General features: G+C 38.2%; 13 protein-coding genes, 5 long non-coding RNA genes and 1 pseudogene across 28 annotated transcripts; 13 read left to right on the top strand and 6 right to left on the bottom strand.

Annotated features, from left to right (window-relative positions):
* Positions 1-8,356: 8,356 nt before the first annotated feature.
* Positions 8,357-8,848, top strand: LOC147908869 (uncharacterized). The gene has a single exon (XM_087409081.1). It carries the CDS (start codon positions 8,357-8,359, stop codon positions 8,846-8,848), a length of 492 nt encoding a protein of 163 aa, XP_087265207.1.
* A 4,092-nt stretch (positions 8,849-12,940) lies between these two features.
* On the top strand, positions 12,941-18,337 carry LOC147908868 (uncharacterized). The gene is given in 7 exon segments (XM_087409080.1): positions 12,941-13,259; positions 13,387-13,933; positions 14,367-14,541; positions 14,621-15,052; positions 15,055-16,805; positions 16,807-16,973; positions 16,976-18,337. Coding segments are annotated over 7 exon segments (3,696 nt in total). The 3' UTR covers positions 17,281-18,337.
* Positions 18,338-29,929: 11,592 nt separating this feature from the next.
* LOC105152585 (uncharacterized) lies at positions 29,930-30,646 on the top strand. The gene has a single exon (XM_011066955.1). The coding sequence runs from the start codon at positions 29,930-29,932 to the stop codon at positions 30,644-30,646; it is 717 nt and encodes a 238-aa protein (XP_011065257.1).
* A 61-nt stretch (positions 30,647-30,707) lies between these two features.
* On the top strand, positions 30,708-32,084 carry LOC105152584 (uncharacterized). The gene is made up of 2 exons (XM_087409079.1): positions 30,708-30,799; positions 31,064-32,084. The coding sequence occupies exons 1-2, from the start codon at positions 30,708-30,710 to the stop codon at positions 32,082-32,084; spliced, it is 1,113 nt and encodes a 370-aa protein (XP_087265205.1).
* A 9,148-nt stretch (positions 32,085-41,232) lies between these two features.
* LOC147908867 (uncharacterized) lies at positions 41,233-42,369 on the bottom strand. Its single transcript, XM_087409078.1, has one exon. It carries the CDS (start codon positions 42,367-42,369, stop codon positions 41,233-41,235), a length of 1,137 nt encoding a protein of 378 aa, XP_087265204.1.
* Positions 42,370-65,753: 23,384 nt separating this feature from the next.
* On the top strand, positions 65,754-66,581 carry LOC147908866 (uncharacterized). Its single transcript, XM_087409077.1, has one exon. It carries the CDS (start codon positions 65,754-65,756, stop codon positions 66,579-66,581), a length of 828 nt encoding a protein of 275 aa, XP_087265203.1.
* Positions 66,582-66,595: 14 nt separating this feature from the next.
* On the top strand, positions 66,596-68,229 carry LOC105152583 (uncharacterized). The gene is made up of 2 exons (XM_087409076.1): positions 66,596-67,141; positions 68,167-68,229. Exons 1-2 carry the CDS (start codon positions 66,596-66,598, stop codon positions 68,227-68,229), a joined length of 609 nt encoding a protein of 202 aa, XP_087265202.1.
* A 6,336-nt stretch (positions 68,230-74,565) lies between these two features.
* On the top strand, positions 74,566-80,399 carry LOC105152571 (putative ATP-dependent RNA helicase DHX34). 3 transcript variants are annotated; one of them, XM_011066934.2, is made up of 15 exons: positions 74,572-75,436; positions 75,850-76,016; positions 76,099-76,305; positions 76,502-76,634; positions 76,810-76,958; positions 77,049-77,281; positions 77,379-77,565; positions 77,636-77,830; positions 77,907-78,116; positions 78,210-78,578; positions 78,817-78,992; positions 79,173-79,283; positions 79,388-79,509; positions 79,598-79,856; positions 80,017-80,399. In XM_011066934.2, exons 1-15 carry the CDS (start codon positions 74,698-74,700, stop codon positions 80,297-80,299), a joined length of 3,540 nt encoding a protein of 1,179 aa, XP_011065236.1. In that variant the 5' UTR covers positions 74,572-74,697; the 3' UTR covers positions 80,300-80,399. The 3 variants fall into 3 exon arrangements, with proteins under 3 accessions (XP_087264585.1, XP_011065236.1, XP_087264584.1); XM_087408458.1 differs by lacking the exon at positions 76,099-76,305; XM_087408459.1 differs by lacking the exons at positions 79,598-79,856; positions 80,017-80,399 and having other exon boundaries at positions 74,566-75,436; positions 79,363-79,486.
* Positions 80,384-82,191, bottom strand: PIG-V (phosphatidylinositol glycan anchor biosynthesis class V). Its single transcript, XM_087408460.1, has one exon. It carries the CDS (start codon positions 82,188-82,190, stop codon positions 80,712-80,714), a length of 1,479 nt encoding a protein of 492 aa, XP_087264586.1. The 5' UTR covers position 82,191; the 3' UTR covers positions 80,384-80,711.
* A 99-nt stretch (positions 82,192-82,290) lies between these two features.
* On the bottom strand, positions 82,291-85,948 carry LOC105152573 (phosphatidylinositol glycan anchor biosynthesis class V). Its single transcript, XM_087408461.1, has 3 exons — positions 84,026-85,948; positions 82,923-83,063; positions 82,291-82,444 (listed from the first exon to the last, which is right to left on the bottom strand). The coding sequence occupies exon 1, from the start codon at positions 85,488-85,490 to the stop codon at positions 84,414-84,416; it is 1,077 nt and encodes a 358-aa protein (XP_087264587.1). The 5' UTR covers positions 85,491-85,948; the 3' UTR covers positions 82,291-82,444; positions 82,923-83,063; positions 84,026-84,413.
* LOC147908864 (dual oxidase 1-like) lies at positions 83,904-86,432 on the top strand (annotated as a pseudogene). The gene is made up of 4 exons (XR_015546039.1): positions 83,904-84,014; positions 84,106-84,379; positions 85,593-85,826; positions 85,946-86,432. The product of XR_015546039.1 is annotated as a dual oxidase 1-like (transcript).
* Positions 86,433-106,693: 20,261 nt separating this feature from the next.
* On the top strand, positions 106,694-107,838 carry LOC147908863 (uncharacterized). Its single transcript, XR_015545849.1, has 2 exons — positions 106,694-107,273; positions 107,345-107,838. It is a non-coding gene; the product is annotated as an uncharacterized LOC147908863 (long non-coding RNA).
* On the bottom strand, positions 107,750-109,280 carry LOC147908862 (uncharacterized). Its single transcript, XR_015545848.1, has 2 exons — positions 108,784-109,280; positions 107,750-108,648 (listed from the first exon to the last, which is right to left on the bottom strand). It is a non-coding gene; the product is annotated as an uncharacterized LOC147908862 (long non-coding RNA).
* Positions 108,259-116,872, top strand: LOC147908861 (uncharacterized). 2 transcript variants are annotated; one of them, XR_015545847.1, is made up of 4 exons: positions 108,259-108,395; positions 116,205-116,351; positions 116,424-116,597; positions 116,730-116,863. It is a non-coding gene; the product is annotated as an uncharacterized LOC147908861 (long non-coding RNA). The 2 variants fall into 2 exon arrangements; XR_015545846.1 differs by having other exon boundaries at positions 116,424-116,872.
* A 2,930-nt stretch (positions 116,873-119,802) lies between these two features.
* Positions 119,803-123,017, top strand: eIF3m (eukaryotic translation initiation factor 3 subunit M). Its single transcript, XM_011066933.2, has 7 exons — positions 119,803-119,959; positions 120,820-120,999; positions 121,082-121,176; positions 121,363-121,581; positions 121,705-121,973; positions 122,071-122,214; positions 122,478-123,017. Exons 1-7 carry the CDS (start codon positions 119,915-119,917, stop codon positions 122,699-122,701), a joined length of 1,176 nt encoding a protein of 391 aa, XP_011065235.1. The 5' UTR covers positions 119,803-119,914; the 3' UTR covers positions 122,702-123,017.
* A 2,521-nt stretch (positions 123,018-125,538) lies between these two features.
* PRAS40 (Proline-rich Akt substrate 40 kDa) lies at positions 125,539-129,496 on the bottom strand. Of its 2 annotated transcripts, none has more exons than XM_011066930.2 (8): positions 128,921-129,496; positions 128,091-128,264; positions 127,204-127,324; positions 126,713-126,893; positions 126,424-126,637; positions 126,153-126,315; positions 125,933-126,072; positions 125,539-125,811 (listed from the first exon to the last, which is right to left on the bottom strand). In XM_011066930.2, exons 1-8 carry the CDS (start codon positions 129,032-129,034, stop codon positions 125,698-125,700), a joined length of 1,221 nt encoding a protein of 406 aa, XP_011065232.1. In that variant the 5' UTR covers positions 129,035-129,496; the 3' UTR covers positions 125,539-125,697. The 2 variants fall into 2 exon arrangements, with proteins under 2 accessions (XP_011065232.1, XP_087264578.1); XM_087408452.1 differs by lacking the exon at positions 128,921-129,496 and adding an exon at positions 128,495-128,592.
* Positions 128,708-129,000, top strand: LOC147908860 (uncharacterized). Its single transcript, XR_015545845.1, has 2 exons — positions 128,708-128,799; positions 128,866-129,000. It is a non-coding gene; the product is annotated as an uncharacterized LOC147908860 (long non-coding RNA).
* LOC105152569 (uncharacterized) lies at positions 129,401-130,147 on the top strand. Its single transcript, XR_846963.2, has 2 exons — positions 129,401-129,538; positions 129,679-130,147. It is a non-coding gene; the product is annotated as an uncharacterized LOC105152569 (long non-coding RNA).
* Positions 130,148-131,035: 888 nt separating this feature from the next.
* eas (ethanolamine kinase 1) lies at positions 131,036-135,596 on the bottom strand. 6 transcript variants are annotated; one of them, XM_087408453.1, is made up of 7 exons: positions 134,854-135,595; positions 134,518-134,646; positions 133,845-133,982; positions 133,362-133,627; positions 133,046-133,272; positions 132,690-132,912; positions 131,036-131,520 (listed from the first exon to the last, which is right to left on the bottom strand). In XM_087408453.1, exons 2-7 carry the CDS (start codon positions 134,635-134,637, stop codon positions 131,442-131,444), a joined length of 1,053 nt encoding a protein of 350 aa, XP_087264579.1. In that variant the 5' UTR covers positions 134,638-134,646; positions 134,854-135,595; the 3' UTR covers positions 131,036-131,441. The 6 variants fall into 6 exon arrangements, with proteins under 6 accessions (XP_087264579.1, XP_011065254.2, XP_087264582.1 ...); XM_011066952.2 differs by having other exon boundaries at positions 135,107-135,595; XM_087408456.1 differs by having other exon boundaries at positions 135,189-135,595.
* Positions 135,597-144,179: the final 8,583 nt, after the last annotated feature.

Below are 144,179 nucleotides of genomic sequence, written 5' to 3'. Positions count from 1 at the left end.
TTTGTCACTGTATCAGGAGATTGAAGGCTCTCGAGCCGGTAAATGATCCTTTGAACCGGATATACGGAAACGAATCTACGGAAGCGGATCAATGGAAAAACGAAAATCCTATATCGTGTAGTGCCTACGTCGTTCCTCGCTCTCTTATTCGAGTCTCTCTTATGCTCGCTCTCCACTCGTTCTCGAGTCACGTTGACGCCGCAATGCATCTCGTTTTCTCCGGGTAACTCTCACATCGGCGCCGCAACGCGTTTTTGTTGTAGCAGTGGCTCGCACATTGATGCCGCAATGCGTATCGTACTGTAACAGTGACTTTCGCGACGACACCGCAACGCATCTCGCTCGATCAAGTTGACTCTCTCGCGTCGACGCCGCAACGCGTCTTGTCAAAGTGACTTTCTCGCCAACACCGCATGCGTTTCATCTCGTATACTGATTCTACAATGATCTGTTCTACAGTCGTATGTCGGAGTCGGACATCGTATGCATGCGCACTGGATTGTCAGTTGTCGAATGAAATTGTCGCAAGTCGGCTGTTGTTGTCGGAATAGAAGATGGTCAATTCCCATCTTTTTCGACTACGACTAGATGAAATATAACTTTCGGATAAATGAACACTTTGTGTATGGATAAACAGATATTTTTATACGAATATATGAATATATTTATATTATATTATGGAATCACTGAATGTAGATAAAATAATAATAATTATTGATTTTGTTCGCGAAAATCATTACTTGTATGATAAACGCGATGTGGATTTTAAAAATGTTAGCAAAAAAAGAGATCTGTGGCAACAAAATCCATAAATTTGAGAAACTGTTATGATATAAATATGTCAAGTAATTTTTTGTTCATTAAATTATTATTATTATTAATAGAAAAATATTTTGTAATTTAATTCTTTTGTGTCAAATTTAAGAAATGCCTATAAGAGCTGATATTGGGTGAATTTGTGTATATAAATTTAATAAATTTAATAACTATAAGTTTAATAACTTGAATAATATACGTTTCGATCATCGTTTTGATATTATAAAACTAATTAAATTAATTAGTTATATTATTCTTTCAATATTATAAAACTAATATTTTCAATATTATAAAACTAATTTTCAATATTATAAAACTAATTAAATTAATGCATAGTAGTCGTCAAGCAAGTGGAGTCGTATTATTCTACAATCATATAATTTGCGTCCAAATTTGTATATGTATTCAATAATAATAAATTTGAATATTCAACGTTTCAATATTCATTTTTTACATTTGTTCCGATCTTCCGACTTCGATCAACCCAATTGTAAGAATAGCAAGTCGTATTCATGTGCGACATACAATATACGACAAATGACTAGCGACAGCCGACATCGACATATGACTAATTGTATTATAGAATGGACCTGAAGTTGACCAATAGCCAACTTGTACGACTAACGCTGATTGGCCAACTTCATTGATTAAGTCTAAGACTTCTGACTCATTATAAGATCAGCAGTAAAAGTGACTTTCAAGTCAAAGTGCGATGTACCACCATTAAGTGAATCTCATGCGAACAAAACAGCGAATCTGCTTCTCCAGCAGAATTACAATACCTGCTCGTCCAAACGAGTATTAGTGAATTTCAAAAAACTTTGGCGAACATAACGGCGCCGAAGATCCAGAATCGTCTTTCCACGCTGGAAATTCTTTGAGCCGCCTGTCAAAACTTGCATGTGCAGTTGCTGCAAACCGCCATGCCGGAAGAACAAAACAGATCCTGTCATACTTCGTTGAAGAAGAAATCCTAATCGCGAAGGCCATTTATCACATATTCCAGGAGATGATAAGTCGAATGCATGATTATAATAATATTTCGTCGGTCGATCACGGCGACAACTCTGTAACGCGTAATTCAAGTAATCTTTGCGTTCGATTACTCCGTATATCTCTGATGGATAAACGTTGGCGGATTATTTTGATCTGACTTTTGAATCACGAGTATCAGGGGCGAAATCTCAACATAAGACGAAACCTCGCGTAAGCGTAACTAGTAATTTTACTGGAATACGTTATATTTTATTTATTAAAATACATCTTTCTGAAAGCTCACTTGGATGTATTTCGCAGAAGATTAGAAAAATTGTTGATTAGAATTTCTGTTGTACGCTCTAACAGATGCTAAACGAATTTACGATTAGTTTTCGTAACCTACGCATCTCGAAAAATACGCCTCATGGAGAACCGGCACCTTTCCATCGCGTACATCCAAGGACTTTGATTCTTTCCCTTAAAAAATTTTTACAAATTTAAAAATGACCTTTCTACATTAATACTCACAGTCTGCGCGCAATTAACGATACGAGTAAACCTTACGTCCGTGTACAACTAAATTTGACGGAAAAACAAAATAACCTAAATTTTTGGAAGTTTTAAATAACTTTAGTATTTTTATTCTATATTTCCGTGGAAAATTTACTGCCACAACTTAAAATCTATAATTTTACGTTATGCTCTATAGATTTTCAGTACTAGCAATAAATTTTGAAACAACCATGCTATATCATCATGAACTTTCACGATTTTCTCTACTCTCTAGACTCGGTCTTGATACACGAGGAAATAGACATCCCTCGGTTTTGACAGATGTGTATATATTATAAATATATTATTATGTATTATTATGTATTATTATGTATTATTTATTTATATTGTGATAGTTAGGTTTAATATATAATATGTTATAAGTTTATGTTTCGTATATGTTGTATACATCTCAAAATATAAAAAAAATAATGGATAGAAAACATTTTTTATGCTTATGCATGTTTATATATATTTATATAGTTTAAACGGTCTTGTTTCCTATCTTATTGTTTATACACGCACGCTGAAAAAATGCGTTACTCTCTATACATATCGGTTATTGCGAAGAATTATTGTTAAGGTCTCGGTAGTCTAAAGGCTCAGGACGCTTGCACGGAATGCAAGAGATCCGGGTTCGACTCCTGGCCGAGGCAATATTTTTCGCAATAAGTTTATTACAGTTTTTTAAGATTAATTTGGGAAATTTGGGGGGATTATTAATATTTCAGATCAATTGCGTTTAATGCCGACAACCATATCGGCACGCAATTACCGTAGTGGCGCTTCGGATTTTAAAGTAATGTTATTTAACATAAACGGTCTTGTTTCCTATCTTATTGTTTATATTAGGTATAGTAAAAAGAAATCCATTATTTTTCCAATAGATGGCTTTAGTAATCTGTATCACGCGTAGACGAGATACAGATTACTAAAGCCATCTATTTATATTTCGTATATTGAGAAAGTGTGCAGAGGTCCGCGATTGCCATCTAAAGTTAATTAAGTGAGTTGTATTCGAGTCAATTATTCATACACAACATATTTGATCCTTAGAGCCGGATTCTAAACAACGTCAGCATTCGAAAGCCATCAAGCACCGCAATTCCAACCAGACTATCGTCATCAAGGAGATTTTGAAAATGACTGATCTTCGCCGAGCACGAGGCTACATCAAGGCAAAAATAACGAGACTACGAACGCGAGTGACGCAAGTCGATGGTATTGACGAAGAACAAGTGGAAGCAAGGCTGGAGAAACTGGAAGACACATACAAGGAGTTTGAGTCCATACAATGGCAATTACTAGAAAAAGAGGACGAATTCAATGACGAGGACGCACTAGAGCAAGAATGTTTCGAAGAAAGGTATTTTGAGGTAAAATCTTTGTTAAAACGATGCATGAAGTTACCGACGTCAGACGCTGTACCGCGAGATACAGACGCGATCACTCGGTTATTGCAACAGCAAACCGAACTCATGGAACAAATGCGTCGCGATGCTCAGGCGCGGACGCCATGACACCGCGTAATAATAACGAGACGTTGTCGGCCATTCTCGCGCGACAAACCGACATACTTGACCGTGTGGCAAACAATGCAGGCACGATTAACGCAGATACTAGAGTAAAGTTGCCTACTATGAAACTACCGAGGTTTGATAGCAAAATCGAGGATTGGAAATTTTTTTTTACTTTTTCTGACAGCTTTCGATCAATCATACATGTCAGACCGCAACTGTCTGATGTCGAAAAGTTTCAATATTTAGTTTCGTCAATCTCAGGGGACGCCGCTAAAATTATTGAGTCAATCGAGCTAACGGGTCAAAATTATTCGATGACTTGGGAATTACTGCTAAGTAGATATGATGATCCTAAATCGCTCAAGAAAAAACATATTGAATGTTTGTTCACAATGCCCGTCGTAGCAAAAGAGTCAGCGAAGGCTTTTCGCGAGTTAATCGATTATACTTCCAGGCACCTACGCATGTTAAAGATCCTAGGATTACCTACCGATTCATGGGATGATCTGATCATGCACATGATGGAAGACAAGTTCAATGTGAAAACTCTTCGAGCATGGGAAGAAGAAACAAAATCTAGCGAAATAGTGTTAAACGACATGCTGGAATTTCTAAAAAATAGAAGCCTCATTTTAGAGCGTATCGAGTCACGATCGAATGACAGGGCTCTCAAAGAAAAGGAGCTGCGCAGCAAGGACTTTCATGGGCACTCTAAATCGCAAGCTGGAAACAAGAGTGCTACAAATCTCAAAACAAGTTCTCTAACCTCTTCTCTGAATACGGGTAAGTGTTTCCTCTGCGATCATATCTTTTATTTATTTGTGAGAAATTTCTAGTTCTGTCGGTTGTCAATCGAATCAAGGAAGTCAAGCGTCTAAAGTTATGCATAAATTGCCTCAGAAACGACCATTACGTAAAGGCATGCAAAAGGAGTTCCTGTCGAGAATGTAATGGGAGGCACAATACACTATCATCAACTGTCATCAACAACAGGCTGACAAGGACTCTGCAAAATCAGGGCCGCAGGACAACAATCATCAATTAGTTGCTAATGTAGCGATTAATCACTCATATCATAAGGTAAAAAGGCGACGAATTCTCATGGCCACTGCAAGATTAGAAGCAACGCGATGTAATGGCTCGCTAATTCCGATTCGCGTACTTCTTGATAATGCCAGTAAGGTAAATTTTATCACTCAAGCTGCGTACAACAAACTAGGGTTGAAAAGAAATAGGGCTTTCGAAATTGTGACCAGTCTAAACGAGGTTGAAAACAAGATTCACAGTATTTGCGAAGTTCACGTAAAGTCGAGGTGCTCCAATTTCCAGGCTAGTGTTCAATGTCGTGCTCAAAATTGCCAAGAATTTGTCGTCCATGAATATAGATCGTAACAAGCTACAGATAGCCGATTAATCTTGTATTAGTTGACTCGGAATTCCACAATAACGGTCCAATAGACATGTTACTAGGGGCGGAATATTTCTTTGACTTGTTAGACGTGGGTAAAATCGAGCTTGGGCAGGATCAACTAGTTTTACAAAATACGTAACTTGGATGAATCGTAGCAGGTTCCGTTCCGATAACGGCCTGCAGGGATTCGAGTATCGACAGGGGAGCGACAAGCGCATTGGTTTGTTCGGTAGAGCCTCGCGATGGGTTAAAGGAATGTCTGGAAAGATTCTGGAAATTGGAAAATTACGACAGCGACAAAACGAGAGCGTTATCGATAGACGAGAAAAGATGCGAGCGGCATTTCGAGCAAACTGTCACGCGAACAAGCAATGGTAGATTCATGGTAAAATTACCTTTCCGCGATGCGAATTTACCTATTGATAACCGAGGTGATAACCGAGAAGTAGCTTTGAAGCGTTTAATGCATTTGGAACGCACACTCAAGAACAATGAAATCATGCGAGATTGTTATATTAAGTTCATGCGAGAATATATCGAGTTAGATCACATGTCAGTCCTGAAACCTCCGCTTGACGATTGCAAAAGCGCGCGGTCTATTTGCCTCATCATGGGGTGTTAAAAGAATCTAGTACAAAATTACGTATTGTATTTAATGCATCCGCTAAAAATAATAAGGGCGTATCTTTAAATGATGCTCTTTTGATGGGACTCGTTTTACAAGATGGCTTAATCGACATAATTGTTCGTTTTCGTACTTACAAAATCGCTTTAACGACCGACTTACAGAAAATGTAAATGTTGGTTCAGGAAGACGATCACGATTTTCAACAAATTTTATGGAGATTTTCGCTTGAGCAACCTGTACAAGATTATCGCTTAAATACTGTTACGTATGGCCAAGCCTGTGCGTCTTACTCTCTGGCAGTACGTTGTTTGAGACAATTAGGTGAGGAGGGTAAAGAGAGTTATCCACTTGCGTCTCATACTTTATTGAATGATACTTATGTCGACGATATAATTTCGGGGGCTAGCACGATTGAAAATGCTCGTTCTTTGCAATAACAGTTAACTATGTTATTACGAGAAGGAGGATTCAAAGCGCACAAATGGTGCTCTAATTCTGACGACGCACTGAAAGGAATTCCGCACGAGTTCTGTGAATCTAATTCTAGTTTCAAGATTGATGCGAATGATACTATTCGAGCTTTGGGACTCGAATAGAAGCCAAATTCGGACAGACTTCAGTTTACCACAAGTACAATATGTCATGCATCCACAAAGCGCGAGATGCTGTACGCAATTGGTAAACTATTCGATCCTTTGGGATTGATAGGTCCCATTTTAACGGTAGCTAAAATCCTGATGCAAAGTCTTTGGAAAATCAAAACAGGCTGGAATGATCCACTCCCAGATTCGATGCAAAACAAAGAAGGAATTCTGAGATTCCTTAAATAATACTCACTAGTTATATGTTTCTCGATTAGTTGTAGGTGTATCAAAGAATTGTCGATTCCATGTTTGGATTTTGTGACGCTTCCGAGAAAGCATATGGCGCATGTATCTATATACGATCGGTAAACGAATCCAGCGAAGAAACGACAGTTAGGTTATTATGCGCGAAAGCGAGGGTAGCCTCTTTAAAGAAATAATCTATACCTAAGTTAGAACTATATAGCGCGTTATTACTATGTAAATTGATCAATAATGTAAAACATGCCATTCACATTGAAATCGATGAAATACGGGCATGGTCTGATTCCAAGGTCATGTTGTACTCGCTTCGCGGCGACGTAGCGCGTTGGAAAACTTTCGTATCCAACCGTGTGTCGGAAATTAGCGAAATACTGCCTGCTATCCATTGAAACCATGTAAAGGGTTCGGAGAATCCTGCAGATCTGATCTCAAGAAGAGTTTCACCTGCTCAGCTGAAGGATAATTCCTTATGGTGGAATGGCCCTAAATGGTTGTCATATATTCGTCCCATCACAAGCGAAGAAAGTCTCGATTTGGAATTCAGGATGCCATACACAGAGCCGAGATTGAAGCTAAGCAACTCATAGCAGTTTGCAATCTCATCGTACCTCAATTATTGGTTTCCAATGAGACACTCATTACGAACTGCTCAACGTTCACAAGGATTGAGCGGATACTTGCCTATTGCATTAGATTTCTTCATAATTGCCGCAAAGGACATGAAGACCGAGAATTATCTAAATTGACTCTGAATTGGAGTTATCAAGACGCGAGGTACTTAAGCATTCACAACGTGTCTACTTCGCGAAAGAACTAAAATGCCTTTAAAACAAACGAGAAATAAGCAGAACTAATCCATTATTTCAGTTACACCCATTTCTAGACGAACATTGTATAATCAAGTTGGGCGGACGACTTCAGACCTTGGAATTTCGAAAGGAAACATCCCATCTTACTGCCCGCACAATGCAAGATCACACGTTTGCTGATCAAAAGAGAGCATCGCGCTCTATTACATGCTAATCCACAATTGTTGCTGGCATCAATACGCCAACAATACTGGCCGCTAAAAGAAATTTGGTGCGTCAGGTTTGCCATTCCTGTGTCTGGTGTGCTAGGCATAATCCAAGAGGACTAACACAAGCGATGGGATCCCTTCCCAGCGATAGAGTGCAGCCGTCTAGACCATTCGCCGTCACGGGAGTCGATTTTGCTGGACCAATTACTACCTGACCTTGTCAAAGGACGAGATCGGAAAACATGCAAATCCTACATAGCATTATTTATATGCTTCGCCACCAAAGCCATTCATCTCGAGACTACAAGTGAGCTATCTACGACGGCCTTCCTAGCCACGTTACGCCGCTTCATTGGTTGGCGAGGTTCGCCTCGAAAGATTTGCAGCGATAACGCCACCAATTTCGTGGGTGCTAAACGCAAGTTACAAGAGTTGCAGTACGCTTTTCTCCGCACATCCATCAACGGAGAAATTGGCGACGCGTTGCAGGAGAGAGGCATAGAATGGAGCTTTATTCCACCATATTCGCCGCATCTAGGAGGTTTATGAGAAGCAGGAGGATACAAATATCATTTCCGCAGAATCATGGGCAATACTTTATTTACCTTTGAGGAATTGACAACGTCTCTCGTGCAGATTGAAGCGTGCCTGAATTCGAGGCCGTTGTCACCCCTATCCTCTGATCCTTCTGATCTGGAACCTTTAACGTCAGGACATTTCCTCATAGGAGAACCACTAACCAGTCTTCCGGATAACAATCTAACTGATATAAATATCAACCGCCTTGATAGGTGGGAAATGGTTCAACGCTCGGTCCAAGAATTTTGGAAACGGTGGGCGGCCGAATATGTGTCCAATTTGCAAAGCCGCGTCAAGTGGAAAACTCGCCAGGAAAAGCTCCAAGTCAACGACCTTGTGCTCTTAAAGGAGGATACTCTTCCACCGTTAAAATGGAGAATTGGACGCGTTACCGAAGTTCATCCTGGCAAAGACAATTTAGTACACGTCGCGACGGTGCACACGACCACTGGTATCGTTAAACGTGCAATTGCTAAACTTTGCAAGTTACCAGAATGATTCTATAAAGGAAGATTAATTGATTAATCTTGGTGGGCGGTATGTTAGTTAACTATCTATGTTATCAATTCATCGATCTAAGCGCTCCATGCCCGCGCGCGCTAGTAGATAAGTCCCGTCATGGTAAGGTCCGTTGCCGAGAGAGAGAGTTGCATCTCGTGTACACAGACGTTGGCGCGACGATAGCGAGACCACGCTGGGTCACTTCCATGTGAATCGAGAAAGCGTACAGAGGTCCGCGATTGACATTTAGACGTAAAGTTAATTAAGTGAGTTGTATTCGAGTCAATTATCCATATACAACAATAACAACGGTACAAGAGTGAAGTGCCAGTTAAAATGCAGATAGCGAATTGGTTTTGAATAAAAATATTTAATTGAAAATTTATTAAAAATAATTATTAACTAATATGCAATAATTAATTAATTTCTCATTTTAATAATTTATCGATGAAAACTATAAATACTTTATAATTATTATATTAAATAACGATAATCAAAAAACAAATTCCATGAAAATAAAATTGGCTCAGATATATTTTTGAACTTAACATTTGTATTGACATCAATTATTACTTTTATTATTGTCAATTATGAATCTCAGCTCGTGATAATACGATTTAGGAAACTTGATTGAATTTTGTAAAAATATTGATTTAATTTTTATGTTGCAAATATGTATATACAGTAGATATATAATATTCTACAATACATCTACTTTTATAAAAATATATATAGAAATTTATAATAAAATTGGATGATTGTATTGTTATTAGCTATGTAAGTTGATTAAAAATTGGTATCAGATGTACCTGATTTTTTAAAACGCTAACGTTCATAAACAAACATTCATAAAACAAGATATTATAGTATATAGTATATTATATTTGTGTTTATATTACTCATTTCTCATGTAGTTTATTGTTAATCAATGTTGCCTATTGTTACGTTCTATATAGACCTCACGATTCTTTTCTTTCAAAAGAATCGGCTCAACGGCGCGACTATGGTTGGTGTCTATGAGACTCAAGTGGAGTTCTCTGATAAAGGTCTGACAGAAAAGAAGGACCGAACAAGCTCCGCGAAAACTCGTAAACGCCAATCAACCTGGAAGGAATAATAATCTTAATGCAGGCCTGAAAAGTGACAAGATTACAAAAGATATTATAAATGCACCGAAGTCACGCAATAATAAAAGTCCAAGCTTTGTCCCAGATTGATCAACAATTTCTTAAGAAAACAGGCGCAACGTCGCGCTTAAAAAAATCATAAAACGCATGGAATAATTTCCCACGGTAGCGTTATCTAAAATCGGACTTGCGACTAACAATGGTTGCCCTGAAAAACTAGTTGTGTACGGTAACCATCTGTTTACCTAGCCATATGTTCCGCAAGAATTCGTCTGAAGCAATATTGCCTCTTTAAAGAAAAACGTAAATTATTTCTATTCTTCTTGAAACCCCTCTAACGATGCATTTTAGATTAACAACGATAGGATGCTATAAAAAACGTAAATCTCGCGTAACATTGCAAGTAACTATTGCATTCTAGACAAAGGGCACTACGCCCTTTTTTGGGATATAAATAGTGGTCCCGCGGAAGTGCAGGGCGTCAATACAGAAATCAGGCTACCTCTGTTCACATCAGTCAGTGAAAACCCGCGTTAGTTCACGCAAATTCGCGTATTTTTACGCAAGTGCATAAAAAAAATTGTGGGCAACAATTATTATTGGGATCATTCAGTCACTGGCTACTGCGATTGCCCTCGCTTTTCCGTGGACAGCGGGCCTCCTCGATCACTTCCACCGATATATCTACCTGAGATCTCGAGGATCAAGCAGCTAAACAGTATGTCGGCCATTCCATTCGGTTATCCACACATCTCCTCGTAAATACACACACACACACACACACGACGCACGCACGCGCGCGCGCCTCCATAACTAAATTTTAATTCTTTGACCATAAACAAATCGATTGTAATTATACGAATAATGGTAAGCTTTTTTTTCTTATATATTCTATATAACTTAAATTTTTTTAAATAAATGTAAGTCTTTTATATTATAAATGAAGATTGCCAGCTTCCATTTATTATTTTGAATCACCACTCGCTTTCCTTTCCTTCTAACCTGAGATCGCACGAGGTCCAGTCCCGGGTCAAAAGGATTAAGTTCCTTGACCCAAAAAGTAGGATCGACGTTCGCATTATCCGTCGAAACAGATGTCATAGCGTCTCTTCAGGATGTTGACCCATATTCCGGGACCGAAAAGGTGCGTACGACTCACAGGTTCGCCTCTGCGCGTATATCTATGAGATTGAGTCTAGCTCCTTCCATACCCTCTCCATTCTCCCTCATTGTCTCCTTGACCAAATTTCCAAGAGTTTAGACGTAACACCTATATTAATAATATAAAATATTGACGAAGATTTAAGCGACTAATATGCATTCGACAACTCTTTCCTATGTGCTTTACAAATATATATAGTTTTTTTGCCGTATCGGCGCCAGACACATGACATGATATATCTATAAGACAGATGACATGATATATCTATAAAATAGATCGCAAAATAATTCTCAAACGTTCACCGCTAGACGAAAGATTAACACGACCCGATCGTGCAACTTCCTTTATTATACGTATCTAACTTTACTTCGTATGCTTTTTTCCCTGACAGATTTTTCGTACTCTGGTCAGTAAGCGCTGAATTGCAAGCGTAAGACCAAAAATTCGTATATATTTTTAAAGCACATAGGGAAGAGTTGTCGAATGCGGTCACTTAAATCGTACCTCGTCAATATTTTATACTATTAATATAGGTGACATTGATTAATAATATAAACTACATGAAAAATGAGTAATATAGACAAAAATATAATATATTATGTCTTGTTATGAACATTAGAGGCATTTTAAAAAATCAAATATATCTGATCAACTTACGTAGCTAATAACAACAATCATCCAATTTTATTATAAATTTCTATATATATTTCTATATATATATTTTTATAAAAGTGGATATATTGTAGAATATTATATATCTACTATATATATTATACATATAAATAATTTAGCGTTTTACAAATCAACAGTTATTAGGTATATTATTTATTTTTTAAATAAAATTTTAAATTAATATATATCTCTTATAACTTCAATTTTTATGCGAGCTTGAAAAATTCATCTGTCCAAATTTATTATATCATTCGTTTTCTCTTCAAGCAATACAATTAATTAAAATATTTTACGAAATTTATATATTACCATACATTTTTTTACATATATACATTTACTTTTTTTGGAAGATATTTTATGTAATGGTATATAATACAATATTATAAAATATTATTTTACTTGCATAAATGTTACATAAATTAATAAAATAACAGTAATGTCTTAAAAAATACTATTAAAAAAGATTGCAGACCTTTGCTTATTTTAATATTAATAATTTCATGCTTAAAGCATAACAGTGTATATATTGAGTCATCTAAAAAGTATCCGCGGTTTTTTGTCACTAGATGGTGTTGATGGTCAACACCATCTAATGACAAAAAACCGCGGATACTTTTTAGATGACCCAATATTTTGAAATCGTAATCAAAAATAAGTAGTAGAGATATCTGGTTAATAATTGCCAGAGGCATTAATCGTGCGCTGGCTAATTGTAACGAAATGTCACAGCCGTACATTGTGCTTTGACTAGTTACAACCAAATGTCAGAGGCATTCATCGTGGGCTGACAATTTTTTATTTACTGCCAGAGGCGTTAATCGTGCGCTGGCTAATTGTAACGAAATGTCACAGCCGTACATCGTGCTTTGGCTAGTTACAACCAAATGTCAGAGGCGTTCATCGTGAGCTGACAATTTTTTATTTATTGCCAGAGGCATTAATCGAGAGCTACTTTGTTATAGGTGTACAAAAAAATGAGCTTTAGATTTGATACAACCGAAATAACAATTTAAATTTTATATATCTTCCCGCCCTTTTGCGGTTTTAAAGCGTTAACATTTGGCCTTCTAAAATGCCATACGGTTTGGCGTTTGATGCACATAACCTCAAAAATCAGTAGTGTTCACGATGGCAATAACAAAAGAGCATATTCGATTTTCCATCCACTTCGCGTTTCATCTGAAGAAAAATGCTGCTGAAGCCACTGCAATGATTTGTGCTGCATATGGAGAGAACGCTGTAAGTCATGCTACATGTAAAAGACGGTATCAAAAGTTTCGCCAAGGAGATTTCAGTCTTAAAGATGAATCGCGTGCTGGACGCCCTGAAAAGATTGAAACGGACGAATTGCAAGCACTGCTGGATATAAACTCTGCGCAAACTGAAAAGGAGCTTGCAGAACAGCTTGGCGTTACGCAGCAAGCCATTTCCGTACGATTACGGAAAGGTTCAGAAGGAAGGCAGATGGGTTCCGCATGAATTGTCCGAAGACAACAAAAATCGACGGCGTGACACTGCACTCACTTTACTTTCAAAGTTCCAGAAAAAAGATTTTCTGCACAAAATCATTACAGGCGATGAAAAGTGGATTCTTTATGATAACCCTAAACGTAGAAAATCATGGGTTGATCCTGGTCAAATTCGACATCGACGCCAAAGCCCAATATCCACGCCAAGAAGGTTTTGCTCTGTATCTGGTGGGATTGGAAGGGTGTGTTACTACGAGTATGTGTACTACGAGTTGTTACAACCGGGTGAAACAGTCACGGCAGACCGCTACCAACAACAATTGACCAATTTGAGCGATGCATTAGAAGAAAAGAGGCCATTTACTGGCCAAGGACGTCGTAAAGTGATCTTGCTTCATGACAATGCTCGACCTCATGTTGCGAAAGCGACTCAGGACCATATCTTTGCGTTAGGCTGGGAACTTCTTCCGCACGCGGCGTATAGCCCAGACATGGCGCCTTCCGATTACTACCTATTCCGGTCGCTGCAGCATCATTTGGCTGATACACATTTCGTGAGATTAGAAGAGATACGAAAATGCATTGATGACTTTATCGCTTCGAAGCCGGTGAGTTTCTATCGTCAAGGAATTCGCAAGCTCCCCGAAATATGGCAAAAGGTCGTTGATGCAAACGGAGAATATTTCGCTGATTAATATTTTTTCGTTTGTTTTTGAATAAAGATTGAATTTTACAAAAAAAAAGCTCAGAACTTTTTTGTACACCTAATAAATGCCTGAGGCGTTTATCGAGCTATCGAGCTCTATAGTCGATATAATTAATTTGTAAAATGCTAACAGCATTTATTAAGAGAGAAATAATTATTTTTAAATATTATAAATGCTGTAAGTGTAGCACCATTTAAATCCTTATGAATGATATAAGTAGTTTATATGTAATAATAATAAAATAAGCAAAGGAACTGCAACTTCAAATTGTGCGATTTTTATTTGAAAAATAAAATTTATGTAATAAACACGATATACTCGTATATTTAAAATAACAAAACTGAATTTAATAAAATGTTTTATTATCTTTTTTTCCAGGAGGCACATGCTAGAAGCACTGAAGATGAAGGAGGAAACCCTGGCTGTTGTAAAAAGTACAAGAATACCTGAAGATATTAACGACGAATCTATCAGTTGCCAGGATTCAGTGAAATTACTGTCCGGATTGATGGATTCGAAGATTAGTATTCAAGGTATACAGTGCTTGAAGCAAGTAAGTACAGATTTGCACATAAATGTACAAAAATGTGAAGATGACAATACTCTTGTCATCGAAAGCACAGGCCATGTAGATACTGATCCAACAGCATGAGCCTGAAGCTAAGCATATAAGTGTACAAGAATGTGAAGATGACAATACTCTTGTTATCGAAAGCACAGGCCATGTAGATACTGATCATATCCAACAAGAGCATGAGTCTGAAGGTAATCGCATCATGGATTTTGCTTTTTTCAATAAAGAACTGCATCGAGTATTTGATAATCATTCGCAATATCACTGTTGTTTTGAAGACTGGAAATTCGTAGATACTCGTCGCATTGGATTCAAGACGCAATTTTTTTATGAATGCAAATTTTGTTTTCATAAGGCCGACTTTTGGTCACATCCCACAGACTCTACAAATATGGATCTGAACATGGCTATCACGGCTGGAACTATTACCACTGGGATTGATTATGCGCAAATGGAAGAAATATTTGCAGCTGCAAATGTACCGTGTATGTACCGGAGAAAACATATATCCAACATCGAAACATTGTAGTCGAAGAATTTGAAAAAACAGCCATTGAAAATATGAAAATGGCAGACAAACTTGAAATGCAATTCGCTATAGAGAGAAATGAAATAATCAATAACTATCCGTACATAACCGTTGTAGCGGATGGTAGTTGGGCAAAGAGGTCATATAGCAAAGATAGTGCCTATGATTCACTTTCCGGAGCTGGAGCTATTGTTGGTTATCGCACAAAGAAAGTTCTCTTTATTGGCATTCGCAACAAGTTTTGTACGGTATGCCATATGGCGGAACGAGAAGGTCTCGAAACAAAAAATCATAAATGCTTTAAAAATTTCGACCGTAACGTTAATTCTGCACGCATGGAAAGTGATGCTATTACTGAAGGATTCACACGTAGCATTGCAATGCATGGAGTGATTTTTAGAACACTCATTGCTGATGGCGATAGCAACGTGTATCAGTCTATCAAAAATTGCAATCCATATCGAGAGCAAATGATAACAGTGCGAAAAGTAGAATGCACTAATCACTTGCTTCGAAACTTATGTAAAAAATTAAAAATAGTCGCAGAGGCAACAGAACCAAAGTTACGTAGAAGTCGTGACTTTATAAAATCACGAAATATTGTGAAAAACAATATATCAAAAATTAGAAATGAAATTGTACAATTAAGTGAATGCAGAAGAAAAGAGGAGCAACCTCAGCATCATTTAGCTAAAGAATTACGAGAAGATATAATAAATGTTCCTAGCCATATTTTTGGAGAGCACAAACAGTGTAAGGAACGTGGCCGTACATGCGAGAACATCGCTGATACAAATTATATTCCGAATCTAAAATTGTACGGTCTTTATCCCAAAATACAGGATACAATCACATACCTAAGTGCTTATGCCGACAGTTTGTTGCTCAATGTGACTAACAATTTAGCAGAATCGTTTCACTCGATAGTCTGCGCAGAAGTTGATGGAAAGCGCGTGTTTTATGGTGCACGTGGTTCTTACAATATTAGAATTGCAGCAGTTGTTGTTCAACATAACACACAACAAGCTCTCACAGAATTACATAAAAACGTATGTGACAATGCTCCTTCTATTATCGAGAATCTGGAAAAGCGACGACAAATCAAAATAGCTCGAACCAGAGAATGTCGCAAAGTAGATAGAAAACAAAAGAAATTTAAAAAAAACATAGAAACAGATGGTTATTACGGACCTCAATCGCAAAAACCAGATGTATCTTCTGAAATATTTGAAGAAAGAAAACAAAGACATATGGAAGAATTATTCGAAAATGTCAGAAACTGGAAAGAAAATGAACGCAAAACCAGAGAGCAAAGTGATAGTGAATTATGGTTGTCATTGAGAAAAATAATGTTGACAGCATCAAATTTCGGAACAGTATGTCGTATGAGACCAACAACGTTTTGTGCAGCAACCGTTAAAAATATCTTGTTTCCTCCATTCATCGATACAGCAGCCATGAAATATGGTCGCGATATGGAGGAAATGGCAAAACAAAAATTATCTGAAATATTAAAGAAAGATATAAAACCATGCAGATTGTTTATTGATTCTAACAATCAGTGGTTGGGTGCTTCTCCTGATGGGCTTCTCGAGGAGAATGGTCTAGTGGAGATCAAATGTCCTCTTTCTGCTGAACATTTAACAGCGGAGGAAGCTATTCACACGTTGCCTCGATTGAAAGGTATATTTAATAAAAAAGATCCAAATGAAATGAAATCATCGGTTCTTCTATCAAGTACAGGGTCAATTAAATATAACACAGCGCGATTATAGCATTTTCGCTGTATGGACACCAAAAAGCATGAAAATAGTGCGTGTTTATAGAGACAATGACTTTTGGCAAAATAAAATGTTGCCTTTTTTAACACGTTTTTATTTTGATGCATGCTTCCTGAAATTTTGGACAGTCGGTATATTAGACATATGCCTATCAGAGAACCAAAGTATATAATACAAGCAAAAGAGAAGTTGTCCAAAAGTGTAAATACTTGTATTACAAAGCGACAACATATAACAATAGAATCAGTTGATGAAGAAGAAAAAACAAAAAATAAAAAACGATTGAAATGTAATAATATTTCAACCGAAAAAAGTATTACTATTTCTACTGCTGTGATAGAGCCAGATGACTGTATTATTGTTGGTCATATACCAAGTGTATGCATAAGTTTCTTCCGGTTTAACTAAGAGATGGCGCCAGCGAAAAGTACGCAGCGTATTAATTTGACACATATGCCATTTTGTTCGTCTGACATTTAATTACAAACACACAAGTTGAGTCCGCCAAAAACTAGCGTCTTTGTTTTATCGTTCAGTGATCATGTCGAGTTTTGTGCCTGAAAAAGAACATTTGCGGCACGCATTGCTTTTTTTATTTAATCAAAAGAAAAAGGCTATTGAAAGTCATCGTTTGCTGGTAGAAACATATGGTGAACACGCTCCATCGATTAGAACATGTGAGACATGGTTTCGACAATTTAAAAATGGTGATTTCAATGTGAAAGACAGTGAGCGCTCTGGTAGACCACAAAAATGCGAAGACGAGCAATTGCAGGAGTTATTGGATGAAGACCCAACTCAAACTCAACGGCAATTAGCAGAAGCATTACATGTATCACAAGAAACAATCAGCAGACGTTTACGAGCAATGGGAAAGATCAATAAACTCGGTAAATGAGTCCCACACAATTTGAATGAATGTCAAATGGAAAATCGCAAAGTCACTTGTGAAATGCTGCTTCAACGCTACAAAAGGAAATCATTTTTGCATCGAATTGTGACGGGTGACGAAAAATGGATTTATTTTGAAAACTCGAAGCGGAAAAAATCGTGGCTTTCACCTGGCGAAGCCGATCCATCAATACCAAGGCCAAATCGCTTCGGCAAGAAGACCATGCTCTGTGTTTAGTGGGACCAGAGCGGTATTGTGTATTATGAACTCTTAAAGCCCGGCGAAACCGTTAATACACAATGCTATCGCCAACAAATGATTAATTTAAACCACGCATTAATCGAAAGACGACCGGAATGGGCCAGAAGACATGGCAAAGTGATTTTGTTACACGACAATGCGCCGTCTCACACAGCAAAACCAGTGAAAGACACTTTGAAATCGCTTGGATGGGACATCCTTCCGCACCCGCCGTACTCCCCAGACCTGGCGCCATCTGACTATCACCTCTTCGCATCAATGGGGCACGCGCTCGCAGAGCAGCACTTCAGCAATTTCGAGGAAGTTGGAAAATGACTCGACGAATGGTTTGCCGCAAAAGACAAGCAGTTTTTCTGGCATGGTATTCATAAATTATCTGAAAGATGGGCGAAATGTGTAGAAGCCGATGGCCAATATTTTGAATAAAAAGAAATTAATTTCCCTTGAAAATTACGTGGTTTTTTTTACCAAAAAACCGGAAAAAACTTATGCGTACACCTGGTAACTAATTCCGACTATATTCCGACAGCAGATGAAATGGTAAGTCGTAGAAGAGTTCTAGACGAGCGTCAGATACCTCTTTCTTCTGTGAAAGAAAATGTCTTGTCTAAATATAGTAAATTAAATGATGATTCTGGATATTTTCTTACGCATTTTGGCAAAAATCTTGTTTCGAAACACAAAGCGTACATTATATAGAATATCCAGAATTAATTATAGTCAGTGATCGCAAAAGTATCCAAATACTTGGAGGAAATTGTACTGATCACTGGCGCTGCATCTTTTTTGACGAAACAAAACTGTATGTATATGATAGCATCTGGCTGTACATACGATAAAATGGCGTCGAAAGAAAGACAATACATTAATACTCGTTTTCCGCAAGTAATATCTACCAACATATAGTTTGAAAAAGTTCAAACGCAATCAGATGGTACGTCTTGTGGAATATATGCTGCGGCTTTTGCAACGGATATAGCCTTGGGTAAAAATCCTTGCAAAGAGAAATATTCCAAAAACGTTGAATTAATGAGACATCACTTTGTTTCTATCATAGCAAGTAATACACTCTTGCCTTTTCTCAGAGAATAAATATTCTTTGTTATATTATTTCAAAGAATATTGTTATACTTTTATACGTAAATGTAATTATACATTGTAATATGATAGAACGGTTAGAAGAAAATATATAACTTTGACATAAATATTTTTAATATGTGTGTGTCATAGACGGGAAGATTTGCCTATGTTATGCACAACAACGGAGAAACGAGAGAAAACGTTTGGTTGCGTTTCACGGGAATGGGCGGCTCAATGGGCGGCGGGAATGGAGGGGCCCATTCTATTATATTGGGTCATCTAAAAAGTATCCGCGGTACTTTATCACTAGATATATGACCATCAACACACATCTAGTGACAAAAAACGGCGGATACTTTTTAGATGACCCAATATATTATCAAAATTAATAACAATATATAATTTAATTTAATCCAATTTCTTTTATATAATTTTAAATGTCTTGTTTTTATATTTACTAGAAATTGTTTAATATCCAATTCTTCACTTCCAGATAAATTGTGGACAACTTTATCTAGGAGATATCTCCATTGTATATCATTGATGTCTCCATTGTTTATGTATTTTTTTTCCTAAGGCGAAAACGTAAAACGTGAAAATTTTTTTGTATGTATGTGTGTATATGTGTATGCACCATTTTACGTGACGCTGTGCGCGTAGAAAACAACGGCGAGTCAATCAGCTGTAACTAGTATGACCAGCGTTCACAGTATCATTGCCGCGCAACAGTATTGTCAATTCAGTGTAGTGTAGTAATGTTCTACACACACCCATCTATAATATATATATATTATATATATTGTATATATTTGCAACATAAAAATTAAATCAATATTTTTAAAAAATTCATCAAGTTTCCTAAATCATGAGATAAGATTCATAATTGACAATAATAAAAGTAATAATTGATATCAATACAAATGTTAAGTTGGAAAATACAGGGTGCGTCACCAAAATCCGGACAAATCGAACAATTTCTTGTCGTGGCAGCCTCAGAGAGCCTCTTTAATGTGTACGATTTGTATCGAAGGTCCTCCTCGGCAATTCGACGCATTGTTGGTTCGCTTACACCAACAATCGATGCTAATTTTCGCAACGATTGCCTTGGGTCATCCGAAATCAGCGTTTGAGCCCTTTCAACGACTGCAGGGATCCTCGCGGTGCGTTCTTTCGAGTGACTCTTCCTCGCTGGCATACTGGAACCTTCGTTGGACTGTTCAGCCATATATTTTGCCACAACGTCATAAACAGTGGATCTCGGGTATCCAAAGAACCGAATTATTTCCGTTGCTGAGCGCCCGGCGCGAAGATCTTCGATGATCGCGGCTCTTCGATTATACTCCGCACTTGGTTTCAACATCGCGGCCATTTTGAGAATATGACTGTTTACTAGAAGCATCAGGCTTTCTTAGACGCCAATAACAATCTCTGGCGGAGGCACAGTATAGTGGAAAATTTGAATTGAAATTTGTCCGGATTTTGGTGACGCATCCTGTATATCTGAGCCAATTTTATTTTCATGGAATTTATTTTTTGATTATTGTTATTTAATAATTATAAAGTATTTGGTTTTCATCGATAAATTATTAAAATTAGGAATTAATTAATTATTACACATTAGTTAATGATTACTTTTATTAAATTTCAATTATTTTCATTCAAAATTCGCTGTCTGCATTTTAACTTGCACTTTACTCTTGCACCGTTGTTATAATATGTATCAAAATTTATTGATATATACGTGTATCTCTTAAACCGTTACTGTTACAATAATTTTGATTTATGATATTAAAAACATATAAAAAGCATATAATTTTACTGTATTAATTTTTTGATTATATAATTTAATAAAGGAGGTGCTAATTTAATGTTAAGCCAGCACTCTCATCTTTGATCGCGATTTTCTGCTAAACCGTTCGAACACAAAAATGGCATTAGAGCACATAATTAGCAAATAAATAGCACTTAATTTTGGCATAGGTGCCGTTTTGATTTTTTTGGAGGGTGGGGTGCTAGCTTAACAGACATATCATTAATACGTGTGCAGGAATTGATACATTTAATACAAAAATTCTTACCTATAAAATGAAATGTCTTTTTACTTCTCTGTCCACATCAAGCACACAGCACTTCATATTGATGCACATTTTATAGTCACGCGATTTTATAATCTTTCAAATATAATCCCACACACAATGATTTTGCTGACATATGCGTCTCACTAAAAAATACTAAACGTAGTATTTATGAATTATGTTTTGACAGCCGTCATAAATATTACAATGCAATTATTGTATAATCGCCGACGTAACATCCGGTCGTCAGATTTTAACAATTTTGAATGTAAAAATATTAGGTGTTGGAATTAATTCGTAGCGTTTTTTAATGAAAGAATGTTATTTATTTCACATGAGCATTAAAAAATACATTAATGAAAGTACTTCCCATCACTTGTAAAACGCTACGAATTAATTCCAACACCTAATAACTAAGAACGAAACGTTTACTAAAAACGTGGACTCTTAAAATCGAATTCCGGACAATCCTGCTAATTATGCAGAAAACGGCCGACCTCACCGATTTTAATGAAATTAAGCTTATTACGACGCGTTTTTGCACGAAATGAACGAATCTGGCAGAAAAAAGCGCCGCTCTGCCCCACGAGATATTTAGCTTTAAAGTTGATGACTATGTAGGTTAGGAAATCTGTCATACCGACTGTATCGAAAATTCAAAGCTCAAATTCACTGCTTTACAAACAAATTCACTACTTTAAAACAAAAAAATAAAATAATTTATTTTTTAATGATGAATCTGTTTGTAAAGCACTGAATTTATTTGTAAAGCACTGAATTTGTTTGTTCATTTCGTGCAAAAACGCATCAAATGAGCCTAATTTCATTAAAATCGGTGAGGTCAGCTGTTTTCTGCATAATTATCCGGCGGAATGAAGCCACGACCAATTACGAACGTTCCGCCAATTTCGCGTTGCATCAATTCCGCGCGTCTTTGAAGTTAGCACCTCAGCATTGAAATTCCGTAGTTCTGATTAGAGCCAAATCCGCATCATGGGGCCGCACCCTAAGAATCTCAACCTATCAGAAACTATTCCACAATATATGATTTCTAATAGTTGAAATTAGGGACTCCGCACAATAAAAGAAACAGGGAACAGAGAACAGAGAATAAGAATTTCAACCTATCAGAAACTGTGTATTTCACAATACATAATTTCAGATAGGTTGAAATTCTTAATCTTGGTTCCCTGTTCCTTTTATTGTGCGGAGCTTTTTATTTTCTGTATTTCTTGTTCCTTATTTCTTTTATTATGCGCAGCTCCTAAGTCACGTGATAGAAATTGACGAATATTAAGCATTAATGACTATGTTTACACGGTTCTTAATTGGATGTTGACATCCGTAGTTATGAAATTGGCCAATTATAACTGTTCCTCAGAAGAATGGAACGACTATGATCGGCCAATTTCATAACTATGGATATTATTGAACCAGATTAATGTCCGTTTCCACTAATATAGATTAACTTTAATTTCGGTTCAACTTATTCTTTGTTTCTTTCTAGTTCTAAAGATTAGAAAAAGACGAAGAGTAATGGCTCCGGCACAGTGCGATGTACATCGCGCGCGTCACGCGATATCCAATGAGAATATACCTTCAAAATGAAAACCTCGATAAAGCTGTACATTCATTGGATATCGTGTGTCGCGCGCGATGAACATCGCGCTGGTATGGCGGAAGCATAAGTTGAACCAAAATTAAAGTAGTTAATCTATATTGCTGAAAATGGACATAAGAGTGTCGTATAAGGGAGCGTTTATGTTGGCCGTAGTTATATGCTATATACCGTAATCTGTAAGAATTGACTAATCATAGTCAAATATTCCCCTCTCATTCAATGATAAGAAGGAAATGCTCGAGGGTGATTGGCAATTTTTACAGATTACGGTATACGGCATAAAGTTACGGCCAATATAAATGCGCTCCCTAAGGTCGGAATCAGACTACGCATTCAAGATTGAAATTGAAAATTGAAATTTGATTTATGAGGACAAAGGAATTTTAGTTCCTTGTTTTGATTGGTCGAATTTCAATCTTTCAATCTTCAATTTCAATCTTCAATACGCATAATACAATATCTGATTCCGGTCTAAATATAGTCAATTTTAATCACGTGATTTATTTTAACGCTTAAAATGAGCGTCAGCAGAGAGAAACCTGAGAGAAGACATGATAGCCCAAAACCTGTAAAGATGCGATTACATGGAGCGCGATACAGCGGTACAGTAACTAACTAGGCAACTGTAAGCAATTAGGAAAATAGATGGTATGCGGGTATGGTCGATACTGGACACTAGACATAACCAATAATTATATTTTATAATTATATATATATTATTTAATTATATATAATTTTATTTATATAATAAGTGTAATCCTGTAAGTACTGTATAAAACATTTATCACAATATACAATCTTCAAAAAGTTTGGAAGGAAACGCTAAAATATCCCGAAAATGATCAATTCTAGCGAAAAATATATAAGAGCAAAGTTATATATTAGGTGTTGGAATTAATTCGTAGCGTTTTACAAGTGATGGGAAGTACTTTCATTAATGTATTTTTTAATGCTCATGTGAAATAAATAACATTCTTTCATTAAAAACGCTACGAATTAATTCCAACACCTAATATAATGACCTATACTTTTCTGAAATAGATTTCAATTGATTGTATATCAATTAATAAAAATATTATTTTTTTAATATCTTTTTAGTCATTAAAATGTGGCTATTGCTACTTCATCCTTCGTGGCTCTTACGGAAATGCTTTTGTACATCATTGTTTCAAAGATTTTAACGAGAACATGCATGCTCAGTGAAGACTGTTCATTATAATGAGTAGGTGTAAAATGTTTTTATTGTGTATTATTATAAGTATTAATAATTCAAGTATTAATAATTCAGTATTAATAATCAAAGTAATTGCATAAAATTGATTTCATAATTATTATTTATTTATTATTATATCACAGTACAGAGGTATGACAGTGCAGAGGAGGTTGAAAATGTCTGTGAGAATGTAGCAGATGCTTCAGATAAGTAGTCTGATGCAAAATATTGACGAATTGAAAATAAATAAAAAATAAATAAATAAATTATAAATATCGACAAATTAAATATTAATCCTTCTCCTTCAGAAATCAGAAGCAGAATCCATAATTTTTGGTTATGTCCAATTTAACCGACTATATCGCGTACCGCGTACCCGGCGTACCGCCTATTTCTTTCGCTAATATTACATGGAGCGCAGTTTGCGGCACGGGCTAGTGACAAACTCACGTTAGTATGAATTTTTTTTAATATATTAACTTATTTTTATGCACACTTTATCGATACTCTTATTTTTTCAACAGATTTACTTAATAATTGCGTTTAAATCAATTAATTTCATTAAAAAGCATAGCAGTGTATAGTAATGTGAGTTTGTTACTAGCTATGCTACAAACCGCGCTCCATGTAATAGAGGAGAAAAGAAGCAAGCGGCACGATTTGCGCGATTCGTATGGTTAGTTTCTGTACCACATACCGCGTTTCATGTAATCGCATCCTGACTGCAAATTGTGGCTACGTTGTGGCTGCTGTACCCAATGTGGCGCCGAACGTGTCGGGTGCCAGCAACGGTTAATGACAAAGGAAGATTGGCGGGAAATCACTAGTTCCGTAAATAGCATGATATTTTGCTAATGTGGTTCTTTATATGTATTAATTACTCATGACTTCTTTTTTGAGATTTTTATTTCAAAATAATTATTCCTTGAACTAATTGTAATTCTAATATTAATCTATAATTTACGTTGCTAGATTTTTATAGGCTACCGAACTGCCTACAGGGATAATTATTTTGGAAAATAATTATAAATCTTTCGCATAGAGGAGAATGGACTAAACTGAGAAGAAAAGTCCTCTATTATTTTGCAATTTTCGTAATAATTAACAAGATATTAATTGCAAAAAATTGCCGAAAATTGGTCTTCATTTATTTTTTTATTCAAATACTACTCAACTTAACAGAGAAACTACAAGAGGCAAAAATTGTTAATTTTCTTCTCTGTCTTCTGTATAAATAAAGTATATAGTTATATGTATACATATGTATGTATATACATTTGTATACATGTATATATTCTGCAATACACTCTACTTTTTTGTTAATTTTATCAAACTATTTCCTAAACAAAAGTAACTTTTTAAGACTATTTTTATGGAAGACTACATTACATCGATATTTTTCTTCGAATCGCCATTATGTCGCCAAATTTTTATTGATAGTGTCCCAAGTAATAAATATTTCATAATTTTAAGTCCAGAACAACAACATTTTAATGAATGTAATTGTCAAGTTTTAAACTTAAATATTCATTATTAACCATGTTATCGTATAAAATGTAATTGAAATATCACCTTCTCTTTTACTAAATAGTACGTATTTAAAAACACATTTTTTTTAATAACGTTTTAAACATTTGTTTTAAATTATTTAAAAAAAAACATGTTTAATTTAATTTGATGTATAAAACACGTTTTAAATATTTGTTAAAAAAAAAAGTTTTAAACAAAACAATCCTGATCGTGTTACATGTAGCGCAATTATATGAACCAAATATCGATTTATCATCTCCAGCTTTGAAAAGTGGACGCGGTATCCTAAGAAAAGTGAACGTTGCTATGTAGTTTGCATCCACATCTTTGTCAGAGGGTAATAGTGCGCGGCAGCATTTTGCGGTTACAGGTTTTGGGCCGTCATGTCCTCTCTCAGATTTCTCTCTACTCTATATGCTATAGCAGTGCTGCCAGACATGTCCCACACTCGCGCATGCGCGCAGTCTAAAGCGCCAGTAGAGTATCTAATCCGTTCGTGAAACTAGCGTCCTTAGTCGCCTCAAAGAGAAATAGAATTATAAATATATAAAAATTGGACATATCTCTTATTGTGAGGTATCAATTTCTACATTAATACTATTTACATTCTATATGAGAAGCTGATTCGGCATGCCTTGATAAATTATATCGACAATATTTAAACGAAATATATACAAATTTTACACCAAGCTTTATTGGCATTCTCTGCCAACCAACCTTTAAAGATATTTTCGTCTAACTAAGGTCTTCTAAATTTTCGGATACATATTTTGGGCCTTTTTCCATTGCGATTCATTTTCTGTCCTAAAATACTTTATCTTATTTCTATTTTCCTTTTGGGATTCCTCGCTTCTCCTGTTGTCCGGTTTGGCGCGTAGACTTCACGGTCCACACGGCACCATATACTATAGAATAAGTACATACAATATGGACACTGAACTTTTTATATGATTTCCGATTTTTAATGCGCATACGTTGACTTCCAATCAGAAATGTGGCTTTAGTAAGTTGAAATATTGGGTCATCTAAAAAGTATCCGCGGTTTTTTGTCACGAGATGTGACATATGTTGACCATCAACACCATCTAATGACAAAAAACCGCGGATACTTTTTAGATGACCCAATAGATTAGGTTAGCTGGATCTCCTTTCCATAAAATATAATTAACCCTTTCGCCTACAATAGTGAGAGTCGTGGTAAGGAAACCTGAGGAAATCGAGCCAAATATGAGTATCACACTCTACGTTATTCATATAAAGCTTAATTTTTTTTTAATTTGTAAGAGAAAAATAGAGCAAAGGGTTAATAAAATTAAGTTTTACTAACAAAATTAAATCAACAAATTTTTTCGGAGACGCAATTGTAAATAATTGACGACAACAGAGAAAAATATCAGGGTGCTTGTCTCGATCCCAGGCCTGTTCTTTCCTCCGAGTTGGTACGTTGGTTTCGTTCTGCCACTGAGCCACACAGTGCCCTGACGCTGTTGGTATCTCTGTTATGTGTATATCTAGTAAATTTCTTATAGATCGGCCCACCTGACATCACATTCATCCTTGAATCAAGACCGTAACTGTTGTTGAACAAATCCCTAATGAGCTCGACCCATCTAACAACACATTCGACTTGGAATGTCCCCATGGCATTTTCTCGTCATATCCAGGATCTTCTTTCAGAAATCGTCGGGGTTCCTGTGGGAATAAGTGACTCGATTGATAAGTCAAATTCTCAAGACAAGCTCACGCTTGTCGTGTAATGTGATATGAGATGTAATGATCGACACTTTTCTTGTAACAGGTAACGATAAATCTTTATTACTCGAGCTCAAATGAATATGACTATACAGGATGAGCGCCATAATTTATCTAACTTAACTTCTATTTTTTATAATTTGGTTTTCTGATGCCGCTTGAAGGCAACTCGCAACCTACAAAATCCCTAGGCTTTCTACACTCGCTGCGCTAGTGAGGTATTGAGAACGTAGTTCCCCACATTCCCGGGACACGACCGCCATCTACCGGGCAACCAACCAATTCTTATGTTCTCTGTCTAGGCCTCTCTTGATCATCTGAGCTATTCATTATTTTTGTCATTGTTCTATATCCGAGTCCTAGTTCCTCTTTTATCAAATCATTCCGAGCACACTTCAGCCATTCTCGCCACCGGTTCCGATTCCTTATAGGGCAGCTGACTTCAGAACATTTTTCTAAAACCCTGATCCTCTATCCCTGAGAGGTTAGCAGGCACACTAAATCCTACTTCTGAGCTGTAAAACAATCGACGACAACAGAAAAAAATATCAAAGCCCGTCGTCTCGATCCCAGGCCTGTTTCTCTCCTCCAAGTTGGTAAACTTTCACTCTGCCACTGAGCCACACAGCCCTGACGCTGTTAGTATCTGTATTGTGTATATCTAGTGAAACAAGCCTGGGATCGAGACGAGGAGCGCCCTGATATTTTTCTCTGTTGTCATCAATTATTTACAATTGCGTCTCCGAAAAAATTTGATTTAATTTTGTTAGTAAAACTTAATTTTATTAACCCTTTGCTCTACTTTTCTCTTACAAATTAAAAAAAATTAAGCTTTGTACGAACAACCTACAATGTGATACTCATATTTCTTGTACTATATTGTGTAGACTATTATATTTATGTTCGAGATACAGCTAACATGGACAGTTTTTGCCGATTTGGCGTACATGCGACATGCGGATCGGAAGCTTCTAGAAGGATTCCAAACGTCCTTAGAGGTTTCCAAAACATAAACTTGGCCATCAGTTCGTCAATAAAGTCGAAAAACAATAAGCTAAGCCGCACGTCGCACGTACGCAGATCTCAACCGCTATAACGGCGAACCAACTCAGATCGATCGCAGCGCGATCGCATGACGCAAAACGCGTAATATGCGTACATCTCAATCAAGAATCCAGATTTAGCGGGCGTGCATGGCAATAGCATACCGCTTGGCCATCGCGCTCGAAATTGCCAATCGCCGCCCGAAACAGAGGATCACCTCAAAATTTTCAATTTTGCGAGAATCTCATAGGCGAATGCAAAGGGAAGTCTTTGTTCTTAAAAGAGCATAAAAGGCAAAACCGAGAAGCAATGGCTCTCTTCTTCTTCGCTGTTCTCGAGTCAACGCTTCGGTACAAGTGCAACTGCCTAGGAGATGCTCCGCCGCCAGAAAACCGCCGCATTTGATTCGCAATTGAGAATTCGCGTAAAGCGAAATTCAGCCGAAACGCCGTATCACTCGAAATTTTCTCGCCATCGCTCTCACTTTAACTCGCTCTCGAACATTGCTGGTCCTTCGAGCCGGATTCGCCTTCGTCGAATTTATCGTTCGTTCGGGAGTATTATCGCGTTTAGTGCGCGTATTATCTAAAAAGTCAGAGAGAGAACATATGTAAGTGAAATCATGAGTGACGAAATAAACGCCTTGCTGACCGCTCAGAATGACATTCACGGTCGCAGTGGCCAGTGACCAATTTAAAGAAGATGGGGATGGCCAACATCACCCTCCATACCGTCGAAACCCGCTCAGCGCTTCTCGATCAGCTGTGGGCGAAGTTCGAAAAACAGCACGAACTCATCCGAGCACATTACAAGGAAGCCTTCGATCAGAGTGAATACAATACGTCTCAATTCGCCGATTCTGCTGAAATCATGTACGTGCAGCAGCACAGCCTGCTGAACGATTACCGGACAAAGTTCAAGGCTGAGAAATCAAGTACAGCTCCTCCGAATGAATCGGGAACCGATTTTTTTACCAAATTAGCGCTGCCGCGTTTAAAAATCCGATCGTTTTCGGGCGCGTTTGAAGACTGGCCATCGTTTCGAGACACATTTTTGGCATCTCATCGTTGGCAATAATCCGTCTATCTCAAACGTAGAAAAGTTTCATTTAAAGCATTGCTTAGAAGGATCCGCGGAGGCATTGATACGTCCGTTGGCCGTAACTGGAGACAATTATTCGCGTGCGTGGGCGCTGCTGTGCAAGCATTACGAGAGCAAAAAGGAGTTGTCGCGCTCCAATTTTTGTACGTTCACCGCAGTGCAGAAAATGAAAAGTGATACCGCCGAGGAACTTAGCCGCATTTACAATGCCGTGATCAATGTCGTGAACGGCCAAAAAAGTATAGGGAGACAAATTGATTCACATGGCTTCGACCTTTTCAATCACTTCGTCATCGAGCTTTTCGACGAAAACGAAAACGCGTCTCGAGTGGGAATCACACACGAGCGATTCCAGATCGCCAGTGTGTTGACCACTGTGCGCCAAAATAACGAGTGCAAGGGCATTCTGCTCGCTACCAAGAATTACTGTCGATGATCGCCACGGGGATCCACACCCGGTTAGAATCCTGATCGATCAAGGATCGGAAATGTCCTTGATCTCCGAAGCGCTAGTCCAGCGCTTACACCTGCCGCGATCCCGCGTGGCAATCTCAATTTTCGGCATCGGCGGCTCACCTTTGGGTCCCTGTCGCAGAAAAGTATCTCTCAATCTCACCTCCAGGATCAATGGAACTCGAGTCACCGCTTTCATCCTGCCACGTCTCTCGCTATATCAAGGAGCAGCTACGACATATAAAACTACATGGCCTCACATTGAAAGTCTCCAGCTAGCCGATCCGCAATTCTCGGCCGTCGATCCCATCGAGCTGTTGCTCGGCGCGGAAGTGTGCTCTATCATTCTGCAAGAGGGCCTGCGAAAGGGCGATCCGCATACTCCCGTCACTCAGCATACCCTGCTCGGATGGATTCTCTCGGGAGGCTGCGGCGAGAATCTCTCAGCGACTCTACACCGCTCCTTCCAATGCACCGCCGACCACGAGCTGACCGCGCTCGTGCAACGTTTTTGGGAGCAAGAGAAGGAACCTTTTGCCTCAGTGTCCATCACGCCAGACGAGCAACGATGCGAAGAATTCTTTGCTCGAACTCACAGCCGCACCGATGCAAGGAGGTACGTTGTGCGACTGCCATTTGCCGCGCCGCCAGCAGCACTCGGTGACACCCGCCAATCAACCGAGCGACTGCTCACTTGGAGCGACGATGCGACCGCGACGTTCGATTCGGACTTCTGTATCACGCCTTTCTAAAGGAATACGAAGAGTTGCACCACATGAAGGCAGTGCCAAGATCATCGGAATCTCAGGAAAGATGCTATCTGCCTCACTATGGAGTGCTCCGAGAATCGAGCTCATCGACCAAACTCAGAGTGGTATTCAACGGATCTCAAAGTACAAGGTCCGGTAAGTCACTAAACTCTCAGCTGTTGGTCGGCGCTAACTTGTTGTCATCGTTCGCCGATGTACTAACCCGCTGGCGATGACACCAATACGCGATCATGACGGACATCGAGAAAATGTACCGCCAAATGGCGCCCGAGGACAGAGATTATCAATGCATTCTCTGGCGTCATTCACTCAACGATCCGGTACCGAGTGAACACGGTGACATGCGATCTGTCATGCGCGCCATTTCTCGCTATCCGTACTCTCCGTACTCTTCGTCAGCACGACGAAAACGCGATTTTCGCGAGGTTCCGCCGAACTGAGACACGACTGTTACGTCGACGACATTGTGACCGAACCACACACGAAAGACGAGGCGATCGCGAAGCAATTCGAGTTCCGTCAGCTGTGCATGGCGGGCGGATTCCCGCTGAAAAAATGGGGCGCCAACTATTCTGAAATTCTCGCCGGCATTCCTGTGGATCACTGTCTCGCGGATTCGCGGTCGTGGGAACACGGAAGTCATGCAACGCTGGGCCTGCAGTGGCACCCGGTGGACGATACCTTTGCATTTTCCATTCAAGGCTGCACCATTGAGAATTTCACTAAGAGGAAAATTCTCTCGGAGATCGCGCGTTTATTTGATCCGCTCGGATGGTTGACACCAGTAATGACCGCGCAAAAATCTTACTTCAGCATGCAGAAGCTGGACTGGGACATCCCGCTCCCTCAAGCAGACGCCTGCCATTGGAGTCGTTTTCTGGAGGAACTCCCAAGACTTGAACAGCTTAGAATCAACCGCTGGTTGAACACAGGCGCGAAAGACGCGAAAGTCGAACTGCACGGATTCGCCGACGCGTCCGAACGAGGATACGCAGCCGTGGTGTACCTTCGTGTCATCAACACTGACGATGTCAAGGTTCTCCTACTAGCAGCAAAGAGCAAGGTCGCTCCGATCAAGCCGGTATCCTTGCCGCGATTGGAGCTGTGCGCCGTCGCCTTGCTCACGAAATTAGTTGTACACACACGTACCGGTTTAAGCCTGTCCACAGCTCCAGTTACTCTTTGGTCCGACTCCAAGGTCACACTCTACTGGATTCAGGGTCACGCCTCTCGATGGAAGACTTACGTGACCAATCGCGTGTCCACAATTCAAGAGGCACTTCCAGAAGGACGATGGCGTCATGTTCCCGGAAGAGACAACCCGGCCGACTGCGCCTCTCGGGGAATAACATCAGGAGAGCTCATGGATCATCCACTCAGGCCCCCCTTGGCTGCTCAGGGACGACTCAACTTGGTCTAACGCTCAACCTGAAATTTCATCGAAGGAAGTGCTCAAGTAACGCATCCACTCTCGCACCATCACGTCAAAGGTAGTCATGGAGCCGGAGCTCCTTCTCCGATTCTCCTCACTTCACCGGCTCCTGAGAGTCACAGCGTGGTGTTTACGTTGGCTGCGCCCAAGGAGAATGTCAACAACAGAAGGAAGTCTAAGGTCGATCTTGACACCCGACGAGCTCGACGCTGCACTAGGACGATGGATCCGAGCAGTTCAGGCACTGCATTATCCACGCGAGGTTACTGCCACAGAGGATCAACGCCCGATGCCACCTCGCAGCCAGTTGCGGACCTTGAATCCCTTCATCAACAAGCAAGGGGTGCTGAGAGTCGGAGGTCGCCTAAAGCACGCAATTCTCTCTCCGGACGAGCGGCATCCGACAATCATTCCGCCGCACTCACACCTCTTATCATATCACCGCTGAGCACTCCATGGAGGGGTGCAACTCTGGGCCTGTTACGACTGTGGTACTGGATCCCTCGAGGGCGAGCCAACAACAAAATACTGGCTGCATCGGTACATCACTTGTACCAGATGGAGAGAAGTCACGCCACAGCCACCGATAGGCAACTTCCCTCAAAGACGCGTAACTCCTGCACCTCCATTCCTCAGGACCGGTATCGACTACATCGGGCCAATACTCATTCGCACTAGCCGAGGACGCGGGCACCGTTCCCACAAGGCCTTCATTGCAATCTTTGTGTGTCTCTGTTCTAAGGCGACGCACCTTGAGGTCGTGTCCGACTACACGACGGACGCATTCCTGGCCACGCTTCGTCGATTCACATCAAGGAGAGAACTATGCTCGGATATCTACTCCGATTGTGGCACGAACTTCATTGGCGCCAACCGACAGATACGAGAGCTTCTTCGCACATCTTCCGTCAATCCGCATCGCGAATGCTGCTGTCACAGAAGGAATGTCACATCCGATGGCATTTCAATCCACCTTCCGCACCTCACTTCGGAGGCCTCTGGGAAACAGCAGTAAAATCGACGAAGTACCATCTTCGAAGAGTAATCGGCGATGCCACGCTCACTTATGAGGAGATGAGCACTCTCCTAGCTCAGGTAAAGACCTGCCTGAATTCTCGGCCATTGCTAGCGACGATCCCGACAACCTCTCAGCGCTTACTCCAGGACACCTGCTCATCGGAGCTCCGCTGTTAGCCATTCCAGAACCGTCGTTCGCAGAGAAGGCAACGAGTTCTCTCTTTCATTGGCAGCACCTTCAAGGAATGCATGATCATTTTTGGGAAAGGTGGTCGCGGGAATACCTGCATTCCTTGACCTCATGTCCGAAGTGGTGCAAGGTAAGCGTCGCGCCTCAGATTGGCTCATTGTGCCTCATACTTTCAGAGACATCATCGCCGAGTAAATAGCCTCTAGCTCGTATCATCAAACTGCACCCAGAAAAGGACGGGGTGACCCGAGTGGCCGAGTTCACACAATGCCTTCTGAGCTCATCCGACCTCTGGTCAAATTGGTGATGCTGCCTGGACCTGCTGCCTCGACCACTCTACACGCAAACTTGCAAGAACAGTAAAACCACATTGTATGAAACCGCGCGATCTTCTTCAATGTACTCGCGTCAGTTCAAAGCGCGTGTAATCGCAGTAATGTTCGCGTTGATTTTATTTATCCTTCGCAATCTTGATGATGTGAATTTTCCAATTTTTTGAAAATAACATTTACCGCTGATGCAATGTACTATACACTGTTACATTTTCGCTGTTTTATTTCGAAATTATTCTGATTACATTCACAATCATTGCGCAACCAACGCCTTGCAATCGCGATTGCCCGCTAATTCCTTTTGATTGATATTATAGCTAAATTACATGACCACGTCTGCGTCATTATATCTCTTGAATACTTTCTTGTTAGTTCAAACTCAGAGCGTATCCGATCATGTGCACGCACAGGCTTCCACGACACCGTGCGCGGGACGCGTACACATCATCAGCCATCTAAAACGCCGCGATCTCCCAGCAATAAACAGAACTCGCGACATCTATACACTTGCCAAGCGTGATCATTTAATTCCGTCACTGGCGAGATGTTCGAGATATAGCTAACATGGATAATTTTTGCCGATTTAGCATACATGCGACATGCGGATCGGAAGCTTCTAGAAGGATTCCAAACGTCCTTAAAGGTTTCCAAAACATAAACTTGGCCATCACCTCGTCAATAAAGTCGAAAAACAATAAGCTAAGCCACACGTCGCACGTACGCAGATCTCAACCGCTATAACGGCGAACCAATTCAGATCGGTCGCAGCGCACGCGCGATCGCATGACGCAAAACGCATAATATGCGTACATCCCAATCAAGAATCCAGATTTAGCGGGCGCATATGGCAATAGCATACCGCTTGACCATCGCGTTCGAAATTGCCAATCGCCGCCCGAAACAGAGGGTCATCTCAAAATTTTCAATTTTGCGAGAATCTCATAGGCGAATGCAAAGGGAAGCCTTTGTTCTTAAAAGAGCATAAAAGGCAAAACCGAGAAGCAATGGCTCTCTTCTTCTTCGCTGTTCTCGAGTCAACGCTTCGCTATAAGTGCAACCGCCTAGGAGACGCTCCACCGCCAGAAAACCGCCGCGTTTGATTCGCAATTGAGAATTCGTGTAAAGCGAAATTCAGCCGAAACGCCGTATCACTCGAAATTTTCTCTTCACATTTAATTACAATTTTTATGCAATATATTATTTTTTCATAGACAATTATTCAATTACAATATTCATATAGTACTTAATCAATTATTATTTTTAATTTACTTATTACTGTTTAATATTATTCGTATTATTAATGTGAATATTATCTTTATATAATGAGTTCGTTAACATTATATTATATAGGGTGCCATGAATATACAGTCCTACTCGTCCCGAACAAGTAGAGCGGACTAAACTGAATAGAAAATCCTCTATCATTTTGCAATGCTCGCAATAAATGAGATATTAACGTTTAAAAATCGCAATTAACGAGAGCTAAATACGCATATTAAAGATAGCTAAATACGCACATTCGCCCGACCTGCTATTGCTGAAGGTACAGCCCACCGAGCACACAGCGCGCGGTCCGTGAGGAGCGGGGACGGCATAGCAGACGCGCCGCGCCGTTCGAAGTTAGAGGCTCGCGGTGATAAGCGGAGCACTTGCCCCACTTACCCTGCCAAGCTATCGATGGCGGATATTCGGCAGTTTAGAAATAATATCTCGATTGTGAAAATTGGAAAAAGATCAAGAACTGTTAGAAAAAAAACTCAGTTTAGTTCCTTCTGAAGCGTGCACATGTACAAAAAAATATTATATATATATATATACTACATGGGCTGAAAAGTCCCGGGATTTTTAATGAAAACAAGCGTTTTTGGGGTAAAGTTATATTTATTCCTCAACATAGTTGCCTTCGAGGGCGATATACTTGGTATAGCAATTTTACAATTTCGATGCCCTTTCTGTAGTACGAAACGTCCAGGCCTTCGAAATACGCCTCGGTTTCCGCGATGACTTTCTCATTCGATGTGAATCTCTTTCCCTGGAGTCACCGCTTGAGGTTTGGGAACAGATAATAGTCGCTGGGGGCCAAGTCTGGAGAATACGGTGAATGAGCAACCAATTCGAATCGTAATTGGTCCAATTTGACCATCGCTTTCAAGGACGTGTGTGACGGTGCATTATCGTGATGGTACAGAACTTTATTCTTCGCCATATCGGGTCGTTTTTTCTTTATTTCGTCGTTCAGTTTGTCCAATAACGCTGCATAATACTCTCCCGTAACTTATTCTTCCCTTCTGCAGGTAATCGATGAAGATTATGCCATGCGCATCCCAAAAAACGGAGGCCATAACCTTCCCGGCCGAGCGTTGGTCTTTTGGCCGCTTTGGTCGGCTTTCGTGGCTTTTCAGCCACTCTGCAGACTGCCTATTGGACTCAGGCGTATGGTAATGGACCCACGTCACAAAACCTCGAAAAAAGTTCGCTCGATTACGCTGCAACAACGCCAAATCGGCCATTGAATCATCAACGCGCTGCTGTTTTTGGTCGATGGTCAGCAAACGCGGCACCCATCGTGCCGATAGCTTTTTCGTCTCCAAAACATCGTGCAAAATGTATCCCGCCCGTTCTTTTGAGATGCCCACGGCCTCAGTTACTCGCGCAACTTCACTTTACGATCACTCAAAACGATTCGATGCATTTGCTTTGCGATTTCTGCATTCGTAGCCTCTTTTGGCCTTCCAGAACGAGGTGCGTCTTCGGTGCTTGTACGACCCATTTAAAATTCACTAAACCACCGATAAACTGTTGTTCTCGAAGGAGCAGATATGGGTTAACATTTCTGCAACCATTTCAATGATTGTTCAGAAGTTTTCCCATCAAAAAACAATGTTTGATCAAGATGCGATATTCCTGTTTTTCCATTTTTTTTACGAAGGCGAAAGTAACGCCACTTAAACGACTGTAGCTTGTAAACGAATGAACGAAATGTCATGAAACTTCACACATAAACTAGTCACAGATGAACCTCTCGAAATGAATCATGTTCATTTTCTAGTGGCGCCACCTATTGAAAAATCCCGGGACTTTTCAGCCCATGTAGTATATATATTAATATATATATATATATATATATGCGTAAATATTACTTGTTTCAAGTAAATAATAAGAGTATTTTAAAATTATATTATCAAGAAAATATTCTTTGTAATGCTATAATCTACTTAAAAGAACAATTACTTAAAAGAAGAACAATAAAAAGTGTGTTCTCTCTAGCACTAGAATTATATTTTTCTGCATTTTTCTACACTACTACTCCTGGACACCCGCTTTTAGATCACTTGTACACATACTAGCAGTTGCAAAAAAGTTTTATAAATTATTTTTAATTTTATGTGCCAAAATTAAATTAATAATATTTTATAAAGCTTTTTCTAGTCTATCTCCCACTTATGGAGATAGGCTGGCAACATATATTAGATGTTAGATGACAACTTTGCTTCCGCCGTTTTTTTCCGAAATTCGAGGCTTTATTGTAAAAAACTGATTATACATTTATGATTCAAATCGCTGGCCACTACTTTCTCCCATCTTTCGGGCAGCATACGAATCCCGCGTCGAAAAAACTGGTCATCTTTTGAGGCGATCCACGAATCGATCCAATTTTTTACTTCTTCATAAGACTGGAAGTGCTGGTCAGCAAGGCCGTGTGCCATTGATCGAAACAAGTGATAGTCAGAGCGAGCAACGTCTGGAGAATACGGCGGGTGGGATAGGACTTTCCATTTCAACGTTTCCAAATGTATGTCTTGACCACTTTCGCAACATGGGGTCGAGCATTGTCATGCTGCAAAATCACTTTATCGTGTCTTGCGTCTCGTTGTATTGCGGCCGTTTGTCTTTCAATGCTCGGCTCAAACGCATCAATTGCGTTCGATACTAATCGCCTGTGATTGTTTCAGTCGGTTTTAACAGCTCATAATACACTACGCCGAGCTGGTCCCACCAAATACAGAGCATGACCTTGGAGCCGTGAATATTCAGCTTGGCCGTCGACGTGGAAGCATGGCCAGGAACTCCCCAGGAACTCTATATATATATATATATATATATATATATATATATATATATATATATATACACAGGGTGTCTCAGAGCACCCGTACCACCCTTTTAAAAGGTAGGGATGTGTTTGTACAAAAAAATGGTTCAGACAAAATTTGCAGGATTTTGGGAGATCTATCTGATGGTGACCTTGAATTTGACCTTGAGGTCGACCTTGGGCATAAATCAAGGTCAAAGTACCGTTTTACAAATGTAAAACCTTATTCATGACATCACAAATGAAAATAGCGGAAAATTTTACGTCCGAATACGTTATCAAGTCTAGGTCAAAATTACCCTTAGAGGTCATGTGGAGGTCAAGTTACTTTTAGAGCACCCGTACCAACCTTCTAAAAGATATGGATGTATTTGTACAAAAAATAGTTCAAACAATACTAGGTATTTACATAGCTATGATGCATCCATCTGCTGGTGAATTTGAATTCTACCTTTAGATTCATTTGTAGTCGTGTACATCGATTTTTAAAGATTCCTAATTATCAAGATCTTGAACAGTCGATGCCGCCTGTGTCAGCGTTACCCAAGATGTACCACGTGGAGGTCACAAGGTCGGACTTACACCTCGTCGGGGTGCTTTTTTAAGGTGGTTCCCCTTGCCGTCACCTTTGTTCGTACGCATGTGTTCAGTCTAGATTTTCGAAGTGTCCTCCACGTGCATGTATGCAGGCTGTTATTCTTCGTTGAAAATCATCCGTCACCCGACGAATTTCGACAGGATCTAGAGACTGAATGGCTTCTCGAATTCTGTTCTTCATGTCTTCTGAAGTCGTAGGTCGTTCGCGGTATACGAGGTCTTTTATTCTTCCCCACAAATAAAAATCCAAAATTGTAAGATCCGGTGATCGTGGTGGCCAGTTATGTGGACCATATTTACCTATCCATTGGCCGCGAAATATGCGGTTCAGTTGTTGACGAGCAATGACAGACGTGTGGGCTGGACATCCATCCTGTTGAAACCACATATTTAGACGTAGTTAAAGTGGAATATCTTCAAGTAAACGTGGGAGTTCGTTTTCGAGTAAATTGACATACAGAAAACGGTTTAGATTTTCTTCAAAGAAAAATGGTCCGACGATATGCGTATCAACAATTCCGCACCAAACATTGACTTTCCAGATACGTTGATGATCGATTTCTCGATACCAATGTGGATTCTCTTGCGCCCAATAACGGAGATTATGTGTGTTCACTTCGCCGTCACTTTTGAAGGTGCACTCATCAGAAAACAAGATACTTCTATGGAAAGTAGGTAATTGTTGAGTAATCCAATTACAGAATATCAGTCTTTGTCTATGATCGCGAGGCCGTCACTGATGATGGTGGCGGCGGAGAGTTCACTGACCCCGACACTCCCGCACACCACCCCACCGTCCTCCTCTTCACTCCTCTCATCTATGGGGGAAGGAGGTCGCCGTCGTTCTCGCCCCGTGGGGCGGTCCCGGCGGCGGGTACGCGCGAGGGGTGACCCGGGGCGCGAGCGATCCGGCTGGAGCCGGCGCCCACGTTGATCCCCAACGCCACCACCCCTCGCATCTCCTTCCCTCCCGTCAGCTCCGCCACCCGGAGGCGGCGGGGGCGGGAGAAGGCCCCGACCTCCCGGTGCCCTCTCCCTCTGCCTCTCAGCCTCCTCCTTCTGCGACATCACCCGATCGCAGAAGGAGGAGAAGGCCCTCCAAGCACTCTCCCTGCCGACTATCTCCTTCACGACAGCCGGCAGGGAAAGATCCTCCCCTATCTCACGGACCAGGACACCGCGCTCGCCCGCCCAAGCCGGGCAGGTCTCCAGCGTATGCTGCGCGGTGTCCCGGTCCCCGTCGCAGTGGTGACAACAAGTGGTCGGCTCCTTACCTATGCGACACAGGTACTCCCCGAAACATCCGTGTCCGGTGAGCACCTGCCTCGCGTGGAACGATAGTCCGTCCCATCCCCTGCCTACCCATTCCTCGAGGCAGGGGAGGATGGCCTCCACGGTCCGAGCGCCCGTTGTCGGCGGGTAGTTTTCGAGACTGGAGCGCCACTCTTCGAAGACCCACCGACGGGCGTTCCTTCTCAGTCGGTCAGTGGTCCTCGGGGTAACGATCCCCCCCCGAAGCCGAATGGCTTTCACCCCGGCGAAGGTTTCCGCCAGGGCGTCGGCCACGTACTCGGCAGGGGGGATCCCCGCGAGGACCATGGCGGCGGCGTACGACACCGTCCTGTAGGCCCTACAGATGCGCAAGGCCAGCCGCCGTTGCACGCTGTGCAACTTCTGCTTTATTCGGCGGCTGGCCAGGGCCTTCCCACTCCATACCGGGGCCCCGTAAAGGGCCCCGGACAGGACGGCGTGCATATAAGCCCGCCTGACCGACCCGTTCGGACCGTGGAGGTTGGGCATGAGGCCGAGCAGAGCGTCTGCTCGGCGGCCCAACTGCGGGGCTAGCTCGTCGAAGTGTTCGACGAAGCCCCAGCGACCAACCACGGTGAGGCCCAGATATTTGATCGTTGGCCTCACCGGGACGCGGACATCGTCCACCACTATATGTGCCTGAGGGGGCACCCCGCTCTTTCCATCGTGGAAGAAAAGAGCTTCCGATTTAGCGGGGGCCACCCTCAGGCCCAACTCCTTAATGGAGCCGACCACGCACGCCACTGCGACGTTTGCCGTACCGACGGCTCTCCCCTAGGTCGTGGCCCCGACCATCACCAACGTGTCGTCCGCGTAACAAACGACGTGGCAGCCGGGGAGTAGGGCCGCGCGGAGAACGTAGTCGTATGCGACGTTCCAGAGTAGAGGTCCCAACACGGACCCCTGTGGAACGCCGCACGACACGTCCCTCCGCTGCTGGAGTCCCGTTTTGTTGTATGGAACTCCAGCTGCCTGTCCCGGAAATAGTCCTCTATAATAGCGACCAGGTAGGGAGGCAAGAGGTGATGTCCTCTCATCGCCCCCACTACCCGGTCCCATGGGATGCTATTAAAGGCGTTGGCGATGTCAAGGGATACCGCCAACGCCACCTCCCCTCCCGCGGTCATCTGCTCCGTGAGGGCCCTGACTTGCCTGACGGCGTCGATAGTCGATAGACCCTCCTGGAAGCCATACTGACCGCGGGATAGATTGGGACCATCCCGGGACAGATGCCGGACGATGCGGCCAGCGATGACTCGCTCCAGCAATTTCCCCGCATCGTCCAACAGGCATAACGGCCTATAAGCGGAGGGACTCTCCGCTGGCTTGCCCTCTTTACGGAGGAGGACAAGCCTGGCCCTTTTCCACGGCCTGGGAAATATGCCGTCTCTGAGGCAGCTCGTGAAGAGCCGCCTCAGACGGCTGCCCACTATGGGAACCGCGGCGAGCCAGACCCTTCCGTGTACACCAGAGGGTCCGGGCGCCCGCGGCCTCCCCTTGAGGCGGGCGAAGGCCATCACCATCTCCTCCCGGGTGACGCCCAGCTCCTCCGTCCATTCGGACGGGGGGCCGACCCTCTCCGGTATTTCCCTTTCCCTATTGGGAAAGAGGGCGGCCACCACATCCTCCAGGACACTGAGCGTCCAGGGTTTCCGTTATCGGGGGGGCCCACGGACGAAATTGCTTCGTCACAATTTTATAGGGCTTCCCCCACGGATCCCTGTCAAGGGAGGAGACGAGGTCGCGCCAAGCGTCGGCCTTCGCCCTCCTAATGGCCGCTCTAAGGGCGCTCCTAGCTTCACGGAGCGCCTCGGCGGCCACTTCCACCTCCTCGTCGGTGCCCCGTCGTCTGCGGCGGGTGAACCTCCGTCGGGCAGCTACGGCGGCCCGTCGTAGCTCAGCTATCTCCTGGGACCACCAGTAGACTGCCCTCCTCGCCACAGGATGACAGAGGGGCATCGACGCGTCGCACGCGCGCGACATGGCGTCCCCAAGCCATTCGGCCTCCTCCTCCACCGAGCGGGCCTGGTTGGGTTCCGGCCACGTGGAGGAGAGGAGGCTCACCTCAAGGACGCCGGGGTCCAACTTGCGCAGGGCCCATCGACGTTCCTTCTCATGTAGGCGGCGTCTTATCGACACCTCCGTGGGGGTGGACACCAGCTCCATGCGGATCAGACGATGATCCGACAATTCTCCTAAGGAGCTGGCGTCCACGTGCCAACCACGTATCCTGGCGGCAGCCGCGGGGGTCGCCCACGTCAGATCGACAATGGACTCCTCCCGGGCCCCCACGAAGGTACTGGCACGGCCTCTATTCAACAAGACTAGGCCGTGCCTCGCCGCCCACAGCAGGGTGCTGTCGCCCCTGGAGTCGGTGGATGGGGAACCCCACTCTAACGCATGGGCGTTGAAATCCCCACCCACCAGTACTGGCCTGGGGGAGCGTCGTCTGATGTGCTCCCCCAGAGACTCCAGGGCGTCCTCATATTCCCTCCTCGTTAGTCGAGGAGGGAAGTAGCACCCCACTACATCGATGGGCCCCCACTCTACCAGAGCGAACCCCTCCGCCGCCGATATTGGAATCATCGGCGGGGTGTCGCGCGCGTGCCGGCTGACCACCGCCACCCGTCCCAGGGAGTCCCCCGCCCAGTTAGGGTGACTCTCCGGGATATGGTATGGGTCTGCGGCGATGGCCAGTCCACCCCCCCACTCGGCGAGGCACTGCATTAGCATGTTTTGCGCCCCGGTTGAGGTTAACCTGGGCGAGGACGAGGGACATTAATTGTTGTTACCTCGTTCCTCGCCCCCACCGACGTTGGATTTGTCGGCCACGTCTGCAACCGCCATGGGGGGTGACTCCTCCACGACGGCCATCTCAATGTCGGCCACTGTTACGGCCGACGTTGTCTCTGCGGTGGTCGCTGCCGCCGCGAGGGGCTGTCCCGCAACGGCAGTGAGGGGGTCACTGGGCTTCTGCCCCCCCTTCTTGCCCTTCGCTTTAGCGGCGGCGCATCCGGCGCCGCCGATGCGATGCCCCGAGGGGCGGCCGAGCTCGCGGCACGCGGGGCAATCGACCTTAGCGCGGCACTCTCTCGCCGCGTGGCCGATGCCTCCACACCGGTAGCAGCAACCGGAGCGATCCACGGTGCTTGTGCATTTGGCCTGGACATGGCCAGCTTCCAAGCACCGGAAGCATTGGAGGCTCCGGGCCGGCAGCAGAGCCACCCTGCAGCTCGACCACCTCACCTTGACTCGTGAGGCGGCCACTAATTCTTTGGCCGCCTCTACGGGGCACCGCACCCAGCAGGTGCCCAGCCCGTTGGGGGCCCTGCTGACTTCTCCCACCTTAAATTCCGGTGGGAGTCGCTTGCAGGCCCTCGCCAGATCCTGTGCCACCTCGGTGGGGGTGGCCGAATCATCGAGTCCGGTGACCCGGATCTCGGCCGTCTTCGATGGGCGGGACACCCTCACGTCGTCCCTGTTTGCGAAGACGGCCGTCAGCCTCTCGGCCAGCGCGTTCGCCTTGACTCGACTCTCCGGGCCCCGGACCTCCCAAATAAGGGCCCCTGTGATGGCCCTCCTGGGACGGAGATCCTCGATCCCCACCTCCTTGAGGGAGATCGAGGATCTTGCCTTCCCTACCACCTCTTGGTAGGAGGTAGGGTCGGCGCAGGTCACCATTATGGCCGCTGAACTTGGCGGCCTCAATTTCGGGAGGGGAGCCTTCTTGTCTGAGGCTGGAGACCTCGCGGCAGTGCTCCCCTTCATCGCCGTCCCGCCCTTTTTCCCACCGCTTCCCTTTTTATTGGGAGCGGGGGCCACGGGCGCCCCGGCGCTCTTCGCGCTCTTGGGGAGGGGCCGGGGCGGCTCCGCTTCCGCCTTCTTCGCCTTGGCGGCCGCTCTCTTTGCCCCCCTCGAAACGACCTGCGCCCAGGTCGCCTCGTTCGCGTCCGTCCCCGTCCACAAATGTTTTGGGAACAGCCGGGGGCGGTAGATTCGCCTTAGCGGCGGGGGGAGGCGCGTTGGTTGCGATGTCTCCCGTCTTAGGAGCGGCCTTGGCGGCCCTCTTCGCCGGTGTGGCAGCGGCCAGACCGCTCCGCGGCTTTGTTGACGGCGCCGTCATCGGGGCGACCCCCATCTCCCGCAGGAGACGGGGCAGGAGCCGCACGATGAGCCGCTCGATGCGGCCCTCCTCATCATCGACCCTGTCGGCATTCTCCCTCCTTCTATTTTTCGAAGGGGGTGTCTTGCCGACAGGGGCGATCCTGTCCGCGACGGCCGCCAGGGGGTTCAGCTGCTTGCTAACCTCCTGCAGAGGAGGCCTGAAATATGGGGATCTCAGGTCCTCCTCCGTGACCGTCACGCGCGGCCTCTCCCCCTCCGCGGGAGCAGTCCTTCCTCTAGTCCTAATTGGACTGCGGTCGCCAGCCAGGCTATCGGGTCCCGACCACTCCATGATCGAGTCCCATTCCATCCCCGGCATCCTATCCCTGCCGGACGTGCGGCGGGAGGTGGACCTCCCCCGGTCGTATTCCAGTACCGCAACCCTGGAGCGGAGGAACACCAACTCTTCATTCAGCCGGCGTCTCTCCTTCGCCCAGGCGGGTCTGGAGCATTCCTCCCTCTGGTCTACGTTCGCGGCCAGGCTGCTATCACCCGTCCTCGTAAAGACTGACGTGAGGGCTGCGGACAGCTTGGTGTATGCTGTCCACATATCCCTCACTATGTCGCCCCTGATGTTCTTTGATCGCTCAACCGACTTGGCAATGGTCGCCAGTTCGCGTGTTGCGACCGCGGCGACTGCGCAAATCGGTTGTTCGTCGAACTCGAGGGCGAGTTTGACAGCCTTCTCTTTGGCCTTCCTGGCCGATATGGAGGACGGCTCAACTTCCGGATCTAAAATCGTCCGGTGGTCCTTTCTTAGCTGCCGGGCTTTAGCCTTTTCGGCCTTCTTTGCCATTGCCTCGGCAGTATATTTCCCGACATGTTCGGGATTTAGAGCTGGCGCTCCCTCGTAGGCGACCGCCTCGGCGCGCGCCCCGGCCTTGCTGCTCGCAGGGCCGGGACGTTGTTTGCGCGAACTGTCGCTCATAGTTGAGCGAGCGTCCACCTCTACACTCTGAAGCGAGCGTTCTCCCTCCACATTATGTTGAGAATTTATATTGTCCATTAGATTGATGCCCACGGCCCGCAGCGGCTCCGCCAGCCAGGGTGTACCCTCACCCCTCCCCCGAAGAATCAGGAGAGGGGGCCCCCTCCCAGAAGTATGCTGCACGCGTTCCTGGGAGTCCCTCATGCAAGGTCAGGTAAGGACACTCGGAGAGGTTTTAGTGGGTGCAAGCCCCACATAACCCCGGGTTCTCCCCCGAGGCTCGGGGTATGCGTCAGGCATTTCCCCTCCGTTATCAAAAAAAAAAAAAGGAGAGGGGGCCCCGAGTTCCCCCGGGGGGCTAGCATATGGCTCGGGTCCCCGGAATGTATCATCGGGAACACTGGCCTCCGGCCCCTTACTCCCCGTGAGCGGATGTGGTGCGAGCCCACTCACGAGTTTCAGGGGTCCCTCGTCTCCGATGTCGAGGGCACCGCTGCCGGTGGCGCCACCCGGGGCGGCCCCACGAACGGTTCAGGTCACGGAAGCGGCGCCCCTTCCGGACCCTAGCCGCCGTGGCGACCAGCGTTGTTTGCCGCCCGGTGTCCCGCTTCGGAAGGGACGCCGTCGCGGAGACACCGGGCACAATACTCGACGCCCCCCCCGGCCCCGACCTCGGAATACGTCCGAGCGGCCCGGAAGGGGCAGGAGTCGCGCACCCTACCTCGGAATACGTCCGAGCGGCCGCGCGACCTCCCACCAGGAGAGACGGATGGTTCCGCGACAGACCGAAGTCCGCGCGGCCCCGTCCTCCCCTACGGACAGAGTCCGCACCTCTCGAGGCGGAAGAAGTCCCCGGTGCAATGAGCCGAGGCTCTCGGAGACCCCATCCCCCTCAGTGGCATGAGCCAGCCCGCAGCCAGGAGCACCCAGCATACGGGCCGTCTCGCCTGCGGGAGCACTCGCGTCGACCCTTTTGCACGCAAATCCCAAAGGAACCACCCCACCTCACAGGGAGGAGGGGAGGGCCCCACAGGGGTCTACGTGCAGTGGGTGTCGAAACCCCACATCACGCACGGGAAGGGAGCAATCCTCCCTCTGACGGTGCCGTGCCATCGGGCGATTGAAGTCAGGGCCGCCAACCCCTACCGGCACACTGGGGACCCGTCCCGAAGGACGAGACCCCCAGGAGTCCCTCCCACGAGGAGAGGAGACCCCTTGGGGTGCCGGACCCGGTGTACAGACTCCCCCCGTGAGGAGGGAGTCCGTACAGGCTGCTCTTAGACCCCCACGTGTCGCAAGCGACCCGTGGGGGAACCCTCTCACCACGACAAGGTGGCAGCCCGCGAGAGGGACAAAAGAAATCAGGAGCAGAGTCCTCCATCCTTCCCAGCCCCTCCGATTTTCGCCTAGAGGGGATTACATCCCGTTATAAAATCTGCACAGCCCCTCAGGTTCACTGGTCTAGAGGGACTGTGGTACGCGTGCCACCTCCGATTGTTTTATATATATATTGCGCACATACGCATATATACATATCTATATATATATACACATGCGCAGCAGGGCACATATATATATAGTAGGGTGAGACAAAACCCCCACTACGGCAGACGCCTGTGTTGGCAGAGGAGGCTACCTCCGCTCGCAGGTACCGGCGGCGGCAGGTGGTTAAAACCACCGCATCCAGCCGGATCTCTCCACTCCAGGCGAAAGGAGGGAGCGAGCCCCATTGCTCCCGGGCGGGCAACCGAGAGCGGGACACCATGCGAACGGTATTCACCCCCCCCACCGGTCAGGCATGCCATGAGTTCGAAAGTGTTCCCGCCATACTGCCGGATCACCTCCGAGTCGCGCCGGCACTTCGTGTTTTATACAGGGGAAAGGCGGACCCCTGTTCGGCCGTGGGTACTTCGGGGACCGGTTCCTTGATACCCCCAGCCTCCTTCCCGTGTCCCTGCCATTCGTAGATTATCCAGAGGAAGGCAAGCCTCTGTTCGATGGCGAGTGGCATCAGCACCGGTGCAGCGCCTATCCGCCATCTCTACCCGTGTCCCTGCGTCCGTGTTTTCGAACTAGGGGGAACGCAGACCCCTGCTGGCCGGTGTGTGTCATCGGATTCCCGAAGGAAGAGCCGCGACGATCCACCTCCCCTACCCGTGTTCCTGCATCCGTGTTTTAAGCTGGGGGGAATACAGACCCCTGCTGGCCGGTGTGTGTCGTCGGATTCCCGAAGGAAGAGCCGCGACGTTCCACCTCCCCTACCCGTGTTCCTGCATCCGAGTTTTTAAGCTGGGGGGAATGCAGACCCCTGCTGGCCGACGTGTGTCACCGGATACTCGGCTGAGCGTATCGCGAACACATACGCGCGCTCGTAATCACCGAGCAGGGCCGCGACTATCCATCTCCACCTACCCGACTACCTCCGGTTTTTTATTAGGCAGAGGCGAGGTACCTCCTCTGCGTCGGACCTGCACGTCCCTCGTACGCCACGAGAACCGTAGGTACTAAGGCGACTCCGGCCCCGCTCCCCACGCGCCATCCCACCATCTAGTCAACCCCGGCCGGACCCTACGGACCCTCGCGCCCCAGTTTCCTCCACTACGCCTCTGTTATTTATACAGGGGGAGTAAGACCCCTGTTGGCGGTGTGTGGCGCCGGCCCGGGTCCTTTCAGATGAACCCGTGCCTCACCGATCCACCTGCCCCTACCCGTGTCCCTGCATCCGAGTTTTCAAGCTAGGGGGAATGCAGACCCCTGCTGGCCGGTGTGTGTCAACTGCAACCTACGATAGGGCCGGTGACGAACCATCTCCACCTACCCGTGTCCCCGTCTCCGTTATATATAGGGGGAGACGGACCCCTGTTACCTACCACCGACGCGCACGGTAGCTATGGAGAAGCGCATCTCCCTTTGCTCAGGTAGGGACGCTCTTCGGTGAGTGCCCACCCCTTGCCCGCCTACCCGGTCGTCCCCATGCTGGGACCTAACAATAGGCCGCGAGGCGCCTCAAGATCCGAGCGGTCGTATCTTCCGGTAATACAATCGCTCGGCGCGGCTCGCCTCCGAATTGATGACAGAGGGAGGGAGACCCCTGTTTTGCATCTAAGGTGCTAATACCTTAGCTGCCTATCCGATCCTACTGTTCGGCCCTAACGAAACCATCGCGCCCGAGCCTTCGTCCGAGGATTTGCAGGGGGAGAGGGCACCCCTGGCCATATGGCCTACCCGACACCATCCTCCGTGTTTTAGCAGGGTGAGGGCGGGCCCTGACCCTATTGGTGCGATACCCCACCCTTTTTCCCCCGACCCTCCACTCGCGTGCCTCCGCCGAACCGAGCCCTTGTCCGAGTTTTAGCAGGGGCAGGGGGAAAGGGGACCCCTGTCCTACCCGTCCTCCGATTATTTTACAGGGGGAAGGCGCACCCCTGGCCATTTGGCCTACCCGGAACCATCCTCCGATCAAAACGTATCCCGCAGGGAGAGGGCGTATCCCTGGCCTATGCGACCTACCCGTACCACACGTCCGTGTTGTTATACGAGGGTGACGTGCATTCCCTGTCGAGAGCACACGGGGCCCCAGAGAGCAGCCGTTAATTCGGTGCATCTCCCCAACTTCCGTGCGCCCCCATTTGACCTGCTCGATACTATGCCTCCGGGTTTTTATACGAGGAGGAAGGCAAGCCCCTGCTGGTAGGATGGTGAGGATCAGGAATCAATTCCGTTCCCTTCATCCTCCATCTCACCGATCGCGACGCGACAGTGCCTACCCACGCCGACGTCCCCACCCATCCGCGTACACGGAAACGATCGGAACTCTTAATTTACCCCCGCGGTTCCAAACATCCCCTTCCATCCCTTACCGTTGCACGCCCTCCCAACGGAGCGCGTTAAGACAACCGATCACTTCTCAACGCATCCCCCCTCCGGCTGAGGCGCGCCAGAACGCCTGCTGTATCCGATGACACTGCAGTACCGCGCCCATATCCCCCCGGGACAAGAGAAATCAGGAGCAGAGCGCTCCATCCTTCCCCACCCCATTGGTTCGGAGGTGTTCCTGCCATGCTGCCGGATTACCTCCGAGTCGCGCCCGCGCTTCGCGTTTTATACAGGGGAAAGGCGGACCCCTGTTCGGCCGTGGGTACTTCGGGGACCGGTCCCTTGCTACCCCCGGCCCCCTTCCCGTGTCCCTGCCATTCGTGGATTATCCAGAGGAAGGCAAGCCTCTGCTCGATGGCGAGTGGCATCAGCACCGGTGCAGCGCCTATCCGCCATCTCTACCCGTGTCCCTACGTCCGTGTTTTCGAGCTAGGGGGAACGCAGACCCCTGCTGGCCGGTGTGTGTCGTCGGATTCCCGAAGGAAGAGCCGCAACGATCCACCTCCCCTACCCGTGTCCCTGCATCCGAGTTTTAAGCTGGGGGGAATGCAGACCCCTGCTGGCCGGTGTGTGTCGTCGGATTCCGAGTGAAGAGCCGCGACGATCCACCTCCCCTACCCGTGTCCCTGCATCCGAGTTTTTAAGCTGGGGGGAATGCAGACCCCTGCTGGCCGACGTGTGTCACCGGATACTCGGCTGAGCGTGTCGCGAACACATACGCGCGCTCGTAACCACCGAGCAGAGCCGCGACTATCCGTCTCCACCTGCCCGACTACCTCCGGTTTTTATTAGGCAGAGGCGAGGTACTTCCTCTGCGTCGGGCCTGCACGTCCCTCGTACGCCACGAGAACCGTAGGTACTAAGGCGACTCCGGCCCCGCTCCCTACGCGCCGTCCCTCTAGCCACCCCTTGTCAGACCCTACGAAGCCTCGCGCCCCAGTCTCCTCCACTACGCCTCCGTTATTTATGCAGGGGGAGTAAGACCCCTGTCGGCGGTGTGTGGCACCGGCCCGGGTCCTCTGAGATGAACCCGTGCCTCGCCGATCCACCTGCCCCTACCCGTGTCCCTGCATCCGAGTTTTCAAGCTAGGGGGAATGCAGACCCCTGCTGGCCGGTGTGTGTCAACTGCAGCCCACGGTAGGGCCGGTGACGAACCACCTCCCCCTGCCCGTGTCACCGTCTCCGTTTTGTATAGGGTGAGACGGACCCCTGTTCCCACCGGCGCGCACGATAACTATGGAGAAGCGTATCTCCCTTTACTCGGATACTCGGAATAATTCCGAGCGGTCGCGCTACCCCCCCACTAGGAGAGACGGGTGATTCCGCGACGGACCGAAGTCCGAGCGGCCCCGCCCTCCCACGCGGACTAGGTCCGCACATCCCGAGGCAGGAAAAAAGGGGACCCTGGTGCAATGAGCCGAAGCTCTCAGGGATCCCCCCTCCCCCCTCAATGGCATGAGCCAGCCCGCAGCCAGGAGCACCCAGCATACGGGCCGTCTCGCCTGCGGGAGCACCCGCGTCGTACCCTTTTTGCACGCAAACCCCAAGGGAACCACCCCACCTCACAGGGAGGAGGGGAGGGCCCCGCACGGGTCCACGCGCAGTGGGGGTCGAAACCCCACATCACGCACGGGAAGGGAGCAATCCTCCCCCTGTCGGTGCCGTGCCACCGGGCGATTGAAGTCGGGGCCGCCAACCCCTACCGGCACATTGGGGACCGTCCTGAGAAGGACGAGACCCCCAGGGGTTCCTCCCACAAGGAGAGGGCCCCCCTTGGGGTGCCGGACCCGGTGTACAGACTCCCCCCGTGAGGAGGGAGTCCGTACAGGCTGCTCTTAGACCCCCACGTGCCGCAAGCGACCCGTGGGGAGCCCCCTCACCACGACAAGGTGGCAGCCCGCGAGGGGGGGACAAAAACCGTCTGTAGTATCTGGCAAGACCCAAGAACTGTTTTATGGTTCTTAGGCCTTGAGGTTTAGGAAAGTTTTCAACAACTAATATTTTTTTGGGATCCGGTCTGACGCTGTCCCTGCCGATTACATGGCTCAGGTACGTGACCTCCTTACGCAGGAACTCGCATTTGTCGGGCTGGAGTTTTAAGTTCGCTCTACATAGTCTATCGACTAATTTATTAAATTTAAGTTCGTGTTCACATAACGAGCTCGCATACAGAACGATGTTGTCTAAGTAGACGAATAATTCGATTCTCTGCAACCCTGATAAAACCTGATCCAGAAGTCTCTGGAACATCGCCGGGGCATTCTTCAAACCGAATGGCATGCATTTAAACTGATAATGCCCATATGGTGTAGTAAAAGCTGTTTTCGGCGCATCTGATTCATGCATCGGTATTTGGTGAAACCCCGAGGCTAAATCGAAAACGCTGAAGTATTTGGAGCTTCCGATCCAATATTTCCATAATGTTTGGGAATGGATACATGTCGCCGACTTTTCTCATTTAGCACGCGGTAGTCTATTCGTTATTTCTTGTAGTGAGTCTGGTTTCTTTGGGACCACGCAGAGAGGAGAGTTGTAAGAGGAGTTGAAGGGAGAAACGACATCGCTCTCCAGGAGCCTTCATTTGTCTGTCTATTTCTTCTTTGTGAATTGGAGGATAGCGATATTGTCTAGTATGGATAGGTTGATTGTCGGTGGTGGTGATCCCGTGTTGTACGAGGGCAAGTCAATAAATTTTTAGAAAAACATAGTAAAACACATTTTTTTTGATCGATTCATTTTTATTTCTCAACATCTCAAGTCTCCTTTCAGCTCGACACTTGATTCAATGATTCTCCAACTTTTTCAAGTCCGAATAATTTGATTTGTCCAAAATAACTCTTCAAAATAAGCCTCTGTTTTGGCAATGAGCTGTTCTCTGATGGCGAATCTCTTTCCTCCAAACCATTTCTTCAGGTTTGGAAACAGGAAATAATCGCAGGGGTCTAAATCTGGCGAATATGCTGGATGAGGAAGCAATTCGTAGCGGAATTCGTTGAATTTGGCCATCGGCACGTGTGAACTCGTGCATTGTCTTGATGGAAGAGCACTTTCTTCTTCGCTAAATAGGGACGTATCGCCATTGATATCGGTTGCTTTGAAGGTAATCGATATGAATTATACCGCGTGCATCCCCCAAACATTATGGCCATCATCTTTCCGGCCAACTTCACGGTCTTCGCCTTCTTCGGAGTTCACTCAATGAAGTCCATTGTTTTGACTGTTCCTTCGTCTCGGGTGTGAAGTAATGAATTCATGTTTCATCCACAATAATGAATCGACGCAGAAATCTGGATTACGTTGAAACATTTACAAACATTGTTTTAAAATAGTCACACTGTCGCGCTTATGATCCACAGTGAGCAAACGCGGCACCCATCTTGCCGATAGCTTTTTCATACCCAATTGTTCGTGCAAAATTGAAATCACTGTGCCATGTGATATGCCTGTGGCCTCAACAAACTCGCACCCTTTCACTTGTCGATCAGTCAAAATAATATCGTGGACTTTATCGATGATTTCTAACTAGCAGCCTTAATTGGACGTCCCGAACGAGGTGCATCACATATGGATGTACAATCACGTTTAAATTCATTCACCCAATTGTATACAGTCGCAAACGCTAGTGCAGATGTACTATGAACATTATCCAGCTCGGCTTTAATTTCTTTCGGCGTTAAACCTTTCATATGGAGATGTTTGATCACTACACGAAACTCGTTTTTTTCCATTTTTTCCAAAAAATACAAAGGTTATTCGCTTTAATCGTTTACAAAAATGAAACCTAGATGTCTCCCTGTCTCCTAGATCAGTACTCGGAATTAGTTGCCCATTTCGGGCGGATTCCTGAGGCGACTCCCACTACCACTCGAGACTCGGCGGCCGAGCCCACGTGACGCTGTGTCCCAGGAGCGTCGCGATATAAAAAGTATGCTGGGCATATCTGTTCTAGATAGACATCATCACAGAGATTGATCAGCGGTACATATTCTTCCGCTAAGGTCAGATTTTTTACGCAGATGGATATGATGATGCAAGATCTTGATGGAATAGTTACCGTGTCGCGTCGCGAGAACGATATCACCGTATTTTGCCAGGAGATCGATCGCTCCATGAAATCTATTTTCGTAGTGTCCCGTAAGAAGTCAGATCCTAAAATTCCTTCTTGCGTGGATCAGGAAATTATCTGCTACAACTTGTAAGATTATCGGATATCCCATGATGCGAACGTTAAAATATCCGAGTTTTATTATCTTCGGTTATTCCGCTAAGTAATAGTATCTGATCCGTTTTAATTTGCGTCAGGACGCAGGTTGCGTTTCTTGATAATATTCGGCGCAGCGCCCGTGTCGATCATAAATTCCGCCTCGTGCAGCAGGCCGTCGACAGAAATAATGATAGTGGGCGCGTAGGAGAAGACATGGGGATTTAAGATGGCGATTCGCCCTCTGTCGGCTCGATCGTTCTTATCGGACGTCCCGTCTTTCGCGGGTTTACCGCTCGAGGTTCGTCCGTTCGTCTCGGGGGGCTCGAAGAGTTTCCCTGCCTGGTGCGAGAATTATTGTATTCGCGTTTTCTACATTCCTCGATTTCGTGCCCCACGCCTTTACAGTATCGGCATCATTTATCGGAACGATTATTAGTGTAACTCTCGCGGTTTCTGCGAGGTTCAGGGTGTACGTGAATAACTCGAGCCTTTCCCGTCGCCGAAACTTCCTCGCGTCTCTTCGGATCGGTATCTGGAAGGAAATACGTTCGCGCGGGGTCGAATGAGGGGGGAGGGTGGATTAGATTCGAGGGGGTCGCTGAGGCGTATCTCCAGGTGCGTTTCGAGAGTCGTATCTCCGTTTGTCGAATTCTTCCCTCTTTGCGAGAGGCTTGACTGCGGAGAAGGCCTCAAATGAATTTTCGTGATGTTCCGGCGTCATTTACAGTCAGTATTGAAGAGGAAAGCCTTCGCAAAATGATTTTGCAGTGAGCGCGTCTACTTCGACTGTTCAGTGATGCAGGGTTCCTCTCTCGCTCAGCATCGAGAATCGCGGTTCGCAAGTTCTTCATCCGGCTGATATAATTCAGCATGTGTTCATTTCTCCGGATGTAGGACGTGCTCGCCACGATTGTGTTAGCTATCCGAAAGTCCCGCTCAGGAGATCGGTTAATTACGCTATCGAATCGCACGGTTCATCCTCTACCGCATAATAAGCGCGCCCTCTCAATTTGTTTATTAATATTTTAGTAAGATTTCTTTCGGCAGAGGGGGGGACGGCTTCCCGAATGCGGCGACAAGTCCGAATAAATTGCCAAATATTCCGAATAATAGCGGAATGTTGTACCCGTCGAAGGAAGGTACCCACTCCGTGATCTCTCGGAATGAAACCTTCGGTGTTTGTGAGAACTCTATTGAGCTTTCTCCGTGTAAGAAAACGTGCGGTTGCGACTCAAAAAGTTGTTGTCCGTCAGACGGAGTGAGGGAAGGATCGTGGAATCTCACTTTATCCATATCGCGACGGAGATTGAGTTCGCGAAATATTTCATCCTTGAAAGAAGTGAGCAGGTCGTGGACATTACCGTCTCTATAGTTTGCCATTGGCTTTCTTGTTCATGATGTTGATTGCGCTCTGATTCGTGGTTGGCGATTCGCTCGCGAGTTGTTTCTCGGCTTAAGGGGATGCTGGAGCGAAGACTGAAGTTAATCAAGGTCAATATTACAGGTTTTTATTTTCAATGTATAAGATGCTTACGCCCTCTGAGTTAATATGATCATGCAGGAAATTCGATCGATTAATTATCGATATTTTTATTCCGTTTCCTACATTACCATCTTAGCAGAAACGTGTATTAGGGTCGGTTCCACAAATGTAAAATTTATTTTGGAAAATTTTCCAATTTTAAAATTGAGAAAAAAATAAACCGTAATTGAAGTTAATCTTATATTTGTAGAATTGGACCTTAGAAATACAGTTGTATTATGTACACATGCAGTGTAGACCGTGTTCCAATATACAATATTAGGTGTAATAAAAATAATGGATTTCTTTTTACTACACCTAATATATCACCAGTATTAAAAATCTGTAATATATAATACATAAAGTACAGATTTTTAACTTTAATAGTTATATCGATACGAAGCCGTAGTAGCACTTTTTCCTTAAGTCCAATGCCATTTTAGGTAATAATAATATAGTATCAATAAATGAATACGACATTGCACATACATAATGTAATCCTTTTTCATGAATATCCATATATATATATATATATATATATATATATATATATATAATATATATACATACATATATGAAACATGTGTCCATATATTGATAATAATATATGTTACATCTTGACTAAATCCTAAAATGATATTGATCATAGGAAAAAGTGATACTACGGCTGTGTACCGATATTAACTGCGAGTACTGAAAATACGTAACTATAGCTTTTCAGTATTGACAGTGTATATTGACACATGGTCCTAATAGCATTTTTCCTATTGTACAATGTCATTTCAGGTCAGAATGTGATATGTATTAGCTATACATAGACATATTATACATATAATATACGTAGCTATACCATATTTTGCTACGTTAATAAAAAGATGTAGAAGTTAATCATGTTAAAATATTAGTTGTGTATGTACTTAAATATAATACATATATAGGCAATATTATACAATATTGCATTTATGTATACTATAATGTGTGAATATACATACGTTGCAGATAGAAGTTACCAATGCTAAGCTATTTATGCATTCCCTATGTTTAAATATGCAATATTAAAATTGTATACATATACATATAATACACACACACACACACACACACACACATATAATGCGTATATATGTACACATAAATATATAATAAAATGAGGATTTATCAGAGAATTTGATCATTTTTTTTAAGATGTTACGTCTTTTAAGATATTATCATCTGCGTTTGACTCTCATTAGCTTTGATTTATATTAGTTGATGTATATTCTGATATTGAAAATATCAAAGCATATATATCACTAATATCTGTATATTTGACCAAAAAACATATCTCTTTTTAAACGTAGAAAAAAGAGGACATCAGTACACCTTTTTTGTTACACGTAATAAAAAGAGATGAAGCAGCTACACACGTATGTGAATATGAATTAGAAATATATTTTATGTAATGAGTGTACATCATAATGCACATAAAATATAATTTTAATATTCACTAATGTGTCTATATTATATCTGCATGAAAAGCTAAGTATGAGTAACTTCTATCTCTCTTTTATGGGCCTTCTACAATAAGCCATTAGTTACAAATCAGAAGTCAGAAGTTAAAAATTGATCAATCACAGTCAATTTTTCTGACTTCTTATTTATGGCTGATTTATGGCTTATAATTGTAAAAGGCCCATTAAACATAATAAAAAGAGATGAAATAGCTACATATGTATGTGCAATGTATTTACGTACTGACAATACATGTTACATCCTAAGTTAAAATGGTATTGAGAATAAAGGAAAAAGTGCTATTACATTACACGTGTATACATGTATTTCAAATACATGGTTACATCCGAAGATATATCTAAGTCACAGTCAGAGTGTATTTAGTAAAAATATACTTATTGTAACTTGCTGTTAGTCAACGTACACATTGACCTATAAGTGTACACATTTGCTAAAACATTTTGCTTTGAATATGATATACATATATACATTTCATAAACGTACAGCATCGTACGAAAATTATGCATGTGACTATTGACTGTGTAATGTATGTTATATATGTATAACATACATATATATATATATATATATATATATATATATATATATAGGGTGTCCAAAAAGACTCCGGATTTAGGAGCTGAACATAAAGGTGACTATAACTATAATCGTAAAGGAATGTAAATTATATTTGTATCGGCATGCATAATACGCCAAAATATAATACATTGACCTATGATTCACGTCCTCTTCTATGATTGAATTACCATTCTTGTGCTATAAGGCCATTACATAAATATTTACATAATATTTTTAGAAAAAACGTTTCAGACAAAAGTTGTAAGGTTCCAAAGAAACTGTTCACTGATATTCAATTTTTTTTCTTCATTAGATTCTTTGTTTCGATCATGTCAAGTAATCAGCTTTCGATTCCATCATGACAATGCATCTATTCATATTTCTTTAATTGTAGACGCAAAATTCTACAAATTAGTTCCGTAATTGTATTTCACCAAATTTGATAATCGAATGCCTCTGCCAATAAATTAAAAATAGTCAGTCCACGATGAATGCCTATGACATTTGTCTATAACTAGCCAAAACATGATTTATGGCTGTGAAATTTTGTTATAGCTAGCCAGCTCACGATTAACGCCTCTGGCAGTAAATTAAAAATAGTCAGCCCACGATGAACGCCTCTGACATTGGATCATAATTAGGCAATGCGCAATTTATTGTTATAACATTTAATCATATCATTGTATGATAAATAAAAGTGATATTTTCACGAATAACATAAAGATGCTAACCTTTCTCATTCTGGCTTTATAAGGTGCCTTCCAACAAGAAACACACATCACAATAACCAATTTTGGCCTTCTAGAGTGCCTTCCAACAAGAGACACGGTGCATCATTACAATCTTGTTCGCTAATACAAGGATGAGATATTGTACTGTATTGTACTGAGTCGCTTGTTAGAAAGCACCCATAACCTTCTCTTATCAAAGGCAGACAATATTCTGCTACTACATTTTTTCTATTTTGTGGACACAAAACACTATATAAATATATATATATATATATATATATATATATTATTTATACACACACACACACACACACACACACACACACACACACACACACATATGGTTGTGTGTAAAACACTACTACACTACACTACATTGACAGTACTGTTGCGCGGCAATGATACTGTGAACGCGGGTCATACTGGTTACAGCTGATTGACTCGTATAACGCCGCTGTTTTCTGACACATACAGCGTCACGCAAAACGATATGGTGTCTTTTCCTTAACGACTAATTAAAAAAAGGCGTTCACCGTATCTAAATCCACGTTATTGTAAAAAATCTCTCTATTATCTTTGAAGTTCTATTATTGATACGTCATTTAAGTGTATTCTCCAGGTTTATTCCATTAAAAAAAATACAAATAGATAACCAGATATATGACGCGGTAAAGTAAAATTTTATATTACATTCTGTGACACAAAAACATGATCAGTAACTCTTTGAAACTGAATGTATCATAAAAATAATAAAGTAATATTTTAAAAGTACATTATATTTAGTAAAATGCATTAAGTTATTAATATGATGTTCAATCATCATTATTAAGAAAATACAATATTATGTAGGAAAATATTTTCACGACAATTTGCTGGAAGGTATAGTCGCAGCATGTTTCTTATACTATGACGCTCTTGAGATACACGTCGACGCGTGAGCGGTTCGGCCGTCAAGCATCGAGCGGTTGTGAAAGAAAAGTAGGCAGCATTTCAGAAATCGGCTCGAAATGCGCAACTAATTTCGAGCACATTGAAGTACACGTATATAATTTCTGAAATTTTATAAAAAATATATTTGGAGTAATATGTTTATTAATAATGTTATTTATTAAATAAAAATTATGAAAAAAGGAAAAAGCAGAATCGAACATAGGATCTTTAATATTCTGATCTTGCACCCAACGCCCGAGACCACGTTGAGTTCTTGCAGATCACCTCGACGAACGCGGTACGTATAGTGCACGGAAAGTCGTAAACTATTGTATATCTCATCAATGTTTACGTTTTGAAATCATTTTTGCTATTATACGTTAATGAGAAAGATATATGATTAATATAATTTAATAAAAAAAAAACGAAAGAATTTTAATTCACAAAATCATAAATACGGTTGTCAATTCTCCGTTTTTTTTTTGCCAGACTTCGGTTGCTTGGACTAATATTTAATACTCCAGCAGACAAAAATTTTCACATCTGCTGTAGTAGTGAATATTAGTCCAAGAAACCGAAGTCTGTCAAAAAAAAAACGGAGAACTGGCAACCGTGTTTACGATTTAAAATTCTTTCAATTTCTGTTGTTTCGATAGAGCGAGACAGAAAAAAAACAAAAACGGATAGAAGCTCCGATTGTAATCGGTAAGTCTCCGCGCGGACACGCCGAATTGGGCTCGTCTAGCAAAACAATGAGTCTTTCTCTGTCGTTCTCTCTGTGATCGCTTGTTTCTAGCAACCGAAAATATTTTCTCGGCGATCTTGGCCGCTTGGCGTGTATCATAAGAGGGAAAGAGACATTCTAGATAATACATAATTTTTATTAAATTATATTAACCCTTTGCCCTATGATTTAAGTTTTGATGGCGCGTGCCATAATTAACAACCTGGAACGTATTGTTTATGTTTGGCCCGATAGACATACCACGGCTCTCATCAATGATACTTATGTTTGGCCCGATTTTTTTACCAGGAGTCTCACATGACATTGTAAGTGAAAGGGTTAATCATATACCTTTCTCATTAATGTATAATAGCAAAAATGATTTCAAATCATTTTTGCTGGTGATAGTTGACGAGATATAGTTTACGATTTTCCGTGTGTTTTATGTATCGCGTTCATAAAGGTCCGCAAAAACTCAGCGTGGTCTTGGGCGTTAGGTGCGAGATCAGAATGTTGAGGATCCTATGTTCGATCCTGCTTTTTTCTTTTTTTCATAATTTTTTTTTAAATAAATAACGTTATTAATGAACATATTACTTCAAATATATTTTTATAAAATTATAGAAATTATATGTGTACTTCAGTGTGCTCGGAACTAGTTACACATTTCGAGTCAATTTCTGAAATGCTGTCTATTTTTCCTTTCAACCGCTCAACAGTCGACGGCTGGATCGCGCGCGGACGTGCATCTCAGGAGCGTCACAGTATAAGAAATATGCTGTTATATCTTCTAACATGAAAATTATCATGAAAATATTTTCCTTCCTACTATAATAATTGTTATTTTCTTAATAATAGTCATTGAACATCATATTAATAAATAAATACATTTTATTGAATATTATGTATTTTTAAAATATTATTATATAATACTTTTTTATTTTTGTGATACATTCGGTTTTCTTTCAAAGAACTACTGACCACGCATATGTGCCACAAAATGTAATATCTTTTAATATAGAATACTGATAATATCAATTTAAGGCTAAAGAATAAGAGTCGATACAGAACGAGATGCGTAATTTTTAACTAGAATGACTTAATTCCTATAATTCCGCGATATCTTCTTTATTCAACATGTGAATAAAGAAGGCATATTGAATAAAGAAGACATCACATAAGACTAAGGAAAGTAAAAGATTGATAATTTGCTAGAAGGTAGTAGCATATTTCTTAGTGCAACGCTCCTGAGATACACATCCGCGCGTAATCCGGTACGGCTCAGCCGTCGAGCATTGAGCGGCGGCGGCGGGGGGAAAGAAAGCGACGCTTCAAAAGTCGACCCAAAATTTAACATGTACTCCAATAACTATAGGAAGAATGCTGAATCACTTCAATAGATAAATAAAAAATTATTTGTATATTGCATATAAAGGCACATATAAAGGCTTTTTGATTTGTTAATTATAAAATTACATTGACATCATCCTTATAATTATATTAATCATCGCACTTTTGCGATTTGATTGATTATCAGAATTTTCATTCGGATGATAGTTATAAAAAAAACATTTCACAGAAAATACTGATCGACATCAACGTAACATTACTACAGAAACATGATTTCTTTTCAGATTTTTTCTAAAGATAAACAGATCTTACATATATTTTTACATATAAAAATACTGATTTTCTATCTATTCGATGCATACTACGTCGAATTATTTTTTGCTACAATCGGTTTAAAACTTTTAGAAATACACATATAATTTCAATAATTAAATAAAAATATATTTAGCCTGTAATATGTGTTAATAATGTCACTTATTAAAAAAAAAATTATGAAAAAAGAAAAATGGAATTGATCATGGGATCTCCAACATTCAGATCTCGCATCATACGCGTGAGACCACGCCGAGGTCATGCAAATCACTTCTATGAACGTTGTATATAACGCTCATGAAAATATCAATATCTCGTAAATTATCGTGTTTTGAAATTATTTTTGCTATTATACATAAATTGGAGGGATATAGGATTAGCATAATTTATTAAAATTTATATGTTATCTATAATGTTCCTTCTCCTCTTAATTATACACGTTGAGCGACCGAAATTTTCCAGAAAGCATTTTCGGTCGCTAGAAACAAGCGACCGTAGAGAGAGAGGGGGGAGGAGGGGGGAGGAGAGGAGAGGAGAGGAGAGAGAGAGAGAGAGAGAGAGAAAGAGAGAGAAAGAGAGAGATTCTGAAGGATAGACTCGCTGTTTCATTCGACGAGCCCAGCTCGGCGTGCGGAGTCTCACCGATTACAATCGCAGTTTCTATCCTTTTTTGTTTTTTCTCTGTCTCACTCTGTCGTACTTCTGTTTCAATAATTCAAGAATGTGATTTCTATCGATTCTGGCATCATCGTCGATACAGAAAGGACGCATTCCTTCTCTAAACAACGATCCTGATATATATTTCTATATATACAAAAATATATTATTATGGCGTTTCCGGCTAATAATATATTGCTGGTTTATTTACAATGGTTCAATCCATTTCTGTAGTTGAATAGCGGTACTACTTCGTTTGCGCGCAACCGATAGGAGGAATGGCGCTTCTTACTAAGACTCGACATCCGAGTCGAGTCAAAAATGTGCTGTATACAATAATTTCAGACCTTGCATAAATAGCTGACGATTTACAGAAAACCTCAAAGAAAAATACTATGCTTGCAGAAACGAGTCACGAGCTTTAGTATAAGAGCAAAGAATATTCGAAAATTTCATTTATATGCTACGTCTGCTATGAGATTGCCGCTTGTCATTTCGACATTCGAGTCGAGTCAAAAATGTGCTGTATACAATAATTTCAAACCTTGCATAAGTAGCTGGCGATTCACAGAAAATCTCAAAGAACAAAACTATGCTTGCAGAAACGAGTTACGAGTTACGATGTAGTATAAGAGTATTCGATATTAATTCGAGTATAATGAGTATTCGAGTATAATGAGTATTCGAAAATTTCATTTATATGCTATGTCTGCTACGAGATTGCCGCTTGTCGTTCCGACATCCGAGCAGAATAGAAGCTCAACCGAAACACACGTTCCGAACCTTGATATATGCATGTGTAAATAATTCAGTAAATAAAGTTTAGACATGTGTTGTATATATGTACACACACACGCACGCATACATACGCACACGCGTGTGTATGTATGCTATTATATATGCATATATTAGGTGTTGGAATTAATTCGTAGCGTTTTTTTAATGAAAGAATGTTATTTATTTCACATGAGCATTAAAAAATACATTAATGAAAGTACTTCCCATCACTTTCTACTACTTTTGACCATCTTTCGGGCAGTGAATGAATACCGCGTCGGAAGAACTGTTCATCTTTAGATGAAATCCAGGAATCGAACCATTTTGTACAATCTTCGTAAGATGTGAACTTCTGCTCGCACAAGCTATGAGCTAATGATCGAAACAAGTGGTAGTCGCTAGGTGCAATATCAGGAGAATACGGCGGGTGCGGTAGCACTTCCCATTTAAGTGTTTCCAGGTATGTTTTTACCGGTTTTGCAACGTGTGGGCGAGCATTGTCGTGCAGCAAGATGACTTTATCGTGTTTTTCGAAGTATTCCGACCGTTTTTGCTTCAATGCACGGCTCAAGCGCATCAGTTGCCGTCGGTAGAGATCTCCAGTAACGGTTTCATGCGGTTTTAGCAGTTCGTAGTATATGACACCCTTCTGATCCCACCAAATACAGAGCAGGAGCTTTGAGCCATGGATATTGGGCTTTGCCACTCATGTTGATGGTTCGCCGGGCTTAACCCATGACTTTCTGCGCTTTGGATTGTCATAATGGATCCACTTTTCGTCACCGGTAACAATCCGATGCAAAAAACCTTTTCTTTTCTGCCGTTGAAGCAGCAGTTCGCACGTGAGAAAACGTCTCTCAATATCCCTTGGTTTCAATTCATATGGGACCCAATGTCCTTCCTTCTGGATCATGCCCAAACTTTTAAGACGTTTTCCTATTGTTGAGAAGTCAACTTCCAATGACGTAGATAATTCTTTAAGTGTTTGACATGAGTTTTCATTGAGCAGTGCCTGCAAATCGTTATCTTCAAATTTTTTCGGCTGACCATGTCGCTCCTTGTCATCCAAGTCGAAATCACCAGCTTTAAAACGTGCAAACCACTTCCTACACGTTTGCTCAGCCAGAGCATGTTCACTATACACATCCACTAAAATACGATGAGCTTCAGCTGCACTTTTGTTCATATTAAAGTAATGAAGCAAAACTCCCCGCAAAAACACTTTATCTGGCACAAATTTTGACATATTCAATGAATTATACAGTATTGTTATTTATGATTTCAAGAAAGGTTATGTACGGCAAATGACGTTCTATGATAGATGTTTACAATGTATACAGAACTATAGGTAACAACGAAATAGTGTACTGCTTGTGCCATCTCTTGTAAAACGCTACGAATTAATTCCAACACCTAATATATATATATATATATATATATATACACACACACACACACACATACATACATATATATATATATATATATATATATATATATTGGGTCATCTCAAAAGTATCCGCGGTACTTTGTCACTAGATATATGACCATCAACACACATCTAGTGACAAAAAACCGCGGATACTTTTTAGATGACCCAATATATATTGTGACGTTTCCGTCCGTCACAAGGGCCGCATAGCCTGACTGAACGGTGCAGTATAGCGTCCTGAGTCCTCTCACATTTTAAGGGCGGACGCACCTGCGCTTTTCCCGCGACGTCGTTTGCGTACCTTACGCGTTCCGCGCTGTCGTTTTCGTTTTCCCATTTCGGTGTGTTCCCGTACCGAGGGTTAGCGTACAGAGGCCGGCGACTCCCGCGACCTTGGCGGAGTGACGCCACCTCACCGGAGAGAAGAGGAGGAAGAACGATCAGGATTGGGAGTCGGGAAACGACCGCTGATGACAGACCCGCCGGGGGCACACGATACCTGACCCCGGGTCGCACGTAGGTGATATCCTTACTGCATTGTTACGCCCTTTTGATTATCGCAAAGCATTTTTTTATCGCACCCTCTTCCAGGCACAAAGCGGATCGAGAGTCATACGGCATGACGGGGAAGGCCACTCTACGCCCCAAGGACGACGAGAACCCAGGATAGGCGCCTCGGGGCCACGAAGCGGCCTGAAAAAGACTCCCGCGATCTCTCGAATTTCGCGCGCCAGGACATGCGACGGATATGACGCGGTTTCCGCGATTAACGGAACCGCGGGGCTGCGCGCCAATCAGACGCGATAAGGCCCCCTCGCGGGGATAACGAGCTCTGCGTGCGCCCGGGAGGATTAGCGCCCGGCACTTGAGCTGTGGCCAGCTTGGCAAGAACACGCGAGAGGACACAGGACGTCAGCTTCCAAGGTTGACTAGGACGAGCACCTGCGAGAGAGTCACGGTGAGACAAGCGTCACCCCTGTAAAGTCGCCGGTTTCCGCATCCGGGAGGCGGATAACTTATCGGATTTCTATCGGGCGTATAATAGTGAGTGCACGTGGCATTACCGTTACACTAGAGTTTCGCGGGACTCGAGTACGCGTGTTGCCTTGTCCTTGTCGTCGGGATAACTCTAAGGCGTCCTCCAAGGCCACAGCCTCGTCACTCGTTGTCAGTTTTTTTTTTATCGCGGATCATATGTTGCGTCGAAGTTTCGTGTCGTAGTATTGTCGCGTATCGTGTCGTCTGGAGCATCTGTAGCGTAAGATTTGCATATTTATTCGGTCTTCTGTGTCATGACCATTAAAGTCAATTTATAATAGCAATTGATAAGTGTGCGTATTCTGTGTCAAGGCTGCGTAGTGTCGCGTTTGCACGTATTCGAGCCTTCTCTGCATCTCAGCTGAGCGATGCGAGGTTCCGCGAGCACGCACGAGGTCACGCCGTGTCTACGCTACAATCGTTGCCACACATTCCTTAGCATTTGCGAGGCGATGAAGTATGGTTCGTATAATTCGCGAGAGTATTCCCGTGTGGCGTGAGCTCGTGTCGCGAGAATTTAACGAAGTTGATACACCTAGCGTGAAACCGCGGGGACTATGTAAATCAGTTATTGCGCTCAAGTAGAGTTTATTGTCTCGATTGTATCGCCAGATGTGAATAAGAGTCGAAGACTCACTTAATATATTTGTTACTTTTGTTATTGTTAATTTGTGTGTACTTTATTCTCGCCCCTATTCGCTTCTCCAAACGATCTGCTATCCTCGTGCGACGCTACGAACGTTGGTTGCGGCGCTGCGAACGTTAGCTGCGGCGCTGCGAGCGCCAATGGCGGCGCTGCATGCGTCCGTCGCGGCGCTGATACGGTCGTTCTTTCCGTTACTTCTTCCATTCACTCTCTCTGGTGTCATGGCGTGCCGCGTGCAAACCTCGTGTAAGTCTCTGCGATAGTCAGTAAGTTAGAACGCGGAAGTTGAGGTTCCGAATTACTTTGTGTATTCCGCGAGACCGATACCGATCACTGTTCATGTCTGTGATAATTGTTAGCGTCGTCAGATAATTTCTTAGAGTCTAATTCCATAGTTATAGTATTGTAACTCCGCGACACGATGCCGGTATCCGAGTCTTACACGCGCAATCACGTCTCTACTTTCTAATCTACATTTGTATTTAGTATTTAGTTAGTTAGATATTAAGTGTGTATTAAATCGCCTCATGGCATAAAAATCAGAAGCAATGAATAGTGCTCATTCTCAACCTAACGATTTCCCGCCAATTGTCCTTCGCCGTGGTTGGCAACCACCGGCACCATATTACGTAGCACGTGCTCCAATAGCCACAAACTGGTGACCCCGACGTGATCGCGCGGCGTTTTTGTTTTTGTTTGCGCGCGTGTGACCTCTTGTGTTTAACCTTACGCGCGCGTCTAAATAAACCGCCGACATGCCTGGTGGCTCAAGCGATTCCCCTGCGTGCAATCCGGACGGCGGCGTACCATCGCGTATTATCGAAATACCTGCGTTTTCGCGAGTCGGAATTAGGTCCATACCGTTTTCGAAAAAGAAGCCAGTCCTCTGGTTCGTACAAATGGAAGCTCAATTCTTCACCGCAGGCATAACTGTAGACGACACGAGGTATAATTACGTGATACAATTCCTCGACGACGACTCTTTGTCCGAAGTCAGTGATATCATACTCAATCCGCCCGCGATGGATAGATACGCCGTGCTAAAAGACAGGTTAATGAGAAGCTTCGCGGACAGCGCCGATAAAAAACTGCGTAAACTATTAAACGAGGTCGACCTAAGTGACCATCGCCCGTCGCAATTGCTCCGCCGGATGCGGGATCTCGCGCAAAATGGCGCATCGGAAGAGGTACTGAAATCCTTGTGGCTGCAGCGCTTGTCACAACAGGTGCAGGCAATATTAGCGTCCAGCAAGCACGAGCTTGAGGAACTAGCGCAACTAGCGGTCCGAATAACGGATGTGCTTGCCCCTAGCGCCATGGCCGTCGCAACGGTTGCGCCGACGAAAATTAATACTCGAGATTCGCAAATATCCGCGCTTACTGAACAGGTGACTAAATTGGTAGCTCATTTATCGCGCGACAGGTCGCGGGCCTCGCGAAATTCTCGTCGCAGAAGCTGCTCTAAATCACAACCCACGAGCAAGCCGTGCTGGTATCATCAACGCTTTGGCGACAGAGCGGTCAAATGCACGCAATCATGCAGCTGGAAGCCGACGGCGTCAACGGAGCAGGAAAACCAGTAGCCGAACTATCCCCGATGGCAGGAGGTTCGGCGGTGGTGAATCGCCGTTTGATGGTACAAGACCGCGTCACCGGCATCCATTTCCTGGTGAACACGGGCGCTGATGTCTCGACCATACCTGCCTCAAAGCGCGATTTCGCGCACTTAAGTAAGCAGGTGCTCTATGCAGCGAACGGAACGATTATCCCTACATACGGGCAGAAGTTACTACGGCTCGACTTAGGATTCCGCAGAGTGTTCCAATGGCCCTTTGTTATCGCCGAAGTGGACACGTTTATAATTGACTCGGATTTTCTGGCGCGTTATAATTTGCTGCCTGACATCCGGCACAAGCGGCTGATTGATGGCGACACGTTCCTCAAGGTCAACGCACAGCTCATTTGCAGAACCGTACCAAAACTGACAGCCTTCGCCGACGATTGCCCTTTCAAGGAGATGCTAAAGGAGTTCCCAGAGATAACCCGAGCATCGGTTACGCATAAACAAGCCGCACATGGGGTAGAACATGTCAACAAGACAACAGGTCCCCCGGTGTCAAACAAAGCCAGACGACCAAAAAATGTGCGAGAGCGAACCAGAGCGAGAGCGCTGATCGTGAAATTTTTAAAGTGATGCGGCGTTTGTCTTACTGTCTTTCTCGCTAGTTTAAATCCGGCTCGAAGGACCAGAAAATGTGCGAGAGCGCACCGCGCGGACAGATTCGAGTGAGAAAACGGCACAAGGTTGATATGATGCACGACAGTGAAGAGAACTCCGTTTCATTTAATTTAACAAAAGAATTTCTTTAATGTATTCAGTTACAAAGTCAAAAGATATAATTAATTAAAGATCAGATTAACAGAATATTAAATGCGGTCACCTTTTCCAAATTGAGCTTGGAATCGCGGTGATGGAAAATCTCGGCGATTTTCCTCGAAGCTTCTCGAAAGATTCGGTTATAGCGATTTCACTAAACGGTTAGCACGGCGATTTTACGAAGCGCGACTATGACTCTAAGAACTCTAAGAACTTTTGGAAGGAAGTAAGAGGACGGCGAGATCGAAGCATTTATTGCTTTCGATCTGAGCTTTCCCTTTTGGGAAAAATCCAATAAAATTTTGCCACAATCGTGATTATTACGTGGCATTAGGTGTACAAAATTGATTGGCGCTTTGGATTCGTTTCTAGCGACGTTCAACGTAACAGTCATGCGCGGCAGAAAATCCGTGCGTGGGATTGGTGACAGCGCGTGACGTATTCGTCGGAGCGCGGCGCTCGCGTGCGCGAATTGAATTGTTCTAGAACCTTCGATTGTCCGTTGCCGGTAACGACAACTTGTTTGCGTGTAACGAATTGTTTTTAAACGGAACAAAGAACGACGAATTTGATGATTTTAACGAAGATTAAAATCATGTTTGAGATGAAATCACGAGCTCAATTTGTGCATGCGTTCAATGACAATTAATGTCGATCGACTGAAAGAATTCTTGCTTTTCTTTCGAATTACCGATCTCGAACATCCCGCCCGCCTCGTCATCTCCGTGACGATATGTGTATAAGGTTACGTATAGAGATTACAAAAACTGTAAACGCGAAAACATAACAAGCGATACAATACAATGAATTCGTGGAAGAACTTGAACCGTAAACGAGAGTTGTATGACAGATAACATTGACAAAAAATGATTCACGAAAATACACGCGATCAATTCAAGCTCTTCTTTACATTTGATGCATTTGCGTGCGAGATAAACGCGTTAGCCTCGTCTGGCAATAAAACTAATTTGATCAAAGGACGAATTAATTCGGATGAGACGGTTTTGACTGTGACCACTCGCACTACGCTGTCGTTCCCAGGATGTAGTTGCGTGATCCGTGCCAGTGGCCACTTATTTGGCGGCGAGAGCTCGGAGCGAATGATGCATAGCGATCCAAGGCGTGGTGGCAAAGCATCCTTGGTCCATTTCGGTCTGGTAGCCAGAGTATTTAAGTACTCGCGTGACGAGGAGGCTCGGAGCATCTCACGAAGTTGCCGGTCGGCGCCCGAAAAATTGGTGCCGCACTCGGAGTAGATGTCCGTGCACAGTCCTCGACGAGATGTAAATCGACGGAGAGCAGTCTGAAAGGCGTTGGTGGTGTCAGCTGAAACAGCCTCGAGAGGAACGGCCTTGGAGCTAAAACAGATAAAGACAGCGATGAACGCCCTGTGAGCGCTGTGCCCACGCCCTTTGCTCGTCCTGATGAAGATAGGCTCGACGTAGTCGCTGCCCACGTGAGGAAATGGTCGTGCGGGAGTCACTCTTCCTGGAGGAAGGTTTCCCATCTTTGGTTGCGGAGTGGCAGCCCTCCACCGTGTGCAGGTCACGCACTGATGCAGCCATCGCTTGACCACTGCTTGGACTTGTGGAATCCAGCGGGAGACGTGACCTCGAATTCCGTGGAGCGTGACCTTGGATTCGGACCACAAGATCACTGGCGTTGCAACTAGTTTTAGCACAGAGCGCGTGTGCACGAGTACACTTGACAGTACGGTGGCGGCGCAGAGTTCAAGTCGCGGGAGAGAAACAGGTTTGATCGGCGCGACCTTGCTTTTGGCTGTCAACAATAGAGTCTTCGTTTGGTGGTTTGCGGTGATGCGGAGATACTTCACAGCGGCGTAACCTCTTTCGGATGCGTCTGCGAAATCGTGCAATTCGAATTGAGAGCTCGTGTCGCCGGTGCCGAGCCAGCGGCCGACTCTGAGCTTCTCAAGCAGTGGAAGTTCTTCCCAGAGCCGCTTCCACTTTCCAGCGATGGTTGACGGCAATGGTGTGTCCCACTCTAGCTGCTGCAGCCAGGCCGACTGCATGAGAATTTTTGCTTGAATGGTCACTGGAGCCAGCCATCCGAGCGGGTCGAAGAATCGAGCGGTCTCCGACAGCAGACTTCTTCTGGTGAACGCGACAACGATGCGAGGAGGAACAGAGAAGGCGAATTCGTCCCTGGTTGGATACCAGCGCAATCCCAGCGTTGAGTGATTCTCTAGTTCCCACGACCTCGAGTCTCTGGTGAGACTGTACTCAGACGGAATGTCGCGAAGAAGCTCCTGGCAGTTGGCGGCCCACTTTCGGAGAGAGAACCCGCCCGCCGTGCAGAGGTTGCGGAGCTCTTCTTGGAGAGCGATAGCGTCGTCCTTTTCAGGCGCTCCGGTTGCGACATCGTCGACGCAGCAGTCGGGTCGTAACGGATTTGCGCCTCGAGGGAAACGTGGTCCATCGTCATCGACGAGTTGACCATCGGCGTGATCGGCGGTTGAGCGGTGCACAAGGTTGGCTGACTCATGATCTGAGGTGCACTGAGGCGAGTGGCGCTGTGCTGAGTTGGTTACTTGGTCGCAACCTCCCGATAAGATCCAGCCGAGCTGTGTCTTTTGAGCGATAGACGCTTGGGGGCCTCCCTTGCGGAGACCACCCTGGAGAATGATTGCGCATACCTCCGCTCCAAAAGGTAGCTCAATCGAGTCGTTCGCTGCGTAGTCCGGATCAGCCAATTGGAGCCCCTTTAGATGTGGCCCCTCCATTCTGATCCTGGCGTGAGAGCGTGGCAAGCGTAGGCGCTGGACCAGAGCCTCGGATTTTAATGAGGTTTCCGAACCTTGGTCGATGAGCCCGCGTGTGGTATGCTGATTGCCGTGACGATCAGCGACGGAAACTCGCGCCGTTGCGAACAAGGTAGCCTTGTGGTCGTCGTCGCGGCGCACCGCCGACAGTGAGCTGACCTCGTGAGGTTTCGATGAAACGTACGCGTCGTGTAACATTGAGTGGTGACGAGACTGGCACGTAGCACACGTCCTCGTCGACTGGCACTTCGCGAATTTATGAGAGCCGAGACAGTTGAAGCACAGCTTGTGAGTTTTGGCGACGGCCTTGCGGTCGGCCGCGGATTTTTTCTTGAATTCTTCACACATCATCACGTGGTGCTTACCCTTGCATAGGACGCATTGGAAAGACTCGGTGTGTTTCTTGACGTGATGCGACTTGGCGGATCGCGACGGGTTGTCGGAGACCTTGAGCGATTTTGGTTTGGCGGCTTTGAGAGTTAGCGTTCTCCTTGTGATAAAGTCCAGCAACGTGTCATGGTTTGGCAAGTCCGTGGAATTGCTCACAAACGATCGGAATTTTAAGCGCGGCAGCGCCGACTTGGTAGAACAATCGGTTCCCGGTTCACTTGGAGGAGCTGTACTCGAATTTTCAGCTTTGAGCTTTGCCAGGTACTCGCTCAGCAGGCCGCGCAGCTGCACGTACGTGTTTTCGGCGGAATCGACGAATTGAGACGTGATGTACTCACTCTCATCGAAGGCGTCCTTGTAATGAACTTGAAGAAGATCGTGTTGCTTCTCAAATTTCGCCCACATCTGGTCGAGAAGCGCCAAGCGGGATTCGACCGTGTGGTGGGTGATGTTGGCCGTCCCCAATTTCTTCAAATTGGTTATTGACCTGGCCATGCGATCATGGATGCGGCGCTGGGAGCTCAGCAAGACGTTTATTTCGTCACTCATGATTTCACTCGCGAATTCTTCTCTCTCTGATTTTCTTGATGATGCGCGCACTGGACGCGATGCACTCGACACTGCGGATGCCGGCGAAAATCCGGCTCGAAGGACCAAAAAAGAAATTTAAAGACGACGAGAAATTTAAAGCAGCCAAGCAAGAGTTCGAATATATAATGCAACAGGGTTTATGCAGGTCTTCCAAGAGCCCTTGGGCCAGCCCACTGTACCTGGTTAAGAAGAAGAATAGCGACTGGCGTCCGTACGGGGATTACCGCAAGCTCAACGAGATAACCGTTCCGGACTGTTACTCAATTCCATTTCTTCAAGATAGCACACATTTCCTTCATGATAAAACCGTATTTTCCACGATCGATCTAGTACGCGCATATCAGCAGATTCCAGTTCGCGAATCAGATATTCCGAAAACTGCTATCATCACACCATTCGGGCTTTTCGAATTTCCATACATGACTTTTGGACTTCGTAACGCAGCTCAAACTTTTCAACGATTCATGGATCGGGTAACCGATGGGACTCGATTTCTGTTTTACTTATATTGACGATATTCTAATCGCTTCGCAGGACGAAACCCAACACAAAGAGCACTTAAAGATTCTGTTCGGTAGACTGCAACAACATGGAATAGCGATCAACCCGAATAAATGCGTGTTCAGGCAGAAGAGCGTCAACTTCCTTGGACATGTGATCAGCGCCGAAGGCATCAAGCCCTTGCCCGAGAAGGTTCAAGCAATTATTGATTTCCAGGAAACCAGCTACTGAAAAAGAACTTCGATGATTTCTGGGAATGCTCAATTTTTACAACCGATTTTTAAAGGATATTGCAAGCATACAGGCACCATTGCTAAAGCTAATTTCTGGGCGTAAACGCAACAACAATGCGAAAATCGAGTGGACTTCCGAGCTCAAACAATCCTTTCAACGAGTCAAGGAACATCTCGCTCAAGCTACCTCGCTCGCATTTTCAGACAGCAATGCAACACTCTCGTTGCAAACAGACGCCTCAGACAAAGCAATCGGCGCGGTACTGCAACAGCACAGCAACGGATTTCTCCAACCACTCAATTTCTTTTCAAGGAAACTCACACCTACACAAACTAAGTATAGTGCATATGATAGAGAACTATTAGCTATCTATGCGGCTATCAAACATTTTCGATATATGTTAGAGGGACGAAATTTTCACGTTATCACGGATCATAAACCTCTCATTTATGCATTCAAGAAGAAGTCAGAACAAATGTCGCCAAGACAAACTCGTCATCTACTCTTCATTTCAGAATTCACAATTGATGTACGTCACGTTTCAGGCGCCGATAACATCGTAGCAGATGCATTATCTCGCACCGACACTATCGTGATGCCAACTAGTCTCGACATGCAGGAGATTGCAGAAGCTCAAGCCTCGGATGATGAATTGCAGCAACTGAAGCAATCCACATCAACGTCTCTGAAGCTCAAAAAGTTTACCTTATCGGAAACAGCATCCAGTATTTACTGTGACACTTCAGAACAAGAGATCAGACCTTACATTCCCGGACCACTACGAAGGCGAGTTTTTGACATAGTGCATCAAATGTCGCATCCAAGCGGCAGAGCAACTCACCGGCAAATTGCACAAAAATTTGTGTGGCCTTCCATGTCTAAAGACATTAAACGCAACGCCTCTAATTCTTTTTTGTTGAGCTTAGCGCTCTCTTTTCTCTTTTTCCCGCGAATATTCATAGTGAGACACGGAATGCAATCGAGCTTAATTAAATGGCGTATGGGTCAGCGCCGCTCAAAGAATTATCCCACCGCTGTCACCAGAAAATGTTACAATTTTAGGATTCGATCGGCTCCAAAATCCGAATAGACCTGGGATTATCGGTGGGTGCAAGGTTTCGCGTTAGCGGAAACGCAGAATTAAAATTTGTCCAATTTTTAAAAGTTTAAGTTCGCTAGATTTGCGCGCTCGACACAGAGACGATAGTCGATTCCGTGGAGGTCCAAAGTGCATCCCCCGTCCTGTCCAGATAACCGAGAAACTTTCCCAAAATTTCAGGGCAATCGCGACAACCCGCGAAATTACATACGGTGGCCAGCGACACGGAACATTCGTTACAGATCTCGAATCGTTCGGGAAACCCTAAATGAATATAATGTCGCAATACCCTGAGATAATTCTCCTTCTCATCGACAGATAAAGAAGTGTAGCACTCTGGACATTTAGTCTACACTATTTTCTACATGGCGAAAGAATAATGAAGATACGCAACATGCGCTACGTATCTACGTGATGTAAAAGTTGGTTTCTAACGGACGGGTGCCAGTAGGTGGGCGCGAACGCACCGGACACATGCTACGCGTAAGCAGGATTCACGGTTCGCGATGATCGAAATGTGATGAAGTGAAGATATCCTACCTTTACGATGAGGTCTTCGTCAATGTAGCACGCGGATTGATCGGTATGCGTGACCCTCAGACTTCCTACACTCCTTGACTTGGCGTCGGGTTAGGTTCGTCCTCGTCGATCCGCAGCTCTCATGTGCACAATAGTCTAAGTTCACTAATTAGGTCATCACTAGTATGAATTAAACGCAGGAAGATAATTAAGAAGGGGTTTTGTTGAGATAGTTCACCCAGATTCAGCAAAGATGTTTATTAATTATAATTTACAGAATTACTTAGATTTAGAATTACTTAGATTTAGAATTACTTAGATTTAGAGTTATTTAGATTTAGAATTACTTAGATTTAGAATTTGAATTAGATGAATTAGATTTGGTTTTAAGAGATTGAAACGATTTCGTGTGTTACGACTAATTTGAATTATATTTCATACGTAGCACGCAAAACTAAGGAGATGATTCGCCGACGAAAGAAGACTTGAAAAATTTCTGCCCGAGGGCACTCGGCCCAGACGCTAAGACGCTGCTTCAGTTACTGACTGTTCCTCTGATTCTAGTGCCCCAAGGGTCTTTAGAAGAAAAAAGAGGGATCCCCTTCCGTCGTTGTGTGCGTGTGTGCATGTGTGTGTGTGTGTGCGTGTGCGTGCGTGTGGTGTGTGTGTCCTGTTAGGGAGCATATGGTGGAGAGGTATGATCCTGGCGGTCTCATGTACCGCGCCGATCTATAAGTAATAAAATGTTCGTGGTTTGTCCAAGGGTGATTTGGTTTAAAAATACTGCGGACGTGACAATACCATTTACTGCGTATCGCCTATTTTCCTAGTTGCTTACAGTTGCCTAGTTAGTTACTGTACCGCTCCATGTAATCACACCCTGAGTGTCGGGGAGAAGCGTCTGGTGTGTCTCTAGGGACTTGATGCTCGCACGTATTATTCAGGCCTGTTAGCGAGTCTGTTCAAAAATAATTATTGGACAAGAAAAATGAAGTTGTTGCGGACATGACAGGATATCGAACTTACACACCAGAGCTCTGATTGGACAGTTCGTTATTCATTGTTGCCAATGCATTTTGCTTGTGCCTTTTGTGTTTTAAGTTCTTTACTCAAAAGAATACACTATATAACCCAACGAGGTTAGAGATTCGACGTGTAAATAAAAAGTGAGGTTATGACGCAATATATGAATTAAAATAGTAGAGAATGTTGTCGAGGAATAAAAAAAAGCGTTTACTCAATGACGAAAGTAAGCGTGAGAATGATAGGTATTACAGAAAAAATCATCACGACGATCGTAAGAATGAAAAACACATCTCAAGATCCGCCGTGCGAAGCGACCGGGAAATACACAAGATTTTCGATGACGCGAGAAATTCTCTGTCACGAAATTCGTCCTCGGAAAGTCGTCATGAAGATAACAACGAGGATTCGTATTTCAGTAAATATAAACACGAATTGAATAAGATTTTTACAGCAAATCCGAATCTCGTTCATGACATTGCGGATTTTTGGAAATTCGTCGAGAAATATGAGTCTGTTAAGAAGCAATTAAGCGATAGTAATGAATCTGAAATTAATTCTGCTCTAAATTCTGTTGGGCTGCCAGAAAAGTATCACAAGTCTCACTGTCTAAACTTCAAGCTTAATTTGTCTTATGGAGAATTGTTTGCCAGAGTTCTGGAAACAAAACCATTGATCGAATTACGACTGCTCAAGTTCAGGAATGTAATACTCTTATACTTGGACTTTAAACAAAAGGAGAAATTTGCCAAATTAAAAAAACTTCGAGACACCCAAGCTAACTTACCAGTCACACGATACAAAGAAAAAATTGTCGAAATGGTAAAGACAGAGAAGGTAATCGTCATAGCAGGAGACACTGGTTGTGGAAAATCTACTCAAATCCCTCGATACTTGTACGAAGCTGGTTTCCAAAAGATTGGTAACATTTTTTTTGTCTCATTATCAGTCTAAATATTTTATATCATTTTATTATTAATATACATATACACACACATATATATATATATATATATATATATATATATTGGGTCATCTAAAAAGTATCCGCGGTACTTTGTCACTAGATATATGACCATCAACACACATCTAGTGACAAAAAACCGCGGATACTTTTTAGATGACCCAATATATATATATATGTATGTATATATATATATATGTATATGTATGTATGTATATATATATATATATATACACATATATATATATATGTATGTATATGTATGTATATATATATATATATATACACATATATATATATATGTGTGTGTATTGCGAAATGTCTAATTTTTTTCAACTCATTTGTAATACATTTGTAATACACTTGTATAGCATGTACACAACCCCGAAGAATAGCATGCATCTCCTTAGCAAAACGAGTTGCTTTTGAAACATTGAGCGATAATCTTAGTACAGTTGGATATCAGATACGTTTTGAGAAACAAAGGAACCAAGAGACGAACATTACATTTATAACAGAGGGTTTATTATTGCGTCAGGTAAATATCTAAATATCTACAAATTAGTAAGTAGAGATAGTCTTGACAAATTTTATAGAATACAAATCATCGTTTCATTTAGGTGTCAAGTGAGTCGACTTCACTTGCATATGACGTGATAGTTTTGGACGAGGTGCATGAACGTCATCTGCACGGAGATTTTTTACTTGGCATAATGAAATGTATTATTTATCAAAAATCTGATTTAAAATTAGTTTTAATGTCTGCCACTATCAATATAGAACTTTTTAGTAATTATTTTGCAAAGGAAAATGTTAAAATAATAGAAGTAAGTAAGTAAGTAAGTAAATGCGCGCGCGCGCGCGCGCGTGTGTGTGTGTGTGTGTGTGTGTGTTTTTCAGAATATAATATTTTAATAATTTCAAAAGCTCATGTATAATCACATCAATGCAATTTTAAATACTTCAGTATAAATTAAATATGTCAAGTATTTTACCAAGATTTTTCATGTATTTTCTTCAAAGGTTCCTGGAAGATTATATTCCATTCAATTGTTATATCGTCCTGTAACTGTACAAGATCTCAGATACAAAAATTATCGATTTAATCCCAGCCCATATGTGCAAATTATGCAAATAATTGATCAAAAATATCCAGGTAAAAAAACTTATATTTTATGTTATAATAATATCTAATAATAATAACAGTAATGTAAAATGAAAAAGTTATGATAAGGAATAAAAATAAGATTATTTTCTATTCACTAAATTTTATTTAATATTATCTCATACAAATATAAATTAAAATAATCACAGCGATAAAAATATTTCAGTCGATGAGAAAGGTGATTTATTAATATTCTTGAGCGGAATAAGTGAAATTACTGCAGTCGTAGATGCTGCCAAGGAATATAGTATAAAAAAAAATAACTGGATAGTTTTGCCACTTCACAGTACTCTCTCTATCATTGAACAAGACAAGGTATACTTCTTCTGCGATATTTTGACTATTTTGACAAATCATATATATTACAAAAGAATATCAAAAGTTATTTTTTCTTTTCATTCCTAGGTATTTGACTATGCACCTGACGGTGTTAGGAAGTGTATTGTCGCAACTAATATTGCGGAAACTTCTATTACCATTGATGGAATCAGATTTGTCGCAGATAGTGGAAAAGTAAAGGAAATGAGTTATGATCCGTCGTGTAAAATGCAAAGACTAAAAGAATTTTGGATAAGCAAGGCTAGTGCGGAACAAAGAAAAGGAAGAGCAGGCAGGACTGGACCTGGAGTTTGTTATAGGTATAATATAGGTCCAAATAAATCTGTATGAATTTCCTATCATTTTACATGAAAAAATGTTCAGGAATAAATAATATTATTTCATCCACTTTCACAGAATTTATTCAGAGGAAGAGTACAAGATGTTAGAAAAATATTCAACGCCAGAATTACAACGTGTACCTTTAGATTCTTCACTATTGCAAATGATAGCGATGGGACTTCCTGATGCGCGAAAGTTTCCATTTATAGAACCACCACCAACAAATAGTATAGAGAATGCTATACTATCCTTAAAAGATCACGTTGGTATCCCAGTCGATTTTGTTTTTCTCGCAAAATATCAGATATAAAGTTTAACTTTTTTCTTATTAGGATGCACTTATGGATAACGAAAAGATCACATGTATCGGTAAAACCTTAGCACGACTACCCGTTGATATTACAATAGGGAAGATGTTAATAATGGGATCTATTTTTCATCAAGTGGAACCTGTATTGTCACTGGCCGCTGCTCTAAGTATACAAACACCATTCACAAATAGGGCTTACAGGGATACCGAATGTGAAGTAATTAATGCTTACGAATGAAAGGACTGCGCTTATTGCTAATTACATAATTAAACAATTTCGATATCTATTGCAGATATCTAGAAAGAAGTTGGAATCCGATCATGGTGATCCAATAACATTATTGAATGCATTTAAAGAATGGCTAGAAGTGAAACAAGAAAATTCTCAAGAATACAGAAGCAGTAGTAATAGTAGCAGAAAATGGTGCAAAAGAAGAGGTTTGGAAGAACAACGATTTTACGAAATGACAAAATTAAGGGCTCAATTTAAAGATTTACTTCAAGTTAGTTTTTATCTTTCATACATTTGTTACATAGATATCTAATATCATTACATATATCTAATACTTGTTGCTTATGTATGTAACATCATGCAGGATTGCAATTTACTCAAAAGTCTCTCAGAACCAAATTCTTCCATGACGAGCGCAGAACGTGCCATAAGACATGGAGAACTGAAACTTTTGAAATCTCTCAAAAGAACTTACAAACAAAGTGAACCTAAAAGACGTAAACAATTAAAAATAGAAACATTCGATATACGATTGGAGGATAATGATGAAGATAATGGAAAACTTGACATAAAAGATATAGAATTTCGAATGAGAAATGACTCGAGTCAGGTGCAGAATCTTTTAACGGCGTCGACTGCATGTACCTATAAAGATCTAACAATGTTAAAATTGATATTATGTAGTGGTTTATATCCACAATTTGCTTGTGCTGACGAGTTTAATTATTGCAAGGTAAAAATTATATATTGTATGTAAGATGATTCTCTTAAATACATATTAATACTTTGGCTTAAATATAGAGAAATTCAAAACTAGAGAAGAATATTATGAATATAGATGATTTTGTGCTTTCTGAATTAAATAATAAATTTTTAAAAAATGTTCTAAAATATTTTTAATTATGAATCATTCTGTATATATTTAAAATGATATACTTATATAATAAATATGTCTTCAAACTATTATCCAGTCTACAAGTGAGCAATTGTTTCATACTAAAGCGAAACAATACGTTGCTTTGCATCCAATGAGCTTTTTTGGAAATCATCCACAAGTTCTGCAAATTGAAGAAACAGATGTAATGTCAATACCAAGGTTTAAGAGCAAAACTCCCGTTAGTTGTAAACATCAGATATTGGCGTATCTGTAAGTTTTTATTTTGTGTGTGTGTGTGTGTGTGTGTGTGTGTGTGTGTGTGTGTGTGTGTGTGTGTGTGTGTGTGTGTGTGTGTGTGTGTGTGTGTGTGTGTGTGTGTGCACGTATGCGTGCGTGCATGCATATCAAATGTAAGTAAATTTTTAAACATTTCATTTAATATGCTAACAGGTCTCTCTTGGAAACTACAAAACCATATCTAGTAAATACTTTAAGAATGCCTGCTGCACAAACATTGCTATTATTTGCACATGAAATAGACACAAACAGTACATTCTCTATGTAAGTATGTTACCTTTGTAAATTTTTTAATTTCTTAATTTATAATTTTTTAATGAGATAATAACAGTTTAATGATAAGATGGAACTGTTTTTACATCTTGTAGAATAGTATGCGATCTGTGGCTTATGTTAGAATTTCCTACGCCTGATAGTGGCCAAATTTTGTTGATGAAAGCTATCAAATTAAGAAATAAGTGGGACTTTTTATTAAACCAGCAATTGCAAGGTAACAAATGCATTTGCAAATAAGTTGGGTGTGTACATTTTTCCAGAATGTTAAATATGTAGCAAAATTAATATAAGTCTTATATTAGGACCCAATGATGTTAATGATGAAAGAAAAGATTTTAGTAAAGTTGAGCAATGTCTTACGCAAGAACTGATTGAATATATGCATACTATGTTACCATACACCATAAAACGACTGTTACCTGCTGATCTAAAAATGATATATGTTGGTAATGGTTGTAATGATAAGAGTATAGAGCCTAATCCTTTCCAATCCGATTTTACAAGTATACCAAATATAATTAAAGGTGGAGTTTTTGTAACAAATAATGTTACATATAATTGGTAAGTATAAAAAAATCATATAATATAATTAATATAACAAAAATCATATAATTTGCTAAATTGCTATTATTGTATAAAATGTAAAATTATAATAATTATTAATCAATACAATACAAAGATCATTGTTTTCATTAATGAAATTTTAATTGTTACATTACAGTATAAAAGAAACCAATTGGAGTGAACAGCTAATTGCAGAAATGCAAGAAACCGAATGGCATTGTCAAAATTGTAATCTCCAAGCAATCCTGTCGAGTATTGAAAAACTTCAACATCAGAACTCTTGTAAAATTGCAGATATGATTACCGTTGATGCAAAAAGTGAAAATAGTACACGTAAAGCTAATAGTCAAGCATACGAATGTCCTGATTGTTTGCTAACATTATATCTTACACCTATCGAAATATTAAAGCATAAAAAATTGCATATTAAAGAAAGTTAAAATATCTATTGTATAAATGTTATAAATGGGATATATGGTTACCGATTGTACATAAATGGAATATATGGTTTATTAGAAGTAAAGTTTGTTTCACATAGAACGGATTCTTCTTTTATTTACAATTAGAGATATACATATAAGTATTTCATTAGCGCCTATATTGATAGAGTTCTATATATACATGTTATCTACAATGTAGTCAAATGTTTATATGTATGTATTTCAAAATTCGTAAAAATAGTTGTATTCTTTTAAATATTTATATAGAATAAATATTTTAGTACTCTTCGTAAATAGTACTCTTTGATTATAAAGATTTATTCTTTGTATATACATATATATTTGAAATGTTCTTGCAACAGAAACAAACGAAGAGACAAAAAGGAAGCACACATTCCATATAAAATATATATCAAGTCCATGGCAAGAAATTTGAAAACATAAAACAACCTACGATTATATATCCTATAAAGTAAAATAATATAAATTTATCTTGTAATGTATATTGTTTTTGATATAAGAAAAATACTTTCCATTTAGAGCACATATTTTCATCACTTTCATACTGTAAATTGATATGATTGGTACATTTGTGAGACATGGTTAATGCACAGTGCCAATACATCAAGGGAGTTGCAGAGGCTAATAAACGTGTACTAATTTGGATATGTACAAAGAATAAGCAAAATATAGTTAAAAATAATCCATGTACTACAAAAACAAACATACTTGATGGATATTTTTTTACTTTAATATTTTTGCTTTTTGGCTTGCTATCAAAAAAGCCTAACAAGTATAATTCATCTCTATATTCACTAGCAAATTCTTTTATACATTGCAAAGTAATGTATAATATCGGAAGAGCTAAAACAAAATTCGGTATTTGTTTGAATTGATAATATTTTAGGAATCCGACATTCCAATATGTCTTTTGCACATACGAATATGCTAAAGGCACACTAGCGTTACACCATATTGAATCTGTTTTACCTGCTAGAATCAGATTATTTTCTACAGCATATTGTAAAATGTGAACTGGCAACAACGATTTATCGAATGTAGAAGTACAGAATTTCATATAATTGTATAATTGTAAAAAGACAAATGGAAATAGCGATTTAATCATTATGCTTAATATAGTAAAATAGTTATTTAATTTCATTAATTTTAAAATATGCCATAAGATTGATAGTACGTTATGTTTTCCATGTGCTTCTATTCTTTCTGAATTACACAAATTCTTAAGCTTGAAATATATAGGGAAACCAATGTTGATGATACCATTTGATCTCACTAAAGTTGATAAAGCCAATGGAAAATAGGTGTTAGACATACACTTGATACTTCCGAGCATAACGTAAAATGTTAAATACGCAAATATAGATTCTGAATATAACGCCGAGAAAAATATGCTAGCCGGATTTATACAATAAAGTATGGCCGCTTTGTAAGCCGTTATAGTATTTTGAAATACACTCTCAGTGAGATCATAAAATATAATAGCAGACATTACGAAACACACGAAATTAATTAAAATCGCAGCGATGATCATCATACTTTGCATATTGAATAAAGGAAATACTTTTGTTAAAATAACAGCGATAATGTGAATCATAGTTGGATACAACGGATAGAAAGCGAGAGTATTCTCATATGTGTATCCATATCTTGCAATATGTAAAAAATATTCTCCATCCCAACGTGTAAGACCATCGAATAAAAAATTAATTATTTGGTCACAGAGAGACACTTTCTCCGCAGAATCCAAAGGTCTTTTAAATGCATCTGCTTGATGATCGGGGATTAATACATTGAAAATTATTTGTAATTTTAATATTACAATTCTAGTAGTTATCGCGAACCAAAGAACTTTCTTTCTCGGCGCGTACATTTTGCGCTACTTTTACGCTCAATTTCTATAACGTAGTAGTAGAATTACATATAATCATAATGAATCGTAATGAATTATTAAATAAAAACTCGTAATATAATCTTGCTCAAGGTTTAATTATATTTGCCAATAATTTAGATTTTTCGTTTCCTGTGTATGTATTTTTATCATACGAAGAGGAAGTAGTTTCTCGAATCAAGCCGCTAACGAAATCATTGAGTAGAAATTGTTGCAGCTCTAAATAGAGGATAATGCTGAAAGAGAGAATTCTTATGTGATATACACGTACTTATTACATTTATTCTTTATATATGTCGCATTAACAACATGTATCTTACTTTAAATTTATTCATTTTTTTTTATCGTAATTACTGTACAAAACACTACAACAGCAACTTCCATCTATATCCGTGTCAAAACCCAAATAAATGTACGTATATATAATACATACATACATACAAATATTTCATATTATAATTTACATAAATATGGATATAAATCTTGTTTCTTTTTAAATCATCTCTTATATGCGTTTTGCTTTTTCGTTTTACAGTTTCTACATATTGAATTGACATTATGGTATGTTTCTGTCTATATCCTAGATTTCAAGAAATCGGGCAAGAAATTGAAAAAAAGAAATTGACAAGACTTTCGACAAGGACTTGACAGATTGATTATTTACTGGATGTTGGAGTGGACATAATAATAATCAACTGAATAAATAGTACTCACCGTATCATACTGCAATTGAATATCCTAGTTACGACGGATGATACAATAACGTTGGTAGATCAGAACTACGGGCAGTCGATACTCCGTTATTAAGAAGACTGCCAACAGCTTACGAAGATGAAGTGTATAAGCCTTCAGGCTCTAAAAGACCATTAGAGATAAGTGAGAAACTACTGAGTGGAAAAATTAGATAAATCAAGAACGGAGAGAAACGTTCTACTATGTATGAATATGATTTATCTTATATATACAACTATATTAAATATTTAAAATTACATTACTATCATTGATAAATTTACACCTCGAATTTATCAATATATGATAAATTATATCATATATAAATTTAAGCTATATCTGTATATATATTGTATTTTATACATACATATATATATATATATATATATATATATATATATATATATATCTGAAAATCTTTCTTTATAATTTTATATTTTATAGATGAATATATTCTGTTTAATATATTCCGTGTATATAAATTTACAGAAAAATAATGTAAATTATGCACGCGCACATATTTATCATCTACCAGATTAAATGTGTATAAATTCACACAAGAATCATATAAGCATTTAAGATCCAACTAGACTAGTTTAAAGCTTTGATTTCTATAATTTGTGTTATCACATATACGGTCCTATATTATATTGATTAAATGTGTACAGGGTTGGCCATATTCGACGGAAAGATGTTTTTTTTTTCAATCATGGGAAACGTCGTTACTCGATCTAACATCTCTGTCAAAAGTTACAGTGTTGCCAGATCTTTCCGTCGAATATGGCCAACCCTGTATTTCACACACATTTTTTAGATGTTAACATTCGTTATAGCAATTTCCTATTTCCTATTTGTTGAGTTTTTTAGAATTTCAGGAACTAAATGATAACTAGTTAAGACTAGGATAGTATTATTATATAAAACGTAATACAACGGAAAAATGTATCCTCAACAAGTCAACAGATGATGGAGAAAATTTTAGATGCTCAGAGACCAGCATGCCCACCCGAATATATTAACATAAAAATTCCAAAGAATCATCGATATAGAAGTAAACCAGAACATACAGAAATGCCTGTTTAACGTACACGATACGATTATCGGATGGATCATTCGTCGAATAATCCTCGTCAACAGGTACGACAATCTTACGGTTCTCGAAACATAGCAAGCGACGTTGTTTTTCAACATTGCTCAAGTCAAAACTTCAATATGCAATATATCGCAGCTGAACGAGATTACACCATACTTAATTGGATTGATTTATAGTATATCCAAAGTGGTCCGACTACCATTGCAGGAGTACGGGCAACTCGCATCGTCAGATTTTCCTCTGTATCCCGATTATAATACCGTTAGATTACCGATGGCTAATCCAGTGCCACTTCATCATCATCAATATGTTTCACGGCATTACATCAAAAGTGTCATCAGATATTTCAGTAAGTGAGAAACTTTATTGTCCAATAAACTATATCAGAATTTTGTGCCACAGATGCGTTTAGCGTAGTCAACTATATGATGATCCTTCGGGGTACATTCGTCCTCGATCTTCTCTGAATAAGGCATCGGAACGTCAACGCCGGTGCATCGAACCGCAGGTGCATCCAGCTGAAAGAAGACTGGATTTTCCATCACTGTCGCGACGATCTCGGCTCCTACTCCGCATCTAGGCCAGCCCAGTTCGACGGTCATTAACCTGTGTGTTTTGCTGATCGATTTGAATACCATGTCCCAATCCAAAGGTCTCAGCGATCGTAGATTGATAACTTCCGCCTCGATTCCTTGTCCTGCCAACAACTCGGCCGCTTGAAGCGTATACACGTACGCCTGGCCATGTGTCACTAGAGTGATGTGCTTTCCAGGTCTCTCTATCTTAGCTTTGCCGAAAGGTATCTGGTAGTCCTTGTCCATAGCTTGATCGGACACGGAAAACTGAATGCTGTAAAGCAGTTCACTCTCCAACATGATTACGGGATCGGGATCTCGTACGGCAGCTTTCAAGCAGCCCCTGTAATCTTCGCAGGTCGACGGCGACACGACTTTCAAGCCAGGCGTACTCATGAACCATGCGGCAAAACATTGAGAGTGCTGTGCAGCCAAACCTTTGGCATTACCATTCGGTCCTCGGAATAGAACAGGAACGGGAAATCTTCCAGCGGACATGTAGAGATTCTTCGCAGCACCATTGACAATACGATCAATGGCTTGCATAGAGAAATTGAAAGTCATAAATTCGCATATCGGTCTTAGACCTAGTATCGCTGCACCGACGGCAATACCGCAGAATCCAGCCTCCGTAATTGGTGTATCGATCAGTCTCTTGTCACCATATTTCTTCCAGAGACCACGCGTTATTTTGTAAGCGCCGTCAAATTCTGCAACTTCTTCTCCTAATATGAATACCTTCTCGTCCCGAGCTAACTCCTCGTCGAGAGCCATATTTAACGCTTCGCGCACTGTCATCTTCGTGACCGATCTATGGGACGTTTTGCCTGTGGGAATCTTCACCCGCAGTATCTCTTTACTCCTCAATAATCGAGCAAGATACATTTTAAATTAAATACCGTAATCAGTTTTAATTAAATTTCGAGCAAACTTCTGATCGTTATCGCCTGATTTGATTTCAATGCAATTCAAACATGTGTGTTTCAGAATTAGAAAATCCTCGAGGAAAAAGCCATATTATATGAAAATCCGTTCCTGCTAACTTTCGGTATAATATGATTTAGATGACTCAATTTCGTAGCATCTCATGTTAAATATCACAATTCAAATTGATCGAAATTTTTAATGAAGCCCGTAAATGGATGATAGCGACTCAGCAACACATTGTTGTCAACGAATAGTTGCCTTCATGATTGAAAAAAAGGCTTCCTGTGTATGAAGGTAAAAAGTATCACTTTTCTAATTTTACGTACACAATAGATAACAATTTATTAGATAACAATTTATTATTTATTATTACTTGTAATTTATATGTAATTCAAATGATAATTTGTTCAAAGGTTACAATCCCAATATCGATCCGCAGATAGAACAATTTTTTCAATCGGCCGCTTTTAGCTTTGTGCACACCTCGGTTCCACCAGGTAAACAATTTTATTTCTCAACTCTTAACAACAAATATCATATATACGACATATCGTCGACGTTGATAATATTGCAACATGTTATTCATGTGTTTGCGTTCTTTTTCTCATTCAATTGTATAAGGTACAAGGTGATACAAAAAAACTTGATTTTTAATTAACACTAACAGATAACACTAACAGCTTGTATTAATTAAAAGTCGTAAGATATAAAACTGCGCCTTATAATCTAAAGATGTATGTTATAATTACAATAATAATAAATTGGGAGTACAAATTAGTTTGGTCTGTTTTTTTGTGTTCAAAAATGCATTTATTTCAAAACAAAATGAATGAACAGATTAATTAAAGTATTGTCCATCGCTGGCTACTACTTTTTCCCATCTCTCAGGCAATTTTCGAATTCCATCTCGAAAAAATGACTTATCTTTGGAGGCGATCCAATTTTGGAGTCAATTTTCGATTTCTGCGAAAGAAGTGAACCGATGACTTGCCAAATCGTGCTGCATCCTTCGGAACAACCAATAATCAGAAGGAGCAATGTCCGGAGAATACGACGGGTGCGGTAAAACATTCCATTTGAGCGTTTCCAAATATTTTTTTACGACTTTTGCGACATGAGGCCGAGCGTTGTTATGAAGAAAAATAACTTTCATGTCTTTGCTCATATTCCGGCCGTTTTTCTCGCAATGCACGGCTCAAACGAATCAATTGTAGCCGATACCGATCACCCGTAATGGAATCGCCAGGTTTCAGCAGCTCTTAGTAAACAACACTCTTTTGGTCTCACCAGATACAGAGCATGATCTTCGAACCATGAATGTTCAGCTTTGGTGTTGATGTTGAGGTCGATGGCAATGATTGACCGGGCTTAGCGTAGTATTTTTTCTTGGGATTGTCGTAGAATATCCACTTCTCACCTCCAGTCACAATCCGATGCAAATAATCTTTTCTTTGTTGTCTTTGAATCAGCTGTGAAAAACGCAAGTGAAAAATCGCCTTTCAACGTCTCTCGGTTTTAGTTCATAAGACACCCAATTTCCTTGTTTTTGAATTATTCCCATGGCTCTTAATCGCGAAACGACTTCTTGAGTTACTCCCAATGATTCTGCAAGCTCCTCTTGCGTTTGACTCTGATCTTCTTCGAGTAATGCCTCTAATTCTTTGTCTTCGAATTTTTTTGGCTGTCCAAAGCGAGGCTTGTCTTCAACGCTGAAATCTCCATCCTTGAAACGTCGAAACCATTCCCTACATGATTTATCAATTGGAGCAATGTCACCATAAACTTCGACAAGCATTCGATGGGCTTTAGCTGCACTTTTCTTCCAATTAAAGCAGAAAATTAGAACCTCCCGCAAATGCTGCTTGATTAATACAAAATTCGACATTTCAAACGACAGTAAAAATCAAGTTTTTTGTATGAAACTCAAAGCGATATAAACTGAATATTATTAGCAGATGTCTAACCTCTCTGAAAATGCCAAAATCAGCTGTCACTATGAACCATTCACAACAGCCGAAGCTGATCTTTTGGAAAACGGACCGAACTAATTTGTACTCCCAATAATAATAATAATAATAATAATAATAATAATAATAATAATAATAATAATAATAATAACATTACGGTCGCAATAATGACACGATCCTCTTAACGAATGGGTGGATCCATATATTCGTTCGGTTTTTGAAGGTAAAATGAAACAAGTTTTTTTCATACAAAGAATGAATTTTAATCAATATGATTCTCTGTTTTTGCACTACTAACAAAAACCGAACGAATATATGGATCCACCCAATATTTGTATTCATACGTTTCTGTAAAAGGTTTTGATATATAGATCATGGTTCGCAGCGGTGAGTTCTTTGATCATTCTGTGCTTGCCATTGTCTCAATAAAAATTGAGTCTTTAGTGATCATTTAACTATTCAACTAATTGACAATAATGCTTCGCAAGTTTGAATTTGAGGAGGCTCCTTTTTTTAGCTGCAGGCTTGGATTTTGTCGGGAATTATTATTAATATTATTTGGACATCGCTGATGATGGCTTGAATTGAGCCGAAACGTCCGATTTCATCATATTATAAAGTCTTCGAAATACATTGTTAATGTACAACGCTTTAATTACTGCGTCTTAATTTTTGCTCTCAATTGTCTGTCTGTTAATATATTTTTTATTGTTTAATAATAACATTGCCACGATAATCGCAATAATCATAATATTAAATGTATATTATATTCACAACTATGAGAAGAATAATTGCTCCTTGGAACTATATCCAATTAGAATATGCAATAATTATTGGATGTGATAGGTATTGACAATTATATATTTTGATGTTTCGACGTTCAAAACGCACATGTGATGTGAATTCTCTCTATGCCAATTTAACAAGAATAAAATATTGATGTGGAGAAATTACTAATAGGGACGGCTATTTAATTGTGCGAAGAGGAGGATCATAAAATCGTTGAAGATCTACGGATAGTTTATTCGATCCATTAAAATTTTCTAGAACGGATTTTGATATGGCACTTAATATTCAGAGAGGACCATGAGATATCTTATTATAATAGCGTCCGTCGTGTCTATGATGAAAGTTAATCATGTATCCCATTTTAATCGTATAGATGTATCGATATGTTGTATAAAATCCATTTTTTTATACAGTTAGCAAAAGAATTTGTAAGAAAAATATTCGCGTATTTCGTGTAAGATCCAGGAGAAGTTTTTCAGATTATACAACAATTCATTCGATGACGTGGATGTTTGAGTAGACAAAATACTAGAGATTAGTGATGGATTCAGAGAATTGTTTCAAAGAATCATTCGTGATCAATTTCAGCGAATACGCCATAGTGATATGTTTTGGTATAACAATACTGCAAATGAGTGCATAATCGCAAATTACTATTTTACAATTAATTTACACAATTTCACGTTTGCATATATTGCATATTATCCATATAATTGATTTAATAAACAATAAACATTCGATATGATTTTCTTTGTAGACTTTTCACTAACGATGAAATTGAAAGACTGGAACAATTATCATTTTATGATGTGCTAATATGTATCACTAAGATAGCCTGGATTGATATTCCAAGGAATCCTTTTAGAGTTCCTACCGCAGGTATAATAAGAAAAGATATATTAGACTGATAAGAAAAAACATTTTTTTTTAATCGGCTTCAGTTCAAAAGTTTTCATTTCATGTTAAAAGAACATTCCTAAATTTTTATTAAAAAATATTAAGATTTAGAAGTCGCTAGTAAACGATTTTTAAATCAAAATTTCCTTAATGTTTGATTTAATGCAAAAATGACTTAATCCGAGTTTTAAATATGGTATGTTTTTTTAGTCGCTGGACACGATGCAATAATTCAACTCTACGATATACGCCTTAAGAAGTACAGCCCAATTGATGTAAAAAAAATAATCAAATTTCGAGTTCAAGGAAATGAAATAAAATGAGTACATAATACAAAAAAAAGATTTAATTAATTGAAATAAACTATGATGTAATATATTTTTTATTATGTATTCATTTCATTTTATAATATTATAAAGAGTTTTTTATTGTCAAATTGAGACATTTGATTTGAGAATGTTAAAACACAAAACAATATACTTTAGAACTTGTAAAAACAATTTTTCTATCCTTAAAAACATTTTATAACTCAATTAAATGCTTTTAAAGGCTCTGTAGGAGATTCCAGAAAAATTAGGGATATTCTTTTGGCATGAAATGGAAGCTTTTGAGCTGAGAGGCCGATTAAAACTAAATATAATTTTTTTTTCCTTGTCAAGAAAACAAAATAATATATATGTATAATTTGTATATAGATATGTATATAATACAAGGTGCGTCCCAAAATTTTCCGAACTTTTGAAATAAAACAACAACGGTTTACTTTTTTTTTCAAATTCAAATTGTTTATTCAAAGTAGTCCCCGTCGGACTCAATACAACGTTTGGCACGATCTAAAAGCATTTCAAATGAGTGTTTTATGTCGTTCAAAGGCACGTCCTTCAGAATAGTAGTACAAGCCCTTTGGATGTCTTCTACGTCCACATACCGCTTTCCTTTCATGGACAAATGCATTTTGCCGAATAGGTAGAAGTCACAAGGTGCCATATCAGGCGAATACGGGGAATGGTTGATTGTTAAAATGTGATTTTTAGTCAAAAAATCAGTGACAAGTGTCGAACGGTGAGATGGCGCATTATCGTGTAACAAGCGCCAACTTCCTCCTTCGCGATATTCTGGCCGAATACGACGAATGGCCCAAATGTTCGGTCAAAATGCGATAAATCGTTGATTTGGGGATGTTCAATTCCATTTCCATGTATCTCACTGAAGATTTTGGCTCATGCTTGATGAAATTACGCACAACTTCGATGGAATTTTCGTTAATTGTCGATTTTGGGCGACCTGTATGTGCGTCGTCATTTATGTCCTCACGACCGTTCTTGAATCGCGTATACCACTCATAAACACTGGCACGGGCTACACAATTATCACCATAAACTTGTTTCATCAAATTATGGGTTTCGGTAAATGTTTTACCAAGTTTAAAACAAAACTTAATATTGGCTCTTTGTTCGAAGTTCATTCTCGTACCGATGTATACAACATACTGACACTTGAGACGCCATAACTTCGTTTCCACTGAACCAAATGTCATGAAATTTTTACTGGAAGTCAGCTAGGGATGTACCTTTCAAACGCGCAATCGAACACACGGATGGCGCCACCCGACCTATCCCTATTGAAAAAGTTCGGAAAATTTTGGGACGCACCCTATATGCATGTAGATCTATTGTATATAAACTCGTTAATGGAAATTATAAATTCTAGATATATTTACTAGATACATTTATTACAGAGAATAATATTTCTTTATAGTTCTTACAGAGAATGATATACATCCTAACTGTATATACATACATATATATATATATATATATATATACAGGGTATTCCCGAGTTAAACCGCTAAACTTAAAATATGGATTCAGAATCTCAAAACAAACAAAAATTTTCTCTGTGTGTATGCTCGCAAACGCTTCGTTCAAGAGATATTTACTTCTGAAATTATACTGTAGGAATGAATAATTGAAACTGGACGTCAACGACGATGTCGGACGAAGACAACGACGATGACGGTGCCGAACAACGACGATAATAACAGACGACGTCCAGATGCTCGCCATCGAGAAAGTCAATGTCCAGATATTCGCCTCCGAGGAAGTTGAGAACCAGGTGTCGTCTACGTCGCCGTCAGGGAACGGACTGTTCAGGTGTCGTTTAAGTGTTCGACGACAAAGAATCGAGAATTTATGTTTTCCTCCAAGAAAATGAGAATTAGGGTATATTGGGCATCAACGAGGAGAATGTTAGGAATGTAGATGTTGCTCGTAGAAGTTACGAATATCTTGCGAATTCCTCCGAGGAAGTGAGTGTTCAGATATTCCGGGAAGATTTTTCGATCATCACCTACACGACCTAAGGATCGTTATCAAGGAAATCGGTGTTTTTTCATCAAAAAAGTTCATGTCCTAGTTCACGACTGACTATCTACGCCCTCGTGTAGTCGAGGAAATTATAGGGTGATCGTCGACATCGGACGGCGCCGGACGATGCCGGATAGCAACGATGTGACATAGAGAGAGAGAGAGAAAGAGAGAGGGGGGAGAGGGAAGAATTGTGAAAAAAGAGTGTAAAAGACAAAAAGTGAGGAGAGAATGAAAAAAGGCGAGAGCAGCATTACAAATCTTAATATTAAATCCATACCGTCATAAAAAATTTGTATTATTGATAATATTTATAAAAACGATGCAATTCTTCATTATGGTAAAAATATAAACGGAGGATATTATACAAATTTATTACGAGGTAAAGATACAAATTGGACATCTGTAAATGATTTAAAAGTTGAGATATGTAAGGCGAAATATTAAGAACGCATACAAATTTTTCTTAGAACAAATCTAAATTATGTAGTTAATTCAATATTAAATAAATATAAATTTAGAAAATAACAATTTTAGAAATAATCTGTATTTATTTTTAGAAGATTTAAATTCTACATTATCAAAAATTACATTTTCAAAAATTTACAAAAGCAATGAAATCCTTAAAAAAATCTTTTAAAAAAAGAAAAATTTACGCCAAGTGCATAAAAAAAGATGTTGAATACATTCTTCTTAAATTAAGGTTGAAATATCTATCAAAACAACTTCTACTCCACTTCTCCCTCTGCTTACGTGGAAGTCGCGCGCCCCCAAGCAGAGGGGAGGTGGAGAGTCGCTTCGCGTAGAAGTCGTGCGCCCCTCAGCAGGAAAGATCACTTTGCATAAAAAGTTGTAAACTATATTTTAAAGCAGAAAATTTCTATTTTATATAATAGAAGAGACATTATTTTTCAAACTTTTTTTGTTAATAACTTTTTAATGAATAATGGCTAAAACCTGTTGGAGGTCATTCAGGGTCATGACTATAGATGCAACGGATATCCGGAAAGTACCTGTTATCCGGCAATTTTTTACTATTCAACCGGATAACCGGATATCACTATTATCCGGGGAGGTATCCGGTTGAAATTTGATATCATTAATTGTTGATTTTTTCTTATACAAATGTTCTAGTAATAAATATGCATATTCATGATGCTATAATATCTTATACATTGTCGTAAAATCACAATCTTTTTCCTTATAGGCTTTTTTTTTAGAAGACATTTTCTCGAAATCCGGATATCCGATGTTACATTCTAGATATCCAGTATCCAGTAATTTTATGATTCGATGCATTCCTAGTCATGACCTTGATAACATATATCAGGATCATTGAAATCGATGAGATCGTCAGTGATATGCAATTTTACCGAAATTATAAATCTATAAGGCTTTTAGTAGATATTAAGTTTTAGTAGATGACTTTAATAATAAATTTAATTATTAAACGCAGAATTAGAATTCAACGTATCTACGGACGAAAAAAACAAATTTCATGCGAGCGTGAAAACAGTTAATATATAAATTTAACAATATATAAATATGCCCAGAATATTATTTGCAATTGTTTATTTTTTGGCAAGGTACGAAAGATGATGAAAAGATGATCCGAATTATAATCCAGAATCGAAGGCAAAGTTGAAAGCGAACAAAAGAAGAGAAACATAATAGCGAAATTATCGACAAAGATGAAAAAATTATCGAGAAAATGAAGAAACGCTCGGACGATTTTGAATTTTTATTTCTTTGATTTATTACTCAAGAAGTTTAAGTATAAAGTGCATGTCTGACTAACAAATTTATATGAGCTACGTTTTTATTTAATGGTGTAAAAAGTGATTTTCAGGATTCAGCACCTAAATGTATGAAATTATCAGTATAAAATTGTCTATTGTATTTAATATTAGATATGACATAAGTAAATAAATAATTAATAAGTATTTTCTCAAATATTGACGTAAATGTTGAAAATAATTGCTAAAAAAGTACTTTTCGTATAACATTAACTTTCATAAATATTATAATATTATAATAATATTATTTAATATTATTTAATAATAAAAAACTAATAAACATTTCGGGCTTAAACAGGGGTAGATTTTTTCGTCATAATAAAAACTACATTTTACAAAAATTTCAAAGTCTTGCTGTTCAAATTTCGATGATCAGAGAACGAGCGAAAAAAGGCCTTTTCCAGTGATCTTTACTTTTTTTCAACTTAACATTTTACGTCTCATTTTGTAGGTATATCGAATGCCTACATTTTTTATACTAAAGTATTTTCCATACTCAACATCTTTCATTCTATAAGCGAACAAACTGATTTTTACAACTATCCGAATTTTTTTCGCATATTTCCTACACGAATCATCTCATATATACATTTCTTTTATGATAGCCTTTCGAAGCATTTCGTGAAAAAAAAATGCCAACTTACAATTTTTTTCTGAAACAAGTTTTTTCATTCTACAATAATTCTACTAAACTAACACTAAAATTTTTACGTTTTACAATAGTATATTATATGATGTTTTTACAGATTCTGTACAATGGGAAACATACTAGTTTGAGAATATTAGACTATTGCTTTACTATAACGAGAGATGCAGCGTCAGATATGATATTTATCTATTTTACATTGATAATTACTATATGTCATGATATGACTATATCTCACACTCACTTTTCTAAGAACTACAATTCTGCAATTCTATATTCCTTTTGATTCAGCAATCGAAATGCACAAATATATTGCTTATTGAGCATTGTTTACTGGAGAAATTTTTTATTCTAACTTACAAAAAGAAGAGCATAAAATCACAGCACAAGATATTGTTTATGATATTTAATATATCATTACATTAATAAAACATTTAGATGTTTCGACCACAATCTGGCCATCTTCAGTAAATTCATAAATATTCTTGAAACGCAGAATTACATATATCTTCGACATTAAATTCAGCCGCCGTGTAATATAACTATGTATAAACGTGTTCTTTCATCTTGTGAAGGTGCATCGTACAACAATGTTGCAGCGCCAATTGTCATATTGCAAATTATGTAGAACAATAATTTCCAGATTCTAATTTAAAAAATTAACCTATCATTAATATCTTCTAGTCAATTGTATGAGAATTGAATCGTTACCTGTTTTACAGAAAAAAATAATGAATCTTAAGCACTTCCTTTGCGCAGATGGAAATTCGTCGTGACATTGTGTATTATTATTTGTCATATCATATATGTTACCACTATTTATATATATATATATATGTCAAAAGTTTAGATTATTCTAGAATTATTTATTAAGTGTGAGAGAGATCTTTCTTCAGAAAAGACAGATAAACATCGGGCAGACCTTCACTTTGCTTATTGATACTACTTATTTGGCTTTTTATGTACATTATTTCAGAAATTCTTCTTTTCAATAATGATTGTTCTGCATCTAAAATTCTAATATTATCCCAATCCAATTCGTGCATCTTATTCAATTAGTGGCGTGAAACCACTGACATCTCAGAAGTGGATCTTCTTATGTCAGCCTTATGTTCTTTGATTCGAGTTTTTAATTTCCTTTTTGTTTGGCCAACATAAGAAGACTCACAATTTAAACAATTTATTTTATAAACCACTCAATAATGGTTCTCTTTACATAAACGATCTTTCCAGTTTTAATAAATCTATTCAATTTATTTATAGGTTTGTAAGCAATATTAAAGCCCTGATTATATGATAATTTTTAAAATTTTTCCTTTATTTAAATATGATATTATAAAAAACTTTTTCTTTAAATCAGAATTAGAATCGCTTTCATTATTATCACACTCACTTTTTATCCAAATTCGTTTTATTTTCTAAAGTTTTAATTCTGTTTTTTATTGTTGAAAAAATAAATTCAAGAGGATAATTATTCATTAACAAAGTGTGAACTAAGTCAGAAATATTTTTTTCCTGAAATTTTGGATAGGATAAAAACAATATTCTATCTAATTGCTCGACGATTACACCCCTTTTAATGTTCTGGAATTGTTTAATTCATATCATGAAAGGCTAAGGTTTACAGTTGACTTTGGCGACGAAAACGGCATTAATTTTTTAGATGTTAAACTAATGAAACAAGATGGAAGAATCATCTTCGATATTTATAAAAAATCTACTAAGGGAGATATTTGAATTATTATTCGAATCATCCGTTAGTACATAAAAGGGGTGTAATCATCGAGCAATTAGATAGAATATTGTTTTTATCCCATCCAAAATTTCAGGAAAAAAACATTTCTGACTTAGTTCACACTCTGTTAATGAATGGTTATCCTCTTGAATTCATTTTTTCAACAATAAAAAACAGAATTAAAACTTTAGAAAATAGAACAAATTTAGATAAAAATAGTGAATGTAATAATAATGAACGATTCTAATTCTAATTTAAAGAAAAAATTTTTTATAATATCATATTTAAGTAAAGTATCGGAAAAATTAAAAAAATTATCACATAATCAAGGCTTTAATATTGCTTACAAACCTATAAATAAATTGAATAGATTTATTAAAACTGGAAAAGATCGTTTATGTAAAGAGGACCATTGTGGTTTATAAAATAAATTGTTCAAATTGTGAGTCTTCTTATGTTAGCCAAACAAAAAGAAAATTAAAAACTCGAATCAAAGAACATATAAGGCTGATATAAGAAGATCCACCTCTGAGATGTCAGTGGTTTCACGCCACTAAATGAATAAGATGCACGAATTGGATTGGGATAATATTATTAATTTTAGATACAGAACAATCATTATTGAAAAGAAGAATTTCTGAAATGATATACATAAAAAGCCAAATAAGTAGTATCAATAAGCAAAGTGACACTGAAGGTCTGCCCGATGTTTATCTGCCTTTTCTGAAGAAAGATCTCTCTCACACTTAATAAATAATTCTAGAATAATCTAAACTTTTGACATATATATATATATATATAAATAGTGGTAACATATATGATATGACAAATAATAATACACAATGTCACGACGAATTTCCATCTGCGCAAAGGAAGTGCTTAAGATTCATTATTTTTTTCTGTAAAACAGGTAACGATTCAATTCTCATACAATTGACTAGAAGATATTAATGATAGGTTAATTTTTTAAATTAGAATCTGGAAATTCTTGTTCTACATAATTTGCAATATGACAATTGGCGCTGCAACATTGTTGTACGATGCACCTTCACAAAATAAAAGAACACGTTTATACATAGTTATGTTATACGATGGCTGAATTTAATGTCAGATATATGTAATTCTACGTTTCAAGAATATTTATGAATTTACTGAAGATAGCCAGATTGTGGCCGAAACGTCTAAAAAATGTTTTAATGTAATGGTATATTAATGTAATGATATATTAAATATCACAAACAATATCTTGTGCTGTAGTTTTATTTTCTTCTTTTTGTAAGTTTTGATTTATAAATCACGTTCGTTTTAATTATATATATTTTTATTTTAATTTATTTTAACTATACTGATATCCCCGTACTTTAATTAATTTCTCTCTTAAATTCCTATAATTTTCTTCTTTTAACCCTTACAAGCTCGAGTCACTAGTGACTCTAGTGATCGAACGATTCCTGTTCATGCAAGTTTCTTTGAGTCTTTCAGTAATTATAAATTATATATTTTATTATTTTTCAAAATGAAGTTTCAATATTTATTCTAGAAAGTTTAAAGTATGTTGATGAATTTTTAAAAATTTTTTGAACGTTCTAAATAGGTGAAAAAACGGATGGATTCTAGTAACCCATGTTTGGACGGATGAGACAAATTGTATCTTGTGTTGTGAGGGTTAATTATTAATCTTATTACTATTATCTTAATTAATTTTTAGTGTTACGTATAATTGAACATGGCTTTAATTTTTATCATATATCTACACAAACTATCAATAATTTGACGCACGGAGAAAAAAGATCTGCAAACGCAAAAGAGAAAAATGTGTTTGTCAAATTTTTTTGCTGTTTATATAACAAACAAATTTGCATATTTAACAAATATTTTACATTTGATGCAAATAATCTTTTGCAGCAAATAAAAAAAAATTATGCATTAATTTGTATTTGTTATTAATATAATTGTAATTATGACAACGTGCATTTGCATTTCAATTTTGAATTTTTGCGCGGTATGATCTGGCATGATACATGATTGTTGATGTTATCGATCTTTGTCCTCAATTTGCAGAGCTGAAAAATATTATAATATTTGAAAACAAATGTCCTTTCTTCATTTGTCTTAATATAATTAATATTGGACTTGATAGTCCATAGTCCACAGGATACAAAGTAGAAGCACATGATATATTTATCTGTGTAAAAGTTGATAATTTTTTAGATTCATTGCCATTATCTATTTACACTGTAGCGAGTTACTGCAAATATATACTTCATTATTAAGTATAAACATACATTATACTTCAGAGATGTCAGAAAGTTTGCAGATTATCGCCGTATCTTTATCCATTTCTAATGTCAATGTTTCGTGAATAGCAAGGTTCACGAAACGTTTATACAGCAAGGGATTAGTGATCATAGCAAACTTTTTCTCTCCGTGCGTATTTATTTCGCAATTATTTTCACACGTAAACTTACTTTATAATTTTTTTAACTACACTTTTATACAATCATTCGTATTTGATTGCGCTTTGACATATGCAATGGGCATGCCGTAATACAGTGTCCCAAAAAGATCGGGACACCTGAATATCTTGGAAAATATATAATAAGTTTTACAGAAAAGTGTTTTAGACAAAAGTTGTAGGATTCAAAAAGATTTATTTACTGATTTTATCAGTTTTTCCTTGAAAACAGGTCGCCAAAACAGGTCAAGTCATATCGATTTTTTTTAATGGAACACCTACTTTTAATTCCAGAATCTAATATTCGGTGTCGAGAGCTTTCTAAAACTATAAGAAAATATTTTTTCATTAAGTACTTTTCGAGTTATGATGCTTGAAAGTTACAGTATCGCCGACATCAGCATTACGCAAGGTGTTTAACCGACGGCTAAAACTTCTTGAATGTTCAGGATCGTGTCCTGGATAACATTCGTTAAGATTAAGGTAATTGGAGATTGTTTCTCTTATTTTCATTTTTGAACTGAAAATTCATTTTTATTTACACCTTGCCTAATGCTAATGCCGATGGGAAACTTATATTTTTCGAGATATTTAGATATCCTGACCTTTTTGGGATCCTGTATATACGATTATGGATATCTAAGAGACATGAACTTCCTAAATTTCACGATTGATGTTGTATTACAACAGGTATAATGGAAGTATTTTTAATCATTCTGATTGGATTAATATTTATATGCTCGTTATCGATAGTACGCAAATCGTTCTACAATTGGTTCTCCTTTGTACATTCCTTGTATCTCCAGTTTTCTATATACTAATGGTCTTACATGATAGTGGAAGATTAGTACAAGTAATTAATATGATATCTTTATATAAAATCCAATTTTATTTTTGCATTTGTAATTACTTTTGCATTAGCATAGTGATTGATTGAAAATCTATTTCGTTTTTGACAGGAACTATATTTTCATTATTTCTTTTTCGGTCTAACTATTATATTTATTCTTCATAAAGTCATAACAATAACTAGAACAATAATAGAAATATCAATACTCAAAGCATAAATTCTACCAGGTATTCTTACTTAAACAATATCATTATTGCAAGTTCTGTCTGACTGTAATCGCATCGTTATCCCTAATTCTTCACATACTACATGGGCTGAAAAGTCCCGGGATTTTTAATGAAAACAAGCGTTTTTTGTGCAAAGTTATATTTATTCCTCAACATAGTTGCCTTCGAGGGCGATACACTTGGTATAGCGATTTTCCAACATTTCGATGCCCTTTCTGTAGTACGAAACGTCCAAGCCTTCGAAATACGCCTCGGTTTCCGCGATGACTTCCTCATTCGATGTGAATCTCTTTCCCTGGAGCCACCGCTTGAGGTTTGGGAACAGATAATAGTTGCTGGGGGCCAAGTCTGGAGAATACGGTGGGTGAGCAACCAATTCGAATCGTAATTGGTCCAATTTGACCATCGCTTTCAAGGACGTGTGTGACGGTGCGTTATCGTGATGGTACAGAACTTTTTTCTTTGCCATATGGGGCCGTTTTTTTCTTTATTTCGTCGTTCAGTTTGTCCAATAACGCTGCATAATACTCTCCCGTAATTGTTCTTCCCTTCTGCAGGTAATCGATGAAGATTATGCCATGCGCATCCCAAAAAACGGAGACCATAACCTTCCCGGCCGAGCGTTGGTCTTTTGGCCGCTTTGGTCGGCTTTCGTGGCTTTTCAGCCACTCTGCAGACGCCTATTGGACTCAGGCGTATGGTAATGGACCCACGTTTCATCCATCATCACAAAACGTCGAAAAAACCTCGATTACGCTGCAACAACGCCAAACCGGCCGTTGAATCATCAACGCGCTGCTGTTTTTGATCGCTGGTCAGCAAATGCGGCACCCATTGTACCAATAGCTTTTTCATCTCCAAAACATCGTGCAAAATGTATCCCGCCCGTTCTTTTGAGATGCTCACGGCCTCAGTTAACTCGCGCAACTTCACTTTACGATCACTCAAAACGATTCGATGCACTTGCTTTGCGATTTCCGCATTCGTAGCCTCTTTTGGCCTTCCAGAGCGAGGTGCGTCTTCGGTGCTTGTACGACCCATTTTAAATTCACTAAACCACCGATAAACTGTTGTTCTCGAAGGAGCAGATGTGGGATAACATTTCTGCAACCATTTCAATGATTGTTCAGAAGTTTTTCCCATCAAAAAACAATGTTTGATCAAGATGCGATATTCCTGTTTTTCCATTTTTTTTACGAAGGTGAAAGTAACGCCAGTTAAACGACTGTAGCTTGTAAACGAATGAACGAAATGTCATGAAACTTCATACATAAACTAGTGACAGATGAATCTCTCGAAATGAATCATGTTCATTTTCTAGTGGCATCATCATCTATTGAAAAATCCCGGGACTTTTCAGCCCATGTAGTATATTCATGTATTACATATATATTGTAGATATACATGTATAACATTTCTCAAATCATTAAATTCTCAATATAAATCTGGTCAATGGATTGAATAGAATGCTCAGCATTACAAACAAATAAATATCCATTTACTTTATCTTCTGCGTCATATGAAACATGTTAAAAAACCGGTATTCAAAAACCATCTTAAGTAAAAATTTTCATTACTGATAGGATTATATTTCATAAATAATGTTAACGGACAGCAGACGTCATGATACTCGCACGCACGGCGGACGCAAGGTCAAAAGTGACCCAAGAATAAAATTATTTTAAAATATTTGAAAAGCAGTTTTTATTATTAGGTATACAAATAAGTTTTAAAGCGTTTTTTGTGTAACGTATAATTTAAATTTAGAATTCAAATATGTTCGCGCTCTTTTGATATATAGTAGCGCTTAATGTGTATTATTAAGAAACATAATTGACTTCACAAAATTGGAAACTTAACCTCAAAATTAAATGGTTTTAAAATGGCGAGCGACAAGCAATTTATTCGACACTTCGATACGAATTTCATCAAGGAAAAAGCGCTGCTAAAGCATGAATCAATTTGTTCTGTTCTTGGAGTCAATGTTGTATCCAAAAGTACGTGTGAGTTTTGGTTTAGGCGGTTTAAAGAGGATGATTTTGATGTTAGCGATAGAGAACGTAGTGGTATTCCTCAGAAGGTTACAAACAATGAATTGCAAGCATTACTCGATCAAAACTCATGTCGAACACAAAACGAACTTGCACAGCAACTTAGAATAACTCAACAAGATATTTAAATTCGTTTACGGCAGATGGGAAAGAAGGAAAGTGGGTGCCGTATGCATTAAGTGAAAAAAACAAAAATGATCGTCTTGAGAAGTTTTGAATCTGTACAATAAACAGCATAGAAAATCTTTCTTGTGGAAAATCGTGACTGGTGATGAAAAGTGGATTTTTTATGATAATCCTAAAAAGAGAAAATATTATGTGGATCCAGGACAACCCACTACATCAACGCCAAAACGCAACATCCACAGCAGCAAAGTTATGCTATGCATCTGGTGGAACATGAAGGGTATGCTATATTAGAACTGCTCCATCCGAATGAAACGGTTAATAGTGATCGCTACAGTCAACAATTGATCCATTTAAATCAAGAAATCGAACGAAATCGTCCATTTACTGGCAAAGGAAAACGTCCTGTGAAATTGCTTCATGACAACGCTAGGCCTCATATTGGTAAACCTGTAAAGGAAACGTTGCTAGCTTTTGGTTGGGAAGTTCTGTCGCACCCGGCGTATAGCCCAGACATAGTCCCTTCTGATTATCATTTATTCCGGTCAATGCAAAACGCCTTGTTCGGTGTACACTTTCGAGCATTTGAAGAAGTGCGAAAATGGGTGGATAATTTTATCGCATCGAAAGACAAAAACTTTCTTCGCTTCTGGAATTCGTAAGCTGCCCGAAAGATGGCTAAAGGTCATAGATAATGATGGAGATTATTTTGATAATTAAGTGTGTTTTCGTTTCTAAATAAATAAATATTAAATTTCATTAAAAACGCTTTAAAACTTATTGGTACACCTAATATAATATGTTGTAATATGTTTATTCTTCTATGTTTATTATAATACTATAATATAGTAAATTATTTCAAATATGTGGAAAGGGAAATATAAATACACATTTATTATAGAAACAAATATCCATTTATTTATTTTCTTCACTGAAAAAAGTAAACAACTCTAAATCGCGGATCTCGCGAGACCCTGCATCCACCGGCGGAAGTTAATTAAATATTTCCATATTTGTAAACGTCATTTTCAAAAGATTTCCAATAAATCTCTATTTATTGGCTTAAAGAAATCCTGAAGCCGTCTATATTACTGACTAAATGATCATTTTTGTATAACAATTACTTTTTCCTCTTTTACAGATTCGAAAAATCCAAAGGATTGGTCAGTGAGATAATTTTTGTACAAGGATTAGATATTCAGTGACAATTTAAACGAAATTTTGGGTAATCTAAGATAATTTTTGGTAAATCTAAATAATCTTTAACGTTCTCAAGTACTTTTTTATTTATACTTAACTTGATTAGTCGCAAAATTTTTAATTTAAGTTGTAATATAACAAGTTGTGATTTAACAAAGAGTCTGTGTACTATTTGTGTTTTTTTAATATTTTTTATTTCATAAAATATTTCTATATATATGTGTGTATATATATATTATACATATATATATATATATATATATATATATATATATATATATATACACATATATACGTATATTAGGGGGTTGCATTAAAAGTTACTGTTTTTTCTTTGTATTTGAGCACTTATTTCAATAACAAAATATATGAATATCTCAATCAAAGTATTTTCGCTCGGAAGCTATGACTTTTTGCCACTTTTCAGGCAGAAGTTGAATTCCACGACGAAAGAATGGTCTGTCTTTTGAATCAATCCATTCAGCAACCCAATTTTCGACTTCGCTATAATTATGGAAGTGTGTATCTTCCAGAGCATGTTGCATCGATCGGAACAGATGATAATCACTTGGTGCTAAGTCCGGAGAATACGCTGGGTGCGGGAGAACCTCCCATTCGAGATCCATCAGTGTTTGTTTCACGATTATAGCAACATGCGACCGAGCGTTATCATGGAGTAAAATCACCTTTCGACGATTTGATGCAATTGATAGTCGTTTTTGCATTAAATTATCATTCAAACGTTCCAATTGTTGTCGATAACGCTCGGCGGTGATTGTTTCGTTCGGTTTAAGCAGCTCATAATACACGACACTCTCCATATCCCATCAAATATAGAGCATTGCTTTGTTTGTCGTGAACGTCACAATCACCACTTTTGAATCGAAACCAGTTTCTACATATATTGTTTCCGATGGAGCAGATTCACCATAAATTTCCGCAAGCAATCGATGAGTTTCAGTTGCACTTTTTTTCAAATCAAAATAGTGTAGAAGTACACAACAGCAGTCGGAAAAACAACTTATTACGTTCCATTTTAATTCAGTTATAGAAAAGCACATATGTAACTAAGGATGACGTCTGTTGACTGAATTTTAGTAGGAAATGTTCACACTTCAAAATGATATAAGTAGCAGATGTCTCTGACCATAGCATACGCAGCTACTATCATCTAAACGTGAACAGTAACTTTTAATTTTTTGGGAATGAATTAATATAACGTTTTTTTTCTTAAAGTTCATGTTTTTCTCTTTTCAAAACAATATTTATTTTTATCTATATCTTTTTTTATTATAAAGATATTGTACGATTTTTTGAAGAAAAAAACGATAATTATTTAGAATATCTCTCCCTCCCCTCCACCTTAAATCTTAATAAAAATACATTCGACGCGTTTTCATTTAAAACAAAAGAATCTGACAAAAAAAACGTGGCGGTCGACCTTGTAAATCGAGTTATTAAACATTAAAGTTGGAGACTTTAGAGATTACGATATCTTTCATCCCGACTTATATACAATATATATATATACAATATATATATATATATATATATATATATATATATATATATATACAGGGTTGGCCATATTCGACGGAAAGATGTTTTTTTTTTCAATCATAGGAAACGTCGTTACTCGATCTAACATCTCTGTCAAAAGTTACAGTGTTGCCAGATCTTTCCGTCGAATATGGCCAACCCTGTATATATATATATATATATATATTGGGTCATCTGAAAAGTATCCGCGGTTTTTTGTCACTAGATGTGTTGACCATCAACACCATCTAGCGACAAAAAACCGCGGATACTTTTTAGATGACTATATATATATAATGTATATATAAGCGCTATGTATACGTTCTGCATTAATTACACAAATTCACTGCTTTAAAACAGATTCTCAGCTTTAAAACAAAAATAATAGGAATAAATAAGAAAATTATTGTTTTTTTTAAAGTAGTAAATTTTTCTTGACACAAATTCATCGCTTTAAAGTTTAATAAAATAACGAATTCATTTTTAAACTAGTGAATTTGTTTTTAAAGCAGAGGCTTGTTTTAAAGTCGTGAATTTATGTTTTAGAGTAGGAACTTGTTTTAAAGTAGTAAATTTAAGACCGCAGCGCAAGCTTGCATCTTGCATCGCCGTACTGATTGTGACAGGTTTCTTAACCTCAATAATCGTCAACTTAACGCTTAATATCTCGGTTTGTGAGACGACGCTTTTTTCTTGTGGAATTTTTATTTTTATGCGAAAATGTATTGATTGAGTTTATTTTTACCAAATATTGACATCAACATTAAGATTTAAAAAAAATAAATATTTTCTTCATTAATCAATTGTATATGTATATATCACACAATTAATACATTAAAATTTGAGGTGACCGAAATATTCTCAACCTTTATCATTTTTTTAAAGCAGTAAATTAGTGTAATTAATGCAGAACGTATACATAGAACTGTATCGAATCGGATGATATCTTAACCTCTGGAATATCTCCAACTTTAAAACTTCTATTCTACGATAAGTTGGTAGTCGGAAATCTTAAATCTTAATCAGTTTTACCTTAATAAATGACTATGATTTTTTCGCATCTACTAGTTGTTAATTCGACTAATGGGAAGGAGTACAGTCGAATTTGGTCAGTCTTAAGAAAATCGATAGTCTTAATCATACAAGTTGGCTGTTGATCAACTTCACCGATTCACTGATAAGACTTAGGACTACCGACTACCAACTCATTGTAGACTCAGTCTTAATGCTTAATATGTAACTCGATTCACGAGACCGACCGCCGCATTTTTGACCAGATTCTTTCGTTTTTAGTGAAAACACATCGAATAAGTGTATTTTTATTAAGGTTTGAGGTGGGACGAGAGGAGAGGGGGGGGGGAGTATTCTAAATAATTACCAACCTTTTTATATTTTGATATTTCGATTTTATACATTCTGGCATTTCATTAAAAAAATATATTATATATATTTTTTCTATTGAGATTTGTGATAATTACAGAACTAGTCAAAGACGCCGTCGGTGACTTGGACCCAGACATGAAAATTAAGACTAAAACGAGACATGTAGTTGAGGGTTAATCTAACAGAAATTGATGATACGTTATTTCAACATCATTACAAGAGCTTCTAATTTGATAAATATTTATTGTAAAGTTCTACATATATGTGACACAAAAATTCTTCATTCTATTGGGTCATCTAAAAAGTATCCGCAGTTTTTTGTCACTAGATGTGTATTGATGGTCATATATCTAATGACAAAGTACCGTGGATACTTTTTAGATGACCCAATACTTATATAATAATTTTCACATTTTTTAATGACTTACACTAGTAGAATAAAGCATTATAGAACAAACTTCGTTATATTGACATCAACATTAAGATTTAAAAAAAAATAAATATTTCCTTTATTAATCAATGTATATGTCACACAGTTAATACATTAAAATTATATGCTAAAATTATAATAATTCAATGGTATGCTTAATGTGCGTGTGCGTGTGCGTGTGCGTGTGCGTGTGCGTGTTCGTGTGCGTGTGCGTGTGCGTGCGTGCGTGCGTGCGTGCGTGCGTGCGTGCGTGCGTGCGTGCGTGCGTGCGTGCGTGCGTGCGTGCGTGCGTGCGTGCGTGCGTGCGTGCGTGCGTGCGTGCGTGCGTGCGTGCGTGCGTGCGTGCGTGCGTGCGTGCGTGCGTGCGTGCGTGCGTGCGTGCGTGCGTGCGTGCGTGCGTGCGTGCGTGCGTGCGTGCGTGCGTGCGTGCGTGCGTGCGTGCGTGCGTGCGTGCGTGCGTGCGTGCGTGCGTGCGTGCGTGCGTGCGTGCGTGTGTGTGTGTGTGTGTGTGTGTGTGTGTGTGTGTGTGTGTCAAGTTTTACAATATTATTTCATATAAGATTTTTTTTCACATAACAGATATAAGCTGTACTCACATGTATATGCTTTACGGCCTTTTTCATAAGTATCACTCATAAATACTTTTCATTTAGATATCATCCACTTTTTAGCTATGATTGACCTTTATGATTCCCATCCTATCAAATTAATTAAAAGGTAATTATTTAGATACGGTCATCACCTCCGATTTTGATGAAATTAGGCTTATTTGCTATTTTGCACAAAATGAAAGAATTTGTAGGAAAAAAAAACATTAGGACGGCCTTGCGAACTGAGATATTAAGCGAGATATTTAGGGTGCTCCGCACAATGGAAGGAATAGAGAACAAAGAATAAGAATTTCAACCTATCAGAAATTGTGTATTCCACAATACATGATTTCTGATAGGTTGAAATTCTTATTCTCTATTCTCTGTTCCTTTTATTGTGCGGAGCCCCTTAGGATAGCAGGTATTCCGTTGCGCATAATGGCAATAGCAATATTGGAAACAACCAATCAAATTCTTGCCTAAATTGACTTTTCTGTGTATAAGTATAGTACTGACATATTGGAATAGCCAATCAAATTTTTGCTTAGATTCACGTTGCTACTGCGCAACCACGGGAATGGAACATCCTATTCTTACATCATGATTCTCACCCATTTTTGCTTAGAAAAACTGACGATTCCGTTCGCGATTGCCGAGAAGGAAACACATGTGGATTTTCATATTTACAGGATGTGTAAGATTTTAACTTATCTAATTCATATGTTTCTCCTTTTTTTTGTTTAATGTTTGATATCTATTCTTAAGATCTATTCTTAAGACGTCGCATGCAAGCCAGAAAGTGCATCACGTCAGAATAAATGTTATGACCGAGCGGTCGAACGGAAAATTGCTTGGATCATGCCATGCTAAACCTGATTTTCGAAAAAAAAAAACCGAATTATTTCGATAATATTGGCGCTTATTCTACGATACTAAATATTTATTTTCTTATCTACTTATATTAGTTATATACCGACATGTCTTTTATTTTAGAATGTTCGATGAAAATCTCGATGCTTATTTGACAAATAATAATTCATATTATGCAATGTAAAACTATTAATGTACTAATAAATATACACTAGTATATTTATTAGTACATTTCCAAAGTCTCATAATATTTACAAGATATTAGCTGAATAACACAAATGTAAATGGAAAATACATATCTGTTAAAAACTCATCTTCCACATTTATTCATTTAATTTACAATTAAAAAAAATGAGAATACAATAAAAAACATGAAATTTATACTCATTAATTTCTCATCCTTTATTCTTTGCCTGGCTTATTGATATATGATATTCAATGCATCTGTTCAATAATGATGGCCTTTGCAATCTTTCTAATTCGCATTCAAGTGGCATTTTTTTTTATGATAAAACAGCATACATCCTCTTCACACTTTCACGATCTTCTTAATTGTCTCACCAATCATGTGTAATAAGTGAAATTATTTATTATGTAATAAATAAATAAAATTTTTTTGTAATAAATAATAAAATTATTTATTATATTGTTACTTATCTTAATTCTGTCTCTTGAAACATCCCGAGAAAAAATTTTACATATAATTATATATAATTACATATATTTATATAATTTTGTAAATATACATATAATTTTATGTAATTATGTATAAAATATTTTTTTCCCGGGGCTTATGAGGTTAGGTATTATACATATACCTGCTGTTCAACTACAGAGTTTCCTCAGGAAAATCACAATGATTTTATACGAGTGGAATCACCTATTATTCTTATTTATGGAACTGTAGCTCTTATTTATGGATCTACAAATAAGAACCAATCAATCGGTGAGTAGGTTGCATTCGGAAACTCATCGAAAAAAAAAGTATAGTTGCAATCTTTCTGTGATCGGTTGGACGTGCTCGTGTCATAGCATTTCGCAGCTATGATAGATTTCCTAACCTCAGTCGCCAACTTTAACAATTAATATTTCGATTCGCGAAACAGAGCGACACTTTTTCTTGACAGATCTTTGTTTTTACACATCTATTCAGTATTCTTATCAAAATTTGAGGTGGACGGGATCTTTTTAACATTTACCTAAACAAATATTAGGTCATCTAAAAGTATCCGCGGTACTTTGTCACTAGATATATGACCATCAACACACATCTGGTGACAAAAAACCGCGGATACTTTTTAGATAACCCAATATGTGATATGCGAAATGTATACCTTTCATTATCGATTATTCACTCGATAAAAAACTGGATCACTATATTAAAAAATCACTGATTATTATTTACATTAACTGAACATCGTATTAAAATCACGGAGTAAAAAGAAGAAAATCAAATTCGAGAATAAAAATGGGCTCCAAACACGTCAAAAAACCCATGGAAAATCAGGACAATGCGATTTTAGTGCCGCTGCGGAAAAAGTTGGAAGTATATACCATATGATAACGCGTACGGAATATACATGTATGCACGTTTTATTTTTAATACAGAAATTCCAATTTATATAAAATTTAATTTTATTTGATTAAATAGTAAATGCATCAATATTTATTGAAAAATACATACATTTATATATAATCATAAATTATCATTAAATTATCATTTTTTAACTTACCGACATCAAAAAACTAAAATTCAAAAGAATAAAAACGGGACTTAAACGACAACTTTCTTTGTCAGAATATATTCTATGCATGAAAATACACAAATTTACAGAATTACAGGAAAATGGAAGAAAAAATATTTATCAAATCCTCTAAATTTACAGTTTTATCAGAATATCGGATACATTGAAATACACGGTTTTTGATAGGTTGAAATCATTTATTCTTTATTCCTAATTCCTTATTCTTTCTATTGTGCGCAGGGCCTAAGACTGCTTTTTCATGCTAACGCTCGACACTCATTTTTAGCATTAAAACAAGTCAAAATTAATCAAAATTGGTATTTGTTAATTTTGATCATGCGATCTGTTTGACGCTCGAATCGAGCATCGAGAGTCAGTGCCTTTTCAAGCTAAAAAGGAATGCCATTATATGCGACATATCTTGCATAAGCATAACTTGCATCGACCAATCATATTGTTTCACTTAAATATCAGTATTTGTCTAGTTTTTTATGCTTTTTATGCTATTTTGTTGTTACACCGAAATATTGGGTCATCTAAAAAGTATCCGCGGTTTTTTGTCACTAGATGGTGTTGATGGTCAACACATCTGTGAATGATGGAACCATGCGTTGAATCCAATTTCTGGCTCATTTTAGCTTATTTTGTGTGAAAAAATGCACATGGGTTTCAACAGTACAATTATAGAAGTCGTGCGTTCCTTTGCATCACATGGAAAGTCTAAATTAATCAAAACTCGTGCACTTTTTTTTAAACAGTACAATTATAGATTTTATCTGTGACAGATTTCTTAACCTCAATAGTCAACTTTAATGTTTAATATTTCGGATCACAGGACGCATTTTTTTGCCAGATTCTTCCGTTTCATGTAAAAATGCGTCAAATAAGTCTAACATTGGTCTCACAAGATTTTCTGATTTTAACAATTCATTTGATCATCATATGTATGCGAACCGGAAAGGTGCCGGTTCTCCATGAGGCATACTTTTCGAGATGCGTGGAAAACCAATCATAAATTTGTTTAGCATTTCTGTAGAGTATACAATAGAAATTCTGATCAGCATTTCTCTAATCTTCCGCGAAATACGCCCAATGTATGGGTCATCTAAAAAGTATCCGCGGTACTTTGTCACTAGATATATGACTATCAACACACATCTAGTGACAAAAAACCGCGGATACTTTTTAGATGACCCAATAAATCCCAGCTTTCAGAATGACATATTCTAGTAAATGAGATATAACATATTCTAATAATATTACTAGAATATGTAGATTACGCTTCATGTGATGGCATCCTAAAGCGGAGAACACAGACTCTTGCATAATGCATAACACATGAGGCATAAGAAAATGAACCAATCCTTTATTTCCTTCCTTTTCATAAAATAAAGGACTCTGATTGGTTCATTTTCTTATGCATTATGTATTATATCGAGTCATCTAAAAAGTATCCGCGGTTTTTTGTCATTAGATGGTGTTGATGGTCAACACCATGGTGACAAAAAACCGCGGATACTTTTTAGATGACCCAATATTATGCAAAAGTCTGTGCTGCGGCTTTCAGACAAGGAGCACAGACTTTTGCATGACTCATAACGCATAGTGCATAAGCGAATCAATTAATCAGAATCTTTCCTTTCCTCTCATTCCATGGAAAAGAAGAATTTCAATTAGTTGATTCTCTTATACATTATGCATTATTAAGAATCTATGGCGTGGCTACGCTCGACGCTCATTTTCAGCGTCAAAGTAGGTCACGTGATCGAAGTTGCCGCTAATAGCTAAAAGCGCATGAAAAGGTTTATAGCGTCAAATTTTAAGAGTCAAGTTAGTGTCAACGGCAGTCTAATCTTCTTTCTTTGCAATGATAGAATAGAAATATAGAAAATATACACTTGTGAACTAATTTGGATATTTGACATTATTACGGATTTTGATAAAAAAGACATGAAAATAATATTTAAAATTAATATTCAATATTGTGTAAAATTTATACTAAATATTTAAAATTAATATTTTTGAAGGATATGAAAATTATTGATAAAAGGATATATAGCATCGTATATATAATCTCTAATTTAATATAAACACGACATTTGTTTTTTAAATTACTTTTTTTGTTTTAGTATGAATATTAGAGTCAAATAACTATTAAAATTATGTTTTACTAGTATTTTTATTTATATCATATTGATTTCGATACTTTCGTCCAAATTAATACTCAGTAGGTAGAGGAAAGCCCCCTATTATGAGATAGCGGCGTTTCTGCTAAACTAATAAACGCTATCTATTGATTCCACCATGAATTTATTGCTCTTGGATTGAAAACTATTTAGTAGAAAATTCATTATTAGATCATGCCTGTAGTCATTGTAAAAAAAGATTTTAGAATTTGGATGTCTTCAAGTTTCATTGAGATGAGCCTTTAAACTTTGTTTATTATTTAATAATGATATAAATATTTGGCAATAAATTCTTCAGTAATAGAATAAGGTCGTACTAATAGAAAAATATGTTGAATTGCTTAATTACAGAAGTTAGATTTGATGATCGTAAAATCGTAAGGCATGGAAATCGTAATATGAGATATCTAGGGTATTCCTCATTCCTATGAAATAATTCATGCTCCCATGTCATGGTGAAAATAGCTACTAAAGTATAAATGTTATTGTATGTACAATAATAAAAAGGACAACCGGAATGAATGTCGAGTTTTTGCGATGCTTGATTTTATCTGAAGAGTTCTGGATATAATCTAACGCATACTCATTTTTCGCGCATGCTGGCTGCATTTGTTTGTATTTAAGAAATATTAAATAAAGTTTTTTGATTGCAATACTGATATACTTTTGTGTTTTACTATCGATTTCTCGGGGCATCTCATATTAGAGCACAATTTTTTGACTTTGCGATTTACTCACTTTTTACATTTCTTTAATTTAAAAAAAAATGGAATTTGAATTAAATTATATTTTAAAGCTTATTAAATTTTTTTTGAAATGACCTATTATTTTTTAAAATTCTGCTCATAGACTTCTAGCATTTATCCAAAATGTTGGTATTTCATAATAGAGGTCTTTCCTCTATACCCAGTGTTTGAGATCGGTAATTCGAAAAAAAGGTAAGAATTCCTTCGATCGACCGACAGTGATTGTTATTGAACGCACGCACAAGGCGAGCTCGTGATTTCATCTCGAGCCTGACATTAAGCCTCGTCAAAGTCAGGGATTCATCGTTCTCTAGTCTTTTCAAAACAATTCGGTACACGCAAACAGGCACCGGCAACGGACCATCGAAAGTTCTAGAACAATTCAATTCGCGCACGCGAGCGCCGCGCTCCGACGAATACGTCACCAATCCCGCGTACGGATTTTCTGTCGCGCATGACTGTTACGTTGAACGTCGTTAGAGAAGAATCGAAAGCGCCAATCAATTTTGTACAACCAATGCCACGTGATAATTACGATTGTGGCAAAATTTAATTGGATTTCTCCCAAGAAGAAAGCCCAGATCGAAAGCAATAAATGCTTCGATCTCGCCGTTCCTCCCGGGCAGATTGCTTAGATAGTTTACACCGCTTAAACCGTTTACACCGCTTAGAATTCTTAGACTTCTTAGAGTTCTCACTTCTAAAAGTTCTTCGAGTTCTTAGAGTTATAGTCTCGCTACTATATCTTCGTAAAACCGCCGTGCCAACCGCTTAGTGAAAACCGCTATAAAACGAATCTTTTCAAAAGTGCCGAGAAAATCGCCGAGATTTTCCATCACCGCGATTCCAAATACAATTTTGGAAAAGGTGACCGCATTTAATATTTTGTTAATCTAATATTTAATTAATTATATTTTTTGACTCTGTAACTGATCATATTAAAGAAAATTCTTTTGTTAAATTAAAAAGAAACGAAGTTCTCTTTACTGTCGTGTATCATATCAACCGTGTGCCGTTCTCTCACTCGAACCTTTCCGCGCGGTGCATTCTCGCACATTTTCTGGTCCTTCGAGCCGGATTTGAACTAGCGAGAAACATTGTTAGACAAACGCCGCATCACTCTAAAAATTTCACGTCAGCGCTCTCGCTCTGATTCGCTCTCGCATACCCAGATAACAAAGTGTGTCTCAGCAATATCGTGCAAATCTGTGATTGCTTATGATGTTGACAACTTGCTAGATTTGTCTTCAACGATTTCGAATATATTGACATTGTAATAACATGCAGACAACAATGTGTATATGTATTACCAGCAGCTACGTCAATGTTATCTTGCATTATGTCAGTAATATAACAGCATTGTATAATGCTGCATATTATTATGGCAACATGATGGCAACAGTACAATTTGATGATGACGATTTTGTCAGCAAATTGCTGGCAAGTCAGTACTCAATGTTATCATATTGTGACAGCATCAAGTTGCCAACAAATGGAGACTCAGTTGCTGCAATTTTGGTAACAATATATATTGGGTCATCTAAAAAGTATCCGCTCTAAAAAGTATATTTTTTGTCACTAGATGTGTGTTGATGGTCATATATCTAGTGACAAAATACCGCGGATACTTTTTAGATGATCCAATACTTAGCAATGCATATTTAGCAAGCAAAATGCCAGCAACAAGCAGACATCTGCTATCTGGATATATTCTGCAGATTTAATCTAACTTTTTATTTTAGAATGACAAAAAAATTGAATAATTTTAGAATAAACATTTAATTAATATAATAAATCAACTTATTTATAAATAAATACTTATCTTCTTTGCAGATTCCATCTTGTTTAAATCTAAATTTAGTCGCTTATCGTGTTCTTTTTTGTATTTATCCCTAACCTAATGTATTTATTTCCAACCTAACTATTCTACTTGTTACACATTGTCACTAGAAGTTGAATTAAATCCAACTTCTTCTTGCCGCAGCGTCACGTAATACGTTTGATGCTGCTTTTCAGCAACCCATGAAATGATACCTTTATGGGTCTTCTACGATAAGTCATTAAGCGTGACTTACACGGGCAACTTTTATTCGCTAGAAGCCGCGTCTAGTGATGTCATTAATTCGCCAGCGAATTCTCTCGATTCTGCTGCTATTCGCTTGAAGCAAGCTTCTTAATTCATTCGCGAATTTGCTGAAAGCTTTTTGTACGCGCTTGGTTTTTATTCGCTAGCGATTAAAATTTTAAAGTCGCAGGGTTAAGTAGTCACAAAGCACAACAGCGGCTCAAAGTATGTCATTCAATGACATGATTGTTCTCTGATGCTTATGATTTGAGTGGCCGAGGTTTTTCGGAAAAATTCGTTTTTTCACGCTGACGACTTAAAAATTCGCTTTGGAAGAACAGCAAGAAACTAGCGACAAGCCAGCGACAAGCTAGCGACGAGCGTCGAAAGTGGTATTCGCCGCGATTATACGCTATAAGAACAAACCCACGTCTAGAAGAAGTTTTTAGTAGCGGATTTGCTATGACGTCACTAAACGCGGCTTCTAGCGAATAAAAGTCACCCTGTGTAAATCACGCTTTAGTCATAAATTAGAAGTCAGATGCTAAAAATTGACGACTTTATAATTATGCGGAAAATCAATATCAATTCATGTAACCGCACTCTTAGGCCGGGTTTACATCTTGATGGAAAGCGGAAAAGCAGAAGCCAATCAAAACTCGCGGAAAGACAGAAGCAGACAAGCGAAATGTACCGCCTACTACTACTGCGAGTTCCGATTGGTTTCCGCTTTTTCGCTTTTCCGTCAAAGTGTAAACCCGGCCTTATTGTAAATCCGGACTTATAGTTGAATGCGAAGAGAATATGGCTTAAGGCTTAAAAACCTATTGTAGATCCGAGCTTACAGTCGGATGCAAGGAGAATACTTGATTATATATATATATATATATAAAACAATTGATTTTTAAGTTATAAGAAATGGACGAATCATAATTGATTATTCTCCTCGCATTCTGTAAGTCCGGATCTACAATAAGAGTGCGGTTACATGCGGATTGATATTTTTCGCGTAACGCGTTTCGCATAACCAATCAGAGGCATTCCGCGCTTTCTGTTACGTGTTTTAAATGTCATCGTTCACATGGGCTATGGTCAAAGTCTAGCTACAAATGCTTTGAAGCATTTGATGAACCAATTAGAAGAAAGAATTTTACAAACTGACCAATTAAAAATCACTTCAAAGCGTTTGCAGCATGACCGTATCCATGAACACAAAATTTGCGTTAAAAATATTCGCGTAATAACTAATCATCTAACATTTAACATTTCTATTCGAATGTTTTAACAGAATAGAAAAATATTATTGGTTAAATGCTATACGCTGCTGCCGTTTTATGTGCTATGTGCACATAATTAAGGACATTTAATTTCGCACAACAAAACCGCGAAATGCCTCTGATGTTATTGTTTCGTAAGTTGAGTAAAAAGAAATAATGAATTCGGAATTATTATCTATTATTTCTTTACAAAAGCAAAGAATAAATAAAGCAGACAAAATGTCACTCATAAAGTTACCTACAAAAAAATTAATTACTCTTTTTTTACTGTACAAAGAGAATGAGTGATACAAAAACGAAAATAACAGGTTCATCTAATTTTTCAAGCGAAAAGCGATGACGATATGGTGCAAGTGGAACTCTTATCAAGAATTGTATTAGGTGTTGGAATTAATTCGTAGCGTTTTACAAGTGATGGGAAGTACTTTCATTAATGTATTTTTTAATGCTCATGTGAAATAAATAACATTCTTTCATTAAAAAACGCTACGAATTAATTCCAACACCTAATATTTTCATAATGATAAAAAATTTATCAATTATTTTCGCATGAATGTAAAAACATATAAAAAATTATTAAAGATCGTCGAGCCAAAATAAAAATATATTCGAGATCCAATTCCGCTAAATATATGTTTGGAAATCTATTTTCATTATTTAGCTACAGAAGACAATATGAAATCTCTTTCGTATGCATTTCGCATAGAAACTAATACCATTTCAAAAATAATTTTAGAAACTTGTGAAGCAATCTGAATTGCGAGATAAAGTTTTTCCAAAATTTAACAAGGACTTTTGGAAAAATATAGCAAGAGAATTTGAAGAAAAGTGGAATTTTCCACATTGTATAGGAGCTATGGATGGAAAACATGTTATAATTCAGGTATATTAATATTTACACTTCATTATTTTAATTATACATCAAGAAAATAATTATCGTAATTTTGATATACAGGTTCCTCCCAATATTGAATCAATTTATTACAATTATAAGGGCCAGCACAAAATTATTTAAATTTATTTGCACTGAGTGATGCACAATAATATGATTTATTATTATCGACATTGAAGCAGAAAATTATATACAGCTTTAGAAGAAAATTCTTTACAAATACCATCATCAGAAATTGTTAGTATTGCAGATCTTATATTATCATATATGATCATGGCAGATGAAGCCTTTGTTTTAAAAACGTATTTAATACGATCATATTCAAGAAATCAAAAACTCGATCAAAAAAGAAAATTTTTAACACTACAGATTGAATCGAGCGAGACGTGTAGTTGAAAGTGCTTTTGGAATATTAACTGCAAGATGGCGAATCTACAGAAAATCGATTATAGCATCTGTAACTTTAGTTACAAGAATTGTGCCAAAACAACTTTCTATTTTCTGTAAGGAAAACAAATTAATTCCAATTCCAGTTCTATAAAGACGTGTAAATAATCACGAATAAATGTATATATAAGTTTTTAAATTTATATATACATATTATTAATTATATTTTTTATTTTTTTCTTCCCACAGTACTGCTTTTTTTGCTTTAGATCTTTCTTTAATATTTAAACGGTGATCGATAATGGTGGCTTATATATTACCGCCATAATAAGACGTTCTTCCAAATCTTTGTTAGAACCATCACAAGATAGTTCATTTTCGTTTAATCTATTAACTGTAAACGCATAAAAAAGTTCAATTATATTAGTGAATTTCATATAATATACAAAATGATACATGTAACAGCTATACATATTTATACCAGTTGCAATATTATTTTCATTATTTTTTAAGACGTTCTTATATTCATCATATCATTTAAAGCAAAAATGCAATATATCTTCACAGTGTTGTGATATCAGCCAGCCACAATAGCCGCATTTGATTTGTTGTAAACAAAGACAATTATATTAACTAATTAACACTTTGCAGATTAATTTTCTCTATTTTTTTATACATAACCAGACCGGATCATTACCGCTTTTTAGAAGATTTTTCACATGCAAAATTTTATATTAAAAGAACTAAAAAAGATATAAAATAGATACATAACAAAAAAATAAAAAATAAAAAAATAACCTATACCATGTACATTAAACAAAATAAGTACGCTAATACTAAACAAATAAGTACAGAAATAAAGAAAAATACGAGAGAGTAAATAACACAGTTTACATATTTTCCTAAATTTTAAACTAAAGAATCATAATATTTAAAAAAAAAACTTGCAGATGTCTCCATGTCGCCTGTTCCATCTGCACACTCACAAAAATCGCGTAAACTTGCATAATACGCAACTTTTTAAAACAGGCGTAATAGAAAGCACGGAACACGGAAATATCAATCCATGTAATCGCATCCTAATGGCTTCTACCAGAGAGAAACCTGAGAGAGAACATGACGGCTCAAATCGTAATACATATAGAACGATTATAGAACCAAATATCGATTTATTATATCCAGCCTTGAAAAGTGGATGATGTGCCATAAGCAAAGTGGACGTTGCTATGTAGTTTACATCCATTTTGTCTTGGATCGTCATGTCCTCTCTCAGGTTTCTCTCTACTCTTACACATAGAACGCGGCAACGCTTGCTGGGTGGCGGAAGTTGGCGCGATAACCAATCAATGTCTTGCTTGCTCGGAAGTAATAAATATTGGGTCATCTAAAAAGTATCCGCGGTTTTTTGTCACTAGATGTGTGTTGATGGTCATATATCTAATGACAAAGTAACCGCGGATACTTTTTAGATGACCCAATATAATTTCCACCAAAAAAAGTTGGATTGAGTTCAACTTTTGTCGCGCGGCGAAAGTAATATTACATCATTTCTAGAAGTTTTGCATGGTGAAGCCGACTTATTTAAGAACATAGAATTATTGTTAATAGAGTTTTTGTTATCTGACATCGTGAAAGTTAGATGTTCGTTACTTTTGCAAATTTGCTTAAAATAAAATAATTTATATAATTATAAAAATTAATATATTGTATTACGAAATGAACTACTATCTACCTGTGCGTTTTTTTCTCTCTTTTTATTAATGGACTCTTAATACATTTACTGATATCACTGACAAGAATTTTCTTATGACTACTTTGATTCTTGATAAAAATGACTCGCAGCGTACTACGGAATAAATAATACGATATTAAAAATTATAATAGTATTGTTGTTGCAGCCGCGGTTTCGAGATCGTAAGGTTCTCAATAATATTAGACACTTCTTCTTATTTTTACACGAACACGCTACTTTATTATAAAACAGTGAGAGCATACGACTCGGATTAAACGTAGTAACAATGGCAATAAAAAGAGACGAACGGCTATAATGGCGGGAAATATATAATGGCGGGCACTCTCTCTACTCGCGATCCGATCTCGTCTTCTTCCGTTCACACGCGGCTACTTCCGGCATCTTCCTCAAAGTCACTCCTCGGCCGGTAACACGCGTCTCGCTCTCTATGTCAACGGTACTGGGGCGCGTTTCCAACAATTGTAATATCATGTACATATTTTTGGTTTTGAACGATGTTGATATATTGGGTCATCTAAAAAGTATCCGCGGTACTTTGTCACTAGATATATGACCATCAACACACATCTAGTGACAAAAAACCGTGGATACTTTTTAGATGACCCAATATTAAGACGACATTGAAAATGACTCGATTGAAGTTGAAACGTTTGTTATTAATTGTAATTGTTTTTATGAATTTTTAATGCTAATTTAAATTAAAGTTCTTTTATACATTATTGGCTCTTTGCCCTTCTTTTGTACTACATTGTTTTATATGTACAGAGCCTTATTACTATTTATTAATAGAATTATTGGTTAGGTGCGATAACTTCCGCCACGCGACAAGCATTGCCGCGTTCTGTGTGCAGGAACCATACGTGTTTTAATCTTTAAGCTGTAAGAAATTGACCAATTACAGTCTAATGCGAGGAGAATAATCGACTGTAATTCGTTCATTTCTTATAGCTTAAATCTTAAAAACTTATTGGCTGCGTTCAGCAGAATATATATTTTACAACTGTTGGAAGTTTTCTTCGCGCTGATTATATTATGCTTTTAGATCAAGAAGAATGATCCTATCTCAGCAGAGAATCATAAAATGGTTGTAAAACTGTTGTGTTCTGCTGAACGTAGCTATTGTAGATCTGAATTAATTGGTCAATTTTTTAGACTTAAGGCTTAAAACACCTAGGCAACATTCCAAAACTTTCTCTCTGAAGAAGATTTTATGTGCTATACTATATGTTATTATATTGTATATTTCGAGAAAAATTTCCCTCAGAGAAGAAGTTTTGGAACCTATTATATGTAGATCCAGGCTGACGCTACCATGTAAAGGCACCTTTTTAGTTCAGTGGTTTTCTCTCTGCTTTTAACGTTATTCTTGTTTAATCGATTTTTATAACGGTGACAACGTGTATCATTCGTCAAAATGCAGGTTCCACCAATTTTCATGGAATTGTCGTTAGATGATCAGGTAAATTTGCAAAATTAAATAACATTTTGGCTAATTTTATTAGGAATATCTTTGTGGCATATGCACGTAATAGTTATAAGAATATACAAATCTACAAAATATATGTGATATTTTTAGGTTATATCAAAATTAATGTACATTAATGCCTATTTCCACCAACGTAGATTAACTTTAACTTCGGTTCAACATACTCTTTGTCTTTTTCTAATTTTTAGAATTATATAAAAAAGGGCATAAAAGTGTTAAAAGTACAGTAACGTACAAAATTCGGTAATTGCCTAGAATTGTGTCCTGCTCACCGATTTTGAAATTAGGCTTTTTCGATGCATTTTTGCATGAAACGAAAGAATCTGGCAAAGAAAAGTGTCGCTCTGCCCCGCAAATCGAGATATTAAGCGTTAAAATTCACGATTATTCAGGTTAGGAAATCTGTCACATTGATGGCATAGAGGAACATGAAAACATGTAAGCATATGAGGCTAGAATAAGTATTTTCTGTTTCAAAAAATTATACAAATTCTCTGCTTTAAAAATAAAGTTTTTAAGTATTGTAAAACCAAAAATGGTATAGAAAATAATTTGTGTTTTTAAAGCAGAAAATTTGTTTCTAAAGCAAAAAATTTTGTTTGTAAAATCCTCTATACCATTGATGTGACAATTTCCTAAATCTGAATATCTATCAACTTTAAGAATTAATATCTCGATTTGTTGGGCAGAATTGAAAGATTTTTTGCTAAATTTATTTATTTCATGCAAAAACGCAATAAGTCTAATTTTATTGCTTTTTGAAGTGTTATATGTAGCTAAACTATATAATTACCTTTTTAATATTATTATTCTTATTATTACTATTATTTTAGGCGCAAGAACTAAGAGTATATTTTAAAAGTCTTGGTGCAGAAATCAGCGAAGAGAAGTCTCCTAAAGGTATAGAAGATGATTTGCATAAGATTATTGGAGTATGTGAGGCATGTTTCAAAGAAGGAAATGAAAGCGAAATAGAAACTGTATTGAACGACATTGTATCTATCATGATTCTGGCAAGTTTAACATTTTGATAATTTTTTATTATAGATAATTAAATATTAATTTTTTTTTATTTTTACTGATATTCTATTTTAGATACCTACGGAACGCGCTGAAAATTTAATTTTAGCATTCTGTGAGAAACTCGTAAAAGCTCCTGGATATAAGCTTGGATTGGTTTGCTTAAAAGCGTAATAATACATTGTTAATTTTTATAAAATTCATATATGTAAACATTGTTTAATATAACAAATCATATTTAAATTAATTAAGAGAAATAATAGTATTTTGGTCACAAAGCAGATTTTAGTGTTTACATAATACTAATACACAAACTTTTGCAAGTTCACATTTTCTCCAATGATATACGTTTGCAGTTTGTGGCTCTTATTCCAATCTCTTGCTGATGATTCTCCAATGAGATACCATGTTTATTACCACTTGGTACAAATAGCCCGCAATGTTGATCAAGTAAAAGCTGTGTATAGTGGAATAGATCAATTAAAGCAACAATTTGCCTCCTTTCCTCCATCGAATGAACAAATGCAAAAGTTATTGCGTTTGTTACATGAAGTTCTTTTAAGTTGCAAACAAGGGTAATATCTTTTCTTCATTTATTTTTCCTTTCCCTCTCTTTCTAACACACATTTTCTATACAATGTAGAAATAATTTCAAACATAAAATATATTTTACAAGGTATTTGTATAATCCTTTTTAGAGAACAAGCAGCAGCTGTTATGGTGGAATTGTTGGGAACTTATACAGCAGAGAATGCTTCCGCGGCTAGGGAAGATGCACAGCGTTGTATATTAGCTGCGTTAGCAGATCCAAATACATTTTTGTTAGATCCACTTTTGGCATTGAAGCCTGTGAGATTTTTAGAAGGCGAATTAATACATGATTTACTTCTTGTATTTGTACAAGATAAATTACCAGCGTATTTACATTTCTATCAACATCATAGAGAATTTGTAGAGCATCAACTTGGTATATATCTAGATATATACCATAATGTAGATAATGTAAAATTTTATTGAATTTATTTCAATAAAATAAAATTTATAATGTATTTTTTTTCTTATAGGATTAAATCATGAACAAAACATGAAAAAGATGAGGCTATTGACCTTTATGCAACTTGCAGAGACAAATCCAGAAATGTCTTTTGATACAATACAAGAGGAATTGCAGATTGACGAATCTGAAGTAGAAAGCTTCATAATTGATGGTAAGCCATTTTTATTTAAAAAATTTTTACAATAAATAACATTTGACATCCTGTTTAAATAACATAGTTTTGCACTATTGCTTATTTAAGTGGAAACTTTTTGACAGGATATATTAACTGAATCTGTACTGACTCAGTAAAATTATATTTTCACTGAGTTATCGAAGCATTCAACAAAGTTAGGAAATAAACTTTTAAAAAAAATGCGAAATGTTATGATCATGTAATAATATTCTCACGAGATGTAAATAATATTGTTCCAGTTTTAAAAACCAAGCTTGTAAGGGCGCGCATGGATCAGGCTGGCCGTAAAGTATTAATTTCAAGCACAATGCATAGAACGTTTGGTCGTCCACAATGGATGCAACTGCGAGATTTACTTGTATCATGGAAAGCTAATCTTTCGGCCGTACAGGATGGCATGAAAACTGTAGCTGTTGCTCAAATGGAGCTTGCAGCAAAGAATAAAGCTACTCTTGCTCACTGACAATATCGAAAAATTCCATAAATATACATCATTATGAGAATACAAGATTACAAATTAATTTTTTTTTCCAGAGAATAACAGAGGTTCGTTGAATCTAACTATAAAAGCAATGCAGTTAAAAATTAATAATTATATTACAATATCATATTTATATAACACAAAATTGTTAAATAGAAAATTTTTATATAATTTTAAACATACATTTACATATTTAATATAGCTACATTCGCGTTAATCATCTCGTTTTTTTAAAGTCAAATTATTTTCATAAAATAATTTAAATTTGTCATAATATATAAAATATATTGAAAATTAATTCGAGACGATTAATTTTGCCATTTTCGCGCATTTGTGTCATATTATGTATTTAAATTAGGTATGCACACTATATGTGTGTTAGGCATATAAATATAAGAGGTCTGTTCCAAAAATATCCAACCTCTAACTATATAATGAAAAAGAGCTATTTTAGATATGGATAATATCGCCTTCAAAGTAGTCTCTTTTTGAAGTAATCCTTTCAGCACTTCCAAAAGCAGTCCTAGAAGTCAGTTTTTGTATGTGATAGCCAACAGATCCTCACTGTGTCACGCAATCGTTTCAGAACTTCCAAGTAATAATATTCTTTGTTTATTGTACGATCTTATGGAGCATCTGTGATGTAACTTCCTGGTCGAAGAAAACAGTGAACATTGCCTTCACATTGCTCCAACTCTAGCACGCTTTCTTGGATCAAGACTCTTCTCGTTATCCATTGTTACTCATAAAGTCATTGCTATAAACTTTATGGATCATGCAGATTATCTCGAAACAAATTTGTGTGGCCAAATTTTTGATAAAATTTAATGCAAATTCTCTACTCAATTCGCTAGATCATTGTAAAATGCGATCCTCTGAGTTTTCGAAGCTCACAACTGCGTACCGTTGCTACTTGATTTAACTATTGGATTATACTTGGTAGATACAACACTCCTCAAGGTACTCTCCCCTGAATACCAAATGTTTGTTTTCCACAGAGGAAAGAGGATGTCCAAAGACAAAGATATACGTAAAAGGTCGGATACTTTTAGAATAGTCTTTATGCATACGTGTCTTGAAACACACACACATGCATCAAATTAACATAATATATATTTCACAATAAGTGTAAAAATTAATAGTATACTATACAGCAAACTGGATGAAAAATACATTCTTAAGTCTATAAAATAATATTTTTACAGGTGTCTCATGATTATTCTACTTGAATTAATAATGTTTGAACGTGATAAAATGAACTTCATTTTTTTAGAAGCAAAATATAATCATATTACATGAAAAATTTTATTTTTTTCTTAAATAGTTCTAACCATTTAATTATGCAATCGATATATGTTAAAAATATTAATTGCAGATAAATATCAGTTATTTGATAACAAAATACGCGGCAATATAAGAAGCATTTGATCTGTTTTAGATCTTAATTTCTATGTAAAAAATTATGATTTATAATTAACTTTTCTTATTACATTGACATTTTTGCGCTGTTTTTTTATCACATTAATTTTATATAATCTTAAAGCATTTTTATATTTAAACATACTTGACATTATTTCTGTATTTTTCAGTAGTATTTTAATTTTCAATAAAATGGGACAAAAAAATTAATATTGTAAAACATTCGTACGTACACATGTGTGACATGCCTATGCCACACATTGACTGCGTTCAGCAGAAAAAGCAGCTTTGCAACTGTTGTAAAATTCTTTAATATTGGTCTTGCCCTTAGTTCCTCACTAGATCTAAATATATAAAGATTACATCAATGTTATTTTGATTTTAGGCGAGGCTTAAAACTCTGTCTCTATCTCTTTTTCAGTTTTAAAACGAGACGAATAGAGTTTTAAATTTCGCTTAAAGTCAAAGCAACGTTGATGCAATCGGGCCTAAATCAATCATATTCAAGAATTTTACAACAGTTGTAAAGCTGCTTTTTCTGCTGAATGCAGCTATTGTACAAATATTAATAATGCCAAAAAGCACACAATGTAGTTATTTACTACTATTACTATATTGCTATATATTAAATTAATCTTTTTAAAAAATTCAATTTGTTATTTGTACAACAACTTATTTACAACATATACGTAAATAAAATAATGCTGGAATAAATTATAAAGTTACAAATTGTATGTACTATACAATTGTATAACTTCAAATTTTACGTATTTAAATCAAATATAAATATTTAATGTACATTCTTTTTTTATTGATCTTTAAATCTTATCTACTGTATGCTCTTTCTGTCCTGTTTCTTACCTTTTATCCTTTTTACGACCGTTTCATCAATAATTGTATTTCTTGTCAGATATTTCTTATCTATTTTTATCTCTCTTCTCTCCCTTCCCTCCCCCTCCCTTTTCCTCGATCTTGAAGTCATAAATTCTTATCGCGGGCAACCAGAAAATGAAGAAACAAGCTAACAAAAAAGCGAGAAGTAAAAAGTGGTAAAATGTACAATAAGAAACAGAAAGCAAAGAGCACATTTTAGATTTAACTTTAGAAGGCGAAGCGAAGATCTACTTTTAAATCTTATAACTTTTCCTTAAGTAAGATTTATTATAATTCATTGTACACTCCTTGCCTCAAAATATGACACTTTCAACATCACTATAGTGATTTCTCATCCTGTAAAAATGAAACAATCATTTTCACAACATCTCTGTAAGCACCGCATTCAGTTTAGCATATAAAGTTTTATCTTTTTTAAATATGTTTTACATTAGCTAGTAAATCTAGAATATCTAAAACTTGAGTTAAGAGGCATCTTTTCTATAAAATATGCACGTTTTCTGTACTTCTGTGTAAAACCGGCCATATTTATTCCAAGTATACATAAATCTCTTGTAACTTTTGTATAAAAGACAAATGACGGATGATTGAGACCATGAGATATATTTTTTTGTATCAAAAAATTAAGAAACCATGACTGAATTTCTCTTATCATACTTGATAAATCAGATCTGAGTAGAAAATCTGGGACGTGGTAAATCTCCAAATACTGTATCAGTATTTACGCTTTTAGCTAAGGCTTTCATTGAAGCTCGAATATTGCGTGGATCAGTTGGCAACTGTAATTATAATTATATATAGATTTTTTTTTTAGAAAGAGTAAACTTCAATCAAATATAAGCATGAAAAGACTCAGAAGTGTAATATAATGCAAAAATTAAAAATCATATAAAATTTTACCTGATCGTCGTCTTGATCCTGTATTGTATGATGAATGATAGAAGGGAAAACAGGCACGATGACAGGTAATGATTTAGCTAACGTAGAATGACCATCTCGTTGACTTCTTGGCATATGAATCTCCTCGTTTTGGCTTGAATCTAAATATAATATGTTAATTATTATAAACTTGGATTTGTACAAAACACAAAGATATTAATGATAAATTAATATGTTATACCATCGGTATCAGATCCATCAGTGTCTTCCGAAGAGGATAGAAGCTGTTGGCTGGCTGAGTCTGTATCCTCCATTCCTTCAAAAGGAAACAATACTTCTGTATCGAAGCTAGCTGATTCCTTGGTATTAATATATACTGTATTCTTTTTTCTCGAATTTTCATTCTGCAAAGTTTATTATCCAGATTTAATAATAATTATTAAAATTATAATTACAAGATTTTTGATCTGTACATCAAGTAATAATTGAAAAAACTTTGATAAATGACTTACATTAATGCTACTTTTAGAGGAGTGTCTGGTAGTTGTTTCGTGTTTAACGTTTGGGCTACTAGATACTTTTGTATCACTGAATATTATATTAGACTTTGGATTCACTGTACTAGCTGCAGAGGTAGTCATGATACTTTTAAAACCATCAGGAGTTGTTGGCGGAGTTTCTATATTATTAGTTACTCTACTTGTCTCGTCACCTCTACATACTAGTCTAATTATTAAAAAAAACAAGTTATGATTATTATTATTATATAATATAATAATATACACATACTTGTAAAATTACTTTGATAACAGCCTATGTTCATTGTGTGCTCTTTCGCGAAATTGTTCCAACAGCTGATGCTGCTCAGCAGTAAACGCACGTATTTTATCTTCTATAGCTATTGTTTGACGTTGTACAGCCTCCTGTAACTGTTGATGTAATCCATCTAGGGCCACTTGTATCGCGTTAGGTAATTGTGAAACTAGATAAATAAAATGTAACATATAACGCTAAATATTGGGTCATCTAAAAAGTATCCGCGGTTTTTTGTCACTAGATGTGTTGACCATCAACACTATCTAGTGACAAAAAACTGCGGATACTTTTTAGATGACCCAATAATATATGGATACATAATATGCAGATATATATGAATTATTTTAAAATCCAACAAAATTAAATACATGTTGAACATACACACACACGCACGCGCACGCGCGCACGCACGCACGCACGCACACACACACACACACACACATACACACACACACACACACACACACACTGCTTACCAGAAAATTTAGGCTGTTGCAGATAATCGTCGAGATCTTCCAAACTATGATTAATTACTACCCTAAATATTGGGCTATAATCTGGATTGGATTTTAATTTATTTATTTCTTCGGGAGATAACTGTAACAGTATAATTATCTTTCAAACAAGTTTATTTAGAAGTTAACAAGTCCATAAAAATGAATAATATATCTCTGATAGGTATTATTTTTGTAATTTATATAAACAACAAATGTGTATCTGCAATTAATATCATATGCAGAGACAATCGTTCTTGATAAAATCAGTTGCTTATCTTAGATTATGCTCAGATTCCTATCTGAGTATTATCCAAGTATCACATCATTTTTGTTTATCCAATATTAAACAAGAATGATACCTAGGCCGTTTCAAACTTACAACTTATTTCTCATCTCTTTTCAATTCTAGGGAATTGGAAAGAGATAATGAATAAGTTGAACCTCGGTTAAGAGTTAATTGTGAAACTAGACCCTAGGGAGAATCTGGATGGGAATTCGAACACGCCCTTAGATAAAGAATGATTCATAATAAATTATTTTTCATAAGTTACACTAAAATTAAATAGATGACAAACGTTTTGGAAAGGCAACAACAAGAATGTAGATAAAGTCAGTCAAGTAAACACATTGCCACTTCTTCGGCCAGAGATTCTTGGCTTTTAAACAAGATTGATTTTTGAAACAAAAAAGATTCATATTATTTTTTCTTTTTTTAGAATAATTTGAATGGCATTTAATCTTGAACAGAAAAGGCAACCGTGCAAGAAAACAGATTATATGGCAAACACAAACAGATTATTTTGATCAAGATCATCATCTCTTAACTTAATATCTCTCTTGCAATACGTTTTTTGTCTAAAACTTACAAGAATATTGTTATTAATGAGGACTAAAGCAGCACCGTATTCTCTGTGAACTGCGTGAGTATACATTGAGCAATTGCAACAACGGTGTACAATCCAGGATCCAACATTTCTTTTTTCCATTAAACCAGGTTGTTCTTTAGTAATTTTTTCTAATTCTGACACACTCGCCAAATCCTGTCAAAAATAAAATTATTATGTGTTATGTCATTAATAATTAAATCGCTCTATGTTTTAATTATAATTATATATAGTAATTGATTATAACAGTATGACTTTTGTGCAGATATTTTTTTTTAATGCTAAAAGAATTTAATATCCAAACAGAAACATTATGTCGATCAATGCTCACTAATTTCACGTGAATACTAAAAAAAATATTTTATATAAAATCAAAGAAGATATACAAAAAATGGAAGATGAACCAGCTTGAACAAAACGTTAACATAATACGACGGGGTCCCAAAGTTAAGTTATAAGATTATTGCTGTGCTGCAAAAAAAAACAAACATGGAATCAATACGATCGCAATGAGTTACATGATATGTCAAACTGAGATCTATTTATGAAAATTGAAGCATGAGAAAACATATATTTTTTCATGTCTATTACACATCTCTATATAAGATTAAACTCTAAATTTATATCGGTAAAGGGGTAAAGATAAAATTCTAACTAAATTCAAACCGATTTTAACTTTGCAATAAAACAGGTGAGAAGCAAAAGAGGGAGGAGGAGATGAAACAGAACACTTTTTTTTTTAATTATTTGTTTTTAGATCACGGATTTTTTCGAAAAAGAGGAAAGCAACGAGTGAAAAAGCTTTTATTTACCTCTCGAAAAAAGGCATCAGCACGCTCCAGATCGGTTAATTCAACGTTAACCTGCTGCAATTCAGCACTTCTAGACTTGATGGATACATTCAGGCACTTGCAGGTGACGTGCATCTTTCAATTATTGACAAACGATCGGCAAACGCGAAGTCTAGGCTTTTGAGTGACCAGAGAACACAGCGTTCCTGTCTTTCTTTTTCGGAGAGGTCGAAGATGCGCGATCCAGCACGAATTACGCACCACTGCGTATTTGATTGCAGCCTGCAGGTGTAGTTTTGATTTGATTCAACTGAGCTCTCTCTCTCTCTCTCTCTCGATTGTCCAGTACAAAATTCTCAATTGCTCTCAATCAAACGCGTATCGTCACCATGAGACATCGTCTATCAACGAAGAAGCAAGAATCGTACCGATATATATCGTCAGAGAGAAATTAAGGTTTCTCTCTGATATTGTTTGCGATCAGATACAGCTTAAGTTGATGAAGCAACTCTCTATCTCTCTCGACTTGATTAACCGACTGTTCAATGTCGTCGTTCCTCCGAAAAAGACATGTACCAACTAAGAACGAGAAAATAAGTGGCGCAACGCGCGAACTACTATACATATACCTATCGTCACGTGAGTATTCATTTTGAAAAACGGTCGTTTGATCTATATATATATATATATATTATATATATATATATATATATATATATATATATATATATATATATATATATAAATGAGAGAAAAGCCTGAATTTCCTATAATTTTAGGTGCTTCCCAAGAGACACAGTGTAAGGAGTGTAACACATATATTTTTGTTTGCCGATTTTATACCGAGTTGAAATGATTAATGATCGCAGTGTTAAAAGTACACTGTGACTGTGTCTATCGCTGGAAGACATCATTTATGTGTTGAACAATCAGAAACAATGGACGAATGAATCGCCGAACCGAACAGTTTGCAATTATATCTGTTGTTAAACAAAGAGCTCAAGTATATCGATGAAATTCGGAGAACTGACTCAATCAGGCTCAACTAGTGCTTCTCCTTTCGATTACAGTTTACCATATTTTCATTCAATTCAATTTCCAAGAGAGTGTGAGTGCATCATGTCCATCTGGTGCATCTTGGCCCTTAGCTGATTCCATAATTATCGATATGCATCGATTCACATATAGAAATATATGTTCTTGATATTATGAATAAACGTATCTTGAAAGCAGGTGAAAATTACAAAAGTGAACAATTTTTCTAGATGTTAACCTATAAATTTGTACTTTTATCATCTTCTCTTACCTTGTTATAAAAAATACAAATTGATCCCAAAGCGATTGATTCACAAATTTCAATATATTATACATATACCCAGCAAACGAGAATGGATTGAAATGAATTCAGATTTTCAGAAATATTGATTCACGAATGTTAAAATGAATGCTTTTCCATCCTGAATGTATTTTTATTCATTTATAGGAATTGCATGGAGCATATCTCTATGCCTTTCAATCTAAAAATAATATTAGCTTTTTCTGTGCAATTGTGAATACTGTTCAATTTAAAATTTTGAATAGGAAATGCAGTTTTTTAATTCATTTGTATCCAATTGAATCCAAAAAAAAGTATTTGCTATTTAAAATACACATTCATATAGAAAAAATTTCAATTCATTTTAATCCATTCTTGTTTGCTGGGTAGGCTGTGCTTCTGCTACTTATTGCGAATGCAAATACTGAAAATCTGTAGTCACGAACTAGAGAGTCAGTACTCATAACAGAACGCAGCATAGAAGTGAATTGATTCGCGATATCATAATTCGCAATACAATATACAGATTCTTAAAAACACCATGTAGAAAAAAAATCAATTATATTGATTGCTGATAACACGATTGACAATAATATCAATAAATTAAATTTAACACTCAACAACTTATCCAAGACTGGCTATCTTCAATAGCTGATAATTGTACCTTGTACTCAATGATAATGAAAAATATGAGATATGATAGTCTTCCTACTTGAAATCGATTATTTATTTTTACTGATCTATTGTTACTTGTACTATACTGGACATTGTCAATGAGAGCACGTAATTACTGAAAATTTAAATTAATTATACTGACAAACTTAATTCTTCGTGCATTTTTATTTTATAGATTCCATATATATTTAACAAAGAAAAAAAACTTAATTAAACTATAACGTTGTCTCATACTTGTTCTATTATACTTGTAAATATACAATCATAAATATGTCCATATACAATATTTTTTACTAGCACCATAAAAATATAATGATCATATTTGGTCACATCACTATTAATGTCACTTGTATATAAAAATGTTACAAAATAATATATCAAAATAATATATACATATATATATATATATATATATATATATATATCAATAGTCAATAAAAAATTATATCTACATATACATGTACAATTGTTGGGATATACATTCGAGACAAAATATTTCAATTGGAATAAATATAAAAAAATGCCATATTATAAATTTTATATGCCACTTTTTTATTCATCAAATTCTGTTTTCATCTTAAAAATTTCTTCCTTCCATTTAAAATATTCGTTGAAACGTATTGCAGCATATCTGAAAAAATATTTAAAAATTCATTGTAATAATTATTTGATCAAAGTATTTCATTTTTATCCTAAAATTTCGGTAACTCTATTATACAAGAAAATAATCGATTATCAAATTATTATTGCCGTTATTTTTATTAGTGTGCATACATATATATGTGATAGTAGTAGATAGTAGATAGTTTCATATATATTGTATATAGAGGAAAGCCTCTATTATAAGATTAGGCGCCTAATATGAGAATAGTGGCGTTCTGCTAAACTAATAAACTATTAGTTCCACCATGAATTTATTGTTCTTGGATTGAAAATTATTTAGTAGAAAATTCATTATTATATCATGCCTGTAATCATTTTTAGAATTTGGATATCAAGTTTCATTAAGATGAATCTTTAAATCTTGTTTATTATTTGATAAATAAATATTTTGCAATAAATTCTTTATGTAGTGATAGAGTAAGGTCGTACTAATAGAAAAATACGGGATATGTTGAATTTTTTAATTACAGAAGTTAGATTTGATGATTATAAAATCATAAAGAGTGGAAATCGTAATATGAGATACCCCAAGGTATTTGTAATATGAAATAACCCATATCCTATGTTATAGTGAAAATCGTTGCTAAAGTATAAATGTTATTGTACAATAATAAAAAAGATAACCGGAATGTCGAGTGCCTATTTTTTGCGATGCTTGATTCCAACTACTTGAAGAGTTCTGGATATAATCTATCGCATGCTTATTTTTCGCGCACGCTGGCTGTGTTTTTGTTTGTATTTTAGAAATATTAAATAAAATTTTTTAATTACAATACCATTGATATACTTTGTGTTTTACTATCGATTTCTCGGGGCATCTCATATTAGAAGCACAACTTTTTGATTTTGCGATTTGTTCATTTTTTACATTTCTTTAATTTAAAAAAAATGGAATTTGAATTAAATTTTATATAATGTTATCTTAAAGCTTATTACATTCCCTTCAAAATGACCTATTATTTTTTAAAATTCTGCCTATGGATTTCTAACATGTATTCAAAATGAACTCGGTATCTCGTAATAGAGGCCTTTTTTCTATATAAATAATATATATTTCTACTATCTTTCTATTATCATATCAGATATATTTGATATATCATTTGTAAATATGTTTTATTAATAAATAAAAGCACTTACTCTAAAAAATCAAAATCAATATGCGAATATTCACTCTGGATGAGAGCCCAACAGCCCCAAAAAAAATGTGGCAAAGGAGTAAATTTAGTAACTTGCCAGTATAATTTGTCAACGTCTTTTTCGGATACATTAATCGTCGCGTTGTATATTTGTAAATATTTTTTCAACCACTTTTTTTGAAAATTTTCATCCGGATATAAAGAATAATCCGGCTCGTCAAAACCTTAAATGTACCAGGTATTTAAAATTTTATTTAATATACTTTATGATATACTTTGTTGTTCTATAATACACTTTATGTACAAAGATAGGTATGTTTTCTAATATACTTGTAAGATTGAAGAATGCATAATTACCGGCAAATTCTGTAAAGTGATTAACTATATCAAACGCCTGATAGTTGAATGCAGTGTATTCATAATCGATAAAAACGATACTCTCCTGTTTTTGATTGTACAGTATATTTCCTAATAGAAGATCATTATGAGCGAATACTACAGGACTATTCACTTTAGAAAGTGTACTTTTCAATAGCTGATATTCTTTCTCCAATATTGCATAGGATGGTATCAACATTTCAAACCTTAAAATAGAAACTATTACTATAACAACTGAATTATTGAATATATCTTATATGATGTTCAAAGAAAGTATCTATTTATAAGCGCTTACTTTGTTTGCTTGAGAGAATCCGAAAATCTTTTGGGTATAATTTGCATAAATTTTTTTGTTTTTTCCCAAATAAAAGCATCTTCTGATATAAATCCATTTTCAAATTTAAGATTATGCATTTCAGCCATACGTTTTGCAATTAATGGGTATACTTTTGGATTTTTGATTATTTCAATAGTTAGAGTTTCACCTTCCAGGAATTCATAGGCAAATCCGTTGTTAAATGTAGCATAAATGCAATGAGTATAGCCAGCCTTATTCAATATCTATGCACAAATATTTATTCTATACGTTAGTCACATTGTTTACACATTAAAATTTAAATTTGTTATATTTTTCTTTGTATAATATTTATGCATAGGTATATGTGCAGGTTAATAAAAAAAAATTAATATAATGCATATAAATTACAACAGTTTAATTATATGAACTGAAATATGAACAAGATAGCGGTGTGTATAATAACTTTGATAAAATCTTTACCCGGATATTTTTTATTTCGCTTTTTCGGTCGATCAGTAAATCCGAATTATTGCCATAAATTCTAATCAGAATCATATCTGTATAATGTTCCGTGTACCATATTCCTATTAACTTATTTGTTCTTCCATTAGTAAATACCTGAAATAAAAGAAGAAAAGATATTTTTTTTCCTAGTTATTTCAATTTGATTTATACATCATTAGTAAAATGATAAAGATAGTATTGTTACCTGAAAACTCTTTTGTTACTTATGTCAATGTTTAAAATAATGCGAGTACAAGAAAAGACTAAAAAGCTATTAACATTGATATTTCTTATTATTTAATTATGAAAAAAAAATTGATAAAACTCTGCATTTATAAAGGAATGAATAAATCGAACATAAGGAAAACGAATTCCAATCTGCATTACAATTTCAATTCTATGACAAGAATTGAAATAATATTGGATGTCAGGATCAATAATATTGGATTTGGATGTTTCAAAAAAAAGGGAGAGGATTACCAATAAACAAATAAAATATAATATATTGATATAAAAAGGACACTGTAAATATAGTGATTTATTCTTTAAAAGCAAGGGACATAAGGGATATATAATTTTGAATTCAATTATTGTTATCCTTGTTCAGCTGTTTTTCGATTACTTCTTATAAAAGGATACCGAAAATTACCTTGAAATGCAATTGTTGTAAAGGCCAGGATGGTCTAATCCTTTTTATAATATCTTTAGCACCAACAATAATGTCATTCTCATCTATTGTAATGTTAAGATGTTCTTCACATACACTCATAGCTTAATGCTATTTTATGAAATGATAAAAGTTTTTTACTTAATTATTATTTTAATAATAGAGTGCAGATAACGTAGACATAATTTAAAGACTCAAGGAATATATATTCTATTTATAATGCATTAATTAGATATCATACAATGTGGATCTATTGGCTATAATTGCACTATGAATGAATAAAATATTTAATTAAAAAATGTATATGTATATACGTACAAAAATAAAAATGTAAAAACACAACATTCAATCCTTACGAATGTTTCATGGCAACTAAAAGAGATCTGATACAAATCTATATATATATATATATGTATACTTAAATAAGCGATAAATTATATTAAATTACTGATAAGCGAGGGTAACATTATAGTCAATTAGAGAGAACGACGAAATTCAAACGAGTGTTGCATAACAAATAATATTTCAGTTTAAAGATTGCATTCTGCATCGAAGATTGTAGTTTACTCACGTAAAAATTTTACGTACTAAATTATTCTCGAAAGTTCTTTGAGGTTTAAATATATAAATTTTTAAATCATGTTGTGCTATACCACGTAAGATTAATAATTATGAGATTATCATTCCATGTAATCGTTACCAATTATTTACAATTGGTATTTGGATGATACAAATATGCACACATCACAATTAATATCACAAAATAATGTCTCGTTATCTCTGATTTTAGCGAAAACTCGTCATACGTGGCTGTATGACGTAAAGTGCGTGATGTATAATCATTATACCCTTGTTCAGCGGTGTGTTAGGATGAAATCGAGCAATCAGCGTTCTTTTGTGTTATTCCGAACAGCGCTAATTGGTTGTTTCAATGACGTATTCTCTATTCCGCAGCTCTTTTCCGCACTGTGTAATGCACTGTATAATTCACTGTGTGATCCACTGTGTGATTCATTCATCCTAGCCCCCACACTTGCTGACGGGCCGGGTTTCAGACGCATGCGCGTCCAATATAGCTTCAGTAATGTACCGATCACTAGTAGTTGTGTTCGGCAATGCAAATCTGAGGCGTCGAAGTGCTTTTTTTCTACAGTGCACGTGACATATGCTATAATATAAGAGCATTACGACGCCTCAGATTTGCATTATCGAACGCAGCTAATAAATAGATCATTAGTCGCTTAGGGTTGAAAATGTTGAAAATTTTAATATATTTCACATATTTTACATACGTGTAATACAGAGTGATTTTAACATATTTCGTCATCCATCATGAGCAGGTAGAGTGAATTGAACTGAATCGAAAAGTCATCTATCATTTTGCAATTTTCGCAATAGTTAACAAGATATTAATTACTAAAAATTGCCAAATATTGGTCTTGAATAATTTTTTACTCAAATACTATCAACTTTATAGAAAAGCTGCAAGAGACAAAAATCATTTATTTTCTTCATAAAGTTCTGAGAATTTTTTCAGAATTTTTTAATATCGTATTTTCTCATGTTGGTAAAAATAAGAAAATACAATACTAAAAAGTTGATAAAAAATTCTGAAAAAATTTTTAGAGCTTTATGAGAAGAAAATAAATGATTTTTGTCTCTTGCAGCTTTTCTATAAAGTTGATAGTATTTGAATAAAAAATTATTCAAGACCAGTATTTGACAATTTTTAGTAATTAATATCTCGTTAACTATTGCGCAAAATGATACATGACTTTTCGATTCATTCTACTTGCTCATAATGGGTGACGAAATATGTTAAAATCACCCTGTATATAAATATATATAATATATTTCTATATATGTATACATATGTAAAATATGTAAAATATTGTATATTAAAATTTTCAACATCTCTCTCTCTCTCTCTCTATTTGAAAAAATTTACATAAGCGATAATTTTACTAATGATCTTATACATATAATTGTACATATATGTTCAAAAAATAAGTTTAAAATACAATAAATAAAAAGAAATCTTTCTTGCTCGGTTTTCTATGTTTTACTTTGTTCACTTTTTCACAAAAATTAGACCAATCTCTCGAGATTTCTCACACAATATTTCACCAAATAGACAATATACGTAATACTTCCTCTTAGAACATACATATGAGAAGGGTCATACCGTATGTAACCAATCCCATACAGCACAGAAAGATTGTAGAAACATTGCAGAATGATTTCACTGAAACATTGCAATATTGCATGATAGTTGCGAAATTCCAACATTGTTAAGATGTCCGTTTTTTGTTATATTGCAACAAAATGTTCCAACAATAGTGCAATGTAATGTATTTGGATAAATTTTTTACGAAGACTAAAATGAAAATTATTTTTATACATCTCGCTAATTTTAATTTTTTTACAAATCACATTTTTAGTGATATATGCTTTCTAAAAGCAATTTTTTATGATAAAACCATAAAATATTCCAATAAATATAGAATTAATTCTGAAGGGTAAATTTATTCGTGAGGATAAAGCATGTATATGTGTGTCCTGAACAAACTACAAATATTGTCCACATTAATATAATAATACAGTCGTTTGGTAAGTTAATCATGGATTAAGTTAATCGCAATGATTCTTCTTAATTCGAAACCACTCTGAGTCAATTGAAATCGATTAAAAAATGACAGTATGAAATTTATCAATAAAGTTCGGGCACTAGCACTGATTTATTCTTGCGTTCACATCAGGCATAAATACATCATTATTGGGATTTTTATTGCTGAATAAGATAAAAATACAGAGCTTGGTTTCTGGCGTGTGCGAACAATAATAATAAGGTTAGGTTAATACGAGAAGGGTGCTCACGCCATCTGTCAGGTAACTGATATAATAATAAACAAGAACACGTGATATACATATAGTGGGACTAACGGCATACAATCAACACCCCCTCTTGACGTAGTCTCACTCGATAAAAAGAAGATTACAGCAATGGAGCAGCTTTGCATGGGGTAGAGGCTTCGTTAACATGTCCGCTGGGTTCTCTGTGCCCGCAATATGTTTAACTTCCACGTTGTTGTCTCCAACAGTCTGTCGTAGAAAATTAAAGCGAACATTGACGTGCTTGGTTTTCTTCTTTATTTCCTCGGATTTTGACAGCTTAACAGCCGCTTCATTGTCGCAATAGATTATTATTGGTTTCTCAGAAGACGTCATGAGTTCTTTCATGAGATCTTTAATCCATATGGCTTGTTTCGATGCTTCATAAGCAGCCTGCAGTTCAGCAACAGTTGTGGAGTCAGCGACAATCGTGCTCTTCCCAGGATATTGGTCCACGGTTTAATACGAACACATGTCCATAAGTACTTTTAGCAGTGTCCGGACATCCAGCATAGTTTGAATCACAATATCCAACAACTTCGTTTTTACCTTCACCAAACTGAATTCCTACTGACATTGTGCCTTTTAAGTAACGGAAAATTCTTTTCACTTCCTTCATGTTATACGGTGCTTCAACAGCGCGAGCAGCATGATTAACCTGAAACGAGATATCTGGTCTCGTATGCGTCGCTGCATATAGTAAACATCCAATAGCCTGTCGATAAGGGAATGGAACTCCAAATGTTTCATCGTTCGTTAGTTGATGTTTCCTAATTTGAACTTCTCCCGGAGTAGGGGCTTTGTTACAATTTTCCATGCCAAAACGGGCGAGCATATTACGAATATATCTCTGTTGATTTACGCGAATACGTCCTGATCTTCGGTCAACATTTAGTTCCAAACCTAAGAAACAGGTTGGCTCTTCGATCTTTATCTCGAACGCAGCCCTCATGAAATCTAGCAATTCAGTCACAACGTTTTCTGGTTGTCCAGCAACGAGGATGTCGTCTACATATATTGCCAACAACAAACGCCCCTTCTGACCATTTCCATAATATATGCAAGGATCAGCTATAGAACGAATCAAACCGAAGGTTGTGACAAGCTTATTAAATTTCTTGTTCCAATTCCGAGGTGACTGCTTCAGACCATAGAGCGATTTTTTTAATTTCCAAACTTTTCCATCATCAATGTCTACTGCATCAGGAGGTCGCACATAAATTTCTTCCTCGATGTCTCCGTAGAGAAATGCCGACTTGACATCGCATTGCTTGATCACCAGCTTCTCATGAGCTGCAATAGCTAACAAAATTCTAATTGAATCCATACGAACTACAGGTGCGAATGTCTCGGTAAAATCAATCCCGCGTTTTTGACTGTATCCACGGTAAACAATTCTAGCCTTTAGCTTGTTGATTTCACCATTTGGATATCGTTTGATCTTCAATACCCAGCCTGTGTCAATAACATTCTTTCCTGATGGCAAGACACATGTCTCAATCACATCATTTTTCGCGAAGGAATCGAGTTCATCTTGCATAGCCATTTGTCATCCGGTGGAGTCCTTACCCTCAAGAGCCTTTCTTGCTGTCTTGGGTTCTTCCATGTTTAACGCCATCAGGACTTCATGCCCTCCTTGTTGCTTCTCGTCAAGAACATCCTTACTGATGATGCTACGACTTCGGAGCTTCATGGTTAAAGGTCCACTGGGTTTGCGTACATTTGTTGACTTCGGATGAGTAGATACTTTAACGATCTCATTTACAATCTCAGTAGAATCATTTTCTTTGACTTCATAAGTTTCGTCATTGGTGGATAATGATTTTATCTCGTCTTCTACATAGAAAGAATTTTGCTTTCCTTCATTGAATTTTACATCACGTGTGATGCGAACATCTTGAAGATCCTGAAAGTAAACTCGATACAGCTTCGTACTCAGTCCGTAACCTATCAGCCTTTTCGAGCTTTCTTGTCGAACTTATTTCGCTTCGGTTTTGGGATGTGCACAAAAACATCACAACCGAATGCACGCAGATGTTCAATGGACGGCTCCTTCCCATGCCAGAGTTCATACGATGTCTTCTTTAGATCACGAGTGGCGACGAGATTGGACAGATAACAAGCAGTCGAGACACACTCGGCCCACATAAACTGGCAAATTTGCATCTGCAAGTAGAGATCGAGCCTTTTCTGTAAGAGATCGAATGGCACGTTCGGCCATACCGTTCGACTGTGGTGTATACTCATCTCATGCTTGATTTTATGTTCCTTCAGAAGATCTTAAAATGATGTATCAATGAATTCAGTGCCTTGATCAGTCCGCAAAATCTCAATTGAATGATCCGTCTCTTCCTTGACTTCCTGAATCACTTTCTTGAATTCTTCGACAAGTTCCTTCTTTTTCAGCATGGCAACTTTCTTGTATCCTGAGCTCTCGTCAACAAAGACAGCAAAATATTTGCAACCACCTGCCGATTCAATTGAAACCTTCCCACTAAGGTCGCAGTGAATTTTTGCACCTGGCTTGAAATTCTTATTAACGATTTCCTTGTATGGTCCTTTGGTCATTTTTCAAAAAATACAGGCTTCGCAGAAGAAATCTTCTTTTCCAGTTGCACAATATCCTTTAGATTCTAATAGAGCTTTGACCTTGTTTTTTCCTGCATGTCCAAGTCGACGGTGCCAAGTTTCCCATGATGCGGAGATCTCCTTCTGAGCCGTGCAAACCTTAGCTGATTTCTCGACTTTGATCAGCATTCGATACGTCGAGTGTCCTTTTTTAATACCACGGACAATCACCTCGCCTTTTAAATTTTTTACAACCTCTGACTTACTAAAAAGTGCTTCGTAACCAAGGTCAGTCGTGGCTACAATAGAGAAAAGATTGAATGGTCCAAAATCAGGAACTAACCTTACATCCTTGAGACATCTCGGCACCCACTCTTTACCGTTATGGACTGTTACATTTATTTTGCCAATAGCCGTCGCCATTAGAATCCTGCCATCCCCTATTTTCACTTCTTCCGGAGGATCCAATTCCTTTGATTCTACAAACCAATCACTATTACGAGTAATATGGCTGTACGCACCTGAATCACCGATCCACTCATCAATATCTCTTAATTGTTGTTTTGCTGGCATTGCCACACGATTGCTAGACGAACGTCCTTCTGAGCTCGTGTCTTTCTTCTCGGATGGGCAATCACGAGCAAAATGTCCAAAACCTTTGCAGTTGTGACATTGTAGCTTCTTTCGGTCCTTTTTCCAGCCTGCTTTCTTCTTATCTTTGAAAACTTCTCGATCTTTCTGATCTTTCTGACCAGATAACGCTACACCATGATTGTTCCACCGTAATGTCCTTCGTAGGACAAATCCGCCATACTTGCTTGAAGTTATCAAACTTTTGCGGTAGACCACGAACAATTTTTGTAATAATCATTTCCTTTTCGATGTTTAATTTTTGCGCCTTGAGTTTATTTTCAATGAGCATAAGCCCTGAAATATACGACGTCACAGTCATATCGTCTTTCCAGTGATAGTCGTTGTATGCTTCCAATGCAGCCAGCTTCGTCGTGTTTGAAACCTCGTCATAATGTCCCACGAGAGTCTTCCACATATCAGCGAATGATTTACAGGCGACCATCAAATTAAAATGTGCATCATCGAGAGAATTACTTAACAAAGACCTCGCCAAAGCGTCCTTCTTTTTCCAATCAGCCAGTGTGGCATCCGTTGGTTGCTCTCTCGATCCATCAGCCACATCAAACACATCGTTTGTTTCGAGATGAGCCTGAATTTCAAAACGCCAACGAACGTAACTGCTTGAGTTCAGTTGCGTAACAGACTTCAAGTTTATTTCCATCCTTGCAGATTCAAGCGATGTTACTTGGACCTCTGTCTTCCTTGCACACTATCACTCTCCCTTTTTTTATTATTATTATAGCCGTTCACACTCCTGGGCCCATAACCTATTGGGATTTTTATTGCTGAATAAGATAAAAATACAGAGCTTAGTTTCTGGCGTGTGCGAACAATAATAATAAGGTTAGGTTAATACGAGAAGGGTGCTCACGCCATCTGTCAGGTAACTGATATAATAATAAACAAGAACACGTGATATACATATAGTGGGACTAACGGCATACAATCAACAATCATCGATCATATAATTAATATTTCGATAAATCATTTTCAGCAGTTTAATGGATTATATTGATATTCAAACTCGATATTATACAATTCGATATTTTGATTTCATATTAATAAAATAAATATAAAATTGAGCTAATGAAATAGCCGTCAAATAATAGATCAATAAATTTTTTATATAAAATAAATTATATTAATTATTATATCATAAATAACAGCCGTTTTTATGATATAATAATTAATATAATTCATTTTATATAAAAAATTTATTGATCTATTATTTGGCTGTTAAACTAAAAAACTGTACTACATAAATATTGTAAAAACTTATATATTTTTATATTTATTATTATTTAATATCTGAAAAAATATAAATTTGTGATATTATATTGAATTGTTATTATTGGGAATACAAATTAGTTCGGTCCATTTTTTTGTGTTCAAAAATGCATTTATTGTATTTCAAAACAAAATAAATGAACAGATTAATTAAAGTATTGTTCATCGCTGGCTATTACTTTTTCTCATCTCTCAGGCAATTTTCGAATTCCATCTCGAAAAAATGACTCATCTTTAGAGGCGATCCAATTTTGGAGCCAATTTTCGATTTCTGCGACAGAAGTGAACCGGTGACTTGCCAAATCATGCTGCATCCTTCGGAACAACCAGTAATTAGAAGGAGCAATGTCCGGAGAATACGGCGGGTGCGGTAAAACATCCCATTTGAGCGTTTCCAAATATTTTTTTACGACTTTTGCGACATGAGGCCGAGCGTTATCATGAAGAAAAATAACTTTATCATGTCTTTGCTTGTTTTCCGGCCGTTTTTCTCGCAATGCACGGCTCAAACAAATCAATTATAGCCGATACCGATCGCTCGTGGAATCGCCAGGTTTCAGCAGCTCATAGTAAACAACACCCTTTTAGTCCCACCAGCTACAGAGCATGATCTTCGAACCATGAATGTTCGGTTTTGGTGTTGAGGATTGACAACGATTGACCGGGCTTAACGTAGTATTTTTTCTTCTTGGAATTGTCGTAGAATATCCACTTCTCATCTCCAGTCATAATCTGATGCAAAAAACTTTCTTTGTTGTCTTTGAATTAGCTGTTCGCAAATGAAAAATCGCCTTCCAACGTCTCTTGATTTCAGTTCATAAGGCATCCAATTTCCTTGTTTTTGAATTATTCCCATGGCTCTCAATCGTGCAGAAATGGCTTGTTGTGTTACTCCCAATGATTCTGCAAGCTCCTCTTGCGTTTGATTCTGATCTTTTTCGAGTAATGCCTCTAATTCTTTGTCTTCGAATTTTTTTGGCTGTCCAGAGCGAGGCTGAAATCTCTATCCTTGAAACATCGAAACCATTCCCTATATGATTTATCAGTTGGAGCAGTGTCACCATAAATTTCGACAAGCATTCGATGGGCTTGAGCTGCACTTTTCTTCCAATTACAGCAGAAAATTAGAACCTCCCGCAAATGCTGCTTAGTTAACACAAAATTCGACATTCCACCGTAAAAATCAAGGTTTTTGTATGAAACTCAAAGCGATATAAACTGAATATTATTAGCAGATGTCTAACCTCTCTGAAAACGCCAAAATCAGCTGTCACTATAAACCGGAGCTGTTCACAACAGCCGGAGCCATCTTTTGGAAAACGGACCAAACTAATTTGTGCTCCCAATATTTTTTTTTTAGAACAAGAAATAGATTATGAAGCGCTTATTTGTGTAGAAAAAAAAAGACTTACTAGCTTACTTTTATCTAAAGCAGGGCCTAGAGCAAAATTTTCTAAAAAACTTGAAGCTCATAAGCTCGCAGAGGTAAGCATAAAAATATTTATTAAATGATCTTATTTCCAAATGGTATATTGACGAGATTGCATCGTCAACAGTGTCAAAGTCAATTTTGTGTGCCTTTCAACAAGCGACACAGATAACACGATGTGATACAATGTATCATTATATCCTTGTTATTCGTCAATGTTATAAACAAGGATGAGATGATCACTGTGTTGTATCGCTTGTTGGAAGGCATACTTTATCTATTTATTTATCTTTTCTATCTTTAGAAATCAGATTATTTTAAGTTTTATTTATTGTTCATCATACATTGTAATGATATATATTAATATTTTGTTTTTTTATTGATAATAATTATTAAATAATTTCTTTCATCATTTTTTGGTTTAACATTTTCCTTAGATTACTTTTGTTCCACAAATACTATCCTTTGATAAAAATATGATTGCTGCTATTCCTATTTCAAACATTAAAGAAAATAATTCTTCCGAGTATATTCTAGACACAACTTGCGATAACATTGAAATTGTTCCTTCTTCTATTAAGTGTATAACTTTGCTTCCGCCGTTTTTTTTCCGTAATTCGAGACTTTATTGTAAAAAACTGGTTATACATTTATGATTCAAAGTATTGTCCATCGCTGGCCACTACTTTCTCCCATCTTTCGGGCAGCGTACGAATCCCGCGTCGAAAAAACTGGTCATCTTTTGAGGCGATCCACGAATCGATCGAATTTTTTACTTCTTCATAAGACTGGAAGTGCTGGTCAGCCAGGCCATGTGCCATTGATCGAAACAAGT

Source organism: Acromyrmex echinatior, chromosome 8 (assembly GCF_024713525.1).
Source record: "Acromyrmex echinatior isolate Ae372 chromosome 8, ASM2471352v2, whole genome shotgun sequence".
In the NCBI taxonomy this organism is placed as follows: Eukaryota; Metazoa; Arthropoda; class Insecta; order Hymenoptera; family Formicidae; genus Acromyrmex; species Acromyrmex echinatior.
The sequence above is the reverse complement of the archived record's forward strand: the minus strand, read 5'-3'. Positions and strand labels throughout refer to the sequence as shown.

Coding starts and splice junctions, on each gene's coding strand:
- eas (XM_087408453.1), bottom strand. CDS start 134,637: ATGAGTGTATGTGAAGAACATCTTAACATTACAATAGATGAGAATGAC. Junction 133,983..134,517: donor TACAACAATTGCATTTCAAG/GTAATTTTCGGT, acceptor CTTTTATTTCAG/GTATTTACTAATGGAAGAAC. Junction 132,913..133,045: donor TCACTTTACAGAATTTGCCG/GTAATTATGCAT, acceptor GGTACATTTAAG/GTTTTGACGAGCCGGATTAT.
- LOC105152571 (XM_011066934.2), top strand. CDS start 74,698: ATGTTGTCGAGGAATAAAAAAAAGCGTTTACTCAATGACGAAAGTAAG. Junction 76,635..76,809: donor AATTGATCAAAAATATCCAG/GTAAAAAAACTT, acceptor AAAATATTTCAG/TCGATGAGAAAGGTGATTTA. Junction 78,117..78,209: donor AATTTAAAGATTTACTTCAA/GTTAGTTTTTAT, acceptor AACATCATGCAG/GATTGCAATTTACTCAAAAG.
- eIF3m (XM_011066933.2), top strand. CDS start 119,915: ATGCAGGTTCCACCAATTTTCATGGAATTGTCGTTAGATGATCAG. Junction 121,582..121,704: donor CTTTTAAGTTGCAAACAAGG/GTAATATCTTTT, acceptor AATCCTTTTTAG/AGAACAAGCAGCAGCTGTTA. Junction 122,215..122,477: donor AGAAAGCTTCATAATTGATG/GTAAGCCATTTT, acceptor ATATTGTTCCAG/TTTTAAAAACCAAGCTTGTA.
- LOC147908866 (XM_087409077.1), top strand. CDS start 65,754: ATGCCTGGTGGCTCAAGCGATTCCCCTGCGTGCAATCCGGACGGCGGC.
- LOC105152583 (XM_087409076.1), top strand. CDS start 66,596: ATGGCAGGAGGTTCGGCGGTGGTGAATCGCCGTTTGATGGTACAAGAC. Junction 67,142..68,166: donor AAGCCAGACGACCAAAAAAT/GTGCGAGAGCGA, acceptor AAACATAACAAG/CGATACAATACAATGAATTC.
- LOC147908867 (XM_087409078.1), bottom strand. CDS start 42,369: ATGCTAATGCAGTGCCTCGCCGAGTGGGGGGGTGGACTGGCCATCGCC.
- LOC105152584 (XM_087409079.1), top strand. CDS start 30,708: ATGCTATCTGCCTCACTATGGAGTGCTCCGAGAATCGAGCTCATCGAC. Junction 30,800..31,063: donor ATCTCAAAGTACAAGGTCCG/GTAAGTCACTAA, acceptor ACTCTTCGTCAG/CACGACGAAAACGCGATTTT.
- PRAS40 (XM_011066930.2), bottom strand. CDS start 129,034: ATGCACGTCACCTGCAAGTGCCTGAATGTATCCATCAAGTCTAGAAGT. Junction 126,073..126,152: donor TGATGGATCTGATACCGATG/GTATAACATATT, acceptor TATTATATTTAG/ATTCAAGCCAAAACGAGGAG. Junction 125,812..125,932: donor AGGATCAAGACGACGATCAG/GTAAAATTTTAT, acceptor TTATAATTACAG/TTGCCAACTGATCCACGCAA.
- PIG-V (XM_087408460.1), bottom strand. CDS start 82,190: ATGTACGCGCCGAGAAAGAAAGTTCTTTGGTTCGCGATAACTACTAGA.
- LOC105152573 (XM_087408461.1), bottom strand. CDS start 85,490: ATGTATCTTGCTCGATTATTGAGGAGTAAAGAGATACTGCGGGTGAAG.
- LOC105152585 (XM_011066955.1), top strand. CDS start 29,930: ATGTCCTTGATCTCCGAAGCGCTAGTCCAGCGCTTACACCTGCCGCGA.
- LOC147908869 (XM_087409081.1), top strand. CDS start 8,357: ATGGGCAATACTTTATTTACCTTTGAGGAATTGACAACGTCTCTCGTG.